Source organism: Tetrao urogallus, assembly GCF_951394365.1.
Source record: "Tetrao urogallus genome assembly, chromosome: Z".
NCBI lineage: Eukaryota > Metazoa > Chordata > Aves > Galliformes > Phasianidae > Tetrao > Tetrao urogallus.
Window position 1 is genome coordinate 55,403,063 of NC_136816.1, and position 144,179 is coordinate 55,547,241.

The following is a 144,179-nucleotide window of genomic DNA, read 5'->3' on the forward strand; positions in this document are numbered from 1 at the left end:
ATACTTCAGCCTCCTGGCTTCCAAAATTTCAGCTTATTTCCCCTCCCTGACTTCTCTGTTCATCATATAACTTCTCCATCATTTAACTGTAGCCTGTGTCCTTTATACTGGTGTAGAAGTTTCTGTAAAGGTTGGATTCTTGAGGGTAGATTCAGCATCTGGAAACTAGGAAGAGTTTCAGCTACAGCTAGACTCTAATAGTCACCCCCCAAAATAAATCAGCATAACCAAGAACCCAGAAGTAAGAATTCAGCTAACTAACCAAATAAGCTGCTTTTTTAGAGCCATGCTTTCAGCAGCAAAGTGAGTTCTGGCAAATATGAAGCTGATGTTGATCTTGAGAAGGAAATTAAACCAAGTAGAGAAGATTTTTGTTGCTCTCATAGGTGAAAGGGGAATAGTGGAGGGTGAGGGTGGTGCGCAATTTAAAAGCAATCTAGATCTGGTCCCAGAACAAAATATGCATTTTGCCCCACCTTTTCATTATTACAGTGGTTATGTAATGACAAGTTAGTTTGGTGAATATAAATGAAGGTTTGCATTGGATTTTATCTCAGCTGAAAGGGAAGAGAAAAAAAATAATGCTTATGAAACGTTTGGATTTTGAAAGAACTTACATTTCAGTGACAGCACAGAAAAAAATACTTTTTAAAAGACCCCTACTGATATAGAAAGAAAGAAAATAACACATATGGAGCCTTCGGGTTTTGAAAGAGCTGATACTTCAATGACGAGCACAGAAAAAAATGTTGTTTGAAAAACCCTTACTGATATCACTGTAACAATGTTTGACTGCTGAACTGCATGTAAAATGGCTGTATTTTAAAACAAGAAAAGTATGAGGGGTGGAGATCTAAAAGTGTGAAGGAAGAGATCCAAGTAGCTATTATTTAATGAACCCAAACTCAAACCATGCAAAGTTTTAGTATATATTTAACAGAATAATGGATAAATATATATTTAAAAAGATACATACTGGTTAGTTAAAGATTGACTGTATCGATTAGATCAATACATATCGATGAGAATTCAGTTAAGACTAAAGCATTTTGCTATGAAATACAGCTAATCAAACTAAATCAGTCTCTTGGTCTTGCATCTGAGCTAACTCACAGCTGGAATGTGCCTACAGGCTGCACTGAATTAAAAGTACTCCCAAAGACAGTGGCCTACCTGGTTCATAAAGCAAAAGTTAACAGCAAATATGCCAAAGAAAAATAATTATTTCAGCTGAAAGAAAATGCTGGCACAGCAATAACTGTGAATGAACTAGCCGTGTTTGCATGTGTTCTGGGCAGCAGTACATTTCTAACTGGGATGAAAATGGTACTCAAATAACATCTTCCCATGAGGTGATTTTGACAAAATGCTATCTAATTTTGGGATAGAAGAAGATCTAACTGTTTCCAGGGGCACCACTAAGTCACAGTCTTTAACTCATGCTACAACACAGTCCTTCACTCTGGCTTTTACTGCAAGGTGTATTACAGTACCACCAACATGTAATTATTCTTTGGACAAGATCTTCTGCTTTATGCAGGCACACCAAGTCAGTATTCATACATACTCACCCTACTATGCCTAAGATATGTGGTATAGTATTATTGCCCTAAAAATGACCACCCGTAGGTTATAAAGACAAGAAAAATGCTGTCTTCTGTTGTATGTGATATGGGCTTCTCCTACTGATTTGATAAATGATAACAGTGGGAGTGTGGCATAGCAAACAAATGCTTATAAATAAACAGTAAGTTTTTGCCTGCAATACAGGGAGATGTTTCTAAAGAAGAATTTCAGCCTTTGATCAGAATGTGCCTCTGTGCTTTGCATTACTCTGTGGAGCGCAGGCTGTGATGTTTTCATACAGAAGTAACGCAAATCACATGCAAGACTGGCAGGTGGAATAAGGCCTGTTTTGACATGACATTTTACCATATAAGCCTGACCAGATGTGGCTTTTGATTAAAGCTGAATTATTTATACTGCAGCTGTGGCAAAACTGTGTTTGCCATGGATACTGCCCTGTTGTGATATGCATGGTGATAGTAAATAGCAAGACATCACTTATTTAATGATAACATTATCGTCTAATTACTTTTGATCAAATTAAATTTACTGAGAGCAGTGCCTCTGTGTAGGCTACAGACTGTTCCTCCTGTTAACATCTCTGGTTCTCTGAAATATGTATTACACACACTATAGTGACAAGACCTTCGGGCAATGGAACTTTTTTTCAAGTTCTTGTATTTACTTTGCAGACAGCTGAAGGAGTCAATTGCAAAAATGCACAAGAGTGGACAAGGGCAGAATCATTTTCTTCCCAAGGGGATGATGTGAAAGCAGGAGAAATTAAAAAAGATCATAGGTTTTCTGCCCTTACCAAGTCTTCCAGAGTCTGCTTAAAATAAGCAGGATTTATCTACTATTTTGAACATAAGTACACAATATTATTTCCCATTTTGCATTCAAACTCTCACCACGTACAAAAAGGCCCTTACTTCTATTTTTCACACACTGAAAAATTCTGTGCTTACTCAGAGTAGCCCCCAGTCTGTTCTTACCCTATGCAGGTGGGTCCCACCCTCATGACACAGTGCATCTCAGCCTTATTCTCGTACATCAGGACTGCAGGAACTTTCCTCTCAGAACCAATAAATTCCATTTTATATAAAACAAGGCAGTGAAGGACCTAAAAGTTACCAGGAGTTACATTATCTTCAGTTTCACAGGCATTTAGAGGAGCGGAGAGCCTTATGCTCTACCTGAAAAAAATTCCAGTACCACCATGATCTGAGCTGGCAATCTTATGAAAAACACTACTTTTGTGATCTCAGATCAATATCAGTAAACTGCTTCACTAAGAGACAAAGTTCACCAGATGCACCCAGAAATTTCAGGTTTTAATCCTGCTACACTATAAATATGTTTTCACTGATTCATGTTAAGGGCCTGTTTTGCTCATCTTTCTGCCTTCAGCAGATGCCATGAATGGATGTCTATCAAACAGATATCAATGACCTTTTTCCATGGATTCATTCAGCCTTCATTCATGAAGTTGATCAGCTCCAATGCTGGATCTACCCACAGCATAGCAGTTGATTAGGGATATCAGAAGGCCTTCCTGAGCCAGGAAAATGCCAGAGTAGCAGAGATGTCCACCGGTAGCTGGAAGTTCTGCTGAATGGCTGACAGGTCCTCAGCAGGGCACCCACATGGCATCCACAGCATCCTTCCTACAGGAAGAAGCCAACTCATTTGTCACCTGTTCTTTGATGCACTGATTTCTTGGTATTGTTTTGAATTCAGCTCTGTTTGATAGTTCCTATTTCATGCCTTGGCAGAGAGCAACAGTGTTTTCCACACTATGCACATTTTATTTGCCTTTGTTGAATGTAGCTCCTTGTTGAGCTACATTGATTCCTTTTTAGCCACTTCAGAATCTGTGCACCTAAATCATATTTCCCATTAAACAATCTCAGCCACAGGATAAGGAATCCCTGCCTATTGCCTTGATTTTGGTATGGAAACTGTCCAGTACCTCTAACTGCCCGTGTTGCCTGTCGCTAAAAGTTTTCCAGTTATAGCAGAAATCGTCAAGAAGACAAGCAGGTGTGGTCACTTTCTTTGAGGCAGTGATGAACCTCAAATTTATGCAGCAGTACAGTAACTTCGTCCTCTCTTATTGTTTTTCGTGTTTTTGTGTTTTTTTTTTCTTTTTCTTTTTTGTTATTTGTAATAATTGCATTGGCAATTTTTGTTCTTTGACTGCTGAGATGTTTTCCTGGAGAAACTGTAAACTGAAACGCCTGTTCTTGAAATATTAAGCCACATCAGAAGTTATTCTTTTAAATGTGAAAGTAGGAATACTTTTTATCCTTTAAGTCCACTTCATTTATCTACACTGCACGTAAGTACACAATATCCTTTCCCATCTTGCATTCAATCACTGTCCTATGAATTCTGTGATTTTTCAATTTTGCTCTAGCTTTTCTATCAGCAAGCTTTGTCATTTTTATATAACTGTTCTTTGTGATATGATTTGCAAACGGAACAAATATAGAATGGCATAGTAGAAACACGCAAATGGGAAAGTAATATACATTTGTGACTGTAAATTTTTTTAACATCTATATATAAAAGGTAGCCTTCCTTTTCAAAATTTTCATCACAGTTGTGCTTCTTATTGAAACAAAAGAGCCCCACATAGAAAATAAATTTTATCTGTCTGTTCTAACATGAGCAACACTGATAGCAAGTCTCCAGCTGATGAAGCTATCTACTAAAATAGACAGTACCCAAAACAACATAACTACACAGATACAGAGGCTGAAAGTGGACTATTGTTTATATAATATCAAAGGTGTGCAATGCAGAAAGATCACACAGTGCTTTAAGAAGATCATAGCATGAAACACTGCAAAAGAGATGGCAAAAAAGCTATGTTTGAAGAGTCTGGAGTAAGATTTTTTTCTGCTTATGGAAGGCTGGCCATAAAATCACAGGAATATTATGTTAAAACATTATTTATAATCTAAGTAAAAAAAAAAAAAAAAGACAGTTTTTTAACTATACATGTATAAGATGTCACTGGTTTCCTTTATATTAGTCATGTTAATCAATACAATGAAATTAGATTGTGATGGTCATGTTCCCACTCTGAGCTTTAAACCTCCCCAGCAGGTACATACTGGTGAATAAAGGAAAAAGGATATGGAGTGGTCTCTAAAACAAATTTGAAACTCTCGCTTTGTCCATCCACACCAGACTCACTCAGGACACACAAGACTGGTCTTAACCGAGTTCAAAATTGCTTAGAAGATATTTGGTGGTACTAGTATAATAATACAGTAGTTCAAATACACGGAACCAAATATAACAATACATGGTAAAAGAGCATGCAAACCCAAATCTCTGCTATCACAGCAAGGAGAGCCCAGGCAAGCTTTTGACAGAATACCCCCTATATTCTGTCACCAACCAGCCCAGCCTAAGGGGGAGCAAAAAGCTCTCTTCCTCGCATACGACTTACAGGTCCCCTTTCCAATCACATACTTGGTCCGCTGATGGTCCTTGTCTGCTCCCACAGTGATCGAATGACAAAAGGAAGTCCTTCTGAGAAATCTTGGGCGCGCCAAAGGCGTCCCCCCTCTCAGCTGATCCCACAGCCAAACAGAGCAGGTCCCATCTGGGGTGCCAAATTGATGTGTGGAAAGTCAAACCCTATAGCCTGTAAGGATATAGAGAAAATATGTTTTATTGGCAATTGCACAAAAGCTCTGGTGCAAGGGGGATAATTCCTCCAAGCTTGCACACCGTCTGGAAAATTGTGCTACAGATATAGGGTGAACTAATACATAATCAATAATTTCCCAGAATTCGGATACATATTCTTTATACCCCAAAGCATGCAGACCCTTCCCTGCTCTGCGTACGTAGTGGATCTGGGTTGAAAAATTGTCTTTTTCGTGAAGGCTTCTGACCTTCCTCACCATAACTCCTGACAGAGAAGGGGGGGCATCCCCCGAACTAGTTTCGTCTTGCTCTTTTGGACATCTAATCACCTCCCTGCCAGATGTCTCAAAGCTTATTAGCATGGCCTTCATCCCCCTCACTATCCCAGACCATGTGCCTGCTGTTCCCCTTCCTCTAATGAGCTTAACATTCCTGCTTCTATAAACTATTCCTAACTATCCCCCTTATCTTCCCCCCTATTCTCAGTTACTGTGAAACCTTGTTTTTGTCTTTTCTTATGGGGCCCCTTTTCCACCTTTCAATTCCCCCCTTTTCTTCAATCTAGAAGGATTTCTACCTGCTAGATTATTCCTGCTTAATGTGTGAAATAAACTCCACTGTCTACCTTCTGCCTTAACTCATGTTTCTTCCAGACTTCGTACTCTTTTCTCGTATTCCGGCACAGGCACATAGAGCACCTTATCACCACAGAGGTAAGGCCTACCCATAGTACCAGTATGATGCATACCAAGAAAAGTTGCCTTAACCATCTTAGATTTGGTAACCAGTTAGTAAGTGAATCCCACAGGTCTGTTTCCCAGCTTGTGTCATCCATGCTTGTCTTATGCAGAACCTTTGTCTGCTCCCAAATTTTCCTTAAGTCTGTTTCAATTCTCAAATTCTCATTTATATAAGCACAGCAACTCTGATTTATTACTGTGCATACCCCTCCTTCCTTAGCTGTTAACAGATCTAAAGCCATCCTGTTTTGAAGTATCACTTTGGATAGGGAGGATACCTCCTCTTTGATTGTTTGTAATACACCCATTGTGGCATTTTCCACTATCTCCAGAGTTGAAAGGTGTTCCCATCCCTACAATTCCAAGTATGTTTTTATCTGAGGCCCATTGTGATGCTTTGTCAGTTCTAGGATCACAGTTCAACTTGGCAATCACATAAACACCACACAGCCTTTTGCTTACTCTCCTTCCTCCCTTTGGGATGGGTGAGAAAGCTGGAAAAAAGTAGAACTCATAGAATCATAGAATGTCTTGGGTTGAAAAGGACTTTAAAGATCATCTAGTTTCAACCTCCCTCCGTAGACAGGGTCACCAACCATTAGACCAGACCCAGAGCTACACTCAGCCTGGCTTTGAATGCCTCCAGGGATGGGGCATTCACAAGCTTCTTGGGCAAACTGTTCCAGTGCGTCACCACCCTCTGCATGAAAGGAAGATGTTTTCAGGCTGTGTAAATGTAATGGAAAGACTTTGTGGATGAATCTGTTATACTGCCAGCCACTCCATAAAAGTATCTACAAGCTCCGTGGTCAAGTCAAGATGCATTGCTTATGTGTAGTGGAGATTGTACCTGTATGAACATTACCTGATTAGAAAGTATAAAAGATACAAGCAATTGTAATTTGTATTGAAGAAGTCCATGCCATTTAACTGAGATATAAGAGAATTGTGGATGCTCTGTTTGACATTTTAATTAACTGTTATGCATACAGATTTTTAACTGTTTCCTTGCTAGCACCAGTCAGGCCAGCATTTACGAAAGACTCTAGAATTGCACAGATCATGCTACTTCCATTTCTTACCTTTTTATTAAGCTCTTAAAGTCAGCAAAGATTATATTCACAGACTGCTGGAATGAGGCCACTCCAAAATGCCCATGGTAAATTGGCTGATTTCTTTTAATTGTCTACTAGGAATTCCCAAAACTGTACTGAATTTTCTCATAACCATCACAGTTCTTATGCTTTCCACTGCACTCACTGGGTCTGCTCCAGAATTCTACATGTGTAAGAAGTCAGAGGATGCTAATCTGAAAGGGATGCAAAGGTAAGGAATACAAACAAGGCTCAGGCACACATCTTTATCACTAAAATCTACACTTCCAAGAAATAAAAATTGAATAAAAATAAATAAATAAATATAAATATGAATTTTAAAAATCACATTCCTCCATGCCACCTCCCTTCATCTCATTAAGAAAATGATGAATATTAATTAGGCACAATATCCTATGAAAAGTTCTTTCACAATAGCAAATTTTTTATTGCAACCCTAACCATTGCCTAAAAGAACACACTTCCTGAGTCATCACATCTAGTCATTAGATTTCATAAGTATTGTATTATATAACTTGATTAAGCACTAGTAGCAGAAAGAATTGTGAATATATTGTGCAATTCTGATACATAAACTGTAGCGTAGATGATGCATAATTGTTTATTAAGTAAGCTACAACAACAAATTCAACTGCATTACAGACTGATCAACTGTATTATACTAAATAAAGCATCTGTAATGTAGGGATAAAAACAGCACTAGGCGAAATAACATGCAGACTAGCCCTTGAAATAACCACAATAATTACTGTATGCTGGGGAAGAAGTATCACTTAGTGATAACAAACAACGTGTAGAGGAGAGTTTCTCCAGATTAAGAACTCATTCACTGGATTTCATTCAAGAAAAAAATGACAAAGTTGTTTGAGTATAATGTGAAATGATATTTTGAACTGAAGCAGCTGTTAAGACACAGATTTCAGAGTTCAAACTCTAAACTAGCCATTTTTCCTTAGACCTTCTCTGAAAATAAGCAGCTCTGGATTTCCAGTGATCTCTCTAGAAGATAAGCAACTCTCCTGTCTTTCTCTCTCTTCCTTGGTGTATAGAATTCTTTGAAGTCAGTGCTAGTTTGGCCTTCGTGTGGTTGTTCCTTGTATATGAACACAGCTTGCAGATGTGAAGGCTCTCTTACTTCCACTAGGTAAAGTTAATCAAGAGTAACTTCACTGCAATTTTGCTAAAATCTTATCAGCAGAGAACTGGTTTAAGAACAATAATAGGCTCTATCTATAAAATTTTAAAACCTGGACTTGACAAATGAAGCTCAAATTTGCTGTCATGGTTCACTTAGGTATTACTGTGAGTTCTGTATTTGTCTGTAGAAGTGACACTTAATGAACTGGGGCTTTCCCCAACTATGTGCAGAGGCAAGTAAGTATAATTCTGTCCATAGGATTCTGTGGCAGAATGTTTGCCTACTACAAAACTCTGATTTCTCTGTGAGTTTAATATGTTTTCCTCATTCACAGGATGTTCACTTGACTACAGATGTTAAATAAGAAAGACCTTTTACCTAAAGACAGACACACTGGCAACTCTAGAATCACTGATGTTTTATGCTATATGGCTGATTCTAGCTTTTGGTGTTTTCAGTCCAAAAGGCAGTGGGAAGTTCTGTAGTCTCTGTTGTACAGGGAGACATGCAGTCTTTCACCAGTCACAGGATATGGAGTTTATTATTCTATTTCTACTCGCTATTTAATAATAATCAACTTGATAACCCTGTGCTTTGCAGTCCAATTTGAAATGGGAAATTTGTATAGCCTTGATCTTGCATTTAAACTTTAATGGACATAATTCTTCATATTTGTTCACACAGATTTCAAATGAAAATTCTGCTTCAACAAAAGAATTAACATATTTGAACAGCAGCATGCTTCTACATGGACAGCTGACAAACCTGTTCATCAGAGCTTACAAGAGAAACGGACTGTATCTCGGTGAGTGCAGCCTTCCTGTTCTATGTTAAGAAAATTAAGTCATTTTTTCTCAATCTTAAGGATGACTGTTCTTACTCAAAATGACCCTCACTGATACATTGATACTACCTAATGCTGAGCTGCCAGTAACTCCCAACACAATAATGAGACACTGCCACAAACAGACAAATGGAAACTCTCCCTATAGTATGACCAGGTGCTTCTTTGGGACTGATATCTGATGGTTTCATTTGGCTTCCACCAAGATATGTCTGCTTCTACCTATGTTATGATCAGGAGATTTTCTCCCTTCAGAATGAGGAAGAGGAAAACAGAAAAGACATTTCAAGAAAAGAAATCACAATGAGCACATCCCTTAAAGAAAATGTTTAAAGGTGACTTTATCAGTTTGTAGTATTTCAGAAGGCCATAAAGAATTGTACCACCTTAAGTCTCATAACAGATCACACTCCATTTCAGAAGATCTATATCAAAATATTACCAGCTCCTTACTTAATTATAGTTCATTAGTCACTGAAAACTCAGCAGTTTTCTCATAGATTTTTCTCAACATCTGACTTCTTTTTCTCATTAAAAAGCTTTTACTTTAAATGCATTACCTTGTTCTCCTGTTAAAATCCCTAACCTGACAATCACTTCTGATGCACATGCTAGGAGCACATTCGTTTAGAATTCTGATCTGTGCAGAGACTGGTTGCAGAAAATTTTGTTGTAGTCTGAAAACATCACAAGCCCCTGTTGAAACAATCTTCTTTGATCAGATATTTAGTATCCAGGCAAGTACAACAGCAAAACTGAGAATTTACAAACTGATTTATGGTAACCACAAGGGCATAGGAAGTGCAAGGACTGATCTCAGAAAAAGTAGGCTGTCCAGGTTGTAGATGCTACCTAAGTACAAAAGACATCAATGTTATCACAATAAAGTATGGCAATATTTTGCCAATGCAAACCAAAGTTGATTCCCCTGGTAGCTCTTTGGGACTTCTGGCAGACTTCTGGGAATCATTCTTCTAACCGTCACAGATGTCAATGCACATCTGTGCAGAGTCTGTGCAAATAGACGCACTCTAAAAATTGCTTAGTAACCATGGGAAAGTGGTAGACTCAGCCCTATCCAAGTCCCAGGCTATGAGGATGGATGGTTGGCTCCTTTGTCATTTTTTGGGGGGTAAACAGGAAAAGAGTATGGCTCCATACTATTAGCATTGGTGACAATTGCTATCTATATCTGGATTATCCAGCACCACCTCTTTTGGAGTCCAGTTCTAGTGCTAACCTCATGGACATTTTCATAGAGACACTTGAAAAGAAGGAAATGTATAGGCAGTGTAAAAACAGGGGCATGTGTCCTTGAAATAATACAGAGATGTCATCCAGATAGGCAGAGATGGGATGAGGAAAGTCAAAGCATAGATGGAAATGAATTTGTTGAGAAATGTGAAAAAGGTAACAAGAAGGTTTTCTACAGCTACAACGATGAGAAGAGACAGGCAAAGGTCAGTATTCCACCTCTGATAATTTAGAAGGGAGAACTGTCTTCAAGAAGACGTGAGTAAGATTGAGGAGCTCAGTGAGTGCTTTGCCTCTGTCTTCATGGCCAGTTAGGCTTCCCACAACTTTCACATCTCTGAACTTCTAGGCTGAGGTCAGAAGAGCAAAATCCCTCCTACTGTAAGAAGAGAGCAAGTTAGAGATCACCTCATGAGACTGAATGTGTACAAGTCTGCAGGACCTGATGATATGAATACCCAGTGTTCTGAAAGAACTGGCTGATGTCCTGAAGGAACTGGCTTAAGAGAAGGCTCTGAAGAGACCATACTGTGGCCTCGTAGTACTTGAAGGGAGCATAAACAGGAGGGGGAATGACTGTTTACATGGGTTGATAATGAGAGGACAAGGGGGAATGGTTTTAAATTAAGACAGGAGAATTAGGTTAGATATTAGGAGGAAGTTTTTAACACAGGGGGTGGTGGCACATTGGAACAAGTTGCCCAAGTAGGTTGTGGATGCCCCATCCCTGGATGCATTCAAGGCCTGGCTGGATGTGGCTTTGGGCAGCCTGGTCTAGTAGCTAGCAACCCTGCCTACAGCAGGGGGGCTGAAACTAGATGATCTTCCAAGTCCTTTTCTTCCCAGGCCAGTCTATGATTATATAATATGGTTGTTGAGCAATTTTCTCCACCATTTTAGAAAAGTCATGGGTGTCAGGCAAAGTTTCTTATGACTAGAAAAAGAGAAACACCACTCCCATTTTTGAGAAAGGGAGAAAAGATCTGGAAAATTACAGGCTGGTAGAGCCTCACCACAGAGCTTCACCTCTGTGCCTTGGAAGGACATGGAACAGTTCCTTCTCGAAGAGATGCTAAGGTACGTACAAGATGTGGAGGTGATCCAAGTCAACCAGCATATCTTTGCCTACATTGTACTTACCAATTTGTTGGCCTTTTATGATGGAGTGACAGCACTGGTGGACAGAGGAAGGGTAGCTGATGTCACCTACCTGGACTTTGCAAGGACGTGCAAGGCCTTTGACACGGTCCCACACCACATCCTTATTCCTAAATTGGAAAGAGATGGAGTTGAATGCTGCACTATTCAGTGAAAAAATGATTGGTTGGATGGTTGCAGCCAGAGTGTTGTGTTCAGTGGCTCTGTGTCTAGATGGGGGGCAGTAATGAGTAGGGTCCCTCAGGGTTCAGACTTGGAACTGATGCTCTTCAGTATCTTTATCAATGTTGTAGACAGTGGGCTTAAATGCACCCTCAGAATGTTTCCTGATAACACTGAGGTGAGTGGTGCAGTTGATACATACAAGGAAGGGATGCCATCCAGAGGGACTTGGACAAGCTTGAAAAGTGGATGCATGAGAAGCTAATGAAGTACCAGGCTAGGAAGTGATGAACTTCAGTTATAATAGAATCTATAGCATTGTAACTTTAACTACTAGAACTTGTTACCTACAGAGAAAGATTGGAATTTACTATAAAATCATCATACTAAAAACGAAATCTATTGATTTGATGTGGCTTAAAATAACATTATCAATGATGGTGGCTGTTCATTGTCAGAGTTGATTTTTATTCATGGTTTATTACACATCCTCTTGGGTCAATTTCCTATCGGTTGAGATAATGTGTGTTAATATAAAAACCTGATGAATCAGTTAAGTGATTTCACAATGAGCATGTCATTAATTGGGATGTTATTTCTAGTTCAATTGGGTGCATTTAAAAGAAGAGATGACCATCAGAAGAAAAATAAGGGCTTCTTCCTCTACAGAAAAATTATAATAGAGATAACGGCAATGCTTATTAAACTTGTACTTACTTCTTGTGAAGGACAGTATCTGTTTTTTCTTGGTTCAGAGCTTGCTTTCTGAGGCATTTTTTTGCGGTAAGACTGTAACTGACTTATCTAGGAGGCAAGTGGTAGATGTCACCATGTGGCAATCAACGACACTTTGCGGACAGTTTTACATTTGAAAGCATTTATTTGGAGATGTTTGCTTCAAAAGGGAATGACCAGGAGTGTTTACTGGAACAAAACCTGGCCTGTGCACAAATAACTCCGGCTGGGTACAGGAGACTGAGAAATGTTACCATTGTATCCTGTGAAGACTGGATACAAGCTGAGATCTCCCTGCTTCCTCTTATCTAGTGACTGAAATTTGCCAGGCCTGGAAAATGGGAACAAAGGAGTTCCTATTGAGATCCCAAAGCCAGAAGCTGTTATTCCAAAAACAGTTGACTTGGCCACTGTGGACTTATAAATAAGATTGTACTGTCTTTGTTAGTACCTGTGAACTGAACAACGCAACCTCCGATGTACTGAGAATCAGTGTCTGAACTATGGGCAATGCTGGAAACCTCAGTGGTGACTATCTCTCTCTTGCTTTCTATAAAGACTCCTTGCTTCTATTAGCTATCTCTTTTCTTTCACCCATCTGGTCTACTAGATCCGCAGCCTGATCTAGTATTAAATGCGGAGGTTGGTGGCTCTGCATGTGGCAGGGGGTTGGAGATTCATGATCCTTTCCAACCCTGGCCATTCTGTGATTCTGTGATTCTGTCTTCCCCTTCCCATCTCCCTTAATGATTAGGATTTGTAATAAATTGGTTGGGCAAACTTTTGACCCATTGTATCTTAATCTCGTGGTCGGGTATACATATATCAAAGAATCTCCTCCATCTCCAATAATTGGAGTGAGACATTTCTATGATTTTGTCTGTGTAGAATAAGACAGATTATGTCAGATAAATACTAATTAATCTCAAATAATGGAGAAGGTACATGAAAACACTTGTGTGCCCTTGTGTTTTCTCAAAGCACAAATCAGCTATAAATCTGTCTAAGTTGTCATTTACACTGGTTTTATGAGTGCTTACATAAAGTGGAGGAGCACAAAACAGATGGGCTGTGTTGATGAATGCTCACTGAAAGCTTTAAAGAGATTTATTGTTTTCATTTACATTAAGATTTCTCCATTAATTTAACTTCACTAACTTCATTAGAATTACTCTTTATTGGCATAAATTGAGAAGATAATTGGGTGTCTGACATGGACAAGGATGACTTTGAAGAATGGAAGGGCTTGAGCACACATCTGTGTACATAAATACTCCAGTAAAGGGGACAAGTGGAGGAGGACAGATGATGAAAGCGAAGAATAAGAAACAGATTTGGGCCTGCAGTAAATCTCTCTATTTGTAGATTAATTACAGCATTAAGCACCCCAAAACTTACACTGTAATATTACTTGCTAACACATAGCTTACTTGCTAAGAATACATTATCAAGTCATTAAACTGTGTCTGTCTAAAACATGGGTGCCCAAACTTTTGGTTTACCTAGACCACAATGAATGAAGAATTGTCATTTTGGGCCACATATGTGATACATAACATGGTTAATGTAAGTAGGTAATAAGACTTTTTTAATTTTAAAAATATTTTAAAAAACAAATGCAAAAATATCATAAAACTTCGATTTTGTGAAACTAATGCAATAATCTGTTTTAGTGGAAATGGTTTCAGTTAGGGAGTTCACAAAGTGTTCATCAAAATTTTTTGATGAAATTTTACATTTCCTGTACTTCATGCTTGAAAACATTAGTTCTCAAATGTAAGTACTGCCAAAAAAGTAATAACATATATAAGGCTGATTGTGAAGTGGGGGATATTTTTCTCTTTGAAGGCAGGTCTTAGAATATGAGACACGATCAATTTTTTGAGTTAAATGTCTGATTGAAACTCTACATATTCCATTTGCAAATTCACAGGTTGTGTATTTATGCTGACTAAAAATGGAGTAAAAATATATATCAAGAAATTGATGCGGGTTTTTTTTGAAATTATGAAACTTATTCTCAAATTCCTTTATCAAAATAGAAAGCACAGCTGTATGTTCGTAGGACTGTGGTTAGCCAATGTACAAAAATGCATCAAATTATTTGCTACAACTTGAGCTTATCATCATTTAAGTTTCATTTCAAAGACTGTTATGGTTTGAAACATAGCAAAAATAAATTTATTTTCACCTTGAAGATGTATGTTTAACTTATTTAAAAGCGTGATCAAATCCACCAAAAATGCTAAATCTGTGAGCCATTTTTAAGCTTCACATTCTTGGCATAACCTTTTTCTTTTGTTTCCATGAGTGACTTGATTTCATTTGGCAAATCATAAAATTTTTTTAGCATTTACATCGACTTTGCCACCTTCCTTCAGAAAAGTAAACGATGTCCTCATAGTCATAAAAGTAAAAAGTATCCATACTTTTAAGTAAACCTTGGAACTGGTGATAATTGAATCCCTTAGATTTCATGAAATTCATAGCTTTGATAACAATTTGCACATTATCAATTTTTAAAGCTGCCATGAATAATTTTTCTTGAAGTACAGCGCAGTGACATTTCACCAAACATGAGTTGCTGGTGGCAATTGCATAGTTTTCTATTAATTTTATAGGTCCCTATTTTTTACCAGTCATCACTGGGATACCACCAGTACTTATACCAGGTAGCTTGGCAAAGGTTAAAGAAAACTGTGTTGATGTAATTTTTACAGCTTCATCCAAATCAGTAGTTATAGTTGTGTCTTTTAATGACATCGAAGAAGCCATTTCTTCATTAACATTATATTCATTATCAGTAGCTCTAATAAAAATGGCAAGTTGAGCCCTAGCTGTAGAATCAATATTTTCATCTATCACCAATGCATAAAATTTGAAATTAGCGTATTTACTGTCCAAATTTTTTTTGAAATATTTTCCTGTTTCTTCAGTTCTGGCTGAATAACTGGTTCTGGTTCTTACCTGGCTATGGACTAGTGAGAAAAGCTAATTTTAGAAATACCATTTTTAAGAAAATTAGGATGAATTATATTTGCTTTGCTTTCCTTGCATTGTTTAATAGACTTGCCATAAGTAAATGGTTTTGATTTTTATTTTCAGTCAGAATTGCAACCACATAACTGTTTTTTATAGTAAAGTTCATTTGAACTGTAATTAAAAACAATGTTGAGATGACAGACGTTTTTTCAGTTCTACTATTTCATATTTACAAAGCATTCCTTGATATGCATTGAAATCTGCAGCATGTTGTATTGATATGATATGATATCATTTCAAATTGTGATCTTTGAAAACTGACAAAATTTCCTGACCAAAAAAAAAAAAAAAAAAAAAAAAAAAAAGGCCATATCATGTGTCACAACAAAAAAAGTACTCAGGTGTACTTTTTGTTTGTTTGTTTGTTTGTTTGTTTGTTAAACGTTCTTTCTTCATCCTTTTTTTTTGGGGCGGGGAGAGGGGGAAGAGGGAGGACAGGTCTGTTCTCTTTTGTGATGCCATTAGGTGGTTGAAATTATTATTGTTATTGGGAATTACTGTATTTTACTCACTAAGTTGCACAAGTGCTTGCAACATGTAATACACATGGATTTCACTTTGACTGTGTGTGAGGAAGGTGAGATGGATGGAGTTACAGCTGCAATGTCCACTCCCTGGGTTCTGGTTTCAGCTGAGACAGTGTTAATAACACAAACGTTTTTGCTGTTAGTGAATGATGGGTGCACAACCAAGGCCATGCCTTACAGCAATGAAGGGCTGCCACTGTGGTGACATTGGTGACATGATCATGCATTGGGCTGCATTATTGGCTGTACTGAGCCATGGGCTGAAGATTGAACATGACTGACCAAAGAGGAGCTTTCAGATGATCTCCCTGTGTTACAGTTTCCAGTGCAGGTAGCAACTGCTGAAAATGTCCTTGCTCTTCACCCATAATCTCTGCAACTCATATTCAATCTTGTATGCTCCAACTCTCTCTCAGCATAACACTCTATGAACAGAAGTGTACAGCAGACAGAACTAAACCATTTCTGCTTTTTACCTCTGCAGATTGCTATGAATGCAAGTCATCACAGGGGCTTTAAAGGGGAGACAGTTTTTCTCATAATACAATGAAAAATGATCTATGCTCTACAAATCTTGTGATAGGTTTCCAGGGACCAGAGTTCCTGACACTAAAAATATGCACTGTGATTTACCTCTTGTAAGGCAAAGATTCTTTGGTGCTTCAGTTACCATGCTTTCTCATAAAGGCAGAATGATCACATTAGATTGGGAGTAATGAAAAGCCCATTTCTGATAATCCTGGCTCTGTGAGAAGTGTTATCACCACTTTGAATTCTCCACCTACAGAAAGGAGATAACAGTAATTTCTGCCCAGTCTTCTGTGAGGTATGAAGCTCTTATATGATAGTTATACAATATTCCAAACCTATATGTAATATATATAATCTACTGTAAAAATAAGGCATTCAAAACTAAATAGAGAAAAAGCACTATATTACTATCACTAGATGTAAATGTTGTTCTGATAGGCATGTTTCCCCACTGTGGAAATTGACTAAAAATAGCAGAACAATCTGTGTTTAATCAAAGAATTCAATGGTTCATTTTTGTCAGTGAACCTCTTCAAATACAGTGACTTTTGTTATTTTTCTTGTTAAACATATGAATCTAAGTTCTTTGTATACATACCATGGTCTTCCTCTCTATTGCCTGGTAGGTAAATGCAATTAATTCAGCTGTTCTAGTGCAGCAAAGATTACAATCCTTATAAAGCCCTCACCTTGTGAGAACAGAATTATTTTTCAAACACTCACAGATATAAGAAGAAATCAATAAACATGTCTTGAGTGAATCCTTCTAGCTTGGAAAGAGAAGATGAAGAAAATAGATATGTGTCCTCCATGGAGCAGATCTACATGAAGTGACATGAACACAAGCTACAGGCTGCTGTTTTTTTCCCTTTCTACGAGCCTTCTCCATCATGTTGACCAGACATATTTGTCATATGAGGTTTCAAATCACTAGAGAAACTTTGGTGCTGCAAGTGCAAGAGAAGTGACACAAAAATCAAGATACTGACAATTCTAACAGGAAGAAAAAGTCTAAGCTGCACCAATTGATATTGGTCATATACAATCTAATATTGTACACAATATACAATCTAAAACTGTATATTAGGAAGAACTGCTTTATGTAGATGGTGGCCAAGTAGTGAATGAGCTGCTTCAAGCAATGTTAGAGGCCCCATCCCTGGAGGGTTATATGATGTGTGTAGACTTAGGGACATGACTTTTTTACAGAACTCAGTAGGTAAGACTGATGTTTGGACTTGGTGATCTTTAATGTGTCTTCCAACCCAGATGATTCTATGATTCCAAGATAACCGAAACTTTGTTTATCTGAATCTGACAGCTGAAATTTCATCACTGAAACACTACATCTAATGTAGTGGGCCTGGAATAATGTCCAGGCTTATAGAATTATATAATAATGGAATCACAGAACATCCCAAGTTGAAAGGGATTTACAAAGATCAGCAAGTTGAACTCCTTACCGAAGTGTATATCCCCTTTCATCCAGACCACAGTGAAATGAAAAACAAGTATTCCTGTAGGCCTTAGCTTCTTCAGAAGCAATATGGTTGTCCAAATCAGAAGAAAGCTGAAGCACATTTCCTAAACATTCCCCCCCTGAAAATCAGACAAACCTGAAATACATTACTGACTACATCCATCCCTTAGTGTGTGTGAACATTAATCAACAATTTCTTTTTCTTTTAACTTGATAGCTGATGCATAGGTAAGGTATTTTGACCTATTTGAGCATGAAATATGCCATTAACTGAGTTGGCTCCCTTTTCTTACTACACTTTAGAAAACTTGCTCTTGTTCTGTAAAAAAAAATAGATGGACAATTGAAAATGTTGCAATGGGCTATTGAAAGTAATCATCACAACAAAACTTGAAGTTCAAAAATCTTTTTAGAAAGAAGAAAGAACAAATAGTTATCATAATGACAGTCTTCATAAAGATTTGTTTTTGTGATACTCTGATTTTGAGATCTGAATAATCTTTCAGCCTTTTAATTTTGAGAAGAAAACAGCACTGCAGCTGTTTTCTTTAAGAAAATCTGTGGCTGCAGAATTATAATACATATGGAAATGATACATTAGTGTGGTATTCTTCACATCACTGTAGTTAAACTTGGGTCAGCACTTCCTTTTTAGACTCCTACACGTTAGGGTTTGTCCATGCACATTTCCATTTAGCTGACTTGGAACACGATGCCTCAGTCTTACAGCTATATTTACATATCTTTCTCAAACCCATCTGAAAAAGCTCTGCTCAAAACCTCATAATCTTTTGGCTAACATCTAAGTGTTACTATATCTTAATTCTAAATACATGATGTTAAACTGGCACTGAAATCCTTTCTTGGTTTGTAGCATTAGAAAAATGTGGAATTGAAAATATAATTATGATGTAATGATCTCTTCAATAGTTGTCCCTACAAATGTGCTTGTTAATACTCAAAGTGTTAAGGGAAAGTTAGGGTCTCTGGTTTTCTTTTTAATCATCTCTATTCTATTTAGCAGTCTCAAAATCTAAACTACTCTGAAATGCAGAAGTTCTGTTATTGAAGCCTTTCACTCAACTTTTACTATTGGAATTTGGCTTAATTCATGAGATCAAGTGGACACATGAGAATGTATGGACAAAAATCCTTTCTCTTGAAAGCTTAATTTAGTAAAATTAGAATCCCATTTGCTTAACTAGCACACTTTGTATTCATACATTTCTACTTTGGAACTTGCTAATTTTCCTTTCCATCATAAACACTAGCTGATACCTTGTTAAGCATCAACTCAAGAATCAGTATGTAATAAAAAGGAGACAACATGCCCTTCAAAACCAAGTGTTTACTTGGGCCCCACTATCATTCTCAAGTTCTCTATTTGTCGCTCCTAGATGGAACAACTTTGAGAATGTACAACCTACAGTATGGAACCGACTTTAGTGTGTGTATAGGAGAGGGTGGACCAGGTGATCACCAGAGGTCCCTTCCAATACCTATGATTATGTGATTCTGTGACTCTATGAATCTGTAATGTGATTGGAGCTGGAGCTAATGGAGAACTAGCTTGAAGCTGGCCAGGGAATACTCTTCTGTCCTCTCTGAGAACTGTAATTAATTTGTCGCATTTCTTTGATCTTGGGTAACTTCAGTCTAGCTGAAAAAAAAAGATGTAGAACAGCCATCCATCCTGATCTCTTTCTGCTCTAGCGTCTAGACTGCTTTTCCTCCATTCATTCCTGAAAGCTGCAGAACAGCAGTGAGAAGGGTTTTCTAAAAACAGTGACAAGTACAATGACTCAGACCGTCAGTTTATAGTAATTTACTTCTTAGTTGACACAGTTATTTCTCAGATATCAGTTTGCATTAACTGATGTCTTCCATTGAGCATCTCCACCTTTTTGTTTCTTACCACATCTGTTCAACTCTCCAGATGCACAAAAGTTGTATATAGAGTAGTACAGAAACATCTACTTCTACATGTTGAAGTACACAGAGGAATTTGGCATTCTGTGTTTCTGATAAAACACTTTGTTTTAAAATCCACTATTATTTAATATGGAAAGATTCTTCACTGTCAGATGTTTAGCCTATCTTTTTGCCTACTGAAAATGAACTTTGAGTTCTCTCTCCTCCTCCACGTCCTAAGACTAATGACCATTGGTGGCATTCCCTCTTTGTTAGCAATCACTCCTCAGAAGAAATCTCCCTGTTCCTAAGGGCTGCATCTGGCAATTGATGTAGCTAATATATCAAGTGCAAAAGAATTGGTTCAATAAATGCAATACCTGCTGAGCAGCTCTAGATTTAGCATGGTTTGGCAAAGAAAACTACTTGCTGAACACTAATGTCCTTTGATTCTTGATTGTTCTGAGAGAAGGAACCATAAAGAATGGTTTTGTTTGTTTGTATGTCTGTTTTTACCAATCTCAGACATTTCCTGGCAATTTTATGCTTCCTTTGACAGGCAGCTGTCTGAAGTTCCCATTTGCATACTCTGCGCCCTGACTATGGAATTTCTTGAGTTGAGCGTTAATCATGTCTGCCTGTAGCTGAGAATTTTATTTCCAGAGTGTTACAGATAAATGCTTTGCTTTTGGTTCAAACAGAACTCTGCTCCTGTTCATGTAGGACAAAGAAAATCTTCTTCTGTGTGTATGTATATGCAATCCAAACAAGCTCTTGCTCTCCCTTATGCACTCTCATCTTCTCACATCTGTTTCAGCTTGCCCAGATCTTTTTCTCCATGCCTCATATTTGTATAGTTGCAAACGTAGGTAAAAAATTAGTATTTTACTTGCTGTACAGCAGAATTCTATGAGGCAGGATATTTCTTGTGCTTAGTATCAGGGTTTAATTTTACATCCACACTGTGCAGTTATAATGACTACAGCAAGTCACAGAATCACGGAATCACAGAATTGTAGGGGTTGGAAGGGACCTCCAGAGATCATCGAGTCCAACCCCCCTGCCAAAGCAGGTTCCCTACAGCAGGTCGCACAGGTAGGCATCCAGGCAGGTCTTGAACATCTCCAGAGAAGGAGACTCCACCACCTCCCTGGGCAGCCTGTTCCAGTGCTCCGTCACCTCACTGTAAAGAAGTTCTTGTGCACGTTTGTGCGGAACTTCCTGTGCTGCAGTTTCCGGCCGTTTCCCCTTGTCCTGTCTCCACTCACCACTGAAAAGAGTCTGGCCTCGCCATTCTGCCCCCCACACCTTAGATATTTATAGACCTGGATCAGGTCCCCTCTCAGTCTTCTCTTCTCAAGGCTGAACAGACCCAGTTCACTCAGCCTTTCCTCATAGGAGAGATGCTCCAGGCCCTTCACCATCTTTGTGGCCCTCCGCTGGACTCTTTCCAAGAGATCCCTGTCTTTTTTGTACTGGAGAGCCCAGAACTGGACAGAGTGCTCCAGATGAGGCCTCACCAGGGCAGAGTAGAGGGGGAGGATCACCTCCCTCGACCTGCTGGCCACGCTCTTTTTAATGCACCCCAGGATGCCATTGGCCTTTTTGGCTACAAGGGCACACTGCTGGCTCATGGCCAACCTGTCATCCACCAGGACACCCAGGTCCCTCTCTGCAGAGCTCCCCTCCAGCAGCTCATCCCCCAACCTGTACTGGTGCATGCAATTATTCCTCCCCAGATGCAAGACTCTACACTTGCTTTTGTTAAACCTCATCCGGTTTTTTTTCTGCCCAGCTCTCCAGCCTGTCCAGGTCTTGCTGAACGGCAGCACGGCCTTCAGGTGTGTCAGCCAACCCTCTCAACTTCGTATCATCAGCAAACTTGCTGAGGGTGGCCACTATCCCCTCATCAAGGTCACTGATGAAGATGTTGAACAAGACCGGACCCAGCACAGACCCCTGGGGGACACTGCTGGTTACAGGCCTCCAACCAGACTCTGCACCGCCAATGACGACCCTCTGCGCTCTGCCAGTCAGAGCAGAGTCTACTATTTGATAGACTCTGCCAATCCATGGCAGACTATCAAATACTGTATTTGCACTCCTTTACCTTGAAAGCCACATAGTCAAACAACCTGTCTATTTATTGGGGTCCGCCAGCTGGCTTTCTCCACTTAGTCCTTCATGCTACCTCTATTGCCTCCTACATTTGAGCTGATCTGCTTCCTCTAGATCTCAGCCAAAAAGGGATTATACTACCAGGTCTCAATGTGGCCTCCATAACAAAATCCAGAGTTAGTTGTTCAGTAGTGAATAGCTAGACTCCATCCACTATGGGTGGGAAAACTGAGAGTTTTGTTCAAAGATGATAGGCAGTGGGAAAAACAAATCTTTCTTTCAAGTTCTGCCCTAAATCAGGCCTTCGATAGCTAGTGGGAAGGCAACTATATTTGCTTGGCACTCTTTACCCTCAACCTATACCTGGAGCAAGACATCAAAGTGCTACGCTTTTCTGCAAAGAAAATGTCAATGTCTATTTTTCCTTCAAGAATGTGACTGAAAGTGAAATTAACTTCATTTAGGTATAACTAGTTGGTGTTCAGTATACCTTAATATAACTTAAATATATTATACCTTTAATATAGCTTGAGCCAGCAGTGTGCTCTTGCACTGCTTTGGAAAGCAAATGGAATCCTAGGCTCCATCAGAAGAGAAGTGGCCAGCAGGGAGAGGGAGGTGATTGTCCCTCTCTCCTCTCATGAGGCCTCATATAGAGTTCTGCATCCAGTTCTGGGGCCTCCAATCCAAGAAGGATGGGGAGCTGTTAGAGAGAGTCCAGAGGAGGGCTACAAAGATGATCAGGGGACTGGAGCACCTCCACTACATAGTCAGGCTGAGGCAGCTGGGCTTGTTCAGCCTGGAGAAGAGAAGGCTGAGGGATGACCTCATTTTGGCCTTCCAGTAGCTAAAGGGAGCCTACAGACAGGATAGGAATCAACTCTTTGAAAGGGTAGAAAATGGCAGAACAAAGGGAAATGCTTTTAAGTTGAAAGAAGGAAGATTTTGTTTGGGTATCAGGAGGAAGTTCTTTACCAAGAGAATGGTAAGGTGCTGGAACAGGCTGCCCAGAGAGTCTGTGGATGTCCCATCTCCAGAGGCATTCAAAGCCAAGTTGGATGGGGCCCTGGGCAGCCTGGTTTACTATCAGATATGGAGGTTGGTGGCCCTGCCTGTGGCAGGTGGGTTAGAGCTTGATGACCCTTGAAGTCCCTTCCAACCCAGGCCATTCTGTGATTCTATGATTCTATGATTCTGTGATACCTCTAGCCTTGGTTTATTTTTCATCAGTGTATACATAACTATTCTAATGCCATATTTTATACGTGCAGCAGCATCAGTAGTAAAGCTTTCTAACCAGAGCATTATACCAAATATTCATCTACGGCATTCTGGAAATGGCATATACAGACATAAAAAACCAACCAACCAAATAAATAAATAAACCAGAACAGAATTCTGTAGTTTTGTTTTTTTTTTTTCTTTCCCCAGTGGAACATTCGATTGTTGTGGAGGAGGAATAATTTATAAAGAATGTGTTTAAAAAACTTCTTCATGGCATCGTCTCTTCTATCAAGTCTACATGATGGCTGCAAAAGAGTAATCTCAAGGTAATGCAGACAAAAAATTATCAGTCTGGGTGATTGAACTATTCAGAAGGGAGAATTCATAAATGTACATGAGAAGGGGTCATCATAGGATTTGAAGCTAGAAGAACAATACAAATGTTGGTCAGTAATAAAAAATGATGAACAAATTCTTGTCCCTTGACTCTTCAAATATTTATCACTCTTTGAGACATTCAAAACTTTTCTGGAAATGGCCTCATCTAACTTTGAAGCTGTGCGTGCTTTGAGCAGGGAAAAGGCCAAAATGATGTCATGAGTTCCCTTCCAAAATACATGGTTCTATGACTCCATAGTTAATGCTAGAAACAGACAAAACCCTCATGCCTCATACTGCATACTTTCTGACTGTCAGTAGATGTTTTCCAGGGATAAAAATAAGAAAATCAGACTGTTTTATTTACATTGTAAATAAGACATACATATGTGTATTTGCATCAAATAAAAATATTGACTTTATTAAGTATATAATGGATTTCAGTTTTGTTTTGAATACATGAATGCAAAATTGGCTCTGCTTCATCATTTTGGCTACCAGTTTCATTTGGTGCAGTCAGCAGCAGACTGTATTCTTGGACTGATCTTCTCAAGGCTGAATCAGTATACACTCATCAGAGTGTAAGTAATACATAAGTATATGTTTGTTTCACAGTATATTCAATATAGCTGTCCATCTCACAGAAATATGAGCTGAAGCTAAAAATAATACTCATTTTTAAAATTCCCTTATACAGGAAAAGTCAGGATTAATAATAGCAACTCCCAAATGATATAGATGAATGAATGTAACTGATGAAATTAAGAAATGCCAGTAATCTCAGCAAATTTCTGTTGATGTTGCAGACCCAAAATGCTCTGGATGAAATCAGGGAGTGTCCTGTATTTTGAGGAGTGACAGTGGATTACATTCATTAAGTATTGTGGCATAAAGGCTACAGCATATACTGAATATGTGATGTACACTCTTGGCTGCGTAAAGAACTGGCTGGAGGGCCAGGCCCAGAGAGTGGTGGTGAATGGAATTAAATCCAGCTGGAGGCCAGTCACGATTGGTGTTCCCCAGGGGTCAGTACTGTGGCCTGTCCTCTTCAGTATCTTTACTGATGACCTGGATGAGGGCACTGAGTGCACCCTCAGTAAGTTTGCAGATGACACCATCTGTCTGTTGTTCTCCTGTAGCAAATGCTGCTGCAGTGATAGCTCTCCTAGACAATGCCTAAATCCACCCTGATTAAGAGCACATGCCAGGGGTTGTCCCAGAAAGCAGTGTGAACCATGTGACTTGGAGAGAACAAGAAGCATGCAGCAGTCCAAGGCCAAGCTGACTTACACCTTGGGAATGCAGAATGATCCCTGGCTCAATTTATTTAGTCATACAGGTACACCCAAGGAGACCAAATAGATGTTCCAAACCTTGTTCTGACAAAGATCAGCTTTGAAATACCTAAGCTTGAAGTCTGTATTTTAAAGAAAGCATTTGGATATCACCCACCCTGTTGATATCTAGATTTTGACATGAAAATCTAAAAATTAAGAAAATAACATATTTGTGTTTTCATGTAATGTAAATGTCTTAAGGACAGATTGTTTTCTTTGATAAATTGATCATAGTCAATTAGAAAATGTTTAACGTTATTTCCCAGAATGCTACTCCATCCTTCCTACCATCTCCCCTCATTTCTTAGGTTCTAACTGCGAGCTTAGCAGTTCACCAGAAAGATGGTCTGCACTGACCAAATCTCACTGAGGGTGCACTACCAGTGAAACTCCAGAACTTTGTTATTCTAAACATTTGGCATCTGCCCAGACAATCCTAGATGAGTTCTTGAGGAAGAATGGATACAGCTGGAGAAGGGCTTGCCATTGCTTGGGGTAGTCTTAAGAAATAGGTGCGCATGGATTTGGTGCTGCAAGAAGCAGGAAAGCTTCTGCATAAGGAGACATAAACAAAGAGAGAAACAAACATGTTGGCAGACATCTTCAAAAGGCTTAATAAAGGAAAAACAAATCATTCCAAAGCTCTATTCCATGTGGGAACATGTTTGCTTAACGGACACTAGGAAATTTTATTGACCGTATATAATAACTCTTATTTCCATAGCGATGAGTGACAGACAGACAGAAAGTTACTACCTCAAATTTAGAAAAGCGATCAGTATTACTCTTGCCTTAGCTCTCCACTTACGTTACATGAAGATACATATCTGGTTTAAGGAAGAAAAAAAAGATTATTCCTTTTCTGATGAAATTCCTAGTGATTTGGCAAGTATTTAATATATAAAATGAGGGAATTTTCTCTCAGAGAGTGGTCAGGCACTGGAATGGCTGCCCAGAGAGGTGGTGGAGTCGCCGTCCCTGGCAGTGTTCAAGAGGTGTCTGGACGATGTACAGCATGATATGGTTTAGTGCTAGTGGTGGCAATGGTGATTAGGAGGCGGTTGGACTAGATGATCTTATAGGTCATTTCCAATCTTGTGATTCTATGATTCTATGAATTAATTAATAAGAGACTTGATTGCAGCATAAAACGTTTTCTAAATGTGCTACATTCAGAAGTTCGCTTGAAGATGCAGAAGAAATAAAACAATTGGGTAAACCAAGCTGGGTTAAACCCTGCTGACTGACAGGCAGTACCTGCTGCTTTCAGTGTTCAGGAACTTAGTCAGAGGGACCAGAATGAAGGTTATTATCAGCCCTTATGCACTGCTTACTCTCTTTTTTTGGGAGTGGTGATAATTGTCAACATAATCTGCCATGAAATAAGCTCAGTTACTATTCTGTGAGCAGGTAATGCTACAAAAAGTTTCTTCTGCATTGAGCTTAAATGACAAATCAATGCAATTTAATGTCATACAGCAGTTATTACTTTTTATCTCTGCAGCAGTACTTAATTTCCATAAAATATGATCTGTTACATTCAAACTCCATTTTATTCATTCTGTTCTTCACTACCAGTTTGTAACAGTAAATTTCTTTTCAATGAAATTCTTCCTAAACTTTGAAAGTCTGAGATCTATTTTAAGTATAGATATTTATATGTAGCTTATATGGTTTCTCCCTAGTTAAGACTTCCAAATTCTCAGGTCTGTGATGAAACATAAGCCAAGAACACAAGAATAATCCATCTCTAACCAAACATTTTCTAGGCATCTTCTTCTAATTTGTGATTAGATTACCGCCTGCAGGTTTCAGTTTTCCACACATTATGGTGGAAACCTAATCTGCCAGATACTTGATATGTGAATTTTTTCATATGTTCAATATTTTCAATATTTTCATATTTTTTGATATGTGAAATTTTTCATATAATTTTTGAAATTCTGCATGTCATCTTTTCCATATCAAAACTTGATAACATAGATTGACCAATTAACCACCAATGTTCCCAGTACTCAACGAGGAGTTCCCAGAACTTCTAGGGTTTAAACCATGGGTGTTTACTGCATTTCCTTAAAGCCAATATTCTGCTTTAAACAACTAGTTATCCTCTTCATCCTGTTAGGTTGGGTATATTTTGGGAGGCAGGGAGAAAGATAAACAATATTCAGTATGGGTTATAAGTTCAGATTGTGCAGAAAAATATTCTGCCTTGGACTTCCTGTGAAATTGTACCCTAACAGATTAAATGGATTCATGTTATTTCTCTAGACAAACACGTGAGTGATTTGTACAAAGTTCTGATGGAGTACTGCAAATGTTGATTTGAAAGTAGCTAGAAGCTACTTCCTTTCCTTCCTTTGCTCTTCTAAGCTTTCTATTTACTCTTTCAACTTCTTCTACTTCTTCTTTACCCAGGTATAATCCCTCAAGTACTGCAGACATTAGACTCATGGAAATATGCTGTCAGGTAGTGCTTTATGTCAACTGTGAATATTTCTCTTGGACTCAACTTGTTTTTTGTAGCTGCAGTTTTGATGTAACCGTTTCAGTATTTCATTTTTATTGAGACAATTTTAAGCTCTTCTGCCCCTTTTTTTATTCTAAGTACAGCACCTTTTTATTTTAATGATAGTAAGAGAAAGACAGCTTCTGGTGAGCATTTAAATTCAAAATATCCCTGGGGGCAGTCTCTGCATCTCAGGTAGTGTGGGGCTACCTGAGGCTGCAATGTTTCTTTTCCCAGAAATGAGCCTATTAATTAATTCTTCTGTTGCCAGGCCATGTGATTCTTGGTTCTTCTCTTCAAATTTGAAGAATGAACAAAAGCCTCCCAGTTCCCTACTCTCCATCTGAACCTGAGTCCATTTCCCCCACTCTCACTTCCTTGTATTCTTTCTTCTTACCTTCCAAAAATGTATTTAGGAAATGTGGACTCTGTCTTCTGGAAGATTACATGGTTAGTCCCATGACTTGGGCATGACTTAGACAGAATGTAAAAGTGTTGTACTTCCAATTTGTCAGCAAATGGAAGGAATGACGGGAATAACAGAATTAAAGTGATTCCCAAATGACATAATTCCAGGTAACTTAGCCATTTACTAGAACACAATTATACATGCTGACTATAAAATAGAAGAGCATCTTCTTTTGCAAGCAGGCTCTATTGGTCTTCTGTTAACCTGACACACCAAAATTAAGCCATGAAAGACAGTATTAGTCCAGAGATGCTTGCTGAGAGGCTGAACAGTCTCATTATAGAGAGGAGTTAAGGTTGGTAATTAGAAACTGCTTTCAGATACTTCACTCCCTACCTGCTTACTAGCGCCAAGAATCCCTCGCAGTCCATTTGTGCTCTTGGCAGCATCAGGATCATGCAAGTGGGTGGTGTTGTCTCTAAGTAGTATATTAGAAGACATCTAGCTTGCAGCAAAGTGGAGCTTTGCTGAGGCTGAAATAAGAAGGTAAGGAATTCATGTAGAGCAGGGATTGCCTGACGTTTACCATCGAAGAAAGAACAGCTCCTTTCATGCTGTAATCCAACCTCAGTTCCAAGCCCTTTTACATTGTGTCAAGACTAAGCCATCTTTGACACATTTTTAAGAAAGACTAAGAACACAAACACTCTGCTTTTGACTCAATGTAATTAAGAAATAATTCCCTGCAGCAATAATAAGTGTTTTCCTTTCATCTGTGAACTAAAATGAAAATACATGTCTTTTGCCAAAATGTTCCAAGGATATATTCAGACTTTGGGATATTTGCCCATAAAACTGTTAAAAATCTCCTGGTCCTACTCATGCTGTTCTTGTTCTGTTCATGATTTTGAAGATATCTAAAGGCCACCAAAGTGATTCGTGCCCTCTTCTGTATTGGAAAGGATGATTCCACTGTGTTTACCAAAAAGTTAAATGTTAAATGCTGTTAAATGGTACAGGCTACTTTGCCTGGGGTGGAAGTCTGAACTGTACAAGCTTTTCAGCAGAAAGATGGAGAATTTTAAATGCCTGGTTCAGACTCAACACTTGCACTGGAGCACATTCAAGGGGTGATGGCAGAGCAGTGTTAGAAGGAAGTTGAAGAGATACAGCTTAACTGGTACAACTGGTACCCTGATCAGTTCCCAGCACGCTGGGAAGTGGTGACCTCCTCTTGCTGAAGGTTGTGATGGTAATCCCTCTCACAACCAGCTGCCAGCTGGTTATTATCCCCACTGTAGTGTTAGTATATAGGGAGTTTACAAGATGCTTGGGCTTAGAGGAAATGCAAATGTATAAGCACTTGTAGAACAAGTGAACAATTAGGTAGCTTCACATCTAACTGCTCCATAATTATTCCTGGGATTTGAGACCTGAAAAACTCCTAATTCCTCATCTATGCTAAAAAAAAAGTGAAATGCTAAAATATTACGGAGTATTGGGAGAATAGGGTATTTATTTTAAATTTATGTGAGTTCAGGCTAAATTACATAAAAAGATCATCTTTATGAGAATGAAAAAGTCATTAAGGAATCATCATCCTGTCACTTGTCAGATTAAACAGGATTCAACTTTTCACAGCATGTTGTGTTTGCTTGTTTTGATAGTGGTGACTCAGACTGTTTTTCAGTGAACACTGCATGAAATTTTTGATGCATTTTCCAATGAAACTACTTAATTGAAAAGAATGTTTAGTGCAGACATCTTGTCAAGAACTTTACAGGTTCATATAATCTGACTGCTTCATCCAAAGAAGTAATTAAAAAATTAAGATAGTACGCTTCAATTTTCTTCATAATTGATATAAATATCTAGCTTGCTCAGATGATTCTAATGACTATCTTACATTTCTGCAATAACAGAAATTTATTGAATGTTTTGAAAATACGTACACTTGCAGCAAACTTATGAAGACTGATTCTTCACTAATCAAAACTAGTATGAATCAGGGGTAACTGCTGAAATCAATGGACTTTGAATAATTGTAGACCAGTATAAGCAGCTCCTGCTTGTCAGATTTCATATTGCATTTCCACATCAGTGCCTGTATGAATGGTCCTATGAACTCAGTGAAGTTATTAAAATTGCCTAGAGCCACAGCAACCTTACAACACAAATAATGCAGGACTAGAGTTATGTCTATTGCACTTACATTTGTGCAAATCGGCAGTATCAGACTGTTCTGTTTTGTGTTTTTTTTTTCAGTATTACAAAGAAATTATTTTATTGTGTAAATATGAAGAACTTAAGTTTATTAAAGCATGTATTTGAACAAAAGACTGAATTAATTTCAGATCAATGTATATTAAATTGAGTTTAATTTTACTTATTCCCTTACTTCAATTTCTGTACCAAGAAGCAGAAGTGATACCATTTGACACTGTAAGAGACTGTTAGTGAATTATTTCTTCAGAGAAAATTGGAGATGAAAATATAACCATAAATATAGTTTTCTCTAGGGTTCATATCAGTTAAATTATTACAGGTCATCTTGACGACCTACAGTTTTATCAGGCACTTAACTAACTCTCATAAATGTCAACGTGTCAACATTCATTTATTGGTTACAGTGAGCTGTTAAGACAATGAAAACATTGTCATGTGTCAAAATTACGAGAGTCTTGAGCATACTAATAAAGTCGTCAAATTTCCACAATTGTAGAAAGACTTGTTGAAATACATCTGGGATAGATATAAATGCTTTATAGAAGAAGAGAGCTGATCCTTTCACAGCTGTACGGTGAAGACTTCCATGATCTGCAGAGTTCTACACATCAATTATCACAATTATCTTCCTTGCCTCTCTGCCAGCTTTTGAGTGAAAACTTTAGGAACTCATCAGAGGGCAAGAATATGGGATTGAGACCTTGTTTTTTGTTTTTTGTGACCCTATATATATCTTTTAATTCACAGTCTGCATTTCCTTTTTTATAAATTAAAAAAAAAAAAAGAAAAAGAAAATAAAATGACTGCTTTTTTTATGTTGTGGTTTAACCCAGCAGGCAGCTCATACTCTTTTAGTAGGCATTTCCTGGGGTTTCTTTTCACATAGTTAAAAATGAACACTTCTGAAAATAAAAATGTCTGGAAGCATGATCAGAGAAAGAGCTGCTTCAGTTGAATCTGTCTGAGGATCTCTGACAAGCAGAATTAATTATTTGTAGCAGCAATTACTTCACATGCTGCAATACAGCCTGTTCTCGAATATGCTGGAGTAATCTCAGGAACACTAAAAGTTATGGTTCTGGTAGGAGCCAGTTCCATCACACAAGAATGAAGTTACAACTTAGAGAGATTATTGTCTGCTTTTGAGGTGTTTATTGTACTTTCCCTATTGTACCTAAGGAACCACATTAAAAATTCTGATGTTTGTAACCAATGATTTCCATTTATCTTCTCATCTTCAGTGTAAATTTGAAGTGCTGACAAGCAGTTTTCAGAAAGTATCTCTATGATTAATATCAGGTTAGAGGAGCTTGGGTTGAGAATGAAAGACAATCTTCAACATGACTTTCACAAAGAATTAACAGCTTCTGATACCATAGTACAAATAACAGATCAGATAGATGACATAGGATGTTAAGTAGAGATCACAGAGGTGGTTTCATTTTTCTTGTAACATTGAAAACTTTTAATACTTCTGCTCACATGGAGGAATTCAACTGCAAGAGGATGCTAAGAAAATTGTCCTCCCATATATAAAAATCAGGAGGAAAACCAGTAGCAGTTAAAACGTCAGAGATAATTCAGTAAAACTGAGCATGACAACAGCATACGAGGTAAACAATTGTTACCTGGACACACTGAGAAGTTTAGACTGGTGTTAAAGAGGAGGCTGCCTACTGGGCTAGAAATGGCAAGTGGTGGAAAGAGTCCTGGGAAAAGCCAGTGGTCACTGCAACAGGCTGATTCTCTGTGATATAACACCCTCATTTCTTATCCCTACTGTAGGTATTATGAGAAGCAAAGGAGGGGAGCATGGCCAAAGAGGAGAGATTTGATGTTCGATACCACCTGTCCTGTGAGGTGCCTCCAGCTTGATGCTGAAGAAGAAAGTTTATTTGATTGTACAGCGTTGGAAAAAAAGATAAAAGCACAGAGGGAACAAAAGTAGAAAACCAGAGGAGGACTGAAAGGGATCCAAAACTTCAGTAACAGAAAACAAGCAGGAACCACTGCCTCAAGACATCTAAGAAACTCCTGTGATGATCATATGTCCTGTTTAAGATGTCTTCTGTAAAATTTCTTAGGACCTACACTTAAGCACTCTTTGTTTTTCTCTGCAAGAGAAAAAGGAGCTTTTACACCTGCAGAAGTTGTCTTTTAGAACACAGAAATGACTAGGAAAAGCCAACTGTTTGCATTCTTTGCTATTTGGCCAGAATCCCATCCCCTGGCACACTCTTCATCAGCCATGAATTTTAGTAAAAATTCCTGTCAGTGAGGGAGCTCTCATGGGAATTGCATACAGTATTAATGAAGACTTCTAATTTCTTGAGGACTGCTTTGAATATGAGTTTCATTTGAAAAGCATTAACTCTTTTGCTGATATTGATAGGCTTTAATCTCTGTCAAAGCTTTAAAAAGAATTTGCAATTTTAATATTTATGTTGGAATGGATGGGAGACCATAGTCTGCAATAATTTCTTTTGCAGCTAAATCTCAATAGGGTGAAACCACAAATGATCAGTACTGGCATGCTTCCAACTTTCAGTAATTTTCCTTTATTAACCCAATATTTGATTTTGAGTATAAATATAGGATACAAACTCAACTGTTCTGTGATTGTGTTTTAATAAATTCATTTTTCTGAGCATATAGCTGAAAGTCAACATGGAACGAGGCTTGATGCTGGATTTCACCCTTGTTTTCTTTAAAAAGTAAAAAATAAAATGGTCCCAATCTGGCACTATAGAGCTTCTACTGTACAAATTATCAATGTCATATAGCCTTTCTTTAATCTTCTTGTGGGCCTCAGATAAGTTTTTATTCCCTTTATGAAAGAAGATTGCTCTTCCTTCACAGAAAACAAAACTCATCAGCTTAAATCATAAATCTTACTCAAGTCTGTTGAATACCGAACACAAGAAATGTGAGAAATCAGAAATTATATCCGAGGATGGTGTTGTTGAACTCTGGGCATAACTCGTACAAAACAAAAGGCTGCTGTGTAGGACAAATAGCAAGAGAAGTGTCCAGGATGAGTCTCAATTGAGCTCCTGGATCAAATGATATGTGTGTTACCATGGTCACAAAATACTAATTTGTATTTTCCAATCTTGTAATTAGAAATCTGATCTTGCCTTGCTGTTACTTTGTTTTTATTCAGAGGCTTAAGGTAGAGGATTGAAGATGACTCCAGGCAAGACTAACATACTTAGGATATGGGTTTTTTTTCATATAAACTCATGCACTGTCCCTTTGCCCTTCACTACCGACTCACAGTCTCGAAAATGTTAGTGGTCCATTGTGCCATGCAGAGATCAGATAGCAGCATCTGAGTTTTGGGTTTCCATGGGCCATTCCATTTAGGCCCTGGCCTAAAATTCCATCTCTGCTATTGGCTCGATCTTTGTATTCAATTTCAGTGCATTATGATATTCTCAATCCATCGTGTTCCAGCTTTCAAAGCACAGCAGTGATGAGATTTTGCTAACATTGCTGCTGAAAATTTAATTTCACAAGTTTTACTAAGTTTATTGTGAATTAGACATGCTAAGACATGTGCAATTTATTCTTCCCTTCAGTGCAAGGGCTTTCAGTCACATCGCTGTAGTGACCAACTCAGGGAACTCAATATCTTCATTTCATTTAGGAGACTGAGCTTTGCTCAACCTGGGGACCCAAAAATATGTATGTTGTCATCAGACTAATGTGTAAAAAAATTAAAAGGCTTTAAATGACAAAATATTCATTCGAATAAGAAATAGGATCTTGGTATTTGTGAGATCTTAAAAAAAAAATTACTAAGGCTGTGATGGATATTGCATTGAAAATCTTTACAATTAAAGATAGGAAATTTGAGAGAACTCCTTGAGAGCGCCCTGCTGAGAAGGACTTAGAAATTCTGGTTGATGAAAAACATAAGAGGAACCAGCAGCATGCGCTTCCAGCCCAGAAGGCCAGTGGTATCCTGGGATCCATCAGAAGAGGGGTGGCCAGCAGCAAGAGAGAGGTGATTGATTGCCTCCCTCTGTTCTGCCCTCTTGAAGACTAAGTTGGAGTACTTCATCCAAGTCTGGGGACCCCAACACAAAAAGAATGTGGAGCTGAATGAAAAGAATGAAGGAGCAGCAGAGATGGAGTGCCATGGGCTGACTGCAGCCCCCATTCCCCATTCCCTGTTCTTCACAGGGGCAGCAGGTAAAAGAGAGTAGATGGAAGGAAGAAGTCTGTAATTTCCTTTTAGTTCTCACTGCTCTAGGCTGCTAGTAGTTGGAAATAAATTATACTAATGTTCCTATGCTTAGTCTGTTTTGCCCATGATCATAACTGGTAAGTCATCTCCCTGCCCCCAGCTCCACCTGAAAGGTGAGATGGGACCATAAGTGAAAGTAAAAAGGCAAGAAGGCTTCACAGTGACTGAGAATAAGGGGAGTGAAGGGGAATAGTTAGAGATAGTTTATAGAAACAAGAATGTAGAGCTTGTTAGAAAACAAGGGATGGCAGACACTGTGTCTAAGATAGTGAGGGGGATGAAGGCCATAAAGATAAGGGTTTGAGAACAGCCCGAGGACATTTGGCAGGGAGGTGATTAGATGTCCACAGGGCAACAAGAAACCAATTTGGGGGGATGCCCCCCCCAAAGGCCAGGAGTTTACAGCAAGAAAAGTCAGAAGCCTTCACAAGGAAGTCGACAAATATTCATCCCACTACCCACTACACACGCACAAGAGAGGAGGGTCTGCATGCTAATGAACCTTTGGGGGTGTAATGAATGTGTATTCGAATTCCAGGAAAACTATTGATTATGTATTAGTTCAGCCTATATCTGTAGCACAATTTTTCCAGACGGTGTGCAAGCTAGGCAGATCTATCCCCCTTGCACCCAGTGTCTGCACAGCACTGAATAAACCGTACCTGCTTTATAACTACTTTGTGGTTATAGAGTTTGATTCTGCACATCGCAGCCATGAGCCTTTTTTCATCATATTTTCTCCCTCTAAAATTTTGAGGAGGGGGAGTGAGAGAATGACCCATTAGGGTGAGACCACTATGCTTAAAATTCAGCCCGGCAAACTCAGAACTCCATACAAGAGACAGAGGAAGAACTGACCTTCTTCTCTTCACACCCACATTTCTTAGTACTCTATAGTTAGCGCATTCACCTGAAGTAGGGTGATCATAGTTCAAATCCTCTCTCTGCCTGGAAGGAATGTTTTCCAAAAGTTTATATCTTAGAACTATACTTATGATGGTACTTGATTCAGGAGGTTCATACTTATCTTCTCCAAATAAACCTCTTTCATTTTACCCATGTAAAACCCATGGAAAAACTACATTCTAAGGGAGAACTTTCTCATCCTCTCATTTGTTTTTTCCTACCCCAAAGAGCCTTATTTATGGAAAGGAGAAGACTTTTAGCCTGTCCTGAGTAAGAAGGGAAAATGAAAATCAGTATGATTTGTGCCTGGACTCACATCCAGGCAGAAGTCCATCACAGAGATGTCTATACAAAGGAAGAGTTTGAAGAACTGTGTTTTTCATTCTATTCCTCTAATGCGTCTCATATTTACGTTAAATCTCAGGCAAAGGAAGCTGCTTTGTCAGCCTCAGTTCTCACCCTGAGCTGTGCTAATGGTCCAAGGAACAGTGGCAATGATGGGCTATGCCATGCTCCAGGCAGGGTTAGTTGCTGTAGTTACTGTTTGTTTACTCCCTCACCAAAAACATGTTAATTCAATTTAAAAAAGATATTGAAGTTTATATTTGATAACTGGGAGGAGTACAGCTATAAACTTATACAGTCTCTGTATTTTTACTTGCTTTTGTTATCAATGATGAATCATTCCCTGTTTCATCTTTCTGGCAAGGGATACCTACAGACAACAGGTTTTTTTATAATTATCCCACTGTAGTTCATGCAATAAAAGACAATGGAAAAAAATGTCATTTAGTTCATTATGTGCTAGAAATACAATCATATAATTGGGAATATACTTAATGTGTCAGTACGTTTTCAGTTAGTCATTTGAAATTGTCACTTATAACAATGCAGTTGTAATTTCAGGAAAATTAGAAGACTTTAAATGAGCAAGTATACAGAAAGGGCTTGGGAGCTGGAAAAAAGTATATTTATATTAATGCATTATTTAGAAAAAAAAAGACAACTACAAACAAAACAAAACAAAACAAAACTTTCTATTTGTTCTTCATTCCTGTCATTATCTTTGAAATTTGCCTCTCAAAACTCAGACAACTTATTAGGGAGTACCTACATGGAAATAAAAGTATATTTTTACTGAAAATTTTCCAGAATTTTGGTCAGATTTAACAATCCTCTTAAACCATAGATTATGTAAGTATTTGGCTACCAAGCTGAATAATAAATATTTGTTCTTTTGCTCATTTGAGTTGTTCCTAAGACTTTCAGAGAATCTTTTTGTATCTTTAATCAGTGTTCAAGTGGAAGAAATTTAAACATTAAGTACTAGTTCTGTAGGAATTTAACCATCAGTTCAACTTACATTATGTGCAATCAGAATGAAAAACAAAGCTTTTCATCAGCATCATGAGCTTTAAGGCTTAGATCTCTTGTTCTCATTTTCTGTTTTGTACTGGTGATTGATGGTGTTATGAAAATGAATATACATCTTTTTAAAATGCAGAAAGGATTCAGGCATGTTGTGCATTCTTTCCATCTCTCTGGTTTTTGTTTTGTTTTGTTTTGCTTTTTGAATGGTTGGTATTCATTGTCTGGGACCGTACAACAGAAGCTGTGTTTTCCAGACTAGATGCTAACAAGTTTTGACCGGATCTTTGCCAAATAATATGACTCCTTATCTGTTTTTATTCAGTTTTTACTCATTTCCTTTAAGTCAGAACTTTGTTAAATGTTTTCTTTCTGCTTAAACCATAATAATGACTTTGGTCTGTTAGTTGTGCTATATTTCTTTTAGTTCTAATGTAGTCTTTGTTTTAACAAAAATGCAAAATATTTCTTTAACCTTTTGTTTATCTTTTCCTGACATTAGTATTTCCACTATGTTGAAGATCAAATGCTAGGCTGTGGGATGAAATTTGATGTTTTTGCACTAGAGAAGGACATATATTGTGTGATGATATGCTTTTCTGAAAAAAAAAAAAAAAAAGAAGGCTCAGGGACATACTGGGGCATAACTTTATCATACAAGAGAATCCTGAGATATTATAGACTTAATTATTTTTTTCTGAAGAGCTTATGTATTTTGAATACTGCCTATTTTCCTCTAGGTCTGAGAGTGCCTGTATTTTTAAATTACACCCATTTCTACAGTGAAATCCTGAACAGACTTTTCAAAAATCAGTATTTTCTTTTAAAGCCTGCTCTCATCCTTTCCTAGTGCAGAAAGATGATAACCCCTCAACTATCAAGAAAGATTTGACTCTGTGCACAGTTTCTGTGTTATGGAAGAAAATCAATCAATTATAGCCAGGCATTATCATTGTGAAATTATATAACTATCATGCAAATCAGTTACATTTGCATATGAAAAATATATGCTTGGAAAAACTGTTAAGGAGCTGTGAATATCCCACTGTCCTATTCTTACGTAGAATATACATGATACCATATTGGTAGCATTTTGATGTATTCTAAATTGTTATTTCCAATGTTCATGTAAATATGAACAAAATGCTTAATACAGTAGGGATAATTTCCCTTACCATTTCTAGTACCTTACAATGTAGGCATTCTTTGTGTCACAAATCTAATTTTGCAGACCTGTGGGAACTTAAAAAACTCAGACAAATATTTCTACAATCACTATATCTAAATTCATCATTTTAACAGCTCGGCAAACTTCAAAGAAAAATGAAATCAATTCTAGTAGAATAAAAGCTTAAATTATTGATTTGAATGCTCAGGACAAATGACAAAGAAAAGGTAGACACAAGAAAACTAAAATTGAAAGTGCACTTAACATTGATTTCTGTTGGAATAACAACTCTATAGAGCTCTGCATGACTGAAGAATTGAAAGTAAAATCTCCACTTCCAAGATACAACACTGCAGGGAGCATCACTATCCTGGTTCCCTTAGAGAAGTTGTGCTGGAGATTATCTCATGCAATTAAAGTAAGTTTAGGGGATTCATATCATTTAGAAATAACATTTGGTAATGTTAAAAAAAAGAGACATTCTCTATGAATCCTGTTTCACTTTTATCATTGTAAAATCATGGCTATGACATTATTTCTACAATAAAAACAATTTTTCAGATATTTCTTGATAGTTCTTTCCCTTTTCCTCTTGACTAATTAAATAGTTAACGTATACTAACTGTATTGCAGACATGATTTGCTCTGAGTGAGAAAGCACATGAATCACTGATGCAATTTTGATTGTAGCTGGGTAATTTTTGATATGCAAATTTTTGTTATGATGTTGATTTTTCATTCTAGGTTTACCTGTTGGCTTAAGAAGACAGCTGAACTAAAATTTTCTCCGATTTCTCTCTTTGCAAACATTTGCAAGTCCAACTTATTACATCCCTTTATGAATTACACAACAAGAAAACATAAGTCATGATAAGTGAATGACTCCCAACAGTGAGTACACATAATGTATTTGTGAATGAATCGTAGAATCTTTGAATCATAGAATGGTTTGGGTTGGAAAGGACTTCTAAGATCATCTAGTTCCAACCCTCTGCTATAGGCAGGGACACCTCCCACTAGACCGCGTTGCTCAAAGCCCCATCCAACCTGGCTTTGAACATCTCTGTGTTGATAGTCTATGCAGATTTTTGGTGGGAATTCATTAAGAGAAAAGTGCTACTCATCAAAAGAGGTTTTGTGTTCACAGTGTAAAATACAAAAACAAAGAAATGAAAAATTTAAATGCTAATAACCCATATTTCTTTGTTAGTAAGAAGGAGTTCACATAGGTCTGTAAATCACATAATATCCTCTTTCCTTAGAGATAATTGATCCTAAGGGCCTAGAGAACCTGATCTAAAAAGTGATGTTAACGTATTACAATTATATGTTTTTTACTGTCACACTTGTAAAACAAGTTACAAAAATTATTCATGATGTTCATCAAAATTTTTAATGAGTTTATTTTTTCATTATTTCTATTTTAATTTTACCATGTTATGGTCTAGATTTCATGCATCTCAGTATAAAAAGTATAGTAATTTTCTCTTTTTATTTATCTTATTTTGGTGATTATGGCTCTCCTCTGGTTTATCTCAGTTGTTTAGCCACAATAGCAATATTGAATTTAGACAGTATTGGAAATGGGACAATCTAGTTTTAAGAGGGAATAAGCATACGTTCAATCTATGTGACAAATGCACTCTCTATTCCTTAATTTAATCAGAATGGATTGCTGAATTATCATTTGAAAGAATGATAATAATGTTCTTAATAAAGAGGGAGCACACAATTTTCTTTTCTAATTAATTGCGTCTGAAAACAAATCCTGGTGAGAGAAACACCAATAAAAACACAAACAATCGGTGACAGAAGACTTACCAAGTCATTGAAGCAGAATGAAATAAAGTAGAGTTGGGTTTCTTATGCTGAATTGTCAGTAATAGACCTGAATCAGTAAAAGTTATTAACATGTGTTAATATGATTTAAATGGAAGTGCCCTTTTAAATGGAAAAATGAAACAGCAAAAAGAGATATCTCCGTTAAACAGCACTTTATCTTAATGCTATGCTCAGATAATGATCACTAATCAGATGTTGCACATTATCTAACACCGTTTATACCTACCAAAATATACAAAATCAGCGTAATAAAAGAAAGCAAGACTCTGAAGTTCAAAGGAGAAGTACATTTATCTTTCTTTTGTATTTGAATCTCTGCTCTTTTTCTCACAGTGAAGTCAATTTTATTGTTTCAGAGACTGCCTTAAGCTGTAGCTGTAGGACTAGCTAGAGTGTAATCATTTCATCTCCTCAAAACAAACGAACAAAAAACCATAAAATAAACAAACAACAACAACAAAAAACATGCTTTGGCATTCAGCATGCTCTTGTGAATTGGATGCAAACACCAAAACTTGGCAGAAGGGGCAGCGAACAAAATAGAATAGTTCAGATAGAATGGCATTTTATGCTGAATTCCTCAGTGACAAGATTTTCTGGGTCTGACTTGTGTGGAAACAAATCTGTTACTACTAAAGAATCCATACTGAACAATACCAAATTGAAAACAACTATTTTATTTGAAAACTGCTTGCTCTTTCTAGTTCTCATTAAGAAATACGTTATCCTCAGTGAACATAAGTTAATCTTATCTACCTGAGTCAGAGAGGGAAAACTGTATTTGATTCCAATCGATTAGTGCAGTATTTAAAAGCAGAATTGCAAACCACTAAATTGCTCTTTAAAGCGTATTATCAGCAGTTTTTATTGAAAATGTAATAATTCTACAAGTGTTGATAACACCAATGCTGTGTATTTGTAGTAGTCTGAAATGCAGCAGAAGACAGAAAGTTGTTTTATCAGTAGCTGGGGCACTATGAGTTAGTTAGCCTTGTTCACATTCTTCCTAACCCTGGTACTTGTGTGAAAAATTGAAGGTGAGACTTTTTTATAGAATCATGGAATATTCTCTCTCCTTGGAGTCAACCAGATCTCAGACCTTAAGGAATCCAATTTAACTGACCTTGCTCAGAGCACTGCCGGAATAGAAAAAAACATGCACACAGCTTAATCATTTGAGGAGGTGTTTGGCTAAGGTTTGTCAGAGAAATACTTCAATACAAGCCACTTTCTAAAAGCTGATTGTAATGTATTACAATTTTTTTTATTGCCACATTTGTAGGACAAGAAACAAAAATTACTCATCTTGTAGAGTATTAAATAACTTGTAATACGCTTCTCTATATATGAAAATATGGTGATTACTCAAATATGTAGCAAAGATCACTGATTTTTTTCATTATAAATCAGAATTTAGTAGCAACGGTATCCTTTTCAAATTAACAATCATTCTCAGAATTGTATTTCACAGGAAGATCTGGAGTACTGCGTCCAGTTCTGGGCTCTCCAGTACAAAAAAGACAGGGATCTCTTGGAAAGAGTCCAGCGGAGGGCCACAAAGATGGTGAAGGGCCTGGAGCATCTCTCCTATGAGGAAAGGCTGAGTGAACTGGGTCTGTTCAGCCTTGAGAAAAGAAGACTGAGAGGGGACCTGATCCAGGTCTATAAATACCTGAGGTGTGGGGGGCAGAATGGCGAGGCCGGACTCTTTTCAGTGGTGAGTGGAGACAGGACAAGGGGAAACGGCCGGAAACTGCAGCACAGGAAGTTCCGCACAAACGTGCACAAGAACTTCTTTACAGTGAGGTGACGGAGCACTGGAACAGGCTGCCCAGGGAGGTGGTGGAGTCTCCTTCTCTGGAGATGTTCAAGACCTGCCTGGATGCCTACCTGTGCGACCTGCTGTAGGGAACCTGCTTTGGCAGGGGGGTTGGACTCAATGATCTCTGGAGGTCCCTTCCAACCCCTACAATTCTGTAAGATGTAGCACAGCTTAGAAAAAAAATATGAATCTTGCAAACTTCACATTTTACAAATGAAGCAGTTCACTTTGCTAATTTGAGGCAAGATTTTTTTTCTTCAAAGATACCTTAACAAGATCCTCAAAAATCAAATGAACTGTCTTATACCAGATGAAAGATTTCTTTGTATCTGAAATAACTTTCATCTTAAAAAAAAAAAAAAGATTGATTTGAAATGTTAATTATGAAATTGTAAACAGAATCAATTGCTCCAAGAGAAGAAACTCAAATATGCTTTAATCAGAACAGCATTAATCTTTCTCTGAGAGCAGGCTAAAGCAAGCTGTGAAGTGCCCTTTGATTTGCAGATTGAATAGTTAGAAATGTATGCTCTAACAGACTGATATTAAACATCTGAATTAAATCACAAATAATCCAATCAAAAATAGAACCTGCAGGGGTTGTGACCTCATCATCTTGCAAAACTACAGGAACTGTACAAAAATTCTAAGCCTTGACAAAACACTGCCAACTCTCTCAAAGACTCACAGATGTGCTATCCAAAAGCAAATTGCTTATTTTTCCTATTTATTCATACCTGAGCAATGAAAAATGCTCAGAAAAACATATCCAAGGGAAAGAAATGAAACTGAGAGAAATCACTATTTCCATAAAGGGAGAAAAACACACTGGTTATTTTTCAATATTGGCCTTTCTATATCTAAGGGGGAGCTGCAGGAAAGAAGGGGACTGAATCTTTAGCAGGTTCTGTGGTGATAGAACAAAAGGAAATGGTTTCAAACTAAAAGAGGGTAGAACTAGGTTGAATATAAGGAAAGTCTTTTACACTGAGGGTGGTGAGCCACAGGTTGTCCAGAGGTGTGGCAGAAGCCCCATCCCTGGAGACAATCAAGGCCACACTGAATGGGGCTCTGAGCAGCCTGACTGAGCTGCGTATGTCTGTGTTCATTGCAGGGGAGATGAATTAGATGGACATTAAATGTCCCTTCCAACTCAAATATTCTATGATGCTGTATTTCTATGATCTTTTCCACTTGGTTATTCTTCAGCAATCCATGTAAACTTTTTTTTAAGCTTTGTCAAATATCTGTTTTGCACAATATACAAATCTCTGTTTTCAATAGGTATGGTGATAGCTCAGTACAACCACTAAACAAATACAGAGAAGGAGCCATAATGAATAGAGAGAATAAGATCTGTGCATAGAGGAAAACTAAAAATATCATGGAACAAGGACCTCATTTTCCAGTCTTGCTGAATTACTTTGTTGACTACAGTGGAAAGTATGAAGCCATCACTTCTGAATGGAAAAAAAACCACCTTGGCCATGTACAATTTATTGAACTCCAAGAAGCATACTTCTTGAATGCTATGTGGGACACACCCTGAAGTATTTGCCACTGGTTCTGAGTGCATTTCTAGCAAAAATGTTTCTATTTACATTCACAAGAATGATCAACCAGTTCTATCTTTACTACTCATACCTTTCTCTCCACAGTATTTCTGCAATGTCAAGAGAGTTTCAGCTGTACAGTGTGATTTGGATCTCTTGCTTGAGCACTGTCAAATGCATAGATATGAGATAGCTATGCATTGAAAATTTACTTCAAAAGTATTTTTTTTTTGTGACAGAGCTGCCATAACTAGATAATAGAAACAAACGAGTGACAGGAAGAACCAAGCTGAAGCAAAGTAAGATCAAAGGTGTTTTCAGGTTACCTGAGATTCAGTACAGAGTAAGGCTAGTGGAATTACTTGCTCAGCTGAGAGGGGCAGCACAAAGATGGAAAGCACATCAAGAGGAAAACAAAAAAACCTCAATCAATCAAAGTTAGGGGCGTCATTTAGCTTTACTGCATCTGGAAGGAGTAAAAACAGCAACCCACAGTGAAAGGAGAAAGCAGAGTAACATATAAAAAGTATTATAACCTTTTCAAACACATTTTTTTTTCTTCTTGTTTTTCATATTGGCTCAGTGTAACTACATAGAATCATGGAATCATAGAATCACAGAACATTCTGAGTTGAAAGAGACCTACAAATATCATTGAGTCTTATTTCTTTCTCCTCCAACCAAAATTCAAACCTTACATCAGAGAGCGATGTCCAGATACTTCTCAAACTCCAGCATCTTGGTGCTATGACCATCTGGGGAACCCAAGTCAACCCTCCGCTAATGTTCTCTTGGGTCCTGCCACTGTTAGCAGATAGTAGAGATCAGTGCTGTTCCTCCACTCCCCTTGTGAGCAGCTATAGCTAAATATATATATATATATATATAAAATATATAAAATATATATATATATATATATTTTTTTTTTTTCCCAGGGATACTAATGTAGCTCAGAGTTTGTTGATTCACATACTTCTCTCAGGATCACCAAAGCAGATGAGAAAAATGGCAGGATAGATTTTTGAAAATGTAAGTGCTCTTCTACACTTAACATCAGAAACTCAGTAACAGATTCAGTTGTTCTCTTGATGTGAATTCTAGTGCTTTAACAACAACAGCAACAACAAACAAAAACAAACAAGAATCCTCCACATATTAAATGACAACTATGTTTCAGTACAAATTTGTTTTTGATTGCTTACTCCATTTTATCAAAAAAACTTTTTAAATGGACAAGTAACTGTACCTAACAGGATGTTCAGTGAATAGACAAATATTTATAGTGTGGTGGGTGAGGGGGATTGGGAGGTGGGGAACAAAAAAAAAAAACACCCCAAAAACAAGAAAACCTGGACTACTATGCAATTTTCATTATAAGGTAAATCCACACAGATTTTTGTAGACAAAACTTACTGGCCTTGTGTCAATCTGCTGGAAAATTGCTGGCATCTGTCTTTTTTTGTGTTCTTATAGCAGTTTTCAAAGGACCAAAGCCTATTACCCTGCACACTGCACTGTGCCTACAAGACTTCCAGTTATCTGGTAGCACAAATAGTAATATTTTGTGTCTGATCTGCAGTAAAGGTAAACTATCTTTGGTGTATGCTTATATGTAAGATCTTATACTGGAGGACATGCAAATATATATTCAGAGACAGTTACAAATTAGCTGTCTTCCTCTGAAGGTAAACTGGTTTGGAGGACTTCTTGCAAGTCGAACACAAAACCCATCTCTCGGCTGTAAAATATAATACCTATACTGATCAAGAAGAAGAGAGCTCACAATGAAAGGTTTGTGCAGGAACATCAGTAGTTCAGATGGACGCAATTAACATTTTGTAAGCTGGATGGAGAGACTGCTTGAAAGGATGCTCATCAATAAGTTATTTCAGTGAGCAGCAGTGCCGTATCTGTTTCCTGCTACTGCCCGTCTAAGTCCACAGGAGGAATCTCTGCATCACATTCCAAGTGTGTTGTTTCTAATCATGCAGATACCTTTCAAAATTAATTTACAGACTCAATACCAAATTTATTTAATCTGAAGCAGTTGGTGCCAGATGATATTACACTTTAGAGACAATTGAGGCAGTAACAACTTCCTTAGTGACAACTGAGGCAGTTGAGGCACTTCTTTTCCTTGAAAAAAAAAAACATTTGAATAGGCAGAGAGCAAATTTATTTTTTAGAAATCCATAGCAGGCTAGTGAGATTTATTATTTTATCACAGGAAGTTTTATGCTTCCTTAAGGTTTGTCACCAAAGGTGCATGTGTATGCATATTGCACTATGAACAATGAAACACAAAAGTTTATAATCCTTTGAAGCCTGATTTCTGCTGCTCGTTTATAGACAGCATCTTATTGTAACTTTGAAGTTCTGTAAATCAGAAATCAGGAAAGATTTACTCTTTAATGTCCTGAGCCTTAAGTCTGCAGGTGTCATCTGTATGTTTCTGAGGTAATCGTTGGAACGAGGCTAGTAAGTCTGCTCTGTGAGCTCTGCAGGAACAGGACACATAGGGATTAGCCATGTATAATTGCCTCAGCATTGCAATAAATTTTCCTCTGCCTCAGGGAAGGTATGCTGTGCTTTGACATTTATCTATACTAAGACCAATACCATCCCACACCAGCAAAACGCATTTGAATTCAGAATGAGCTATACAAGTGATGGAATTACAGAATCCTTAGAGTTGGAAGGGACATTTAAAGGTCATTTAGTCCAAATCCCCTGCAATTAACAGGGGAATCAACAGCTAGATCAGGTTGCCCAGTGCCTGATCCAGCCTTGCCTTGAAAGACTCCAGGCATGGAGCTTGCACCACATCTTTGGGCAACCTATTCCAATCCCTCAGCACCCTCACTGTAAAAGACTTTTCCCTTATATCTGACCTAAATCTACTCTTGTTTAATTTGAAACAATTTCCCCTTGTTCTATCACAACAAACTGTGCTAAAGTGTGTGTCCCCTTCTTTCCTGTAGTTCCACTTTAGATACTGAAAGGCCACTCTCAGATCTCCCTGAAGCCTTCTCTTCCCCAGGCTGAACAGCCCCAGCTCTCTCAGCCTGTCTTCATAGGAGAGGCGTTCCATCCATTGGATCATTTTTGTGCCCCTCCTCCGCATCTGTGTAGCTGTACCTAAAAATCTTTGGATTTCTCCAAAGACTAGTAAGATCATGACTGCATGAAAGACAGACTAGTGTGCTGAAGGACCAGAGGCAAAGCTCTGATATAACCATGTCAAGTAAAATAAGCATAGATGAGCAACTCTATTGGGGTTGCAGGGAAGAAGAGAACCCATCAACAGCACTGCAACAAGTGGAAGCCTGTAGAAAGTGATAAGATCTCCCCTGAGCCTCCTCTTCTCCATACTAAACAATCCCAATTCTTTCACCCATTCCTCATAAGACTTGTGCTCCAGTCCACTCACCAGCTTCTTTGCCTTTCTCTGGTTATAATCCATGGCCTCAATGGCTTTCTTGTAGTGAGGGGCCCAAAATTAGACTTGCTACTCAACATGTATTCAACTCTGAAAGGACAAAAAAAAAAAAAAAAAAAAAAAAAAAAAAAAAAGATCCTAAATAATCACAATTGATCAAATATGTTGTGTTTTGATGGAGAAGTCCTTCAAAGCATGCAATGAAGATAATCCCAGTTCTCCATATTCACAAGTAGTACTGAAGCACATTCAATCTCAAAGCTGGGTGGTGGGAACATAGCTTCATGCCATCAGTACTGTGTGACAGGAAGACACTGGCAACCCTTCATTGGCATTGCACATATATCCAGTCTGATTTACTTCTCCTTCATATTCCCTAGGACTATGCAAATTATCAGCACAGGCACATGGGAGGAGTCTGCAAACCTGGGGCAGCTCACAATCCTAGAAATGCCCCAATACAGAAGGTCTTTAGGAAAGTGTGCTCAATCTGCTTTTTGAGCTGTAGAGCTGGATGCTACTTGGTTATGATTCTTGAACTCTGGTTAGCTCGGTGCCATCAGCTCTTCCTGAGGGAGCCTGTTCAGTGCCCAACCACACTCTGATGAAGAGCCACTTCCTAACACACACCTGATGGTCCCCTGACATTGTTCCATGATGTTCCCTCAGGTCCTGTTGCTGTCCAGAGAGAATAGCTCAATGATGGCCCTCTGCTCCTTTCTGTGAGGGGAGCTGCAGGCCAAAGGCCTCCCCTCATCCTCCTCTGCTCTGGGCTGAACAAACCAAGAGACCTCACCTGCTCCTCGTACGCTTTCTCCTCTCAACACTTCACCATCTTTGTAGTCCTCCATGGACACTCTTTTTGGTTCCATGATGGCCAAAGCTCATGATCTGACACTGTCTTTAAATCAGTTCATTATACAGAAACTATTTCAACTGAGATATTAAAAAGCAAAAAATATATTAAAAAAATAAGAAAGCAGTTCTAGAATGTATGTATTTATTACAATAATATAGTAATCATATATATTACATAATATAATCAGTATAATATAAAAATTCAAAACAATAATTTAACATATTGAATGCATTTTTCTTCTCACATCTACTAAGTAAATAAGGAGTTATACAAAAATAATCATTTGGCATTTTATAAACAAAGATAAAATTTTAGCAAATCTTTGGCCTTTTAGTTAAAGCATCTAGGCACTTCTTTTTGATCCTCTGCATGTTCAGCAATTTCCCAAATGGCTTTGGTTTCACCAAAATTACAACGTAGAATTGAACAAAACTACTTTTAGCTCTCCCTGGAGTGTTCCTCCCACCATTAATCTTGATACAATACACATCTGTATCAAATGGGCCAAAAACTGTCTGGGAAAAGGGCCTGAAGATGCTTCAGATCCTCTGAAATGACTTCTTTAGTCAAGTTTAATTTAAGACAAGTACTGAAGTAGTGTTGGAAATATGTTGACATTTTCTGTACTGAAATGAGATTCTGGAGGAGAAGCAGCCCTTTTTACGGGACTCTCTGTGTGAAAAAAAATAGCTTGAATTTAGAATGCTAACAGGCAGCAGGCACTTACGTGTGTGCTTATGTGCAAACATTTGAGCCCTCGTGAGAACCTTATATTTGCTACCTGTACCATGCGTAGGCTGGTTGTGAATTTTAATAACACCTGAACTAAAACATTTTGCATAGACTGAATTCCATGATTCCTGCAGAGACATGAGACAGAACCAATGAAGAGACTGCTCATACACCATGCTGTAGCCCACAGGCTATTTGCATGAGCAAAAATGGATATTCAGGACTCTGGAGTTCTAGCACATTTGTAAGCTTTCTGCCTCCAAGCATCAAGCTCAAGGGTCTGGTACCTGGTGTCAGAGGACCGACTGATCAGGTTCTATCAAACCAATAGAAGCTTCACTGGGAATTTAGGGTCTGTAGCATTACATTTCAAAATTGATTTGGGGACAGGCCTGCTCTCTGATCAGTGTCTACCAAACTAGCAGGGTTTTCTCCAGACATTATGCATGTCTTTAACTTGTGTGCTTCAGAGCACTAGGAAAGTGGATTCACCATCTGGCTTAGGTCATTTATGCTGTGTGGGACTTCTGTGGAGATCTAGTGTTCCTGTAACCATGACGTTTCTGCATTGCCACTTAAGCTGCATTTGGAAAACGAAGGCAATCTGTCATTTTGGTGCAGTGAGGAGACTAAAAGGTGACCATTGCTCTGGCTGAGCAATGACACGGGAAGAGAAGCAAGTTGACTTGCCTCACATTTGACCCTTTGGGCAAGAAGGGAAGCAGATAGGTGAGAAAGATGAACTGAGATAAACAATGCAAGGAGAAACAAGGAATATGGGAAGAAGGCAAGAAGGACAAGATTAGTGACAGGATGGGACCATGTACAGACAGAATAAAGATACTCACAGAAGTATGCAAATTTTGTGATGGGAGAAGCAAGGAAAAGCAGGCAAGAATATGGTAATTGCAAAATGATTTTTGAAGAAGAAATAGGATATAAGTGCAAAAGATTCAGCAAAGCAAGTGGAACAAAATGATGAAGCAGAAGAAAATGAGATCAGGATGTGGGGAGCATACTTGGACATCAAGGAGTCCTTTCAGTGAAATGTGTGAAGAAAGCTGCTCACTTCTTTGATGGCAGAGAATAACTTACCACTGACTTCAGTTATTGTAGAAGCTTAGCTGGCAGATATTTACAGCTATGACATCCAGCTCTGCTGTCAAACAGATGGCTTTCAATGTAATCATAAAATTTTCATGAAATTTTTCACTTTTTTTGCAGTTTTCTCTTTAAAAAAGAAACAGGATATGATACACAAAACATAGTTAAAGAGAAAACAATGTCGTGAAATGAGAGGCTGAGAAGCTGGAAAACACCAGAACAGAGAGTTGTGCTGAAACTTTTGTTTGCCCCCTGTATGTAAATATACTATTTCACCATCCTGATGCACTTGATAACATAAATCTCACAGACTGATCCCACCAGCATTCAGTATGGAACAGTTTGGCAGGCAGCAAGTTTTTTCTCTAGCTAAAGGCAATTTGAGCCTCTCATTAATTGTTGAGGAGTTTGGAAGGTCTAGAAATGGAAGAACTGCAGTTAAAGCAGAGGTATATAGAAAATGAAAATCTATCTTTGTAAATTAAGGTAAGTAAATAATTACCTTGTATCCTGTCCAGAATGCTAGTAGTTCTGCTTTCTACTCTAGAGAATAAATGAATATTGAGGAGTTTATCACGTCTATATGAATTTATATTCCAGATTAAATGCATTATCAAGCTTGAATAACTATGAAGTCTTATTAGAAATTCTTCCAAGTTTTAATATTCAAAATAAGGGGAAGTACATTTTGTTTGTTTGCTTGTTTTTCATTTCAATGCAGATTTGTAGATTGTCCATACATATTCATATAAAACCCAGTTTCAGAGAGGTTTAGTGGAAAGTCTTCACACGAGTTTGCTACAAAGTGGTTTCAGAGATATCAACCATTTCACGATGTTTGTAAACAGATGACTCAGGCAGGATTTTCTTCCAAGAAATAAGACAAATCTGAAGTAAAGTATTTGTGGTATGAACTCTAGGGAACGAACAGGACTTTGCATCTTCAGGCTTCTCTGGAACACCACGTGGACTAGAACTGCTCTCAGTTACTTGAAAACACGGTATGTGTGCTGTTGCTAAATTGTACATTTTCTCCCTTTAGAAATGGGGAACAAATAACCTGGAGTAAAGGTTCAGAAAGGGAAAAGCTGTCAGCTGCAAATCAAGTTTTACAAGCTGCCAGGTTTAGAAGAACATGAATGCTGACAAAAATAAAAAACAGCAGGCAAATCCACAGTGTGTAGGAATGACAAGAATCTAAGTTTTCAGAAAATATGTTTCTGAGAATAAGAATTGCTAATGTGATGAATAAACTGCCACTCCTCATCCATCCTCTAGGCTTTCTGACTTCATTAGCAGAATCTATCCTGTTACATGCAGGAGTATGAAGTAGTTGTGGTAAAGCAGATATTTCTGCTTGTTCAATTCTTCTCTTTTCTATTCTCCTTTTAAAATAGGCTCAAAAATTGTTCTAGAGATTAGTCTAATACTTGCCATAACTCTGATAGCAACAATATGCTTTCAAAGAAACCATATTACTTCAAACGTGAAAGTTAGTTGTATGACTTTTAAACTATGGGAATAACGAAGACCTAGAAATTAACCTTTGTGGTGTCCATGTTGTTTCTTAATACTTTGGTCAAGTTTTCACCATAGCTAAAGTGTTAACATGGGAAGAAGGACTTGGGGGTGCTGGTGGACAAAGCTGGACGTGAGCCAGTAGCATGCACTTGCAGCCCAGAAGTCCAACTGCATCCTGGGCTACATCAACAGAGAAGTGGCCAACAGGGTGAGGGAGAGGACTGTATCCTTCTGCTCTGCACTTGTGCGGCCCCACAAGTGCACAGTATACTGTCTAAGTCTGGGGTCCTTAATACAACAGGTGTGATGCTGTTGGAGCAGGTCCAGAGAAGGGCCGTGAAGATGATCAGAGGGCTGGAGACCTCTGCTATGAAGATTGGCTAAGGAAGTTGGGCTTGTTCCGTCTGGAGAAGAAAATGATCAGGGGAAGACCTCATTGTGGCCTTCTGGTACTTGAAGGGAGCTTATAAGCAAGAGGGGGATAGACTTTTTACTTGGTCTGATAGTGATATGACTAACGCAACTGGCTTTAAACAAATAAAGGAAATTTAGGTTGGATGTTAGGAAGAAATTTTTTACATGGAGGCCAGTGAAGCACTGGCACAGGCTGCCCAGAGCAGTTGTGGATGCCCCATCCCTGGAAGCATTCAGGGCCAGATTGGATTGCGCCCTGGGCAGCCTGATCTGATGGATGCCAGCCCTGCTTATGGCAAGAGGGTTGGAAATGATATAATCTTTGAGGTTTGTTCCATCCCAAGCCATTATATGATTCTATAATTCTGTGATTATCTCTTGTTATCATAAAGGGAAAAAAAGCTAGAGAATGCTGTGGTTTAACCCAGCAGGTGACTCAGCACCATGCAGTTGTTCACTACTCCCTCCCTTCCCAATTGGATGGAGGAAAGAATCAAATAACAAAGTAGAACTTGTAGATTGAGGTAAAAATATTTACTAAGACAGATAAAAGGAAAAAGAAAATAATTATGGTTAAATATATCTATACGTATATTTATAAATGTATATAGCAAGTGATGCACAAGTAGTTGTTCACCACCCAATAACCATCGCCCAGCTAGCTCCCCAAGCAGCAGAAGAGAGAGGAATGAATTTCCACCCCCTTCAAAACTCTTTTCACGTGATGTCATATGGTATTGAATATCCCTTTGGCCATTTTAAATCAGCTCTTCTAATTCTGTTCCCACCCAGCTCCCTGTGTCCCTCATTGCAAATGGCCTTGACTCTGTACAACACTGCTTAGTAGGCAACTGTAAACATCAGTATATTGTCAACATTGTTTTCCTCTTAAAAACAAAAAATAGCATCACACCATACACTCTAAAGAAAACAATTCCATCCCAGCTTAAACTAAGACGAATGCTTTTGAAAATGTAAAGGAAAAAACATTTTTTAATGATGCTTGATACAGAAAAAAAGTGTAAACAGATACTAGTATCTAGGATGGCAATTTTAACCATATTTGTTTTTACCAAATGTATATGAAGGTTTGATGTCTAATAAACTACTTATCATATTACATAAACCAATTTAGATGTTTATGATGGTTTCTTACTTCAACTATGGGATAGTTATATACACATGTACAAAATGAATTTCTGTCAACATGGGAGACAGTCGTACCGTAAATAAAACCAGTGTTTAAATGTTTATGCAGATTCATTACAGCTAGCAGAGGATAACAGAGTTGGGTTTTACTTAACCGGGTTATAGAAAATTTATGAAACACATTCACAACATCAAGTGCATTAGACATCTTGATGAGTATGTCAAAACTAGATAAGATTAGGGTTGAAAATATATAGATTCCTTCCAGCAGCAATCCATATCAGAAAATATAATATATCTGTGTCCCTATTTTATACTCACCATTAAATCGTAAGAGCCTACAGTGTTCTCTTATTAGTTAAATCTAGCTAACCATTCTGAGGCTGAACAGTGAATTCTGCCATGATATAAAATTACATGATTTACACCAGGATCCACAGAATGCTTTTAAGATTTCTTTTTATGGAATTATCACTTAAAAAGTGGAATCTATGGCCCTACCTAAAACTGAGATGCATCAAAACCAGAAACTCCTTTCTTCCAGGGAAAAGGTGGATTGTGTTGAAGAAGAGCTGATCAAATGGTTTTGATTTTACAGTGCTATAATCGTTTTGTTTAATATCTGCAGTTTTACATCATGGGATTGCTGTAATTTTCAACTATAAAAACCTGCTGTAATGTTTTGACACTGTAAGCCTGTGCTATTATTAGAGACAGCCTTCTTCATTCAGAAAGAATTGTGATGAACTTTAACAGTCTGATTTGACTTCTACTGGAACCATGACAGTTAAACGCCTGTACTGGTCAGGTTTCCATCGGGAGTAACTCATCTTTGGAAACTCAAACCCCTAAAACAGCTGAAGATCAGCATAAATATATGTCAAAAGCTACTCATGAAACAAGGAAGAAAGATCAATATAGAAAAATTTTGTGGAGGAGGGGGTTTTCTTTGCAGATTTTACTCACCTAAGAAGGGCAACGAAGCAAAAAAAAAAAAAAAAAACGCTGCTCCAGGAACTGCTGGTTTTTTGTTAGTCCTGGCTAATAAGTGATATTAGCACAGTGTAATATGCCAATAAAATTTGAATATATATATGTTGTAATAATTAATTCACTTGACTGAAAATACGTGCTTAGAGGATATAAAAAAAGACTTTAAGATAGGAGGATTCAGAGTGTTTGGTGATATCAACAGATATGAAATAAAAGACAAAACAAAACAAAACAACTTTATGACTTTCTGTAGATTAATGACCCACCATGGACAGGAAGATGATGCTACATATCCAGTTCACTTCAACTCATCAAGTGTTATGACAGTTAACTGAGTCCAGCACACTTTTTAATAATAATTTGAAAGACATAAATCTTAAAGAAAAACAAGTTATCCATTTTGTCTAATATATATGTTTGTCACCTTCCAATCTTCATTTTCCAGATATTCAATTATCCATCTTCAATTATCCAGATATTTGCTGGAAAAGCAATGTGGCCAGGCACGCGCGGTCCAGACGGTTCCTGCAATGTGTTGAAGACAATTTCCTGATGCAGGTGGTTGAGGAATCGACGAGGAGAGGGGTACTGCTGGACCTTATTCTCACTAATAGAGAAGGGCTTGTCAGGGAAGTAAAGGTCGGGGGCAGCTTGGGTTGTAGTGACCACGAGATGGTGGAGTTCAAGATCCTGAGTGGAAGAAGTAAAGCAAAAAGTAGGATTGCTACCCTGGACTTCAGGAGAGCCAACTTTGATCTCTTCCGGGACCTACTTGGAGCTATCCCATGGGCTAGGGTGTTGGAAGGGAAGGGGGCCTGTGAGAGCTGGTCGGCATTTAAGCAGCTCTTCTTCCAAGCTCAGGATCGGTGCGTCCCTGTGAGGAAGAAATCGGGGAAGGGTGGCAGGAGACCTGTGTGGATGAGCAAGGAGCTCGTGCACAAACTCAAAGGAAAGAAGAAGGCCCATGAAATGTGGAAAAAGGGTTTGACTACTTGGGAAGAATACAGGAATGTTGTCAGGGTCTGCAGGGATGCGACGAGGAAGGCTAAAGCCTGCCTGGAATTAAATCTGGCAAAGGGGATAAAAGATAATAAAGAAGGTTTTTTCAAGTACGTCAACAGTAAAAGGAAGACTAGGGAGAATGTGGCTCCCCTGCTGAGTGACGGGGGTGTTCTGGTAACGGGGGATGCTGAGAAGGCAGAGATACTGAATGCCTTCTTTGCTTCTGTCTTCAGTGGAAAAGCTCCCCCTTGGGAATCTGAGACCCTGGAGGATAGTGAGAGGGTCTGGGGAATGGAAGACCTCCCTTCAGTCAGGGAAGAGGTGGTCCGAGAGCGCCTAGGCAACACCAATGTTCACAAATGCATGGGACCCGATGGGATGCATCCACGGGTGCTGAGGGAGCTGGCAGAGGTGATTGCTGAACTGCTTTCAGTCATCTTTGAGAGGTCTTGGAGGACAGGGGAGGTGCCTGAAGACTGGAGGATAGCCAATGTCACTCCGGTCTTCAAAAAGGGCAAGAAGGAAGACCCAGGCAATTATAGGCCAGTCAGCCTCACCTCTGTCCCTGGAGAGGTGATGGAACAGCTTGTGCTGGATGTCATCTCCAGACAACTGGAAGAAAAGGAAGTTATCAAGAGTAGTCAGCACGGGTTCACAAGGGGGAGATCGTGTTTGACCAATCTGGTAGCCTTCTATGATGCTGTCTTTGGCTGGGTGGATGGGAGGAGAGCAGTGGATGTAGTCTACCTTGATTTCAGCAAGGCTTTTGATACTGTCCCCCACGACATCCTTATAACAAAGCTGAGGAATTGTGGGATAGATGAGTGGACAGTGAAGTGGGTTAAGAACTGGCTGACTGGCAGAGCGCAGAGGGTCGTCGTTCGTGGTGCAGAGTCCGGTTGGAGGCCTGTAACCAGCGGTGTTCCTCAGGGGTCGGTGCTGGGTCCGGTCTTGTTCAACATCTTCATCAATGACCTTGATGAGGGGATAGTGGCCACCCTCAGCAAGTTTGCTGATGATACGAAGTTGGGAGGATTGGCTGACACGCCTGAAGGCCGTGCTGCCATTCAGCGAGACCTGGACAGGCTGGAGAGCTGGGCAGAAAAAAAACCGGATGAGGTTTAACAGAAGCGAGTGTAGAGTCTTGCATCTGGGGAGGAATAATTGCATGCAGCGGTACAGGCTGGGGGATGAGCTGCTGGAGGGGAGCTCTGCAGAGAGGGACCTGGGTGTCCTGGTGAACGACAGGTTGGCCATGAGCCAGCAGTGTGCCCTTGTGGCCAAGAGGGCCAATGGCATCCTGGGGTGCATTAAAAAGAGCGTGGCCAGCAGGTCGAGGGAGGTGATCCTCCCCCTCTACTCTGCCCTGGTGAGGCCTCATCTGGAGTACTGCGTCCAGTTCTGGGCTCCCCAGTACAAAAAAGACAGGGATCTCTTGGAAAGAGTCCAGCGGAGGGCCACAAAGATGGTGAAGGGCCTGGAGCATCTCTCCTATGAGGAAAGGCTGAGTGAACTGGGTCTGTTCAGCCTTGAGAAAAGAAGACTGAGAGGGGACCTGATCCAGGTCTATAAATACCTGAGGTGTGGGGGGCAGCATGGCGAGGCCAGACTGTTTTCAGTGGTGAGTGGAGACAGGACAAGGGGAAACGGCCGGAAACTGCAGCATAGGAAGTTCCGCACAAACGTGCGCAAGAACTTCTTTACAGTGAGGTGACGGAGCACTGGAACAGGCTGCCCAGGGAGGTGGTGGAGTCTCCTTCTCTGGAGATGTTCAAGACCTGCCTGGATGCCTACCTGTGCGACCTGCTGTAGGGAACCTGCTTTGGCAGGGGGGTTGGACTCAATGATCTCTGGAGGTCCCTTCCAACCCCTACAATTCTGTGATTCTGTGATTCATAGCCATCTGACAGTCTACCTTTGTATCCTTACTGGGTAAGGATAGCTTTTTATTTATATCATGAAAAATATTGTTATGATCAGAGGCAAAGTAATTCATTTTGTTACCATGCAATAGAAATGACTTTATATTTTGTGTAATAGGCACTATAGTATTTACAACTATGTGAACTACCTGGTAAGCTAGTAATGTAACTTAGAATTTTGTTTTCATACAGCACAAAACAAACCCTGAAGTTACTAAAAAAATTGGTTCTGTGTTCTTCCAGGATGTTGCCACTTCATCTTAACAGTTTTATTGTAGTAGATCTTTGATAGCACTGATAAACACAATTTTGTCAGGCCCCATCATGTATGTTTGAGTCTGTCTAATCTACATTTCACCAATGACAGTGGCTTTTCACCTGCAGGCAGATTAGAACTCAGTGTGCAGATTTACTCATTATTGCCTGGAAAGAATCATCTAATACCGAGACTCTGTTATAGTGTGCTCCAGCAAACCATAAGACTTCTCTCAATACTAAGTATTCATTTGGCTATACAAATGCAAACAATGCACTTAAGGTGAGTACCTGTACGCAGGTAAAATCTTATTCACTATTCAGTTTTATTAAAGTGCTATTACTTTACAACAGGGCATTTATTTATCTTTAAAAAAAAATGCACCACAAAATCTGTTTATGTAATAATGCACTTCTTGATTGAGTATCAATGAGAAACATAACGTTTAATGTAGATACTGCAGTAGTAATGTAGTCTGTACAGTTACTTTACACTGTAACATGCAATGAATCAATATGAATAATGCTCTCTCTCATTTTGCCTATTTGTGATTGCTGTAGCCACAAGTTACTTGCAGTCGAGCAATCATAATACAAAATACTGCATATTGTAGTCAGCATTGTAATGCTTTGTGCAAAGTTATTGGGTTAAAAGAAAATCAGGTCACATGTTGATTTTTCGGCTTTGCTGTGCCTCTTCCACTGTGATTCAAAAAAAACACAAAATTATACAGAAGGACAACTTCTCTCACTATTCCAGGAGGTGTGCCATAAATGGAGTGTGTGGATTAACAGCTTGCTGTTATACTGTCCTTTAAACAGCATTCTGAAGCAGCCAACCAAATGCTCTAAATATTACTAATAATCTGACTTCATTTTATTCACAATTTGAATGAAGTATCTGTCAAAGAAGACATAACTATTTATAGACTAGACCAGCTCAATTACTATTTTAATGATGTGTAGTTTCAACTTCAGAAAAAGGCACATCTGTGAAGTACTCTGAATGTGAAATATTTTGCTCTTGGAATGCTCAGTTTCATCAAGACCTGTTAGTCTATGTGTCAAAATCAGTTTTAAATAACCCTTGCAATATAATAACTCAAGGTTGTAAAAACGCCAGGAAGATAATAGGTGAGACAATAGGCCTTTACAATTGATTATTTTTACCTTGAAATTTCTATTTAGTATATGACCTCATGTCTTTCAAGTTTGTTTTTGTTCAAAGACAGTACAATAAGACTCAATAACATTAGGAACAGAAATGTCTCCTTGTAGGTAAATATTCAATAGCTATATATGAATATTAAAGATTTTGCAATCTTTTTGATTTTTTTTTCTCTTGCTTTAGAATACAGTGCACTTCAGCTGTTACTGTATTCAACTTGCAGCACTTGGAGAATTGCAGTTAATGGAAAAGCTTTATTGCAGAAGTTACACCTAAGCCTTCAATTTTATATTTTTTTGAGATGTTAAATCAGAATCAGTATTTCACATAAATTTTAGGTAACAGTACTTAGGTGAGTACTTTCAAACTCATTTTAAATAACCACTTCACACAAAATGCAGTGACACGTAACTGAATTCACTGGAACTGAATGTCTAGAAAAAAATCTCCTTCATTTTTTGACTATGCAGCCTTTTAACACAGACTTATTTTTGATTCAGAAGAAATTAGCATGAAATACATCTCCAGAGTGATATTTAAATTGTATGTACAACTGGCATACAGTGTGTAGATGATAGCATAGAAACAGACGAAGGCCAATGTTATGTCATTTTCAATAAGGGAAAGAATTTTCTGCTGAAAACTGTCAGGCTTTTAAGTCTAACACTTGTGCCAGAAAACATTTTAGCACCTTTCACAAAAAGATGAACTGCTTAGTTATCTAAGCACATGCTGAGGGAGTGCAATGACCAGGAGGAATTTGAGGGCAGTGCATTCAACTGGACAAGTTATTTGACTGGATAAATCTATATTGCAAGCAACTCAGCGGGTACCGTTTGAACAATTTAGAGGTTATTGTTCCTGAGGAACAGCTTATTCAGGGATGAGGATGCTACACCTCTGAAACCCTCTGCATATGCTTCTCAGGAGCTGCCAATAACAGGAATAACTGAGCTCGGGTTTTCAGAGCAGACTCTAAATGGACACCACATAGCATTATCTAATGCTGCTCGTGTAGTCCCGATTCAGGCATATGAAAAATATGAGATTCCAGAACATTGCCATGCCTGAACATGGAAGCAGAATAGCAAAAGAAACTTTCTCAAATACAAGTAACTGTGTGACTAACTAAGAAGATGTGAACTGAACTAGAAAAAACTTCTTGATTCCTTACACTTCATTGGACTTTCCACACCTCATATCCCTGTAGTGACTTTATTTCCTTCTGGTAAACCTCTGGTGAAAAAGAATACCCTGAGCAAGAGAAGATCATTTGTTTTCCTCTACCACCAAGAACCTTCATTCTTTCTGTATGCAATTTGTTGTTGAAGAGTATTTATTCCTTCTATACAGTGAACATGGAACAATAGGTATTTTTTCCTAAGAGGACAAAACAGGACAACAGGGAGAAGTGTCAATATGTACAGCTAGCAATATGCAATGATGAGGTTCCTGCCCTGCTATATTAGGTACAAATCCACAAAGAGTTTCACTAAAGCATTCACTGAAGTTCTTGCAGAAGCAAGCCTATTGGTTAGTGTGAGACACTGTATGTATGAAAGACAGTGGTAGGCATTTTCATCTCAGGCTGCCTTCTGTAGGTGGCAAAAATGAAGAGAGTCTAAAAAGAGAGATCTTCAGAATGACAGAAGAATGGTTTTCACATGAACCTTTCACTATTTCTTTCAGCCTTTCCATTCATAGCCTTGCCTGGTCTCACTTACAATGTTCCCAAAGGCATTTTAGCTTCAACGTAGGATGAAGAACTCTAAATATGTAACTTCCACCTAGCGAGAATCGGTAGTTATTATGGAAATCCTAGAGACTGACCAGTGGAAGTGCGGATCTCACATTTAATTTTCTGTTTGCAACAGCTGCTATTTCACCAGTTAGAGTTGTTTGGAATAAGTGTATTTAAAGAGAAAATTATTCGATAATAATTTTGTAGTACTTTTTAGTAAAACACTGAAGGTGATGATGGCATATGAAGTAGCAGCTTTCCTATCATATTTAAATCTCTATCTTTTTGTTGTAGTTGTTGTTAAGCGTCCTTACTACTTTGTTTTTCTCTAGCAATTAGTATGAATAAAATCTGCTTCTGAGCAAAAATGGTGCTGAGAAGAAATTGAACAGTTATTACATATCCATGGTGGTTACATTTTGGAGATGAAGACCTCGTCTTTCTTTCAAGAAAAGCAACTTTCTTTCAAAAAGATCATCAAGTTTCCCTCTTTAGCAGGTGAAGCATTATGATAACATATGTTAATTTCAAAAGAAAGTGTTTTTCTGCACTTGGAAATGAAAGGCAATTCTTCTGTCATGTTCCCTAATGTGTTGATAGCATTTAGCTTTTCACTCTTTCAATTTACTCATTCAACTGCCTTCCTGTTTTCTTCACTGCTCGTCATGTTGATTTCGTTAAATCACAGACTAACCACTGAATTTAAATCACTCTCTCCACCATTTTCACATCAGATTGAAAGAGTAACCAGGTATTTAATTAAACTGAACAGTAAAAGACAAAATGTAAACTACACTAGTCATACTGAATCAAGTTACAGTATACAAATCTCTCAAAACATACCGGATTTTGAAAAACCTTTTGGTGCTATGTGTAATTTTTCACATTTCCTCTCTATGGCATGTAGTATCTCTCTGCTCCACTGCCACACTTGATGCTGCTGCCCATAGCAGCCTCATATGTTCCTCTTTTATAGAAAGCTTTTATTTCTGATAGCCCAAGAAAGCATTCAGAGAAAATGTTTTTTCTTAAAATCTCCATTGTTATTTTTAGTGGTTTGAAATCAGATCTCACTCCCCGTTGTGAACAAAAATGTTGTTTTATTCTAGAAAAATTATAAACAAATAAATAAATAAATAAATACTACATTCTCCACTTCACTGTCTTCCAAAACCTTTGTCAAGCTGTCCAAATTGGAGGGGGTTGACTGTTATGGGAAGAAGATGCTTCGACAACCAATCTTGTTAATAGTGAAAAGCATACCACAAAAATAAACATCTAATGAAAATGCTGTCAAACTGTGTTACTCGCTGTACTGTGTGTATTCATAGTACACCTGACAGTGGGTGATTATGTCACTGACTTCTTCTTAAGCATCATTGCCTTTCTTTCTCATCTAACACAAAGCAGGACACAAAACTCCATTTGGGATAAATGCAATCCGTTGTTGCAATGCTGGCAAAAGCAGACTATTTTGCACGTGAGACAATTTAAAAATAGAGCCATAAGTGATACAGTGCTGTGTATTTCCAGTTGCTTCTCAGCATTTTCAGATGTGGGTGTGAAAGGCATCAAAAGCATGTTTTCTAATGTAAGATGTCTTAAGCTGGCCTGCTTTGCAAGTTAGGAAAATTCAAGTGTAAATTTCATTAGCAAGGACAATCTATACAGAAGAAAAATATAGTCAGAATTATAAAGGAAGATTAAAAAAAAAAAAAATCAGTTTTTTATTCAGGAATAAAAACTCAAGTAGATTTCTTTGGGGGATGGAAGTTTGAGAGATGAATTTTAATGAAAACAGCAGTAAAGCAGAACAGCCTATTTAATTTATGGATAATGTGAATATTCATTCCCCAAATCTCAGCTAGCTGAGTACACGGGGAGGAAAAGACTATACAGGTGATACAAATATAGTTAGTATATCGTGCAGCTAAGTTGCTAAGCCTGGATCAGCTCACAGCTGGCATAAGAAATTCATAACATTACAGGGAGATCACAATTTGCAAGGCAGCAAGGAGGGAGAAAAGCTATGAGAAACTAGAGGTTTAATGCCTGGAAAAGTAAGAATGAGATACAGATACTAAAAACACGAGATGCTGTTTTGGTGAGGAATTTTATTATGGTATTCATTCAGTATCGTTGTCTTCTCACTTTTTCAGTGTAACAGTAAGGTTATGATTATATTGAAGTATATACTGCATTTCCTTTATACAGTATATAAAGGCGTCTCTAATCTGTGCCTATTCTAAGAGAATTACTTAAACAGAGTCAAATGCTCAGTTTGCTTCCAGTCCATTCTAATTAATAGCTTTTTCCTGCCACTAAAGTTTTTTTGGGTAATTACAATGGCTAAGGGCACACAAGCTCTCTAAGCAGGATAAGGTCTCTTACCTCTTGTCTTTAATTTACTGACCTATTCTATCCCTCAAGCTCATTAAAATCTGGTTGACTGCTTCCATTAAGAAATAAAATGGAATTTGTTGGCTTTTGCTCAAGTACTTTAAATCCTTTCTTTCTCATTTGCTTTTTTTTTTTTTCTTTCAAATTTTGTTCCACATATAGGCAACTGTCTAGCTGCTGAAAGCACTTGCTACTATATTGACACTGATGCAGCTACAGAATCCAAACAAATATCTATTCTGACTGTCCAAACAGGTGGGGGGTTACTGAACAAAAAGCTGTCCTTTTTTAATGAGTAATGACAGTGTATTTTTCTGTCCATTGTAACTTGGACCTAATCTGTGCTGTACGAGAATTTACAGATGTAAAGATGGCTTTGGTTGGAGGCTAAGAGCTTTTTCCAGTTTCTATTAAAAATTCAGTTGAAAAATAAAATAACATTAACAGTTTACTGCCAAGATTCACAGCTATATGCTATGTACAGTGCTCTCTGAAGTGTCTTTGAGGCTTCTGGAATCTCTCCTGATTTTCAGCAAAATCTCCACTTGGAACAATCTTCATAATCCAAAATTTTCAGTTTGTTGGTAGAGCAATGAAGTAGCACTGATAGACACTCTAAAACAACAAGAACAAAAATTGAGACTTTCAAGTAGAAAAGATCTAACAGATAGGACCTGAAATTTCAGTTGAATGACTTTCTGACCATTGACATGTTGTAAAAGACCCTCCTTCAGAATGAAGGACGCCTGTTATTTATATTTTATGGTACTTTTTCAGTTTCATGTTGTGTTGTCTAAATCCAGAAAACTACCAAGAGCTTGGGTGATCAGCACTCGTGCAGGTGTGTTCTCTGGTGGAGTGGGGGATCATGGTATACAGGGAAAGCACAGAGGCAGTATAGGATATGGTTTACTGGGGGAATAATGGTAGTAGGTGAACAGTTGGACTGGATGATCTTAGAAGTCTTTTTCAACCTTGGTGACTCAATGATTCCATGATTCTATTCTAAGTGACTGAAGACGGTACACAGAGGAGCGCAGTGGTATATCAGGAATAGCTAAAGTGACCTGGGCAGTTCTGGGAGCAATACCCACAGCTATGGAAGGCAGCCCCAGGAGTGCAGGGACCAGGGCATGGCATGGCAGTTTGCACAGGAAGGCATCTGGGTGGGAGACTCAGAGTACACATAACCCAGCGACCAGAACTTCTCCATACCATTTTCAGTGGTCAAAGACATTAATCCTAATTGACCCTAAGGGTGAAATGGTGGGTAGTCATCTGAAGAGGAGGCTCTGAGGAAATCTTACAGGTCTCTACAACCATGTGAAAGGAAGTTGTGGTGAGGTGGGAGTTGGCCTCTTCTCCTGTATAACTAGTAATAGGACTAGAGGGAATGGCCTCTAGTTGAACCAGGTTAGGTATTAGTAAAAATTTTGTCTTTCATCTGAAAGTGTTCAGGCACTGGAATGGGCTGCCCAATGAAGTGGTTGAGTCAACATCTTTGGAGGTGTTCAAGAAGCATTTAGATGTGGTACCAAAGGACATGTTTTGGTGGAGAAATATTGGTGGTAGATGAACGGTTGGACTGGATGATCTTAGAGGTCTTTTCCAACCTTGGTGATTCTGTTCTATGATTCTATTCTAAATGTCTGGAGACAGCCATCTTGGCTTCAGTGAGAGTTCACAATAGGAATTATTTTTATATATTGTTATATAATATTGAAATTATTGTTATATTGTTATATATTATATATATTATATATATATGGTAATATTGTTATATATTATTATATTATAGGTAGTATTGGTGGATAAGGGAAGAACAACTGATACCATCTACTCAGACTTGTGCAAAGCATTTGATACTGTTCTACATAACATCCTCATAACACCCTTGTCTTTAAAATGTAGAGACATGGATTTGATGGACAGGCCACTCAGAGAACAACAGTTAATGTTCAGGTGGAGCCTAGTGATGAGTGATGTACTTGAGGTGCTGCCACTGGGACTAGCTCTATTTAATATCTTTGTGAAAGGTTGGAACTAGATGATCCTTAATATCCTTCCAACAGAACTCTTTCAATGATTCTATGACTTTTCCTTGGTTGGATTTTTTTATCCAACACAAGTCTGCATTCTGAGCTAAGAGGCAAGACTTTCTGCCTCTGTTCTAGAAAGGACTCATTTAAAAGATGACAAAAAGGGATCCCACATTTTGTAGCAGAGCCTTTGGGTTGTCTTACTTGCCAACACATTAAAACTATTGAAACATTTTTTATAACATTGAAGAAGGAAACAGCTACTGAGCTGTGATCTGCAAAAACTTCCATGAAGAAAAAAGAGCAGCCTTGGATGAAAGGGATGATAAAACCCTCTGAACTCCCTCTAGATTGTCTAATGCCATGAGTACGCATGTTGGTTAGGTGAGCCCCTCTTTTTCTATATTTCTCTTATAGTCTGGTGACTCATTCCACAGAGATAAACAAAATTAAGCTGGAAATTTCAAAGCATCTTCAAAGGAGTTCTGTACGTAATTCTGTTGATGGCCCTTTGAAGATGCAAACGTTCACCTCTAAAATAATCTGCATCTTTTTAGAATATCCTATTATTGCACAGACACTGACAGCTCTACATTAAAAAGCATTTCAACTCAATGGTTCAGATTATTCTTCCTTCTCTAGCACTAGGATTCACAGAATACTGTGAATAGTGTCTCTCTGAGCACACTATTTTATAACTAGTTCAGCAAAACAAAGTGTCTTAGTTAACGTAAAATTCAAGGTTGCTAGGGGCAGAAAACATACACAGCAAGTATGCTGATAGAAGCAGAGTTAGAAGGTATTAGTAATAATTGAAATTATATATACTTTTTAAATTAAAAGAGTATAAAGTTTTAAATTAAAGAGTAGAAAAGGACAGTTTGTTTTGACACAAAAATGTACGTGTGTATGAACAGAAGCTCAAATGAATTAGTAAGCTGAACTCAGTGGAGAAGGTCTGACACTGTTGATGGTTTAAACTGTAGACCAATGAGTGGAAAACTGCTCATGATAGACAACACAGAATCAGTTCCAAGGCCCTTTCATTCCTCCTCACTACAGCAAACAATAATAGTTTCATCTCTTTCTTTAGATCAAAATCTCAGCAAGTATTTTGATCTCTCCTGAGCCACCATCTCCTGGCTACTTCCTCACTGACTCAAAGAATGAACACACTTTCTTGCCGCTTCAAACAAGTGACTGCATATAGGAACAAGCAAACAAAATATTCAGAAGTATCAGAAGTGTCTGTTCCCACAGAAGTTTCTTACTGTCTTTTTACGTCTTTCTCAGTGAAAGTCATTCAGGCCATTTCATAAGTTTACCATGCAGTGCAAACAGGAAACAAAAGGTCAGATAAGAAATTTATCCTCCATTAAGACATTATTTGCATCCTAAGGAAGGACTCCAAGAGAGCCTAATTGTGCCTGAAAACTTATTAGGCTAACTCCATATCCAGCTGAAGTCACACATTTAAATTTCCTCTAAATTTCCAAGCCATAAAGCTAGCTGAAGTTATGGGGTTCATCATCAATTTAGAATTCATTTTGACTTTGAATTTAACTATACTAACTGCCTTCACCTGGGGGAAAAAAGAAAAAAAGAAGAAAAAAAAAAGGATACATATTTACACCATTTACACAATACCTCAGATGCACGTAAATGATGACCAAACTTTCCTTGTCTTAATAATTCATGATAGAAGGAAAAGTAAATGTGAAATTCCAGCAAAACTCTGGTATTTTGGATGTGGAGTGTAAATAGTTTTCTTTCTCAAGTCAGTTCTGTACATCAAGCATACAATTTTATTCTGCAGCTTTACTGCAGAACACTGCATCATGTACGGTGTTAGAGGCAATGTCTACCAGAGTACTTATTTGCTGTACTAAATAAATTCTTATAAGGGTAAAATCCAAAATTAAATTTCACTCCTGCATCTCAATATTGAAAAGGCCTATCACATGTTGCCAGGCGTAGTCAATACTATTTTTATACTTATTTTTTCCTTTTAATAATAAGACTCAAAAAAGCAGAAGGCAAAGCTCTAACTTAGTAGGATTTAAAAATGGAAGTACAGTCTTCAGACAAAAATTTTGTTCTTGTCATCTTATACACATAAGACTGAAAACACACAAAGAACAGTATTCTAAAAAAAAATAAAAAATAAAAATCTTATTTACTCGCTGCTAAATTGGAAATTAAAACTTAAAACCCCATTAGAAGTCATAAAAATGTTAATCTCTGCAATCTCAAAACAAAATTACTTTCAATACAGTTCAACACACTAATAAGTAATGCACCTCTGATAAACAGATGCTAATTAAGAATAGGGTGTTTTAATCACCATTTGGTTGCCTGATTATATTGCAGTCTACTGTAATAGAATTTTAGAAGTATGTAAAATTAACTATGTGTAGTGTTTCCCTATTATCAGGTACTCAGATTTTGTTGGATGATGGAGCTTATGTTTTCACAGTATGATAGACTTTTATCAGAGATGAGCTGAAAGAGCTCGCTTAAGGCAGCACAAGAATAAATTCTGTACTTTCATAGTCCTTTCTATGGTACCTCTTCACTTGGTGAAAAGGCATGACCCAACGTAAAGCTCCAGTACATAAGCAAACACGATTCCATCTACCACATCTAGAAATAATAGAAAAACCCTAGAGAAATCTTGCAAATTCATTTATGTGTGTAGGGTACAATTCTGCCATAATTGGACAGAATTAAGTAATATTTTACTAGTTAAAAGCAAGAGTTTTTTGCTTTGGGAGAAGGTATTCAAAATTGTCAAAATTACTACGGTAACTTGCATTTCCTGAATGAAATAGATCCTTATATAGAACGTCTTGCGTTGAAGATGACCTCAAAGATCACCTAGTTCCAACCCATATAAGCTGGCTTTGGATGTTTTAATTTTTTTTTTTTTTTTTTTTGTACTGATAATATTATTATTTTGTCTGCAGGTTTTTTGTTATCATTCGCTGGCATTTTTCCAAGGAAGGCAACTGTTGTCTAAATTCAAGTCAGACCAAGATTTTTAAAGTTTATAAATACTGGTACCAGATCAGATTAGAGCTAGGTAGACTGCATGTATGGGAAAATAAAACGGTGAAATATAAGTAGTTCTGTTCTATGCTGTATTGATGTACAACAATGTCTCTGACATGCCCTAGATTTAAGCACATATCAACTTGTTAACCAAATTTATCAACAAAGCAGAAGAGTGATCAGTGATCACAGAATAGCTGATGTTGGAATGTTGGAATGTAGAGGTTTTCTGGTCTGACTCCTCTGCTCAAACAGGAACACTCAGAGCAGGTTGCCCTAGACCGTGCCCAGAAGACTTCTGAATGTCTCCAAAAAGGCAGATTCCATAATCTCACTAGGCAATCCGATCACTCATTTGCATATATATTAAAAAAGTGTTTCCTGATATTCAGAAGGAACCTCTTGTGTTCTGAGAGCTCACTCACTTTCATAAATTGTTTTTGAAATTTGGATCAAGAAACTCATCACTCCTTCCTTAAGAAACGGTAAGGAAGGAAGGAAGGAAGGAAGGAAGGAAGGAAGGAAGGAAGGAAGGAAGGAAGGAAGGAAGGAAGGAAGGAAGGAAGGAAGGAAGGAAGGAAGGAAGGAAGGAAGGAAGGAAGGAAGGAAGGAAGGAAGGAAGGAAGGAAGGAAGGAAGGAAGGAAGGAAGGAAGGAAGGAAGGAAGGAAGGAAGGAAGGAAGGAAGGAAGGAAGGAAGATATTTTCTTTTCTACCTTCTGTAGCAGAGATTTCTATGGATTCTTAGTAGCAAATTACAGAACATTTGACAATTTGGAAGGAGATCCTGGAAGGAAAGGCTCCTCATAAGGGAATGGAAAGGCTTCAGAGCTTGTTTAGGTAATGGTGTAATGTTCAAGTTGTCAGTATCTAAACATGAACGGTCAGGGTGAATCCTACCTGGCATTTGTCATTTAGTTTGAAGAAATGCTTAACATAAAAATGAAACAAAACAAGATAAAATAACTAAAGTGCAAAAGGAGGTGAAATAAAAACATCTGTTGCCATTATAGGCTCAAAATACTGTGTACTAAAGGATTTGTATGGGTCTGGCAGCATGCGATCCTTGACAGGCTTTCAGGATTGCTGAAATCTCACATGATTTTACTTTCTTTGTCTTCTGGAGCGGGTTTTGCTTCCCACTTGCTTAACTCATTAGATTTCCAACAAATCCTCTATTCCTTCCCATTTTCTGTCTTCACTCTAGACATGTGATTTTTTTCTTTATTCCCAACATTATTAAGCTGTTTTATATTTCTGATGAAAGTCCACATGATTTATAACAAAAGTGCAGACCTTAACTTATTTTTCATATTGGCCTAAGGAGAGCAAACAAATTTGAGGGCTGGATCTTATTGATCCTTTGCCACTGAAATAATTCACAAAATGCTCTCATTTTCTGTTTGTCTACCATCTTTGTCTCATTTGCTTATCAAACTTGTATTCATTTATGTTGAACATCTTATTTTTATTAATTCTTATTTCTTTTTTTTCCCCTTGCCCGTATTTTCTGCTAGCTATATTGCTCTCAGACTTATTTTTCTTTCTTAGTCTTGTAAGCCCAAATGTGTTCTTAACCACACCAACCTATTTAATTTTGATGGCTTAAGCTACACATGCTTTTCTGACAGTCCATACCTACATCAAAGTCTTGTTTAAGAGCTGAAGGAATGTGTGAACTAAAATCAGTCCAAACCCCTGTGTTCCTGACTGGGGGATCTCTACAGGTTAGTAATCATTTTTAATTCATGTCATAATTGCAAGTGAGTCTGGGAAATAAAAAATAAAAAATACTTTCACAATCTTTGGACTTAACTGTCAGGAAGTATGACTGCAGCAGACTCATTAATACATGACTGCGAGTGTTTAGCTGTGATAGGTGTCTCAGGATTTTCCAAAACCCTGCAGGAATACTTACCATTTGACAGACAGTCCTACACATAATTTTTATGTGGTATAAGACCTAGTGGCTTCAATTTGTAAAGTTTGTGCTACACTAAATCTCATGTTCTCTTGACGTGTAAACACAGTACATTTTGTGAATCTCTCTGTGGCTACCAGCAAATTGCCAGTCCGTCTATAAGAGGTGGCCAAACATTTGTGCAGCATCTACCCATCAGTTTTTGCAGCCATTTCCTGTCTTAGTGGAATATTTCTACAGAATGCAAAAATCGTATTTTCTGAAACAATCTGCTGTATCCCACCTATCAAAGTATTTCTTTTTCCTTGGGTAAGATTTTTATGAACTTCAAATGCTCCATAGTTTTGTTGTCTTAACAACTTTGATATTTGTTTCTCTGTGCATCTGGTACAACTGCTTTCCTCTCCTAATCAGGTTTCCACCTTTTCCTTTCATCTCCTCACTAGCTTTGATTTTGTCTGTGTCTATGTTAGAACTCAGTTTTTCAAGGGCTGGCAAACAATTTTGCTGTAGTGAATTAGGAAGGGCAAAGTATTTTGGCAAGGCTCTGTCTACCGTCAACTTGTTATTTGTTGCCTATCTCTTAACACACAGAAAAGAAAATGCAAACAAGGAACTCTTGCTCCTCATTTTACTTGAAAAATTATCTCTTGTTATCTATTGCAAATTATAAGTAAGGAAAGTTGCAGATGGACTTAACTAATTCAAGTGTTCCACAGCTTATTAAACTGTGATTCATGGGGTTTCCCAAGAGTTTCTGCCTATCATCTCCATTCCAAACTACTTTTGGTCATTTTGGTGGTGGGTTTTTTTTTGTTTGTTTGTTTGTTATTTGGGTTTTTTTTTTTGTAGGTTTTTTTGTTTGGTTGGTTGGTTGGGTTTTTTTTGTTTTTTTTTTTTAATGTAGGGAAAAGATAGAAGTTACGTGGTGGAAACTATTCAGCAAAATTTGGACTACCTGAAAGGAAGCAACATAAGCAATGTGATCATTTTATTCAGAGTGAATATTGCAGGTGCCCCATCTCCACTGGAATGAAACTTGGGAATTAAAAGATGCAAATAGCTTAGCAGGTGTTTGAGTTAGTCTGTAGTTTGAACTCCATCACTGATGAAGATTCATTTTGTTCTTAATTACATATTTGTATGTTTTCAGAGGCTCAGTGTATTTGAAAATGCATCTGCTGATGCTGATGTCACTTTGACTGGGCTGATTTATTACTGTGTAGCTGTGTTAGAATTGATCATACATTATGTGGATGAACCTCATTTCACAGACTTAAGAAGACTCTCAGTCTTTTTGTTGAAGTCCATGAAATGCAACAGCAATACAGAGTTGTTGAAGAAAGAACCTTTCTGTCAGTTTCAAGGGGATTTGAATTAGGCTCAAAAGCTGGTATATGCTATCCAGAAGAAGAAGTGGTAGTTTGCATGCCAGCTGCAGAGGGTCAGTTCTGCAAGTGAAGATGGAGAAGCTTTAACTAATGAGGTTTCTTTAGGGTTACTGCACAACTGTGAGAGTATTGCAAATCAAAAAGGTTTAATTTTGAGTGAACTTTGAGTTCTTGAGGTCCTTGAGTTAAATTCGCAGTAATGGAAAATGTCTGTTAGGATAATTCCTTGTTTTATCTTTACTAGCTAATAAAAGACTAATGACTACTTTCTGACATCACATCTCCCTCTTGGATAGCTAGTTGCAAAAGGCTTGAAATACAAAACAAAGTTCTCTCTATGCAGTGAGCACACAAAAAGCACAAACACCACTTAACCTAGGTCAAGGGGGATATAGACCCTCTCTGGAAGGAAACTTTAGACCTGATCATAAGGGATATGGAGAAGACTGATGTGCTCAATGACTTCTTTGCATCAGTCTTCACTGGAAACTGATCTAGCCACTCCACCCAAGTTGCAGATAGTAATGGCAAGAATTTGGAGAATGTAGATCTATCTGCTGTAAGTAAGATGAAGTTTGAGACTGTAAAGAACCTGAAGGTGCACAAGTCTGTGGGACCTGATGTGACAGGTTCTGAGGAAACTGGCAGATGAATTGCCAAGCCGCTATCCAACATGTTTGAAAGGCCATGACAGTCTCATGAAGTTCCCCCTGATTGGAAAAGGGGAAACATAAAATCCATTTTCAAGAAGGGAAAAAGGAAGATCCAGGGAACTACTGGCCAATCGTTCTCACCTCTGAGACTGGCAAGACCATGGAGATTCTCCTGAAGGCCTTACTAAAGCATATAGAAAGATGATGTGATTGGTGGTAACTAACATGGCTTCACCAAGGGCAAGTCATGCCTGACGAGCTTGGTGGCCTTTTATGATGGAACTACAGTGTCAGCAGCTAAAGGAAGAGCAATTGATGTCATCTACCTGCACTTGTGCAAAGCATTTGACATGACATCCTGGTTGCTGAATTGGAGAAAAATGGATTTGATGGATGGACCATTCACTCCATCCATCACTGGATAAGGAGTTGGCTGGATAGTTATACCCAGAGACTTGTGGTCAATGGCTCGGCGTCCAAGTGGAGACTGCTGATGAGTGGCATTCCTCAGGGATTGGCGCTGGGACTGGTCATCATTTAACATCTTTGCTGGCAACATGGACGGTGGGATCGAGTGTACCCTGAGCAAGTTTGCAGATGACACCAAGCTAAGTGGTGCAGTTGATGTGTCAGAGGAAAGGGATGCCATCAAGAGGGACTTGAACAGGCTTGAAAGGTGGGCCCATGCCAACTTTATGAAGTTCAACAAGGGAAAGTGCAAGGTCCTGCACTTGGATCGGGGCAATCCCAAGCATAGGTATAGGCTGGATAAAAAGGCTAGAGAGCAACCCTAAAGAGAAAGGATCTGGAGGTGCTGATGAAAGACTCAACATGAGCTGACAATGTGCTCTTGCAGCCCAAAAGGCCAGCTACATCCTGGGTTGCATCAAGAGAAGCTGCATCTTGACCAGCAGGTCGAGGGAGGTGATTCTGCCCCTCTAATCTGCTCTTGTGAGCCCCACCTGAAGTCTCGTGTCCAGTCTGGAGCCCCCAACACAAGAAGGACATTGAGTTATTGGAGCAGGTCCAGAGGAGGGCCATGAAGATGATTAGAAGGCTGGAGCACCTCCCCTACAAGAAGGACAGGCTGAGAAAGCTGGGGCTGTTCAGCCTGGAGAAGAGAAGGCTCTGGGGATACCTTCCAGTACCTGAAGGGGGCCTACAGGAAAGCTGTGAGGGACTTTTGATAAGGATATGCAGCAACAGGATGAGGGGAAATGGCTTTAAACTGGATGAGGGTAGATTTAGACTAGATAATAGGAAGAAGTTCTTTACTATGAGAGTGGTGAGACACTGGAACATGTCGCCTAGTAAGGCTGTGAGTGCCCCCTACTGGAAGCATTCAAGGCCAGGCTAGATCAGGATTTGAGCAACCTGGTCTAGTGGAAAGTGTCCCTGCCTATAGCAGGGACCTGCCTATAGGGGGCGGAACTAACTCTTAAAGGTCTCTTCCAACTCAAACCATTCTATGATTCTATCAGGTTCTATGATTCTACAGACTTAAGCAGAGGCTAAATAATTCAAGCCTTCTGATGAAAATCAGCAGCAGCTCAAGAGGAAATACTGCTGAGAAAGCAGGAAGGTATGAAAAAGTATAGCCAAGGTGTTCAGCCTTGTGCCGGTGATAGGGAGCGTGTGTTTCTATAACTATTTGTTTGCACTACACATTCTAATTATCTATTACTCTTATTCTGTATTGGATACCTGCTTTCCTCAGGAATGCTAAGAATTAGAAATAGTACTTTCTGTATAATTTTTCTAAGTCGAGAAAATATTTCTCATAGAATTACACCTTCTGAGTTACATGAATATTTTCTACAAAGCCTTTCCCTCTCATAACTGTAACACCTCTGCAACATAAAACATAGTAATTGAATGTGTATTTTAGTCAAAGAACATAGACTAATTATTTTCTTCATACAAGTCAACTAGATTCAGTGAAGACAATGGTGACAACTGTGAGACTGTGATTATTCAATTCCCAGCTCAGAAGTGAATCTTCACAAAGACCTTTAGAAAAATAAAGGAAACACTAATTGCAGAAAAGAAGATAAGCTGTAGAGAAGAGAAGGGCTGAGAAGCAGCTTGTGGGAGATTAAATATCTAGTTCTTCAGGTCATTGGGCAGTTTTTCATCGTGTAGTATTAAAAGATATTTTCCCAATCACTTTGGAATTGCTTTGACTTCATACACAGGCTCTTACAACTTTCTCTGCAGAAGCTGATGCTGCTCATGCTCTCTCTGGAGGCAGCACGTACTTTTGGCTTAGACTGCACAGAAACTCTCTTTCCTGCACAGAAGTATTTCAAGTCTGGCTTCCCACTAATGGTATTTCTAGTCTGCCACACATGGGTAATGGTTTTAATTTGAAATAAAGGCTATTTGATTTCTTTCCAGATTATCCTCTTACTTGTGTTGATCCTTAGAAAAGGAAGTCACAATAGCTATTGATCTGTGGCAGGCTTCATAGTAGCTGAAATGAGACAGCTGGTAACTCACAGCTGCTACAGCCCACAGTGATGACAGTCTCCTTTTTTTTTCCTAGTGCGTGAATGTGAAACATTTTTTAACTGGTAGATTAATCTTACATTAAACTTTCAGCCTCAGTCCCTCAGAGAGGATGTGAGCTTAACAATTTAGTGAGAAGCTCAGAATGCATCCTAGTAAAATATACAGCAATGGAAAGATCTACTTAGCCCTATAGCCTGCCAGTCAGAAATGAAAAAAATTCATATAGTCAGTAGGACTCTGACATAAATGACTTAGAAACAAAATGCACGTTTTTTGGAATTATCTTCTGCTTCTTTCTGAGTGATCCTGTATTTGGACCTACATTCTAAATTGTACCTGCTTCAGAAGCTGTGTCTAAGACGCAGCGGTTTTTGATTCATCTCCAGGGAAAGAAGGTCTTTTTATGTTTCGTGTCGTGCCTCCACACAAGTCGCACACTGCACAGGGAACTGTTCCGCAGTAGTACTGCATAGTTGTCATTCACCACAGCAGCAAGGCTGACTGCTCAGAGCCTTCACAGCAATTTGAGCCCACCTTTTTTACCCTGTTGCCATACAGCTTACCCAATCAGTCATGCATAGCCTTCCTCAGCAAGAAACTCTGGACTGGTCAAAATAAATTCATTCATGCATATAAGCATCTTCATTAAGCTGTAAGTCTCAGAACACTGGCATCCAAATAATCAAATTACTAGAGTGGCAGTAACACACACTTCACCTGCTACAAACGGCAATTTCCCTAACAATTCCCATGACGAGGATTTAGAAGGAGCTACAAACTGTTCCCAACTGACAATTTGCAAAAGAGAAAAACATACATTGTTATGAATGCAGATAATGTGTGACAGCTGTTTCTGTGGGAAGCTCACACTCATACTGTTGACCCCTTTTGAGGTATACCAAACTATTTCTCCATTTTATACTTTTTAATCTTCTTGCTTAGCACTAACCTGTCTCATCTCGTTCTTCAGTAGAGCAACTTTCAAAAAACAATTTCTTCTTGTCCCATATCTCCCCATATATCATTCAAACTCTAATTTCCAGGTACATCCCTTAGGAAATTGGCTTTCTTTTTTTTTTTTTTTTTTTTTTTAATCCTTTTTCAACATTTATCTCTTCTCTGCTCTTTATAAAGTCCTTAATTGCACTGCAAAATGCTACCAATTTGCTCCTTTTCAGCTCTTTTCTGGATGCTTTCCAATCTGGCTTTTAGTATTTCCACACTGATACCATACTTACTGGCATCACTAGTGACAAATTCATTCCCAAAAACCTGCCATTTCTTTGTCCTCAAAATCTCCACAGAGCAATCTTTATAATCTCCATCTTTCTGGCCAAAGATCTCATTCAGGCCCTCATGCATGCTGACTTGATTAATAAAGAATTTTCCAAAATGCGGTCACTGTCTTCTTCAACCCCTACACAATGATGTTTTCAAATTCATCTCCATTGTCTGCATTGTCTAATGTTTGAACATTAACTCCCCTCATCAGCTCTGCCTTCTGGTTTCCAGTCCACAACCTTTTCATCCCTGAGAATAAGGGCACTCTGCGTTCTCTTTGCGCAGCACCCTTATTCATCCCCTGCTCTACTGTGTCCTCCAATAGCTTCTCTGTTCTTTGTTTCATTTGCCTCTACAGGTAATGAATGCCTTGATTTTATTGCCTAACTCCTCTGTCTCACACATGCATGCTGCTTTTTAAAGGCTTTCTGTGGCCTCTAGTAAATTAAGAAGAACATGCCTTCTCTTTGCCCACTTTCAGCCTGTTTCTCTATCTGCTCTGTCTCTTAATAACAAAAGGTAATTATAGATTTTTGTGTGTAAGTCACTGAATGCAATGCTGTGTGGCTCAATGTTAATAATCATACTACGATCTGGAAAAATGCCACAATGTTGTATCCAAATCAGTCATAAATCTTCTTCAAAGTAGTTGAAGAATTTCTTTTATTTTAAGTAGCAATATTATATCTGTGTTCATTATAATACTTGGAAACTACTAAGTAAGTATATCATGATGTGACAAATTTGAAAATTTCTGTGCACCAAGCTGGAAGCTGTCCATTGCTATCAGTGCAGAATATGCTTTGTCCATATTTTCTTGCTTTTATCTCTTCAATTCTGATACATGTCACAGAGTCAACAGTAGAAGGACATTAAATTTTGATGTTATTCTTTTTGTGTGGTACAATCTTGGAAGAAGCAAAATGGGTGCTTCTCAGGTGCAGGTACAGAAGTCTGTATTCTGTGCATGGGCTTTCAACCAAGCAGGAGTCCTCTGAAAAGAATGAGAGCAGTTTGCCATAGGTCTGAAGAGAGGAAAAACTGAAACGCTATTATGTGTCATATGCTGATCCATTTCATGGTCATTTTAACAGCTTAATAGAAGAACTTCAGTTACAAGCATCTGATCACATAAGGAAACCATACCTATCTCAGTATGGCAGTTCACTCTTTCCTCTAACAAACTGTGTGCCCATATGTTTTGTTTATTAGGGAAAATTGAGTCTGTAAACTGCTGTGCAATCTCTATAAGTATTTGCCCTCAGTATCAAAGCTCAGATTGCCCCAATCTGAGATTCTGGCATGCTGCAGATTTGCAGTGTTATGAACGGTGAAAGGTAGGACCAATAATACAGTGAGGGTCAAGCTTCAGAAAAAAAGACTTGGTAGGATCTGCTTTTCAGAAGTGTCTGTGAGTGCTAAAATAGGAGAACTTGCTTAGATCCAGATGCTTTATATATGTCAGATCTAGCACAGCTATTTGGAGTTAGCCCAGGCAGAGGAATCCTTGCTAGACCTGTGGCACTGAGATTTTCTTTAGAAAAAAAGAAAAAATAGAAGTGATTAAGCAATAGTTACTTTTATGCTTAGAAGATATATCTAAATACAATATTTGTGACATACCTACAAATAAGTGTAAAACATTTAGTCTGAACTAATGAACAAAAATGTCAATGCAGCATGGAAGAATTAAAATCAAACTACTATAGGAGAAAGGAGATGGAGAAAAGCTGTTGAAAATGTGTTAACAGATAAAGGTCCAACCTCTGAAAACAGCATTTTTTTAAAAAAAAGTAACAGTAACTAGATTTACTTGAAATAAACATTCACATGAACCCTGAGCACTGATTCATAGTGTCACTCATCACATAGACCTGGGGGCCTCATATTTATGTGCCATAAAACAGAAATGATTATATGGAATGGCTCTTTACAATTGTTCAGGCACAAAGACCTTTTCTCCTTAGGCAAGTGAGGAATTACAAAGCATGAGGACTTTTTGAAGTCAGTCCAAATGCAATTATGCTAATGACGCAGACATAATTTCAGTCTGCAGTTCTCTATGAGATAAGAGACAAATACCTTTCTGTGATTCCTTTTTCCTCCTTTCCTGTTCTGTCTTGTTTGCTTACCAACTGATGAAGAGACTCTACATCCTGTGATGTGAGAAGAGACCAAGAACCCTACAGATACATCACACAGATTTTTTCTTCCACTTATGAGTTATTTCCATAGTCTAATAACTAAATACATTAATAGACAAGGTAATTTAAATATGAACAACAAGCTTATTTATAGGTTCAGCAGTGAAACTAAGCTTGACACTATTAGAACAACTTATCTTTGCTTGCAATCACATGTAACAGGCAGATTTTCTGTGGAACTAGACAAAATATTTGTTGGGTATTTCACAAGACTATGAGACAGTCTTTCTCATTCCCCAAGTAGCTCTGAAATGCCAGTTTTCTGCATGACATGGAAGATTTGTGACGACAACTCCAAACTCAAACACTGTATTAGGAGCTTTGTCTTCTTCCAGTGTTACACACTGTGGGATGGATGCCTCACAGAGAACAGTTACAGTGAATCAGACAGAATTACCAAACCAGAAAATGGATCACATCACAGCCTATCTCACACTCCCATGCAGATAGTCACCACCTAAAACACTCCTTTTGTCTGAGCAGCTCTTAAATATCCCAGATGAGCCATTCTGAGCCTTCTTTGTAATTAGAAAGACTGTTGGAATTTCATTTAGAGATCACATTTTTCTGCCTTTTAAGCAGAATTATTTCTTGTCAGCATTTCTGTAACTTTATTTTCCGAAATGATCCCAGTACAAAACATCTCCTAAGCTTCCTTACATTGCTAGCAATATTAAAAAGAGTTGTTCTCTCAAGAATGGTCAGAAGTGCATGTGTTTAAGGTACTCAGTCTAATTCCTTGCATGGTCCCACAGTCTGACTGGTGCCCACAGGCCTGTCACATCTCACATAGGTAGATGGAATTTTCCTTGGCACCTTGTGCCAAAGCAACTGCAAGCTTCTTCCTGCTGCCATGTGTCACGTGACAATTTACAGGAGAAAGAGGAGGTATCTTTGATATCTGTATACCCAGCATGAGATTAAGAAACAACAGTTCAAATATTGGTCCGACCAGTTTGTTACAAATCTTAATCAGGGAGATGGGGAACGGGAGGATGGACACTGTTATGAATTAGGATAATGGGAAAGGGAAGGAGGATGATAGAAAGGATGGGAAAGAAAAAGCAAGGAGTCTTTGTAGGCAGCAAGAGGGAGATAGTCACCAGCATGAATCCAGCATGGTTTGTAGTTCAGTCTTGGGTAGTGGTGGCTCATTGGGTCTTATTCAATTAATGATGATTGTGACCACAGTGATGATGGCAACTTCTCAATGGTAGTACCAGCTTATTTATAAGTCCAAAGTGGTTGAGTCAGCTCTGCTTGGAGTGGCAGCTTCTCACTCTGGGATCTCAGCAGAAACTACTTTGTCCCTATCTTCCAGGCCTTGCCAGCAGATAAGAGGGAGCACGGAGGCACCAACTTGTATCTTGCCTTCACAGGATGCAATGGTATTATCCCCCAGTCTCCCATATTAAGCTGGAGTTATTTGGTCACAGGCTAGATCTTCCGCCAGTAAACAGTCCTGAGCAATCTCTTCTGAAGGCAAACATCTCCAAAGAAATGCTTTCAAATTTAAAATTGTCCACACATTGATGTTGATTGCCACATGGCAACACCCATCTCTCATCTCCTAGAGTCTTATCACAAGACCTCAGAAAGCAAGCTTTGAACCAGAAAGCAGAGAAGGATGCATATGCCGTGCACATTCTGTTTTCCAATGTTGCAGACCCTATATGTCTTCCCTAGTACTGGAGTCACACAGCCATGTGAGGCTGAAATGCACCCTTAGAGCAAGACATGGAGGAAGACAGCAGAGTTCAGCAGTATTCAGTATGCATGTGGTCTGGGCTCTGTAGAACAAAACTACTGGAACAAAACTACTGAAACTAAAATATCTCCTCTTCCTCAGGAAAAGCGTATGTTTAAAGCCTGACTATCTTCCTGGCACCATCCAGAGTAATTCACACATGCCTGTGTGGGCTGCACTGGGACCATGCCTCACTGGTGCATATTCTGCTATGAAAATAGCATTTTATATATTTTATAAAAATATTTTTAAAAATATTTTTAAAATACTAAAAAATATATAATAATAATATTATTATTTTATTATTTATATATTTTATTTATATATTTATATATTTTATGTACTTTATAGATTTGTCAGTCAGAGAGAAGTTCCCCAGTTACTCCCATAACTGCTATGGTGCAAATATTTAGTCCTGTTTTCACTCGTTAAGATATCTATGTTGATATCTAATAAGCAGAAAGGTAAATATCCATGTCATTTTGGCATGTATTTTCAGCCAATTGCAATGGCTAAGAGTACATCTATATAACGTATAAAGCTGTCAGGAGGAGAGGAAGAGTTAGGAGGGGAATGTGTGGTTTTTCATTCAAGTAGTGAGCAGAGAGGATAGAGAAGGTTGCAGTTTTCCAAGGTACTGCAGATGACATGTGCTTGTGCCTAGAGATGCATTAAGAAAAAAACAAAATGCTTTTTTTCAAGGCAGCTCTCATAAGTATAAGTGAAAGGCCGTAATTTAATCTGCACATACTGTCATCCATATATTTAACTATTTTGTACTCTTAAAACTCCACTTTCTTTTGCAAATACGGGATTTGTATGCAGAACTTAAGCACCCTTTTTTCTTAAGATTTCATAGTCATACTGTCGTGTTCTTGGTATGTAGTCAGCCCATGATTCCCATATCTGATTGTGAAAGGATTCAATTTTTCAAAGTAATTACAACCCATACATTTTACATCAAAAGGAACTATGGTTGGTGGACAGTTTCTTGAGCTTGGGTCCGTTATAAATATGCCAGCATAAATACCATTACCTTGAGAAAAAAAAACCACATTCCATTGGTGGTTCAAAGGCACCAGATTCAAGTAACCAGACAGTTGTAAGAGCATGTGAAAAACTGCGGTTCAGATGTTCTCAACAGAGAATAGAGTTGTCTTTTATCATCTCCAGTTCTTGTTCTACACAGACAGTCAAACAACTTCTCTCAGCTTCCTGAGTCAGCCTCTTGAAACACCATGGAACTCTGTTTGATGCTATTCAAATACATTGTCAGGCAGAACTTTAATTTATGAATCTGAGATAAGGACTGCTATCAAAGTAATGCTTCCTATTTTATTACATTGCCTCACAACATCAGAGGCTGATGTTGGTTGTACAGCAGTAGGGGTTGAACCTTCTCACCAGTGTTCCATTGCATGTTGTTGCCGTGTGACAGATGGCAGCAGGAGGGCAGTCTGACAAATGGCATTTGATGTTCTATTCTATGATTCTATAATTCTAATTAGGAAGCATTCCTTTTGGAGCAACCTTGGTAAATGCAGCCCTAGACAATTCTTCACTCAATGTGTCCCAAGAAGCCAAAATATCGGACATATGAACAACTGAATACATAATCAAATTTAAGCCATTATACCATTTTTATTTCTTGTTTTATTACAAGAAACAGGTGTTTTCTTTAACTTCTTGAATTAAAATCGGCAGCTAATGGAAAGTTATTCTAGTCTTTATTTTTAAACTTTTCTTAATTTTTATTTTTAGTTTTTTAAATAGTTAGATATAGTAAAGTCTGTTAATATGCTATTTGTTCTACCACAGTATATGCAATGAAAATTCTGTTTTTAGAATCTGTGCTGCATGGGTTTTATTACTCATTCAACTATGATTACTTTATAAAAAAGAAACCTGCTACATGCAACATGATAATTCTTATTAATATTTTTTAGGGTTGGCTTTGAAGTCTTCTACTCCAAACAGATTATTTAATACTATCTTCTAGGCAGCAAACTGGTAGCATAATAATACTATTCTGCTTGGATTGGATGATAAGGAATATTTTATTTTTTACTCCTGCTGCCAGATGGATGAATCTGGATTTACAACAGTATTAAGTATCAAATATAGCAGTTACAAAACTGTATGACACTTGCTCATGTTCAAATAGAAAATATGGTACCCATATTTACCTTTATTTACCACATTTACCATTATTTAGATTAGGAGTCTGCTGCTTGCCTTGTATGTCTTAATACCCTTTGAAAATTTATCCACATACTCCAGAAGAGCCTATTTCTGTCCTTGTATATGTACTAGCATGTCAGCCAGTCCTGAGTGTGACGGAACGGGTGTTGAATGTATGAATGTATATTTTTGATTCTATCTATATTATGACTATTGCTAGACATCCCAATTTATCTTATTTCATCGCAGCTTCTCAATTTGTATTTAAATATAAGTCACAAGTACAGGAATATCACATGGTTTTCATTCTGTCAGAAGTAATTCTGTGATAAGAAGAAAACAAAGTATGTAATACCCAAGACAAGATAACTCTCTCATACCTTTACAGTACCTATCTTTGATGTGGACATTCAAAGGCCCCTAATGTCAAGAATCCAGGAGTGAGGCAATTGACTATATAGAGACATCTGCTAGAAGATGAAATGAATATGTTATAATGCATTGACTGCTTAAACAAAATCCCCATTATCTATAATGATTTTTTTTTTTTCATGTGAAGGCAACTACTGTCTGTTGTTTTCTTTCAGTAAAGGTCTTGAAGAAAAAAGCAGATTTAAACCAGATTTATCTGATATGTGCTAGATAATATATGGGAGTCTTTGCTGTGATTGGACTTATTCAACAGATTTCTGAAGTCTTCTCTTCCTTAAAAGATGAGCTTTGATTGAAAAAGCATTGTGATGAAAAACAATCACAGTAGTATTACTTTTCTCAGGGGTAATGAGAACAAAACTATGATTTATAGATACTTTCTTCCCCCTTACCGTTTTGTTGAACAAATTGGAAAAAAGTCAGCTTTCCCACTTGTTGCTTGCGTTAAAAAGTGATTAAGTATAATAGCAGTTTTTGAAGTGCTGAAAGGTGGAAGACTACACAAAGAACTTGTGTGCTGAGGTTTTAGATACTCAGTCTATCTAACATACAAGCCACAACAAAAACTTCATACATACTCTATATAAGAAATCAAACACAGAGAAAGCAAATGAAAACTATTCTCAAAGGAAGAACATTTATAGTAAGCTGAGGACAGTACTTTTTCTCTGAAGTCTTGGCTTGACAGGAGTTTAAATGTTCCACTGTATTAGTTGCTTGTTATTCTGCAAAGAAAAACTTCCATACTGTAAATAACTCATGTTCCACTGTTAAATTTACTCTTAGTTTTCATTCACCCAGACAAGAAAAAAAAAAAAAGCCTTATTTACAGTGAAGCAGCAGAAACACCACCCTTTTTTCCTTTACCCAGTGACAAGATGTGCTCTTTAAAAGCCTTAACCTGTTCTTGATCAATCAGTATTGACAGTATCCAGCAGTTAATAAAGTAAAGGCAGATTATTTTCCACCCAATGATTAGAATGAGACACGAGTGAAAAAGCAAACACAAAATTCAAAGGACATACCTTCATGTTTGCTCTAGAAAAATAATGTTCAGAGATGTTTGTGTACTTCTACACTGCTTACAATTTTTGAAGGTTTCATCCAGTTTGAAGATTACAGACAATTTTTATTTATTTATTTATTTTGCCTAAAAGCACTGAAATAGGTTTTTTTTTGTTTTTTTTTTTGTTTTTTTTTTTCCCCAGCATATGAGATTCTATTAATAGTATTTTACCTGTTGTCTTGCCATTCAGTTATGAATCAAGGAGATAGCGGTCTTATTGTCTCTCTATGATTAATTTATTTTTTGAGGCTCAATCAGATTCCTGTTCAAAAATATTCTAGAGATCCAAATACACCTTATCAATTATATAAATGTTATCAACACATCCAGCAATGTCTTTAAAGAACTTCAGTAGTTTAGTCTTTTTTAACTATTTTTCCCCACTGCAGTGGATTTAGCCCTGTGTCTGCTAGTGTTATTGGTTATTACAGTGTCTAGCATGTGACCAGACGTGGTCACCTATAGTTTTCTGCAGCTTTTCATGTCTTTCCTGAAGCCATTTAAAAAACACTCTTGTCACATTTGCTATTTCCCACCCTAGTATGAAAACTTTTCGGCCATCAGTTAACATCTTAGTGTAATCACATCAGAATTCCTTCTAAATGACTGTATGTGTAGTGTTCTTTGGTCCTGCGAGCGACAACTTTAAACTTTTTTGATTAGGTAACTGCAAATACTGTGTTTCAGGGGTTCCCTCTCACCACAGTGCTTTAGGTAAGGATTTCAGCCAGTGCTTTTCCACAGCAATGCTAATGTAAATCACTGATTTTCTGGTATTTCATACTTCTTCATACTTACTCAGAATTGTTGTTTTTCATTCATTTGGAAAGAGGCTTCAATTTGTTTTTAATCTACTGATTTTTCAAATTCTTCTGCTAGTATCTATCAATAGATAGACAGCAAGAAATTTCCTTCTTCTGTGTCTTTGTTTCAGCTTTGTTTTCTTTGGAATGTTTGGTATGATGCTTCTTTTTTGTTCTAGGAGAAAAACAGTGTTGGTAACATACTGATGTTTATAGTTGCCTTCTAAGTAGTGTTGTAAAGAGCCTCCCACCCAAGGAGGTGGGAGGAAACAGATTTAGAACTGCTGACTTAAATTGTCCAGGGAGGTATTCCATGCCATATCATATGACATCAAGCGAAAGGAGTTTTGAAAGGGTAGGAGTTCATCTTGCTCAGGGGCTAGCTGAGTATCAGTCAGATGGCGGTGAGCAATTGCTTGTGCATCACTTTTTTCATAAGAAACAAGAACTCCGATGGAGTCTACTGTTCACAGAGAAAGAGATGTAATGGAAATCATTCCCATTTGATATAGTTGGAGATAGAAAAAAAATGCCATTCTTTGTGTAATATCTTCTGCTAACCTTATAATTCCTAACCAATTTAAGCCCCTCTTCCCTACTTGGCTTCCTCAACCATTCATCAGCCGTCATGCATGTTGTATTGGGTGCACTTTATGTTGTCTATCTTCCCATAGTTCAATAGCTTATTCTATCACAGCTTAAAACAGTTAGCATTATCTCCTCTTACATCCATTTCATTAGTAGGCTGCTACCTCTGCTCTGGCAGCCATGAAATCAGACTGTCCACACTGAATATCTTGATGTTCTTCCCTGGCATGAAAGTCACAACTGCGCATATGTCTAGCAAGAGTGGTTGCTTTACAGGCTGCATTGTCCTACTGAAATCCTTGGCCATGAAATGGTGTACTGAGGGCACAAAAATGCAAAGCTGTCACTTGGCAAAGAAGTCTTACAGACTTGAATGGGCTAATGAAAGAACCCCTAAGTACTGTCCATAAAAGATTCCTGCCAATAATCTTTATTCTGTTAGACTAGAGAGGACCAAAAGTACATGCTTCTTTAAAATTCTCTTGGGAAGTAGATAAATGCAACAGTAAAATAAGAAGAGGCAGACTTGACAAGTCTAACATTTTTCAGAAGCTTTTACAAAAAATATATTTATGTTTTGCCATATTAAATAAGTGTACTTCACAGATTTTCCATGATCTCCCTGCTGTCCGTCTTTGCTGAACAGGAAAGAGCAAAACTTAACCACAGTCTATGACTTTTTCTCAGTGGTTTATGTATTAATTACATTTTTAAGAATTACGTTCACAAAATAAATATTGAAAGCATATCCATTTCACCTCAAAACTTTCTTGTCTATAGTCTTTGAGCTCAAACATACCAAAAAGAATGATTGCTAGCATTTGATGGTGGCTTTTTTTTCTTTGCTTGTTTTTTCAGTGTCTCATGATTTTCATGAAGAAAACTGTTAAGTTTTAGTGTCTTATCTTCTTCTTTAAGACAGTATAAAAAAGTAAGATATTGTGAATTTTATGTCTGTAAGTCTTAAATAGTGTCTTGGTTGGAATCTATCAAAGTATATAGGGTTAAAAAAAAATCCTTTCTTACAATCCAGCTATGAATATTGGAGATTTTTGATTTAAAACAGACACTGTTTGCAGATAAAGAAGGAAAAAAAATATGTTTCTTTTCATTATGTCTGAGTATTCATTTTATTGTCAACAGTTTATACACCATTATATACCATCTACACACTAAGTTTAGCAATAAAATAAGGTACTATCTGGAACAGAGACTCCATGCCCAGATACAGTCAGGGAGCTAATAATAAAAGACTGTGAAAATTCAGAGCCTCAAATTTTAATAAGATGGAAAAATTCAAGTAGTGTGGGAAAATGAAATCTATCTATAGAGGGATTTCTTTCCTAAAGAATCTAATCACTATGTCTAGGCATACATGCACACAGCAGCAATACTCTGAAAATAAATTACACTTGAATATCTCTGGAACAATCTCATTCTAATGACACATTTACTGTTTAGTATTCTAGCCAGAAGGCAGCTGACTGTCAGCCTTCACTACTCATTTCCCAAGGCTAATTTTGTTTATTTGTTATAGATACGGTCAGAGAAGAACTGCACATCTTGTACTGTGTCAGTGGGGTTAGTCACAGACTGCAGTGTGTCACAGAAGAGACTGGGTTTAAGGCAGCAGTGAGTAGCTTACCATGAGTACAAAGTGGAGCAGGTTCTTTCACGGTCCCTGGGGTGAGGAGGAGTAAAAGCCATTCCTTGCAGAAAATCATGACACAGATCTAGTGAGGATGTACTGTTTTCATTTTATGCAATCTTAAAAAACAAACTGTCTGAGAAAATACATGTGTTGTTTTTTTTTCTTCATACCTGTATTTTTAGGAAACCATTATAAATTCTCATATCTTTTTATATACGTACATATAAAATAACTGTAAATATACATATAAAATTGACATGTCTAGATGTTATTGAGTAAAATTCTTCTAGAGAGAATAAAATTTGAAGATCTAGGCATCAATAACACAATATTTGTTACTTCTTAAGGTAAAAATCTAATACCTCCACACATTTACAAGAACTACATATACATTGGGAGCAGGCATACATTTACTATTTGTTGCTGTTTCCTGTGCTGTATTGTAGCAAGAGGGCTGATCTGAGTCAGAATGGTTTGTGCAGAGCTGGTATACCTAGAGACTTCAGAGGAGAATGTCCACTGTATTTACAGAATACTGCTATTACATATTAGTATTTATCACTGTCATTTAGTGGTGATGGATTTACGCAGTCTGAACTCCACTGTTACATAATATTTACATAGAGCAAAACTGAGCAGCCACATCACTGGTAGATTTGGGAAGGTTTAGGGAAGTACAGTTTCTTACTTGGCTACTTGTTTGAAAGCGAATGAGCTTAGAGCTTTATGAGAGTGAATAGGGTTGTATGTTGGCATCTAACATAGCACAACTAACATATTTTTGATAAATATATGATGTGCACTTCCTGGGACAGCAAAAGCTAAAAAAGCAGCTTGGAGAAAATCAGGCTTTTGAGGGAAATTATACCATCATTTCCTACATCACATGCTGAGAATAATTCTTCAGTTAGACAGTGAAGACCTGAGTCCACACCTTACACCAACAAATGACACAAAATACAGAGGTAAGGGAAATATTTCTTATTTTGTCACTGAGGAATGTTATACGAGCAGTTGCCTAAGCTCAGAGGTGGAACAGTTTCTGTTTGACAGAGATCATTATGGCATCTTGTGTACAGTCTTTCTTATGTTTGTGTTTGTGGGCCTCAAGCAAGGAAGAAAATTAATCATTTCTACTCCTCTCCAGCTAATGAGTACACTCTGAGAACATTCAACTTCAGAGAGAAAATACCATTCATAGGGAGTCACATTTGACAAAACAACAGTTCTGTGCTTTTATTTTGTATCGCCTGAATTTTTAAGTTTGAGGAACAATACCTACAGCCGCCATTTTGAGTTCCTACATGTCATACACTACACCTTGAATAGCTTTATCTTTTGCTCCTCACAGTAAGTGAAAAAAGACATACTTCCCTTCAGAAAGAGAAGTATGTAGTTCTACAATCCAGAAAAGGGTATGTGGTCTCCTGTGGTTCACGATCACATATAAAACACCACATACATATGTGGAAAATACAGTCCTTGGTTAATTCTTCCTGAGAAACCATAGTGTTCAGACTTCTCTCTTATCAAAGGAGCATACAGCCAGAACTTGGAATAAGTGTGAATTTGTATTTTCGGCTCAGAAGTAAATAAAAACATATAAAACAATGATATCCACATTATTATTGCCAAAATAATGTGCAGTTCACAGTCTACAGGGTAGAAATATTTTCACTGTAAAAAGCCTCAAGTATCATCTCCTGTATAGCTTTTGTAGGAAAGTGCAAATATGTAATATGAACGAATGAGATAAAGTCTAAATCCATCTGTGCTGATTGTTAAGCACAGTTTGTCATCTGACCACTTCTACTATAATTTATTACAAAACCATTTCCTTTGGCACTTAAGAGTAGCTGTACCTTCTGGTCCTCCAGTTGTGTCCTGGCACATTATTCTTGCCTGCCAAGTTCTGTAATGCACCACTACAGCTTTGAACCATAGAAAAGCCAGCAGCATGTCTAGTTCTGCAGAGGAAAGCAGCATGTGTCTTAATACTCTGTCCATGGAATGCCTTTGGATTGTTCTGTGAATTGTGAAATGGTTGAAGAAAGGATCTTAAATACTAACTGTTCAGATTCCTTAATGGTTCGGCCTGATTGGCACATAGTCCAGGACACGCTGGACATGATTAATGCTTGTTTGGCGGGGCCTGCTGGCTTATGAAAGCAGCAGGAGTGTAAAGTCATTTTAGTTTAGGCTGAGATTAAACACTGAGAGATACTTTTTTTTCCATGCTAGTGTCATGTTTCAGTGTCACACTTACTTGCTTTCAAAGGTTGTGGGTTTTGGCATGCAGTAATTGTAAAGCAGATCTTGCTTTGTTTACTAGCAAAGCCAGAGGGATCACTCTGTTTCCTTGAATAGGTCGCAGCCAGTGGGGATTGTGTAGATTACCAGGGAATACTTCAAATGAACTTCTCCCGCAGGACAAGATACGTGTTTATCCACTTTCCATTTTCATTTTTAATCATTTCCTGGTTTCTGCAGTTAATGCACCAGAGTAACATTTTTATCAACTACATAAATTGCTCACCTCCAAAATATCACTGTTTAAAGTATGTTACAGGCAATGGAAAAAAAACATTATGCTTATAGAGAGCTGTGATGTATTTGCAAACAGCCTGCATGTCTTGTGTAAAGAACAGTTCTCCTTCAATAACTTGCTAGAGTACTATGAGGGTATCAAGAAGCACATGGATGAAAGACACCCATGGTCATAGTGTATCTGGATTTACAAAATGCTTTCACAAACTTCTGCATCAAAAGTTACTACAGAAGCCATATTTCCTTGAAGCCAGAGGAGATGGACTGAAAGATGGTTAAAATATAAGAAGCAAAGAATTGAAAGCAAAGCTTAGTAGTCACTTTTTTAGGGTAGAGTTGAGTCAGCAGTGCTGTTGCCCAGGAATGAGGGCTGGCACTGGTGTTATTCCTGTAGATGAGAGTGAATACTGACGTCATTTTCCTCAGAAAGGATTAGATGGAGGATGTTCTGAGTCATCAAGCTGTGGCATGCCTAATGTTAATGCTCCCCAAGCTCCTTATAATTGTACATAGACCCACACACCCACATTCACTGCAGGAGAAAGTACATCACCCCTGCTTGTTAGTGCAGCTGTCTATATGTCAGAGGACATGTGGGATGCAGACACATTCATCTCCTTTTGTGCTTCTGTGAAGCCCAGCACAGGACTGGGCACTGCTGAACTACACAATTTCCATTTTCATGGACTCAAAATCTCTATCTTGGGCTGCTGGGGCTCTGCAGGGCTTTAGAATAGCTGCAGTGCCTCTCTCTTTTCACATGCAATGGGACCACATCCAAGTCCAGTAGCTCTGGCAGTTTAGTAATTGTTAGAGTTTTTACCTAAGGTGATCTGCCCCCTGTCAAATCAAATTAGATGTATTTAAACGTAGTCCTACATTTTCAAACTTGTGAAAATGTATATTTCTCCCTGAGACAAGGCTGTTAGACAATCAGAATTCCATGCAAAGAGTATTTCCTTCCACTCAGCTTTAAGGACAACTAAAAAAAAAGAAAGTTTAGACTATAAAATATTTTAATAAGACTGTTACATCCTAAACCATTGTCATGAAGATAGGCTATATTTTTACTTAGAATACTAAGCTGTTTCTTTGCTCAGAATACTACCCATGAACTTAAACCCATGGAAAAAGAAAAAAAAACACACAGAATAATTAATATTTTACTAATTAGTACTCTTATAAAATTTGAACGTTTAAGATGCCCATATCAGAAATACTCACTTCCTACCTTTGAGTCAAGTCCTGTGCTTTCCCAACCCTCTTTTGAATTTCTTCATTAGTTGTGACATAGAAGGAGAATGCTATTTTAGCCAACTATGTAGAAATTTTAAAACAATGCCACATTTATATAATGAACACTGCAGATAATTATACAAGTCAATAATAAGCCACAATAATGCAGTTCCACTTTTTGTCAAAAAAATATTTTCCTAATTTTCTTAAAAACTGAAAGCAGTTAAGTAGAAACCATGGCCTGGCCTTAAGGTTAGCATTTGGCACTGAGAAGCTAGAAGGCACGTCCAGACTCTGAAGACAATAGGTCTGAAAACCAAAGGTGTCCCCACGGACAACATAGCCTCAAAGTTCTGTGGCCAGCAGCCCGGTAAAACAACCTCTCTCTGTAACCTTTGCTTCCAAATAACGTCCTGTGCCAGGCATAGAGGCTGGCATTGTTGCTTTTCAAGAGATTATTAGTAGTGCATTTACAAAAGAAAGACTGCACAGCTCTAGGAACATCCTGAAGTTTCTCGTGTTCCAAGTTCTTAGTTTTCAGGAGCAGGTGGTGTCAGAATGTTCTGTTTGTCCAAAGCAGATGATTACAAACAACAGTATTTGAAGATTAAAATAGAAGGAAACAATCCATATTGATTATTATTCTCAGAACTAAGTCATCAGTCATAAATAAAGTTTAAGTAATTGAAAATCCATTTCAGTAAGAACCCTCTGTGGTTTGACCAATCATAGAACAACTTTCATACAAAAATTTGTGTGGCAAAGCTTCTCTAACAAAGTTAACATGAAGAGCTTGGTGTCTGTTGAAATAGAACGTTTCTCTGCATATCTCAAGAGTCTCGGTTTTTCCTACCAAAACTGTTAGTGAAATGCTCCTCTATTTTTTTCATCTGTAAACAATTCCCTACAGTTGTTTGCATTTTCAATTTGCTGTTTGTATGCCTGTCTTCATTGTATTGATGTAAAGAGAAACACCACAACTGTTTCAACATTTTCATTGTTTTCAGTAAAAAACAAAAAAACAACATTATGAACTACTTTACGGATTTTTAAAACAGTGTAAAATTTTGATTAAAAGGTGAGATCAGTGTGTAAGCCACAGAAAAATTTCTACATTTCTGGGCGATATTGCAGCTTACTGTCAGATTTCAGTATTGACTCAAACTATAATTCATCACAGTTATACTCACTTCAGCTTAAAATTATTAGCTGACATTAATAGTAGTATTCTTACATTCATTTGGAAAAAGTTAGAGCCTGCCATTCCAATCACTGTTGTTGTCAATCTTAATCAATTTTCACAGCACAAAAGTGCATTCTCTTAGCCACTGTCTAATCAGTGTTTTGCAGGGCTCTGCTCATACACTCATCCACAGGTATGGCTAATGCTCAGTTCCCCCTTATTTCAAGTCAAGGATTGCCAGGCTACCATTAGGAAAGCTTTAAGTCCTTCCCGATTCTTTTTTTTTTTTTTTTTCCCAATCTTAAGCATATGTTCAGCCTGCATGCATTGTATATATAAGAATAGGAAGCTCAGCTTTGGCCAACTGGGTTTCAGTTAAGCACATATCACAGGCACTGGGAGCACCTCTGCAAGATGCATTACAGCTATCCTTTCAGAGTATTGCTAATTTATTTATTTATTTATTTATTTTGAGTAATTGTCCATTTATTTCCCCTTTTTCTCACTCTGTTTTGCAGCTTGCACTTATTCTATTATAAAAGACTGAAAGTTTGTGCTTTTGGGCATGATTTTATCCTTTTTCCTTGAGGGTTTCTTGCAGTTCACCTGCCTCATTTTGCTTTTGAAAGACTTTTTTCAGAAAAAAAAATTTCATTAACAGTTCACTATTGGGAAGCCTTTATTTTCATTCAACCAGCAGCTAGGCATTTTTATCATGCAGATATTCGTACTGGTTTACTTGTCCAAAGAAATTTATTCTGACAAAGGCTGTAATTATTATAAAGATCATAAAGATGCATTAACCAATGACATTGAAGTTCTTTCAAACTTGGGGACGGCAGACGATTCTAATTTATGACTCTTTTTTGGGACCTTTCACGAGCTGGACCCTACTCTGGAAGTGATGGAAACAAACCTAGTGCATATTTGAACTGTATTCTACAACCAGCCTCTACCAAATCTCTGAGAAAGTCTTCTGTTCCAAAGCTAAGGAACAGAAAAGGAAAAAAAGAAAAAAGGAAAATTTTCCCTAGCATTAAAGCAGAAGCTCTCTAGAAGTTTGTTATTGCAGTTCAAGTCACAAATACCTTCATCTGACTAGGAATGGTGATCCTCTTTTGTAGCCACCTGAAAACCTGTTTCTGGATCATTATCAGTGATTTCATTCAAATAAAACATTTCCTTTCCCAATTCCTAGGCTATGGGAGTGAGATATCTTTGCAAATTGATGAAAACAGGCATATGTTTTGGGTGTAGACAAAATGAAAACCTTTCAAAATCTCTCTAGGCCCTTCCTGCACTGTGGTGAATTCCATAGGCACATCCATCATGAGTCAAGAACCCAAGCATGGCTCAGCACCTAGATAATGAAGACAGCTCTGGGGATTATTTCCATGTTCCTGTAAAGACTGAAGAAGCCTTGTGGGCACCTTGGAAGGGTCTCAGATGCCAAGTTTGTCAGAGAGGCCACAGGGTTTGCATGCAAGCTCAGCAAGGTTTCCACAGATTTTCAGAGCTGGTCTTGGGCACTGTTCTCACAGAAATGTCCAAACTCTTCTTCAAGTTGTAGGATACACAATTCTCAGGGAGGAGGAGGTAATAGACTAGGATGAGAATTTGGCATGTGGACAATCCCCTGAGGGAAAGAAAGCAGTTATTTACTGGTGAACGGCGTGTACCAGTATTTCTTCAATGTGTGCTGTTTAGTACATATGGTTGATGTGCATAACTGCAGTTCTTCATCACCTCTAAGGTGAAGACACTTGACAGTTTAAGGCTTAGTACAGGCTATGGTACATATATGAGAAGAGACAAGGGGAAAAACAAAAAAGCTTTGCTGAGCAGAACTGCCTACACTATTTTAAATCACTTTGTAAAAAAAAAGAAATTCAGCAGAAATTCCAACATCCGCAAATCAATGTGTGTAACAGGAGAGGTTTGCATATGCTACAAATGTGAATCAAAGGGATACGCCTGCTCACTTCTTCTTTTCATGTTCACAATGCAGCATCCAAAGCCCTTCTTCCTTGCTGAAAGCACCAGGCAGCAAATCAAGCAGCAGTCCATGACAAAGCAGGTTACAGATGCCATTGAGCACACAGCCTGCTGATGGCCCCTGTGTGCTTCAAAATGGTCAGAATCTGGAAGAAGTGGGGTGCATACACAGCTACACATTGTTCTGTGAGAGCAGAGACTTGGAAAGCATTGGTTAGGAATCCAGTTTCTATCGCTTTCTGAGCCACACTGACTCTCTCTGACAGTCCTTCCTCTGACAAACTGTGCTGAACTACCTTGCAGCTGCAAGCTCCAGCATCCACCCTCACAGTGACTCCTTACGTAGTGGGAACACACTCCCATCTTGGAAGTAATGTTATGCCTCCCTTAAGGATACCAATGCCTATTTTCATTGCTGTCAGCATCACTGAGTAGCTGACATTCTTGCTCTCAGATTTGCTAATGAACAGTGGCTGCTGATGAACACTCATAGCTGGATACTGATCAAGGCATGGTATCAGGGCAGTTGACCTCTTTGAACGCACTCTTGTTCTTCTGGTTCAATGCGTAAACATGCTGGTAGAAGCACAGACAATACCTCTTTTGCTCACCTTGTGGTATTTTATAGCACCCCTGGGTACAGAGCAATGGCATCTGGAAGCTGCTCTGTTATTCTCCACCTCACTGCCCACGGTGACGTCTCCAGCCAGCCATACCCACTGCCTGGCACTGCTGCCCATCACTGTTTTACTGCTCACAGCTGGGCTGAACAGCACTTCATAGGATGAAAAAGGAAACTGTGAAGTATGTAGCAGGTTGTAGAATAGTTTTGATTCTCTCATCAGGCTGCAGCAGGTCTTTCAAATCACCCATCTGCTGACACAATATTGCTTTGTGCCACTTGGTCCTTGCAGTAGTAAAAAATGGCTGTCAGGCTCTTGCAAGGACATGAAAAATGTTTTATGAACCTTTTGTAATAAGAGGAGATATACCAGTTGAGATGGACAGTATTTCTACTGGTAGAGCTTTGGGGGATGGAAGGTCTCTCCTGGCCATATCTGTCTTGAAGGGAGGAGGGCAGGCTCTGGCCCCTAAAGGTGGTGGGAACTCCTCTCCTCTGTGCTCCCTCTCACAGCATAAGAAAGGCTGTCCAGGTCCCATGTTTTATGGGCCAACGTCTGTCCTACTATTCCTCCACCAGACAGTCCTAAAGAGCAACTGCCATCCCAGGAAGAGGTGGGATTTTAGGGATTTCCTTCTGTCAGGAAGGAAATAAATAAAATAGGGCTGTGTTCCTTGGGTAAAATAGATACAAAAGGCACATAGCTGCAGTGGAAGTGAGGCTTAATTGTTTTTGCGTTATTGCTGAGGTATGCATTAGAGGTTGTAATAGCTTTTCATTTAGGGAAAATCTCATCGCTGGCATAAAGCATGTTGACTCCTGCAAGCTCCTTCTGTTCCTCTGTGTTTTTAAGTTCTAGACTAGTATATCCTAAAATAAATTGTTCCCATTACAATATATATACCACTTCTCAAATTCAATACTGAAAAACTATCCTCAGTGGAATTCCTGTTCTGGAGCTTGCTGTTAGCACACTGCATTTTTCCTGATCTCCCTGGTTTGGAGATCTTATGCCATACACAGCAACTGCAAATATTAAAAAGTAGTAGGTAGAGTGTTTCACTCCCTTGGCAGATTTTCCAGCACCAGGTCAATATCTGCAGATGCATAAGTAGCCACTGCAATTTTTTTTTTTTTTTTTTTTTTTTTTTTTGTAAGTTATCTCCTGATACAAAAAAACCACTGCAGACTGTAGGAAGGAGCCATGCTGCTGGTGTCAAAGCTTTAAGCCCCATTTAGAAGCCTCTGCTGAGAGGATGGGAAGTGAATGTGTAGCTCTGGGACTGGCAGTGAAGGGAGGTAGAAGCCACAGCCTGCAGGCAAGGCACAGAAAGGAGACTTTGTGGTTTTGTCTGAAAACACACTTCCAGGGTGCAAACAAAGCCTTTTGGCTCTCAAACTTCACATGCTCGCCTGTTTTACAAGCACAGAGCTACTAGGCAAGTCTTCTACATAACCATTTCTCCCTGCCTCAGCAAACCCATGTGATTGAGGCATAATAGAATCACAGAATGGCTTAAGTTGGAAAGGGAGGGGACCTTAAAGATCATCTAGTTTCCAACTCTGCCATGGGCAGGGTTGCCATCCACCAGCTCAGGCTACCCAGGCCCCATCTTACTTGGTCTTGAATGCCTCCAGGGATGGGGTACACAGTTTCTCTGGGCAGCCTGTGCCAGTGCCTCATTGCCCTCTGATTAAAAGCTTTCTTCTTAACATCTAAATCTTCCCTATTTCAGCTTAAAGCTGCTCCCCCATGTCCTATTACTATCAGACTGCATAAAAAGTCAGTCCCCTTCCTGCTTGTAAGCTCCCTTCAAGTTCTGGAAGTCTTCAGTGAAGTCTCCACAAAGCCTTCTCTTCTCCAGGCTGAACAAGTCCAGCTCTCTCATCCGTTCTTTAAAGGAGAGGTGCTCCAGCTTTCTCATGACCTTCATGGCCTCCTCTGGACCCAATAGCACCATGACTTTCTTGTGCAGAGGGTCCCAGGCTTGGACACAGTACTCCAGATGAGGCCTTGCAGGAATGGATAATCACCTCCTCCCTACTGGCCGTCTTTAATGCAGCCCAGCATACAACTGCCCTAACGGGCTGCAGGTGTGCACTGCTAGCTCAAGTCCAGCTTTTCATTCACTAGAATCCCCAAATCCTTCACTGCAGGGCAGCACAAGGAATTCACCTCCCAGTCTGTATTTGTATCAGATTTTGCATAGAGCTAAGAGCTACACCCTTGCACTTGGCCTTGTTAAACCTCATTAGATGCTCATGTGCCCACTTTTCAAGCATGTCCAGGTTCCTCTGGATGGTGTCTCTCCCTTCTACTGTGTCAACTGCAAGTTTATTGTGTGAACTTGCTGAAGGTATATTCAGTCTCAGATTGACAAAGATGTTGAAGAGCATTGGTCCCAAGACTGCTGGGGGATGTGACCAGCCTTCACCTGGGTATAGAGCTGTTGACAACAACTTTCTGGCTACAACCATCCAACCAATTATTTATCCACTGAATAGTACAAATCCATATCTCTAATTTAGAAATAAGGATGTGGTGCAGGACAGTGTTGAAGACCTTGCACAAGTTTGGGTGAATGACATCAATTTCTCCTTCCTTGATCCACTGATACCATCATTCCACCAGATTGGTCAAGCACCATCTGCCATTGGTAAGCCATGGTGGCTGTCTTGGATCACCTCCTTGTCTTTTGTGTGTCTTAACATCTTCCCCAGGAGGATCTGCTCCGTGATTTTCCCAGGCACTGCCGTGAGGTTCACCAGCCTGCAGTTTTCCAAATCTCCTTTTCTTGAATATGGAAATGATGTTTCTATTTTCCAGTGACCATGGACTTCTCCTAACAGCCCCAGTTTTTTGAATGATGATGAGCAGGTAGGCAACCATGTTAGCTAGTTCCTTCAGAATCTTGGGATACATGTCATCAGGCTCCATGGACTTTCTTTCAGCCTCATGAAATAGTCAAAATAAACTTTCCCCACTCTTTTACTGTGAGGGATTTTGCTCCCCTGACCCCAGCTTAGAAGTTCAGGGGCACTAGAGATATGAGAATTCTGACTGGCTGTGAAGACTGAAGCAAAGAACTCATTAAGTAACTCAGCCTTGTCCATGTCTGAGGAGGTCATCCATAAAAGAAAAGGAAGTTGTGAGCATGTCCCTCAGTGCTCTGCTGTTCTATTATTATCTAGATTTTTTTAACTCAGGAAAGATTCCCTACTGACTTGTCTCAAATACCCTTTAAAATATATGCTTAAAGTACTGGAACAAGATCTCTTATGTGTTTTTGCTTGATTTTTTTTTCTTTTTTTTTTTTTCTTTTTGTTAGGAGACTGGTGATTTTTTTGTTGTTTGATTAATAATTTTGGTAAAATACTGATGTGAATGACAAATGAGAATTAATTTCAGGATCTTTCTGTGTATATCAGAATACTTACATCCTCACTTCATGGGCTCACTGCTCCAAAAATAAACAGTGCTTAAATTCATAGTGTATTACTGCGCCTATTATGACAAAAGCGTTTCACAAAAACATTGCCTAGGCAGAACTCATTTTAAGATACTCAAAAGTTCTATTCTCATACTAAAAATATGTATATTTCAAAGTGCTGTTTTCATCTGAATCCAAAACGAAGATCTCCCATCTCCATTATCAGAAACCATAGTCTTCTTTCTGTGTATTACCATTTGTAATTTTAGAAAGGATTAACTTTATAGAACCTGTTTCACCAACATCCATATATTCACTTTCAACCTGCATTGGTATAAAACATCCTGAATAATAGAACCTTGTGATATTCGGGCTGTAACTGAAGGAATGAACTCTACCAGAACTACAGCTGTGCTGCTGAAACTAAAGCAGTAAAAACAGACTTCACTTTTTTTTTTCCTTTGAATATGATTTCAGGAAATTTTATTATCTGATCATTTCATTTACCTGAACCATATTTTTTTTCCAATTTTGGCCACTTTAATGTCGTATCTTCATACCACTATGTCTGAGTCTTATGCTAATGAATAACTCCAAGAAGATTTCTATGAACAAATGCTTCTAAAATGCAACTGGCTGTGGTTGATACTGTTTATGATATTGCTCTTTTTTTTTTCAAGATTTATATCCTCAAAGTATAGCTATTCTATAACTTTAACAAGGTATTCTCTCTTGCTGTTTTTCACATTCATTAGTCTCTCTAAGGGTCACTTAGCAGACTGAGGATACCCTCCAGTGTAGGGGACATTGACTTTCAATTTCATCACTGACATTTTCTTTCTCAATATTATGTATTGTACAAAACTCTTATTCTCCCAAAGTAATTAATTCGCACTTGCTCAATTCTTGCTTTTCTAATTGATTTTCAGTAGGAACTTGTTTCCTTCTAGCCATCCTTAGTTTGTTAAACAAAGTTTGTTTTACTTTTGAATGTGTCTATCCCAGTGTTGATTATTTCACAATGGAGCTGGTTGAGTTCACAATGGAATTTCACAACCTGTAGTCAAACAGCGTTACAATGACTGTCCTAGCATTGTTCAAGATTCACAGTTCACACTATGTTGCTGATAAGAAACATGGTCCCCCATCCTATTAAATATATAGTAGAGAGATTATGGTATCTAAGCTTTGGTATCTATTTCTTTTTGTTTGTTTATTTTCTCCCAGTGTATCAAAAAGAAAAAAACAAACAAACGTAAGAATGGTTGGACTTGATGATCTTTAAGGTCTTTTCCAACCTGAGCAATTTTATGACTGTATGATTAGTTGTGAAAAAAAAAATAAAAAATGAAAAGTCTTCAAAACTAAGACTTTAACATTCCCACAGACATATATATGAGGTTTCACAGGTGATTAAATGGAAGCTTATTTTTTAATTATTTTTCTCGCACCGTGGTAGAGAAATATCTCCTCCCTTTCATAGACTTTATAATAACAACCTGCTAATGCAATTTCACAGTATAACTAGCCAGATTTCCATGAGAAGGGCATGAATGACCTGCCCACAAGCAGGAGATCAGAGGGTGCTTGGCCGTTACCTGCATAGCACTTGTGGGATACAAACCACCTCCAAATGTTGTGCAAGGACTCCTTGGGACAATCAATATCATCTGTTCTGTGAGTATCTACAAGCAGGCAGTTGTTTTTTGTTTGGTGTCTGTTTGTGTGCAGTGATTCTTCTTGTATAAGTAAGAATGGCCCTTGTTGTTTCTAAACAAAGAGATAAATGGTGTTGCAAGAGGCCATTCTTGGTACCAGCTTAGTGGTGGGAATAGCAGGAGAATCCCTGTGCCAGTGTCCAGTCTATATGATGGTCGAGCAAACAAAACTCTGACAAGGTGGGAGATTTTTGCTAATGGTACCAAAAAAAAAAAAAAAAAAAAGAGAGACGGGAAATACTGAAGGAAGCTTATAAACAGGAGAAGGAATGATGTTTTCATGGGTAGGTAGGGATAAGATAAGGGGGAATGGTTTTAAACTAAGGCAGAGGAGATTTAGGTTAGCCATTAGGAGGAATTTTTTCACACAGAGCTTGGTGACACACTGGAACAGGTTGCCCAAGGAGGTTGTGGATGCCCCATCCCTAGAGGCATTAAAGACCAGATTGAATGGGGCCCTAAGCAGTCTGATCTGCTGTGTGGCAACCCCCCCCCCCCAGCAAGGTGGTTGAAACTGGATATCTTTAAGGTCCTTCTCAACACAGGCCATTCTATAATTCTATGATGCTGTGACCCCTGAGTTTTAGGCCTTCAGGGTCAAGACAACAAATGGATGTGAAAGATAATTTACATGTGTGTGAAGTGCACTGAGCCACTGCAAAGATCTGCAGAGCATGTTAAATTGTCCTTGAACTTGAGCTGAAGTATCTCTTCTCTAGACTGACCATCTCCTTCTCAGTACATGGAAGATGGCCAGAGACTTGTCTACTTCAGTGGTATTCAAAGCCTGTTGCAGGCTTTTCTGGATGCCAGCAGTGATTTAAGACATAATTTTCCAGTGTGACATTTTAGTATGACAGTAAATAATGCCTAGGAATTTTGAAAGTTCTGTCAGCAACAGGTGCTGTAAAGAAAAAGGACATTAACTTTTCTAGAATGTATAAAACCCACATATTGCATAGTCTTGCTTTTCACTTGTTTTAGTTCTTTGTGCTTATACACTGCAATGATGTCTGTGCTTTTGATAATATTCAATGATATTACCTCATCAGGTAAACCCAGAAACTTTTAATATTAAAAATTACGGTAAAATCCCAAATAGGGGATCCCAAATAGGCATGTAAAAGGGAAGAATTTCAAGAAGACAAAGAGAATTAGTAATAGCCATACTAGTAGAAGAGGAGATTGGAAGTGTTATTTCCATAATACAGGTGAAAAATTAAAGGAGGCATCTTGAATAAGTGCAAGAAAATTCCATTAATGTATTACCAAAATTCAGAAAATCTTCCAATTATGCAATGATCTAATGATAGAAAATGAACTAATTTTTAAAGGCCTCATTACAGATGAAAACAGAAGATGTAAATGATGTGCTGAAAGTGAAATGTACAGATTTCTGTGAATATTATTCTTCTGCTAAAATAAGAAATCACTGCAATAAGATAAAAAATAATGCACATAGTAAAATTAACAGAGGAGGAGGGAATAGTTACTGCACTTGTAATTTTCAGATGTCTGATAAGCAACATATTAAATAGACAAGGATGATGTACATTTTGTGGCAATATTGTAACAGAGAAAAGAGCACATTACCAAATGTTTGCAATTAAAGAAAAATTCTCTGGCTCTCTAAAAGCAAATAACCTTACTTCTAGATGCAAATAATATCCGTGCAAAACAGATCTGGCCTATATGTTGAAGAGATGGAACTGACAGTAGTCAATTAGAGAACTGCTTCTGGCAACAAGACACTTTCACCTTCTTGTTCTTCAAAGTGATATTACAGTTCCGATATTTACTGAAATAAAAACAAGTTGTTAAAATCTGCTTTCTTCCCCAGAGCATCTTTGTTATGTCATATGTACAAGAATGAAATTATAACTTGACAAAAGGACTCAACAGTATCAGCTATTTGTCCACTTAAAGACAGCTGCAAGTCTCTAAAAACAAACTGTACCGGATTGAGAATTAGAAGTGTCCTTGTCTATCTTTTTGAATAGGAGGAGAGCAGATGAAAATAACCATCTCAAATTTGAAGTTTCATCAAAATGAGATGAGTATGCAAAACAAGACTACACAATTCTTCAGAATCCATGTCGTAAGCTTGACTGTAACAAAGATGCTCTGGAGTGGATTCACACCTCCATGAAGGCCAAGTTAGCTGCAGTATCTGTAAAGAGGGATTATATGCAGGAGGTAATGCAGCGCAAAGAGAAAGAATAGTGAAAATACATCTCGTCACAAGCAGAGGAAAGTAGGCATGGACTTATTCATCCACACAGTGTGAGAGTGCTCTGCTCTCTGGAGCACCCCTGGAGTGATGCTCCCAATAAGCCATTCTTAACCGGCTATTTATTCACCAAAATGAGTTACTAATAAATATCTGTGCCTGGATTTAGCTATATTTCTTGTTAATCTCTTCACCATTATTTTCATGGCATTTTAGATCATTCCCATTTTCCTAGACATTTTGTGTCCTAGTCCACTTAAAGTACTATTTCCAAGTTATTCCAGTCAGTGACTGTGCTTTGCCTTAGGTGGGAGTTTGTGCACACAGTGAAGTTATGGGCTTCATCATCCTGCTATTCTGAAATGTTACTAGAAGAATACAGGTACAATGCAAATACCAGCACAAGTGTTAAAAGAGAAATGAAAGTAGATGCCTTCATTTTAAACTCATTTACTTGCACCCAAACTAAGTGTCATTGCTGATATCAAGGTTTGCAACAAAACCACCCTTAAGGAACTGGATTCTGAATTTCTCCTTTTGACATTTAATGGGAAAAACAAAACAAAACAAAACAAAACAAAAAATCACCTACCATGGAAAATAAAATGGATTTATTTATTCTCTTCCTGCATTTTGAGGAAAGCAGAAAAATCATAATATTTAACCTTAGGATGTACAAACTGAAGAGACAGTCCCTGGGAACTTCACCTACTGCCATGACTACTCAGATATGCTGGACAATTGCTTAGCAACTGCATCCATCACTTCCTTCCATATTCATGGATGTATTTCATCAGATCCCATGGACTTTAGCACCTTCAGGTTCCTCTAGATAGTCTTGAACCCGACTCTTTCCCAACATTAATGTTTCCTAGTTCCTGCTTTTGCCTCCCATGATTTTGGGAGTGTAACTAGAGCACTTGCCAGTGAAGATTCAGGCGTAAATGCTATGGAGTACCTCAGCTTTCCCTATGTTCCAGGTAACCAGGTCTTCAATTTACTCCAGCAGAGGGTCCACACAGTCTTCCTTACCACTGGTGGACTTTTAGAAGCCCTTCTTGTTAGCCTTGATGCCTCTGCGCAGATTCAATTTGATCAGGACTTACATTCTATGATTCTGTGATTCCAACCGGATGTCTGTTTGCTGAGATGTGACTGTGTCCATCCTAGGTTACCTGCCCTCACTTCCATAGGACAACTAGTTATCAGAGTAATGTAGACTGTCTTCAAGGGAAGAAATCTTGATTACTTCTTAGAATCTGAATTTCTGTTTTCTAGCAGCATGTCTCATTCTTCTTTCTTGCTCTTATTCATAGACACTATTCAGAAGTCACACAAATTCATGGATCAACAAGAAGAAACTAATCTTGAAAAAGTTCTAGGTGTTTACCAGAGGTCTAATTTTTCCTTGTCTAGCCAGAAACTTGTCTCTTATCACTATATTATGTGGTATTAAAGCTCATTGTTTGAGATGCTCTATGATAAGTAGTCAGCAGAATTATTAAATCTCTGTCCTTTAAATAAATTTTTAATGTTTTAGTATAAATCAAACTGTTTTTCTGTAAATTAAGCCTGCATTTCACCATTTGTAAATTCATAATTAATATGCATTACATTCTCTGGAAACTAATTGAATCAAAATATATCAGCATTTGGAACAAGGTTGATATATTTTTTCTGAGATACTGCTTTTGAAAACACAATGACAAAAAATCCCTTTTTTCCTCATGTAATTTATTCAGATGTTCCGTGAATTGCTGCTCATAATCATTCATACTGAGCAACAGAGCCTGTTACCCACTCTTATTCTTCAGACAGATAAACTCACTTTTGGCTTTAAAGTTGAATTACCTGCAAAAAGAATGACAGTAAAACTATTAAAAATATACATCTTCATTCAGATTAACTTGTATGCGAAATATAGAAGCAGATCATCAAAAGTGTAAAAAAATCTATTCTGATTCTTGCCGGTAATTTTCCTCATTGTTTTAATCCCCTGTATATTATTTCTACTTTAAAAATCAGATCTCACTTTGCCTGAACTCCTTTAAATTCTATCTTCATCTTATCTTGCTCTAAATTATATACAACTCTACCTACATTGTAACTCTAACCACACATTGTGAGGTACAAGCTAAGCAAAGTTCTTTTGTTGGTGTTATCACTACTAGCTTTATCTCTCTACTTGTAATACATGCTAACTCCTTTAGAGATATAATTGTTATCCCCATTTCAGCAGAGCTACAGTTTATGCTGCACTATTCCTACTAAGAGGTTCCTTTCCATGACCTAAAATATTTTTGAAAATATTTTAATGGGGAAACTTGCCAGATGAAATAGCTTGATAGGAATTTCCAATGAAAAATGAATCAAAGAATACTGGGAGAATTAAGCTAATTGCAACTGCTTTCCCCTTTGAAACTTAGGACAAATCTGAAACAGTTCTCTTACAATGTAGCTTGTAAGTATGCTCACATGGATAGTTGTAGAGAATTAGATGTTTTACCTTCCAAAGGAGCCAGTGCTGTTGTTGTGTAAGCCTCAGTTTGCATTCTGACAATGTGTGGTGTATTCAAGTAACATGATATGTATACCTGTTGTACGTTTTCCTTTAACCTCAGCATGAAAAACCTTGCATTACCTATGATCTCATGGTTAAAAAGAATACACTGAGACGGAAGCAGGATAGTGAGTACAAGTAGCTCACTTTATGGTGACCTAAAGAATTTGACCTGGAAGCAGCTTTTTCCTACAGAGAAAGAACATCTGTTGTCAAATGTTGCCAAATTCTTCCCAGCTCCTTCTGAAAGCAGCCAGCTGTAATCCTGTATTCCCCACAGTATTCATTTTTGAAGTCCTCATGTCTTAGCTTTAAGAGTTTTTATCCATAAGCAGCATTGCTGGATCAGGATCAAATGATTTGCCTTTCTGCTGACTGTCTTGAGATCTGTTTTTTATGAAAGTGTCAGCTGAAGACAAAAGATGGCCACGTTCCTTGAAATCTGCTTTTTCCAGAGGCTGGAAGATTCAGTAGGAGTCTTTTCTGTGTATAAAGCAGGATATGATTGGGCAATTGTAGTAATTTTTTTTTCTTTTTCGTTCCCTCAATTGGTTAGGCCAGGCCTTCCGGATGTTCCTACTGTTGAAGGACAAGAGTTTTTGCTATCACCTCAAGTGGAAGGCATGCACAATGATAGAATGTGATAATTCATAGAATGAAAAAAACACGTAATGGTTTGGGTTGGAAGAGACATCAAAGACCATCCAGTTTCAAACCCCTGCTGTGGGCAGAGTTGCCACCCACCATCTCAGGCTGCCCAGGGCCCCATCCAACCTGGCCTTGACACCTCCTGGGACAGGGCATCCACAGCTTCTCTAGGCAGCCTGTGCCAGTGCTCACGGTCATCTGAGTAAATATTTTCTTCCTTACAGTTAACCTAATTCTCCTTTCTTTGTTTTAAAAACATCCCTCCTTGTCCTGTCACTATCTGCCTGTTTAAAAAGTCAGTTCACAGAACTCAATGCAAACCTAATGGTAGACAGATATATTGATTTTTGTAATAACAACAAACCAATGATAGTGATGCTTAAATACTATACATATTTCAATATTTTTTAACTGAGATTTAGTACATTTTTATAGCAAGACAAATGTAAACAGTTCTCAACTACCTGGTTAAGAACTTAGGAGAGAAGAAGAGAATTAAATTGAAAAAGAGAATTAAATTGAAATGCCTTCACCTATACAAAAATAGCAACAACAAATAAAAACAAATCAAAGGACCAAAAAAAAAACTTACCAAAGCCTAAAAAATTATATTTTTTCGAAAGCTTTGTCAAAAATTAAATGGCAATCTACATTTTGTTAACATATAGTTTTATTCATTACCAAATACGTAATTCTTTAGATTTATAAGTGTTAAATATCTTTCATGAATATCCAGTCAGAACATCAATGTCACATGGCCTGAAATATTGCCTGGTCTTGATGTAAAGAGACAAGTAGATTGAGAATCCATCATATTCCCCAATAAACTATTTCAACTTTGAGTTATGTATGCCAGCTTTATTTCCAGTGTGAATTTCTTTGCCTTCTGCCTAATAGCTGGAAGCCATTAGGTTTGACTGTACTGTTTTCTATTTAACTAAAGAACTGTCGAAGACTGGGATACTGTTCTATTCCCCTAAAGAAAGAAAGACTGACTATCAGAAGAACGTATGTTAAAACTTTGGTGTACATTAGCTCACAGTAATTTTTTCCATTACATCTTTCCATGCCATGAAATCAGCCTGCACATACTGAACGTCTCTAAAGTAACAAGGGACGAGAAAACTCTCCTTAAAAGGTTGAAGTAGAGGTCCTGCTAAACTCTACTTGGACCAAGATGCAACAGCAAATAGATTTCTCTGTTTCTCCTCTGATTAAGGCTTTGGGGACTTAGAAAATGTAAGCTGCAAAACAAGAATAGCTCTTCTTCCTCTCCCAGTCCTGAAATAACTGAAAGAAAAGTCATTAGAGGATGGAAGGTCACTTCCCATTCAGCATTTTTTTGCACTACAGGGCAGCTCAGACTTCAGCTGCAAGTTGCCAAACTCAGTTTTTCTTTTCCCTTCTAAAGGCAGTTGACAGTATACCATAATCTATACCTTGAAAGTCTAGCAAAATCATTGAAAATGAAAAATGGTTCTGAAAGGCCAAAGAACAAGAGAACGAAAGGGAAGATGAAAGCGAAGGGGAAGGAGAAGGGGAAGGAGAAACAAAATATGTAAAAGACAGTCCTCTGTGTATGTTTTGTACCCACTTTAGCCCAGAAGCTGTGGGATGAATTGTTCCACAGACAGAATATATGTCCTCCAGAAAAGGAGATACAAGTTTATTATTTTTCTTTTGACTAGAAATGCAAAAATGCCTCAAATTGTTATTCGGTGCTCTCATGTTTTGGACTCTTATGTCTGGTAGTTAACAAATTAAGTATTTCTTTCAGCTGTGGGTGTCTTGCTTATCCTTTTCGCAGAATAACTTCTTTTCCTCTTGCTTTACATTTTATTCATTAACATTCATTGTGTTACTAAACTGTCAAAGGCTTACTTTTAATTTTCTCGTAAAAAAGAAAAGCAAAATACTGTGTTTGTCTTCTAACTGCAATGTACAGTGCCAGCGCTTGCTATAAGACGCTGTCTCATATGTTTGTGTTTTAAAATATGCCAGTACTTAAACAGCCTTCAAACTCACATTCTGCTTTTAATTAGTGCCATATTTTTACATTTTTTTGTCCTATTAATAATAGACATTTCTTTAACCTCATTTGCCATTCTTGTAAGTCAATGTTTTTCTGCTTCATTTGCAGTTACTTAAAGTTCTTATTAATTAAAATGTTACAGTGTACACGCAGGTGTCCTCCGCTGACTTCTATTACATTTAATGAGAAGTCTGAATGTAAAATGTTGAACTGTTATTTTGGACTACACAGAAAGCAGTGACATGGTGTCATTTGGAGCCTTGATAATAGCAAACAAGCCAGGTTCCTGTTCCACATGCACTCCTAATACAGTGCTTAAGTTGTCTTGCATTTTGTAATTATTCACTGAATGTGAGAAGTGGCACAATACAGAGAAAAGAGATAAGAAATGGAAAAAGCATATTTGTTTTATTTGGCACTCCGGCTACTGCTCAATGCCTTGCTTATCTCACAACCGCTTGCCAAAGAAACACAGAATAACAGAACTGCATTTTCTTTTTGAAGAAGAAAAAAAAGAAAATGCTAAAAAAAACTTCATTATGTTCTGTTTTCACAAAATAATAACTTCATCTGACTTATCTGTATGTGGTCCCTGTGATGGGAAAGAGGCATTAAAAAGGAATGCCTTTTATCTTTGCTCTGTGGACTTTACACTGCCTAAGCATGAACATAGGCATTGGTCTCTGAGATGCAAGAAGACAACTTTCTTTCAGTACCTCTGAAACCAGGCAGGAAATTTCTTAGACATCAAATCTCTCTTACCAATGCACAAATGATTAGAATGACCACACCACAAAGCACCCTCTGTATCTCTCTGCCTTTTTATTATAATTTTATCTTCCATATATGTTGCCTCGCGCTCTCACTACCTGAGAGCTCCCTGCAAACGGTGTACCCTCGACCTATCAAGCAGCTCGTACTCATATGATGCGGTCTTGAAGAATGCTCTCTTTATTGAACAACACATCCCTTTATATATCGTTGCTTAGCACTATAGGACCACCTATACAAGGTAGGTCCTCCTGTCAGGTTACAGCACGTACTACCTTATTGTTTGATTTCACAATCGCTACAATTTCGCAATCAATCTCTACTACACATATATCATTTTATTTTTGTATAAAAGCTGGTGTCTCATTATCTGCTACAGTATCTTCTTCTATCTGTGAGGAACTCCTCTGTATGTGTTCAAATTTAGCAAGATTATTGAGTCCTGTAATGCCAAACACTGGTTTCCTATAAATAAATTTTTTTCTGTACTACATAATTCCTGCTTTATCTGCTTTCTTATCTTACTTACTTGCTTGCTTATCTTACTTTTTGCAGGGACAGAAAGTACAGTCCACACCTGGACTTAGTCTTTTTGCAGTCATGTACAGCATGGTTTGGTGTATGTGGACTCGATATTCATTATTTTTCTATTAAAGAAAGGTGTTGCCTGCACATTGGAGGGAATAGCAGAGATATCTTCCTCACGCAAAGCAGCATATCTGCCTAGTTTATTAAAATTAATACAATTACAGTGCAAGGACTGTGTTGATGAGGGCATCATCAATGAGTTACTGCTGCAGTGGCATACTCACTGAATCTGTGGGAGGGTCACATCTCCATTCTCCCCTCTTACTTCTTTTATTCACCATTCTTCCCTTCTATGTGGGGCCTCTACAGAAGGATGTTATGTGTATATCCTCAAGTAGACAACAGTTGTTTGTGCAGATGATCATCCCCAGGTGTGATGCAGTCAGAAATTCCTGGCCAGACATCTGGAATGACAACTGGAACCAAGTCCCACCACAGCTCCGTGCTGAGGGCTTGCACAGTTGCTGTTTAGTATGAATCCTAGGAAATGTTTATGTATAATAAACATTCTGGATCTACTGCTCAGCAAAGCACTTCACCATGTGCTACTAAAAGGTTTTAAAAACTTTAATATAGCAAAGTAGCAGTCAGTGATAAACAGATAGTCTCAGGGTATTCATTGGAAGTGTCGATCTGCCTGTGGGTAGTGAGGCCATACAGAGGGATCTGGACAGGCTGGACTACTGGGCTGAAGCCAATGGGATGAGGTTCAACAAGGCCAAATGCTGGGTTCTGCACTTCGGCCACAACAGCCCCAGGCTACGCTACAGGCTTGGGGCGGAGTGGCTGGAAGATTGTGTAGAGGAAATGGACCTGGGGCTATTGATTGATGCTCGGCTGAACGTGAGCCGACAGTGTGCTCAGGTGGCCAAGAAGGCCAATGGCTTCCTGGCCTGCATCAGGAACGGTGTTGCCAGCAGGAGCAGGGCAGTGATTGTCCCCCTGTACTCAGCTCTGGTGAGGCCGCACCTCGAGTGCTGTGTCCAGTTTTGGGCCCTGCACTGCAAGAAAGACACTGAGGCCCTGGAGCGGGTTCAAAGGAGGGCGACAAAGCTGTGAGGGGTCTGGAGCACAGGGCTTATGAGGAGAGGCTGAAGGAGCTGGGGTTGTTCAGTCTGGAGGAGAGGAGGCTCAGGGGAAACCTTATTGCTCCCTGTAACTACCTGAAGGGAAGTTGCAGTGAGCTGGGGGTTGGCCTCTTCTCTCGTGTAACCGGTGATGGGACCAGAGGGAATGGCTTCAAGCTGCGCTAGGGGAGATTCAGGCTGGACATTAGGAGATACTGCTTCTCTGAAAGAGTGGTCAGGCACTGGAATGGGCTGCCCAGGGAGGTGGTGGAGTCACCAACCCTGGAGGTGTTCAAGGAACGTTTGGATTTTGTATTGAGGGACATGGTTTTGTGAGTAATATTGGTGATGAGTGGATGGTTGGACTGGATGATCTTGAAGGTCTTTTCCAACCTCAGTGGTTCTGTGATTCTGTGATATCTGAAAAAGTTTCTGTGCTTGCAGAATTTTTGTGCAAGTGAAGCAAAGGGGAAGTGCTTATCTCTGTTCAGATATAAGGAACATAGACATCAAAATATTTTCTTCACTATTATATCTAATTAGACACTTCAAATATCGAAAAGTGAAAATATCACACAATTATCCCTTATACTATTTTGAAATTAAGCACAAAGCCATGTTTAAAACCCATCAATAAAACAATTATTTGCTCCCAAGTGGGATCTGCTGTGCTAAATGACAGTAAGACATAATGGTCCATCTCAGAATGGATGGCCAAGATTAAGTATGACCAGAGCTATGAATGTGCCCTGGTATCCCAAGGAAATGAAACTAAATTACAAGGCAAGTTTACCTCATGTATAAATAAAACCTTTGACAGAAATAACAAAAAAATGTCAGCAAGGACTGTCCCAATCCAGATAATTTTCACTAAATCTGTACCTAGAGGATCTATCATGTTATTCCTTTAATTTGTATAGAGGTTGGAGGAAAAGAAAGATGGACAGATACGGTTTAAAAATACCAGAATCTTGACATCAATACTTTAAAAAGTTTTAGCTAATTATTTTTAATTCATACTAGATTCACCAAGATTAAAAATTCAAAGCATGCTAGAGGTCATTAAAACAACAATTGGCAGACTATCACATTAATTTGTTTATACTGTTAGCAAAAACTCCTCCAAACCTGAAAGCATCATTAGACATTTTATTAAATGCTTTTCATGACTCTTCAGGAATTATTTGTCAATCAATACCTTAATAATTAATGCTGATATTGTCTTCTGGTAACCTTATCATTACTGCTCTTGTCATAGTAGGAGATAATACCCTTGCAGAAAGTCATTAATTTCATCAGAAATGGCCAGACCACTGAATGTGTTATAGCTAACTCTTCAGAGGCTTTGGGAAAACCCTGGGAAAATGCTCATTGGAAGCTTGAGGCTCAGCTGGATTTTAGAATAGTTTTCGTAGTTCTGAAAACAAAATAAATAAAAAAGGAATAATTGTTCAGACTAGTATTGAAAACAAACAAACAAACAGCAGGACAGAGAAATCCTTCACTATAACTGCGACACAGTGGGATTTAGAGACATGACCATTGCAAATCTTTGCTAAACAGCCACGTCAAGGCTTCACTTATCTATCAGGACAAGGAGCATCATCAGGGTAAGTGAACTGCATAGTCCATGCCAGAAGAAGGCATGGCAGCACTAAGTTTTCCTGTTGGTCTAGGTTTGCTCTTAGGTAATTTCGTGAACATGAGCTCTCTGTGTGGGAAATAAGCATGATGGGTGCTCCTTTGGGGCATACATTTCTTACAGCTGATGTGTGGCTATGCTTCTCAGGGACATGGCACACCTTGATACAATCACTTCCCAATAGGACTTGAAATTTCTTACCCCATCATTGCTGAACTGTATAGTGGCTTATCTACAGGTAGGACCCTCTGACTTGATAGAAGCAAACTGCGTGCTCTCAGCAAGCCCACCATTCCACCACCACTAGCACAACTCACCTCAGCCTGCAGACGGATTTATTCATCCTTTTCCTGTCTTAGCAATACAACCCTGCCGGAAGAATCAGGCTACAGTTCTGTCTAAGAGAATGCTGCTTTATCTACAGCAGGCATGTCTGCAGGCCCAGCATGGCTATCAGCGCAGCCCAAACCTTTCTGCTCTGAAGCAGTAACAGCTCTTCCTGCGGAACATGCCCATTGCTCAGCAGCAGCCAAAATGACAGTGTGCTACTAATAATGCTGTGTGAACTGAAAGCAGGGCATGAGGAAGGCATTGCTGGGCACCACTGACTCCAGTGTTGGCACTTGACTGTATGCATTTTGATGTATTGGCTAAACACACGGGACACTGAACAGCAAAGAACTCGCAGCCATGCTGTCCACTTTGATAAAGGAACGTGAAAACACAATCACAAATTCCTCAGAGTTGGAAGGGACCTTCAAAGGTCATCTAGTCCAGCTTCTCTGCAATGAACAGGGACATGCACATCTAGATCAGGTTGCTCAATGCCCCTTCCAGCCTGACCTTGAATGACTCCAGGGGCAGGGCATCCACCACTCTCTGTGCCTCACCACACCCACTGTAAGAGATTTTTTCCTTATACCTATTATAGAATCATAGAATCACCAAGAACGGAAAAGATCTACAAGATCATCCAGTCCAACCATTCACCTATCACCAACAGTTCTTACTAAACCATTTCTCTCAACACAACATCTAAACGTTCCTTGAACAATCTAGTCTAAATTTACCCTCTTTGAGCTTGAAATTATTTTCCCTTGTCCTGTCACCACTGATCCTGTTAAAGAGTCTGTCTCCTTTCCTATAGCTCCCCTTTAGACACTGGAAAGCTCTCAGATCTCCCTGGAGCCTTCCCTTTTCCAGGCTCATATCAATGTTTGCTGAACGTTTATGGAGATTAAACAGTGAATGTGAGCATAATGAGGCAGCGGGTAGTGCATTTCAACAGTGCTGGCAGTGGGTCACTTCACTGGTATAGACTGTTGTAAGTACAGCATGTAGGCTCTTGTTCATTGCTGGTAAAGATGCATAGTCATCAGCGTAAGTGGTGACTATGTTGAAAAATATTTTTTTTATAGCTGAGAATTAATTCTATCAATAAGGGTTATTGTGCTCTTTGTATCTGTTGTCTTTTACATGGAAATAAATAGGAGGCATTACTTTTGGAGTGACTTACATATATGAGGCTCAAGACAATTTCTATTCACTAAGTGCAGCTCAGGCAAGCCAGAAGGTTGCACACTCATGATCTATAGCATTGTTTTACCCCTCTTGCCTCTTTTCTTCAGTAATCCCTAGGTATTCAGGAAAGATATCATCTTTCGTGAAGGGACTTCTAATATTCATAACTGTTAGATTTTTATTTGAAGAAGGAGAGAAAACTTTCATCAGGTTACTATTGTTTGCACTGAAGCTGATTCCATTTTAGGCTTGGGCAATAAAACAAAGTAAATCCCTTAGTAATTAGTAACTCCATTATAAGATAGCCCTGTTTCATTATACTTAAGTTAATAAGAAATGCTGCTCCTAGCATTGTCTATTTGAATAGCATGACTACTTTGCAATCAGAAGTATTCTAACTGATCTTTATTTGATGCCTCAGTATATTATTTCTTATTTTGGTAAGAAAAGTGTTACTGAATTTACTTTCTAATTCATATGATCTGCAGACAAATCTAGACTATGATTCAGCAGCCCTCCTCTCCCTCCAAACTCTGGCCCAAGAACAGCATCAATTATGACATTATCATCCAGAGAGCAGAGAGCAGGTCAGGCCTTCCTTAAATACCTGCAGAGAAGATTCATAATAAGAATCAGAGAAGCACTACGTATGCTAAAATTACGATTAATGAAACATATTATTTTCCCTCTGACATCAAAGAATTTACTTTGACAAAATAAGACGTGAAATTCATTTGACATGATTTGCTCTAGAAAAAGATATGACAGCAGTTGCTCATTTCCTTATTAAGTGTTATGTAAATACAAATACTTCATTGCTACAATACTATTTTCAGGAATTGTAGCTAAGCTTGTGGTTCAATGAATCCCAGGTCCTCTTTTTTTTCCCTTTCAAAGCTTGACCTGTATTTGTTTCTCTGCTAATGCAGTATGTTCCCTGCACTCTGTAAGCTATCAAAGATAAGCATTAGCAGGCCTTAGGCTTCATTGATCAGTTAATTAAACATCTCAGTATTTCATCAGGCCCATTAAATGTGTAAAGATTTTCTTCATTACCAGAAGGTAAGTTCTTAGCTCTTTTACTGGTTATCAGTGCCCATTGTGTTGCAGTTAACCTTCTTACTGAGGCCAGAGGTAAAAGGCAATCGAATGTCTTAGCCCATTCAGTGTTATCTGTCAGAAACTTATCCAATTTGCTCAACAGTAGAACAATTCTTTGCTGGCTTTTCCTTTTATTGATAGCATCCTTATGAACATTTTCTTTTCTCTACATGACATTCTTTCCAATCTTTATCTTATTCTGCTACTCATCCCTCCTGATTTCACCTCTATGGTCTCACCGTCATATATTCAATCATCTGACATAACCTGGCTTATTTTCTATTGAAGAAGACTCTTGATTTTGAGACCAATGAAGAGCACAGATTCCCTTTCCCATCCTGCAGCTAGACACTCATAACTCATGTCCAGCTCATGTTCACTGAAGGGACTGCCAGTTCTTCCTTCCTCTCACACCATTTTTGCAGCAGACCTAGAAATTCTCTGAGGGTTTGATTCTGGGAGATGTAATAATGTAAATTAACGTCCTATTGCTGCCAAATTCATGAATAACCATCTTCTGAATTTTCATTTGAAAATGAAATTTTTCTTTACCTTTCTTCTGGCCATATTATTGCCATGGATCTTGTGCCAACTCTGGCACCCATTCAACCCTGAAATACTGAATAAGCCTATAAGAACTTTGGTTTTCTGACATTTTACTGAGTTAAATTAACTCATGGAAGTATTTTACATTTGCCAGAACAGGCAGATTGTGTCAGTATTGGAGAGACTGCAAACTGGGAAGGAATGAGGAAAACTGCTAAACACAAGTAGGGATGAAAGAAACGTGAGAAGATAGCCATTCTGCAATTAAACATTATGAATTAAGCCATCTTTATGCTGTTCCTAGTCTACTTCCCTAAGAACAGAAAAGACTGGGTTCAGCAGAAGGAAACTAAGTTAACTATTTAAATGAGTCAAGAATTGAAGGACAGGATAGGTAGTGCAGGTGATCTGTAGCTCTTTCCTATTTTTACTTTATCTGACTAACTGAAGGCAGTCTTACAACTTTTCATTTACTCAGACGCAATTACTTTTCTATAAACCTCAATTTTAATATCTAAAATTATTGCTTGTTCTTCTACAATGGGATTCATCAATAAGACCTGTGTTACATCCTCTGTTTTCTTCAGTAATAGCAAGTATTGCTGATAACTGTAGAGAAAAAGTAATCAAGGGGAAATGAGATAATTTTTTATTGTTCCACCTGAAGAAAATTAATTACAGTAATCATTCCAATGCAGTGGAAGTGACAGTGTATAACACCATCTTCCTTTTATTATGAAGAAATTGCAGAATAAAAATGCTTAATTATTTACAAAGATTCTTTCAAATGTGCTTGTGATAAAAGAGAAGGCTGATTGGACTGTACTAAAAATATTTGACAAAATTCATCTATTTCAATATCTGCCACAGTTCCAGCAGAGTTTATGACTGTCAAGCATTGTGAACTAGTTCAGTACATCTCAAAATGCAAACTAACATAAAAATGTTCAATTTACTATATATCACTGAAGTATAAACTGTCCCAGGAAAATAAAGATGATTCTTTGTTGCTTGCAAAAAGACGAGTAACATAAAGATGAATATCATTTGTTTTTTGGAACAGCCCTTATTCATTTAGAAGAATTTCTCATAAAGGCAATGAACAGACTGTTCTCTGATGTATTACATACCTCATTGGAAATATGACTCAGTTTTTTGCCACATTATGTGTCTAAATTATTTTAATCTGTCTGTATATCTCATTTTTGTAAGCACAGTTATGAGTACTAGCATATTTGGCTTTATCTTATACGTAAATGAAAAGAGGGAGATTCTGTATGCGTATGAAAAGATTGGGATAAGAACATCCCTTTCACTACAGAGTGTTAGAATTTAGGCCTCTTAACGTGTCATTAAAAAAAAAAAAACAAAAACAAAAATGGGAAATAGGTTATCTCAGGCTAGATATAAATGGAATATTACAAACAACCTTTGCTTTTATAGGATTCAGTCAAATATTACATCACTGTAGTAGCCAATACATTAGTCGAGCAATTAAAATAAAATGCCTATTCAAGCAATCTTATGTTCAGTGGAAATCAGTTCACTGATGTTGAACGGAATAATTAGCTCATATTTTGTTAGAAACTCAAAATAAAAAGCATGAAGTTCTTTTCAAACATATGACTGTTTGAGTCTGACTGTATGAGTGAGTATGACTGTATGAGTGTTGAACACTGTCATATAAATCCAACTTTGGGGGGGCAAACTTCCAAAAAAAGACTTTTGCTAATCTTGTCGATCATACTGCAGTTTTCAAAAGTTGGTAACAGTTGTATTAATATCTAGAACTGTATCTAGTTTAAGTAGTGCCTTACAACAGCTGAAATGTTTCCATTTTATTTTCTATTGATGCTCAAAATCGTTATGCTGGCAATTCTCAGTCTGGGAGCACTGGACATAATAACGGGATGTAGGAAGTAAAATGAAAAGGACATTGCTCCGTTGTGCCGTCTGGGAAACAGAACAGCCTGGTAACCACATGAAGGCTGGTGTTTTCCTTGGGAGCTGCAAATGGGACCAAAAGCCTGCTCCTGCAGCCACCCCATCAGAGCCTGGGATGTCCACTCTGTGATGAGACTAGGACCTAATTTCTTGTGAACAGCACTTGAAATGATTTGCTACAACCACACTGTCCTAAATCACACAGCAGTTCCTCTCACTTGCACACAGCAGATTCAGAAGTTATATCTGTATTATGCCAGCAAAAAAAAAAAAAAAAAAAAAAAAAAAAAAAAATCTCAAAATGACAAATAAGCCCTTCCCATTTGACCTGGCTTGAAATCCAAAGGAGCTCATCTTTAATTATGTGTGTATATTCTATGGAGGTTAAGATACCCTGTTCAGCATGAGCTAATTAACTTTCTCAGATTTCATGGGATTATTCTTTAAAATGAAGAAAATAATTAAAGCTTAGACAAGTAGGCAATCTACTGGTGAAAACATCAAGGGACTTTGTAACAAATTAAAAGCAGCAAGATTCATGCTTGAAACAGCGTTGATAGCCTATTTAGAGTGCAAAATAAAAGGGAAGTTGGAACACGCAAATACTGTGAAATACATTCTTAGATTTTGTGTTACTTGTGTCCTCTGCTCTTCTGGTTTGGATGGTGTTGCTGTAACTCCAAAAAGGCAACTTGCTTGAATGGAAGCCTTTCATTCAAATGAAGTTCTTATAAATGGGTGGCATTTTTTGATGAGGGACACACATCAACTGGTTCTGGTCTGGCATAGAAAATAACTGGATAAAAACTTTTAGTAGTGATTACTTGATTGTATTTTGTATAGAAATTTAGACTGTGGCTTGAGTTTATCCTTTTGATGGCAAGAAAAGTATAAAGACAAGAAAAATACCAAACAGTGATGTTTGTATTTTTTTCCACTTAGTGACGTCTAGTAATAGGGAAAATGGAGAGAGGGATAAAGTTCTATAGTCCCAACAATTTTAGCCTTTTGACAGAAACATCAAAGAATGATTAAAATGCAGTGAGGACTGCTATGTAGAAAGAAAAGAAGTACAGTGTGTACTGCACTGCCAACATGTGTGTGCCTAATACGTCACTGAAATGATAGGACAAATAAGGAACATATTTTCCCTTATAATACTTGTACATTATTTCTTATGACAATGTTGATATTATATTTTACAAACTCTGTCTGGCTTAAAAAGAGAATTCTCAGTTGAATTAATCATTCACAAGTGAACCAGAAATTGTGATGTATTGTTTAAGGAAACAAGCTACTTTCTCTACTTACATGTTAATGCTTCAGTGTATGTTTCCCTCTCCCCTCTGCTGATCACTGCACCAAATCTTTCTCACTAGCATTTTTTTTCATATAGTAAATAGATAGATACAGGGATAAATATACAGATAGATAAATAAATTTTGTTGTCTTTTTGTGTATGCCATCAAAATAGATTCAGTTCTACTTAAAAGGAAGGCCAGTTGTGCTGACAGGACTGTGTCACACCATGTGACACAATGTGCATGCACCAACGCTTCTTTATGAAGAAACTACCATCCCAGAAAGCTCACATCCACACTGCATTAGAGAACTCAGAGTCCTAATTAAATCTGGCAGCTGTGTATGACTTATTTCTCAAGCAGGGGGAAAAGTTGGAATGTCAGAAAAGTGAGGAAGCTGACTGCTACAGTACAGAATTGAGCACACACTGGTTGCAATTCAGGTACACTATGGGTTTGTTGAACACAGACCTGATAAAAGATCCATTTTTATGCCAAACTACATCACTGCAGTTAGTCTAACTGTGACTGAGTGACGAAGTATCACTAACTATGATTGGGGGATAGAAACAGTCTCAAGTACTTACCAGATTCAATTCACCTTCCTGTTAAAGGTTCTGCACACTGTACAGAGAAGGACAATTCCAGTTATCTGTGATCAGAAACTGGCTTAATATATCTTGAGCTATTTGTTTGCACAGATGTTTGCCACTTATAGACCTCAAACTGTGCCACAGATAACCTGAATCTTGGTAACTGGTTGGTTGCATGTAATGTGACTCTAGATATTATCTATAAATAATGAATTAGTATTTATAATTTATAGTATTATAAGTTAAAATACCATCTAATGTGGCTCCTATTCAAAAGAGGTACACCTCAGAATTCATAAAGCAGAATTTCAATGAGGAGGTGGTGTACTTCCACTTGATGACCTATTGAAGTGCTCCATAATATCATGTGTCATACTGGAATTGAGCTGCCTATCCCTGGCCTTCAAGGTTTCTTCCTCCATTTTCTTTAATTGTGAGAAGCCTGACCTTTACGTCACCTTCTAACCAGCAGCAAACTCCTGAGACTGCCTCAAGATTATCCTGACTGAAAATCCTCAGGATATCTCAGCACATACTAACAAGCAAGGCCACCTCTTCAGGACAAGAACTTGCATCTTGCTGAATTTTTGGGTTAAAAAAATGTAGTTATCACCACAGAACAAAATTTAGTAGATAAAATTAATATTAGGCTATTCAAGAAGGTTAGGTAGGGCTTTTAAGATAGCTGTAGCCGGTGAGGAAGGAGTAGCAGCAGCACAAGAACTGACAGATCTTACAATCGACACTAGCCATTAAAGTGCAATGGACACCAAATAGAGAGGAACGTGAAGTGCTTGACTCTGCATGGCACAAGAACCAGTTCCTGGGCCTGACATTTGGAAAAAAAGTAACCTCATGTCTGGCTGCTGCAGAGATTGCATAAATACTCCAGCATGGGAAGCTGGCAGCAAAACCTCTCTTATGGATTCATCCTTCTGATGCAGGTGAGCAGTGCGAGTGGCAGCATAAGTGGCAGAGGAGCAGCAGCAAGCAAAACATTCTAATTCAGCTATTATTTTTCATAAAATCACTTTCTCCTCCTGTGAAATTTCATACACATTTGCTACACTGTGAATATGGTGCTGCAACAATATTTTCTGTACATCCAGTATGGTTCTCTGTGGAAAAAGGTTGACTGCCTCTCCTGCAGTCTCCTGTCCTTGTCCAATCTTCAGATAAGATACAGAAATACTGGCACACATTATAACATATTCTCTTGAGAAGATATAAAAAGAAATTCATCTCAACTCATCTTGCTTATCTTTTTCACTTCAACGAAACTATATTAATTTGTGATGATAGTCAGCCCATCACACATTAGCTCATATCTAGCATCTTTATTCTACAAAACAAGATTTTCTTTAAGGTGGACAGTACAAGCAAAATGTAAAGAGCTTGCTTAGCATGCACAATAAGGTTTTCTGGAATAAAACATCATTACCAAACCCATCCCAGAGGTCCAGATTGGGTTTTCAAGCTGACATTGCACAGAAGCTTCTGATAGTCACACATAATACAAGACAGCAATGTAACACCACCACCACAGCTAGGCCCTCTTCTATAGTCAGTGTAGAATACTTTGCAAAGAACATGCAATGATGTTTTACCACGCTATGTTTGAATACTCCTATGCTATCATTTTGTCAGACTTTTTTGGTAAATGTAAAAACAGCTTGTATTCTGCAAGTCACTTTGCTGTGAAAATTATTCTCTTCCCTACCATTTTCAACAGAGAAGAAAAGAACAAAGCATGTTTCTGCAGATGTAATTGATCCCTGTAAAACATGAAGATCTGTAAGAGGAATATCATCCAGTAAGGATCATTACTGTCTGTAAGTGAATGCAGACTAGAGAGCTCAGAAGAAGACTGAGACAGTGCTCACAGTTAACAAAGCTAAAAAACATTGTCCAGAATAAGGTAGTAAGAGAAACAAAAATTAGAGCTGTTAGTCTTCTTCAAAACCAAAGTGGTATTTCTGAAATCCAAAAGGATCCAACAAAAGCAGACAATGTTATTAATGTAAATACATCACCTATTGACAAGATGACAGAAAGGAAGGTGCCAGAATCTATGCTGTAAGTTTAGATGTTCATTTTCATTACAGTTGAAGTAAAATTGATCCAAGTACTAAAATTAATTGAAAATAATAATAATTATGAAATATGGAGTGCAATATCAGATCTGCTCTAACACAGCAGTAGTTCTAAGCCATCTTTCAAATCTGAGGATCTGAGCACACAGCGGGAAGCAGCCTTTTTGAGACAGTATCACAGCTAAAAAAGACACTGTCTTAAAGTCACATAAGCATTTTTGGACTTAACCCTTTTCCATAATGTTGCATTCTTGCTAGATTAGCATTTCCCGTAGACAGCCCATAGAATCATAGAATCATAGAATCACAAGGTTGGAAACGACCTATAAGATCATGTAGTCCAACCGTCTCCTCATCACCATTGCCTCCACAAGCACTAAACCATATCTTGCAGCTCCTCATCCAGACGCCTCTTGAACACTGCCAGGGACGGCGACTCCACCACCTCCCTGGGCAGCCATTCCAGTGCCTGACCACTCTCTGAAAGAAATAGTTCTTCCTCCTGTCCAACCTAAACCTCCTCTGGTACAACTTGCGGCCATTTCCCCGGGTCCTGTTTGTTGCCTGGGAGAAGAGGCCGAACCTCTCTTCACCACAACCTCCCTTCAGGAAGTTGCAGAGTGCAATGAGGTCTCCCCTGAGCCTCCTCTTCTCCAGACTGAACAATCCCAGCTCCCTCAGCCGCTCCTCATAAGACTTGTGCTCCAGACCCCTCACCAGTTTTGTTTCCAGTTTCTCTGGACACGTTCCAGGACCTCAATGTCTTCCCTGTAGTGAGGGGCCCAAAACTGAACACAGTACTCGAGGTGCGGCCTCACCAGAGCTGAGCACAGGGGGACGATCACCTCCCTGCTCCTGCTGGCCACACTATTTCTAATGCAGGCCAGGATGCCGTTGGCCCTCTTGGCCACCTGGGCACACTGTCTGCTCATGTTCAGCCGAGCATCAACCAACACCCCCACGTCCCTTTCCTCTTCACACTCATCCAGCCACTCATCCCCAAGCCTATAACGCTGCATGGGGTTGTTGTGCCCAAAGTGCAGGACCTGGCACTTGGCTTTGTTGAACCTCATCCCATTCACTTCAGCCCAGCGGTCCAGCTTGTCTAAATCCCTCTGAAGAGGCCTCCCTACCCTCAGGCAGATCCATACCACCTCCCAGCTTGGTGTCATCTGCAAACTTACGCAGGATACATTCAATCTCCTCTTCTAGGTCATCAATAAAGATATTAAACAAGATGGGCCCCAGTACCTGACCCCTGGGGGACACCACTTGTAACGGGTCACCAGCTGGACTTACCTCCATTAATCACTATCTGTTGGCACAGCCCTCTAGCCAGTTTCTTACCCAAAAGGTGTATACCTGTCCACACAGGCAGCCAGTTTCCCCAGAAGAAACCTGTGACAGACTGTGAGGGACCTTTGCTGAAGTTTAGGTAGACTACCCTACCCTAGACTACCAACAGCCCTTCCCTCATCTACCAGTCTGGTCACCCAGTCATAGAAGGAGATGGGGTTGGTCAAGCACGACCTGCCTTTCATGAACCCGTGCTGGCTGGCTCCTTCCTATCCAGCTGTGACATAAGAAAATCAAGTTCAAATCCATGTCCCAGTTCAGGCAAAAGAGAGGCTAACCTTAACCCTAACTCTAACCCCAAAGGTCATAATCACTGAGCAGTACAAATAATTAGAATTGTTATAAATCCTTGTCCCTAGAGAAAACATCAGGATGCGGTCCTGGGCACCCTGACCCAGGTGGCCCTGCTGGAACAGGAGTTGGACTAAACAACCTCCATAGTGCATAAGTCCTATCTCATCTCAACTATCCCGTGCTTCTGTGAAATCCAGGATATGCAGATCAGCAGGCTGGTGACCTAAATAAGAAAAAAAAACTGGTCACTGTAGACATTCTGCTGGTGAAAATGTGTCAGTCCACAAAGCCTAGGAAACAGAAAAAAAACCCGTCAACCTTCTAACATTGTCTGCTACCTCTAAGAGAAGCATAGCTCAGAGTCAAAGACTATTAAATCATTTCCCTCTGGAGAGTCTGTCAGAAGCAATGCCTGTTAGTGCCATTTCTGATTATGTCTTTCATGCGGAAGCTACAAATGAACCTTAAATGATTAAAGTCTTCATTTTAGTTTTAGTAATTATGCAGAAGATTGGATGATTGTTGAAACACAGGAATACACTGGGTTTGTAATATCACAAAAATTGACTTTAAATGAAAAAGTAAAAACTTTGAAACATAATTTTTTTAGCAGCATAGTCGAAAACACCAGCGGAAACCTACAGGTGACACTTCAGCATATTGACAGTACCAGGCAGAACCAGCCAGTTTAGATGTGAATGGTAACAAACAGTAACAAAACTAGCCAGACGTTTTCAGATATCAAAGGTGATCCCCATGACAACTTGGGCCAGATATCATTCTGCGCAAAAGCGTTTGCCACCTTCTCACAGATTCGCAATTTCAAAACCAAACACTTTAAACATACAATTTTCATTGCATCTTGGCTGTGCTGTTGTCCTGGATGAGCACAAGCCAGTAGAGCTAAATGATCTGCTTTAATTATCTGCACAGATCCATTCTGCGTTCATTTTTCAGTCACCTGTGAAGGTTGTTCTTTACATGAATATCAAAGGAAGAATGTCACTGCACAAGAATGTTGTAATATCAAAAGATTTTATGACATATTTTGAAAAGTTTAATAAAGCCAGAATCTGTAAATAGTTGCTTTGATTGTTTGTTTCTTTGGCTGGTTAGTTGGTTGGTAGGTTGTTGACTTGTTGGTTGGTTTGTTTGTTTGGTTTTTTTTGTACTTCTACAACATAGGTTCACAGGTAATTCTGTATTCCTGGACAACTTAGAACTCCAAGTCTGAACCACTACGAAAGAAAAAAAAGAAAGCATATGTATTTTACATACATTATATTATACATACATTATATTTACACTTTCAATTCTCTGAGAGGCTTGGGGTTTGTGTTTCTCTAATTTATTTTTCAGATTTGAATGACAAAATGCTATACCACTAGGGTATTTGTTTTCTTTGGCCATCTTTCACTGAAGGATGCAGCAGAAATTCTGTTCTGTTAGCAGGTGATTGTACCCAAATCTGGAGAAAACTTACTGGAAAAATGAGGAAAGTTTTAAAAGCTAGACAGATAGAAGAGGATTAAAACAAAACAAAGCAAAACTACAACAACAACAACAACAAAAAAAAAAACACAGTGGTGTTAAGTAAATAAGCAAATAAATAAATTAAAATGCAATAAATATTTTTCTTGCTTGAGTAGATACTGTGATGGAACATATTTATAGAAAAGCAAGATCAAGACATCTGAAAAGCAAACATGTCACGCTTTGTTAGTGAGCTATATTTAAACAGTCTGTGAAAAACAAGTTATCAGGCTACAGTGAATAACAACATAGAAAATACAAATTACAGGCTCCTTTTTCTTATAAAACTCCTTTCTGAAAAAAAGAAGACTTATGATGATTCTGTCTCACTTTATATTGCAAAATATAATGAAGCTGAAGGCAAATGTGGGAATAAAGAAAGATTCAAGGCCATAGCTCAGCATAAGAAGCCCAGCGCAAAGGCAGATAATTTACACATTTGCAGAAGGGAATGCTGTGTCCTGACTGTACAAAGGCTCATAAGGTTAATGGGGGAGTCGCCTCATTGACATCCCTGTATTTAGCTTAAGCTATTCAGACTCTTGGAAAATGATTTTGTGGACTATGTGTAATGAACTACCTGAAGGCAAGGAAAGCACTGTTAGAATCGCCCAAGACATAAAACTCCAGCATAAGTTGTAAGACGAAAGGTGGCTCAAATGCACTCTTTTACGTTAGGTAACTTCCCAGCTGTTGTCTGCTAACAATCATACAGTATTATAATCATAAAATGTAGTCTCATGAAAATTCTATTTGACAAAATGGTTCTTTCCCTTCTTTGAAAGACATTCAACTTTAATTACGTTCACATTTCAGTTCCCTCCAAATGATTTTTTCATCATGCTTTTAAAGTTTAAAAAACAGTTCTGTCAAAGCCAACAAAAGTTTTCAACTTTAGCAAATCCACATTCTTCCTATTCCTACTGCTTTCTTAAACTTCTTGGTATCCTTGGGTTTTTTATGGCACTAAAGGTTCAGATTTGAATGCATGCCTTTGAAGGAGAGTCTAAAACTAATGCAAATCCTACCCCAGGCCTAGCGGCCTCTGAGAGTGCAGCCCATTCTCCTTATACAAGGTATCCTCTGCTTTCCACCCGCTCTTATTTTTTTAAAAAGCAGGGTTATGGTGACATATGGTGATATCACAGCAACAGATAGATAATGTCTTACTAGATGTAAGTCTTTAGGGAGATAAAGCTGGATTGCTATCACACTTCAGTGTTCAAAGTAGAGGAAGACACAGATGCCAGTCATCTTTGGTTGGTGATCTTACCACTTAGGGAGAAGACATTTTCTGCTTTGGAAACCTATCAGAACTGTTTAGTATATATTAAAACACTGTCTCTGCTTTACTATATAGAAAAAGGCATTTTCTTTTTTTGCCCTTCAGGTGTGTCCATCTGTCCTGAAAAAAGCTAGAGTAGGACAGTAGTGACTGAGGCTAAAATGATCATGGCAGGGAGAGTACTGGAAAAAGCTGCGTGCCTGAGCTTTCACAGCCAGGAGCCCTGAGGGATGCTTGTAAGCAGGAAAAGGCTAGGATAGCTTCCTGGAGATACCACTGTTACAGCTATGCCCACGTGAGGGCATAGACACATGAAACAATGTCAAAAAACTGTCCTTTAGCTTGAGACTTCTTTGTGTGACAGATTCTATTAATAACCCGTAGGGTTTGGATAAATCAGAAAGAAATTAGAGCAAGGGTGCTTTTTCAGAGTTTTGCAGCAAGCTGCTTGTACAGTCTCCCCCTCCCTAAGGCTGAGCAGCTCTGTGATAAACTCAATGCAGAGTGATCAGTGTTTGTTCTATTTTTCACTAGCAATGGTATTACTATGCATTTTGCTTCTGTAATTGTTTTCAGGCAGTGGTTTGAACTTTACATAGTGCCACCCCATTTTCCACAGGAAGAATTCAGCGCTTAAGTGAGAGAAAGCTAAATATTCTGCTCGCACAAATTGGCATACTTCCTGCAAAAAGCTACTGAAAAGGTTTCAGTGTGCTTAAAAAATATTTACATAAAGCTGGAAATATCTTTTCTGCCAGTCTAATTAATCATCCCATGAAGAAACAAGAAGTACTTGTAGAAATAATTTGCCATGGATTTGGCTGCCTATTTGGATGCAGCCTAACTAAATCTTCATCTACAGGGCATTTGCTTTTTCTTCTTGAAGTACTACATAACTATCAATGGCATGGTCCCACAAACTCATCCTCCGAACCTAGGCTGGAAATCAGATTAAACATTCCCACCAATGCTAGGCATTCCCAGGAGAGTTTTGCAACACATTCTTAATTTTCTGTATACATCAAAACAAATGTAGCAGCTTTGGTCATGATTTGGAGAATCAAATCTGAATTGTGTGGCTTCTGCAGTTCTGTAGTTAATATTCATAAATTATGAATGTTCTGAGTTCTTTTCTAAGGATCTACAAAATACTTATTTTTAGGGGAGAGAGAAGCTTGAACCCATTGCATCTTCTGACAATCCTGCATGCAGGCAGTGGTGGTTTGGACTTGGTAGACTTTCCCCAGTCCTGCATATCCCCCCTTTCTTGTGCTGACATTAGCAAATCTACAGCACTGTGTTTAGCCAGTCAAAGAAAATGTTATTTTGATTAGCTCTCTTAACCCGTTTAAGGAAAACAAAGTATTGCAAAGTAGCTGCTGTAGCCTTGAAAGCTAAGATTGGATAAATCAGCACATTTATTTGCTGTATAAAATGTTAGAAACTGGAATTCAAGTCCCTTTTAAAATACTTTTTCTCAGAAAATATTTAAACCACAACCCTGATAAAGGACTGTGAAGGTCAGCAGGAAAAGTCAAGTCAATAACAATGGTCAGAGTCAACTAAGACTCATTTGCCACCTGTCTAAGATTAGAAATCAAAGCCCATGTGTACAAACCCAACTACCAAAGTTATTGCTAAGCCCCCATTTCTCCTTAAAAAAGTAGGTATTTGCAAGCAATCAACAATATAAAAGAATTTGATATGGTAACTGAATCTCAATTATGTGCTCAGTTTTGAGTTTTCACTGCAAGAAAAACATCAAAGCTCTAGAGAGTGTCCAGAGAAAGGCAACAATGCTGTCAAGTGTCTGGAGCATGAGTCTTAGGAAGAGTGGCTGAAGGAACTGAGTGCAGAGAAGATTAGACTCGGGAGAACTTACTGCTCTCTACAACTGCCTGACCGGAGGAGGTTGTAGCAGGGTAGAGGTCAGCCTCTTCTCCTGAGTAAGTAAAGATGAGTGGGAGTGGCCTCAAGCTGTACCAGGGGAGATTCAAGTTGGATATCAGGAAAAATTTATTCTCGAAAAGAGAGGTCAGGCATTGGACCAGGTTACCCAGGGAAGTGATAGAATCACTGTCCCTGTAGGTGTTCAAGGAAAGGGCTGTAGTACTGAGTGACGTGGTTTAGTGGTGAAATATTAGTGGTAGGTGGACAGTTTGACTGGATGATCTTAGAGGTCTTTTCCAACTTTGATGATACTATGATTCTATGAGTCTCTGGTCTGAGAACTTAATACTAGATAAAGAGCTGAGGTATCTCTAGGAAGTAATTCATCTCTTTTCTAACAAATGTTACCCTAAGTTTTTATAAAACTTTCAATAAAGGCTATTTATCTTCTATCCCAACCATTTGGTCTTGCCCTTTCACAGTGCCTTCATCTCATGTCAGGGTTGCTTGGACTATAGGACAGCCCTGCACGATAGCCCAAGAACCCAAATATTTAAGATCTGAAAGTCTCTTAGGAGACATGTATTCTATTTCTCTGATATCATATGGATTTTCTGGCCAACTGCCATTGGTATTTCACACAGCTTTATTTCTCAGGGTTATATATAATTTTCTTTCAAAAAATAAAGACCGTTTTCTCAATATGCACTGTGTATTTTGTTTTATATACCTAAACCGACAGTACAAACAAAATGTTATTTTCTCTTGTTTTCTTTGGGTCTGAACTTCAGTGGAAGCATTTATCCATTCCCCATGGCAAATTAAAAAATAATGGTCAGATTTTTCTTATAAGTTTTTGTCATTTAAGTGTAAAAACATGAGCATAAGTATTTGCAGACACACCTAGAAGCATGGATTGTACAGAACCAAAAATCTAATTTAATAGATCAAAGAGCACTTTCTTTCATTATACCTGAGAGCAGAACTACCTATTAGAATGATGCCAAATTTCATCATAGCATAAATGCTTAATTGTATTCCACAACTGGCTGCAGATACTCAGTTTGACACAATAGTCAATTTACGAGGTAATTTATTCATTATAATAGAAAATACCAGACTTCTTTAGGAAATAGCTTTCAATAGCTTTGAATTCAAATTTTCGCTTTCTTTCTTTACAGGAGACAATCTTACTCTTACCCAAGTGGGAAAAAATATGGCAGTAATTAGCTAATCTGCAAACTGGAATGTTCTGTTAAAGCACCTCCATACCAAATACTGCAAATCATCTAAGAAAAGCAGTCTTGCTGAAAGTGAACATTTCAAGAGGAGAAAATATTGATTTTTTTTTGTGCATTATAATTAAGACTGTGCAGGAAATAGACTTCATTGTTAGGATGTAAAAGACTACATCATTACATTTAATGATTATACCTGCTTCAGATTTTAGAGATATTCAAGTTCTTAAGCTGACCTTTCTAAAACTAAGAAGCAGACTGTGAAAATAAAGACATAGTTATAGGATCTGAAATTAAGATTAGAAAAAAGACTATTTCTGACACAGATGTCATTTTGCCAGGGAGTTTTGAAATCTTAGGGTAAAACCATCAGTTTTACACACACAAAAAATCCTTACAAAAATATTTTCCTGGCTTTAAGTACCTTTATGTGCAATGTTACATAAAATTGTTGATGGAAAGTTTAGTTTTCCTGAAACCAAACCAAACCAAACCAAACCAAATTTGGTGACAATGAATTTGCTTCACTTCTGCCAGAACCGGTGCATAAACTGACCCTAGAAATCTGTTCCCATGGCTACTAGCAGCATTTGTCTTAATGGAACCTTGGCAACAGGGGCAGCAGCAGATCCATTAGGCCACAGGAAACAGAGTGGAGTGGGATAAGGATGCACAAGAGCAGTCAGAAACTTTGAAAAGAAAAATGAGATATCAAGGCATAGAGTCTCAGGACATCACCTTTATACACTCAGGATTTTAAGAATATTTAAATCAGCAAGGAATTTGTATAGTTAATTCAATTACGTTGCACTTCTTCCTCTCAATTGAGCAGTTCTTATCCTGGGCATTGTCTTTTGCAGTGCTGTAATCTATAAATGATAAAAGAGAATTACCCTCCTGCAGGAAAAGTCAAATTCAGAATAAGGGAGAACAAAATTTTACTACAGTAGTTGTGAAGCTTTTTATTTTATTTTATTTTTTTTTTTTTTTTGAAACACAGAAATAAATAAACTTACGGAACTATTTCATGCTAATAATGTTGTGTCTGTTGTAAAATGTAAGTTCCATGCTCTTAAAAAAAGATTGAAATGAAATAATATCATAAAGACCCCAAAAATAACACAGAAATAATAACAGCCAATATTAACTGATTTCAATTCATGTTAAGTTACAAATCAAAAATTCCCTGAAAAGAATTTGAAATACACAAAATACATTTTAAAACCTACAGAATATGCAAGAACCTGAGATAAAAATTACGTTTTCTACTCTACTGCCTGCATTAAGCAGAGTTTTCTTTCTTTAAAATCATCAAATAGTCCTAGTATATAGACTACTATATAATTGATGCGTGCAGTAGGACAGTGCTGATTGACTATCCACGGAAGTGTTCAAGGCCTGTTTGGGTGGGGCTCTGAGCAAACTGGTCTAGCAGAAGGAGGCTCTACCTTTAGCAGGGGAGGTGGAACTAGGGAATCTTTAAAGGTCCCTTTCTACCCAAACCATTCTATGATTCTGTGATCCACCAAGAAGCTTTAATTTCTTTCAAATTATAAAAAATAAGATTACTGGAAAATTAAATGTGATTCCAACAAGATACCATTTTATAAATTCAAATTTTAGCATGCAAGCCTATGCTGATTACAATTTAATATCTTAAGGAAGAGAAATTTCCCAAGGGATTTCTGATCAATTGCTCTGGAGATCTGTGAGAAACGGTTTGCACTTTGTCTGCCTAATTATTATTGTAATGGCAAGGTTGCTGTCTCTTGGGATCCAGACACAGAAACCTCATTAAACTGCTCAAGATGCTTATTAATGCCATGCTTCACTGTTTGTCAAGAACATGATTGAAAAACATAATAAATCAACAAAAAAATTGTGTCAGGCTGATGCTCAGAAGAGTATCAGCATTTAACTAATGTGATCTATTGAATTATTGTCCAAACGAACTAAAAAAGTCCTGCATTTTAAAGCATCAGCAAATAGGTTCCACCACACAATAAGAAAAATTCTGGTATTCTTGCAAAATAAAATCAGAACCTAAAATCCTCGGAGTCACAAAAACTTACAAACATGCTTAAAATATGTCCTTTAAGAAATGTGATCATACTAGTGAGAGAATTTTCATGCTCTAGTTCAAGTAAAGGGCAATAAATACACAGTACATTGAACCAAGATTCAACAACGTCCTGATGGTTGAGTTACTGCCTCAGGAAAATTGAGTGCATTCCCCTTAAAATTAAGATAGCACTCAGTTAATTAGTCTCGATGGGCAACATACTTCAGCTAAGGAAGGATAGATTACACTCAGATCGTCTCTGGTAGTTCTTATCTAAAGGCACTTCTCACAGGAGTCTGGCCTTGCCCCACATGAGGACAATGAATGGCAATTTGTCAGGCAGAAAATGGAGATGGAACGGAAATTCAGATTCTGCCATGTCTCACTGTAACAGTCAAGGGAAGCTCAAAATGAAGTGTGAGGAAATAAAGGCCTCAATGGAGGAATGCACACGTAGTCTTCTCATTGCTGTAAGCTCCTTTACCAATCCAAATCAAAACTCTTCTCTCCAGCGAAGCCGTATGTGCTGCTCCCGGGCTTTCTTCAGATCATTGTAGGAGGCTGATGACTACAGCATTTCAAGGGAGAGTTCTCGTGTCTGTGCATTTTTTCTTATTGCCTAAATTTGACTTGAAATGAGAATACTGAATCTCTGTGAAATTACTTCTAAGCTACGGGTAATCAAGCTGTTTCCAAAATCCTGTAAACAAGTGCATTTTTGTGAGATCTGATGGCAGGTGTATGGAGCTCATTTCAAAGCAGATTTCTAGGGCATTTCTGAGCTGCTGCAGACTAACGGTGGAAGTCTAACAGTTTTAACAGCTTTTATTCTTTCTGTAGCAAGTTTGACATACATAATTAGGAGAGGTAATTGAACTCATCTGACTTCCAGAAAACTAGCGTTGCAACAGCGTTAAGAATGACCCATTTTATCATGGAGATTTTTAAATTAAATTCATGTTTTATTGAGTATGGATTTTTCTAAATTGTTCTGTATCTTTAAAGACATGCAGAGGAATACCACATACCATTATCAATGACCACCTCTTGCTCTCTAAATCATAAAATGTCAGTGAAGCCATCAAGCCCTCCACTGGTTGTGGTACTGTGTTCACTTGTACAAAGTGTTAATTGGACTATATGACTAAAATAAGATAAATTAGGAAAAGAAAAAAAAAAAGTCCATTCAATAGCTTATTTTTTTAAATGAAAAAGTCTGTAACATCAACTACTCAAACTCCAGTTTTTAACCTCTCAAGTTGTGGTAGATATTAAGTTTTTGTCACAAACACATTCTGTGCCAAGGCTTTTATGGAGATGAAAGATCTCCAGGAGAAGTAGCACTCAGAGTTTTTGAATTTAATTTAATTTATAAATTAACAGTAATTTAAACATCATCATCTGCTTTTAAAATTACTGCATGCATTGTCATCAGTCTTACACTGTTACTTTCACCATATTTCAGGTAATACCAAAATATAACATTATGTACACAGTACCTATAATATACTGTAAACTGGTTTTCATGTCACACAGAATCACAGAATTGTAGGGGTTGGAAGGGACCTCCAGAGATCATCGAGTCCAACCCCCCTGCCAAAGCAGGTTCCCTACAGCAGGTCGCACAGGTAGGCATCCAGGCAGGTCTTGAACATCTCCAGAGAAGGAGACTCCACCACCTCCCTGGGCAGCCTGTTCCAGTGCTCCGTCACCTCACTGTAAAGAAGTTCTTGCGCACATTTGTGCGGAACTTCCTATGCTGCAGTTTCCGGCCATTTCCCCTTGTCCTGTCTCCACTCACCACTGAAAAGAGTCTGGCCTCGCCATTCTGCCCCCCACACCTTAGATATTTATAGACCTGGATCAGGTCCCCTCTCAGTCTTCTTTTCTCAAGGCTGAACAGACCCAGTTCACTCAGCCTGTCCTCATAGGAGAGATGCTCCAGGCCCTTCACCATCTTTGTGGCCCTCCGCTGGACTCTTTCCAAGAGATCCCTGTCTTTTTTGTACTGGGGAGCCCAGAACTGGACGCAGTACTCCAGATGAGGCCTCACCAGGGCAGAGTAGAGGGGGAGGATCACCTCCCTCGACCTGCTGGCCACGCTCTTTTTAATGCACTCCAGGATGCCATTGGCCTTTTTGGCTACAAGGGCACACTGCTGGCTCATGGCCAACCTGTCATCCACCAGGACACGCAGGTCCCTTTCCGCAGAGCTCCTCTCCAGCAGCTCATCCCCCAACCTGTACTGGTGCATGGAATTATTCCTCCCCAGATGCAAGACTCTACACTCGCTTCTGTTAAACCTCATCCGGTTTTTTTTCTGCCCAGCTCTCCAGCCTGTCCAGGTCTTGCTGAATGGCAACACAGCCTTCAGGCGTGTCAGCCAATCCTCCCAACTTTGTATCATCAGCAAACTTGCTGAGGGTGGTCATTATCCCCTCATCAAGGTCATTGATGAAGATGTTGAGCAAGACCGGACCCAGCACCGACCCCTGAGGAACACCGCTGGTTACAGGCCTCCAACCGGACTCTGCACCACCAACAACGACCCTCTGCGCTCTGCCAGTCAGCCAGTTCTCAACCCACCTCACTGTCCACTCATCTATCCCACACTTGCTCAGCTTTGTTATAAGGATGTCGTGGGGGACAGTATCAAATGCCTTGCTGAAATCAAGGTAGACTACATCCACTGCTCTCCCCCTGTCCACCCAGCCAGAGACAACATCATAGAAGGCTACCAGGTTGGTCAAGCACGACCTCCCCCTTGTGAACCCGTGCTGACTATTCCTGATAACCTCCTCTTCTTCCAGTTGTCTGGAGATGACATCCAGCACCAGCTGTTCCATCACCTTTGCCTGGGTCTTCCTTCTTGCCTTTTTTGAAGACCGGGGTGATGTTGGCTATCTTCCAGTCTTCAGGCACCTCCCCCGTCCTCCAAGACTTCTCAAAGATGACCGAAAGCAGTTCAGCAATCACTTCTGCCAGCTCCCTCAGCACCCGTGGATGCATCCCATCGGGTCCCATGCATTTGTGAACATTGGTGTTGCCTACGCGCTCCTGGACCACCTCTTCCCTGACAGAAGGGAGGTCTTCCATTCCCCAGATCCTCTCACTCACCTCCAGGGTCTCAGATTCCCGAGGGGGAGCTTTTTCACTGAAAACAGAAGCAAAGAAGGCATTCAGTATCTCTGCCTTCTCAGCATCCCTTGTTACCAGCACACCCCCGTCACTTAGCAGGGGAGCCACATTCTCCCTAGTCTTCCTTTTACTGTTAATGTACTTGAAAAAAACCTTTTTCATTATCCTTTATCCCCTTTGCCAGATTTAATTCCAGGCAGGCTTTAGCCTTCCTCGTCACATCCCTGCAGACCCTGACAACATTCCTGTATTCTTCCCAAGTAGTCAAACCCTTTTTCCACATTTCATGGGCCTTCTTCTTTCCTTTGAGTTTGTGCACAAGCTCCTTGCTCATCCACACAGGTCTCCTGCCGCCCTTTCCCGATTTCTTCCTCACAGGGACGCACCGATCCTGAGCTTGGAAGAAGAGCTGCTTAAATGCCCACCAGCTCTCACAGGCCCCCTTCCCTTCCAACACCCTAGCCCATGAGACAGCTCCAAGTAGGTCCTGGAAGAGATCGAAGTCGGCTCTCCTAAAGTCCAGGATAGCAATCCCACTTTTTGCTTTACTTCTTCCACTCAGGATCTTGAACTCCACCATCTCGTGGTCACTACAACCCAAGCTGCCCCCGACCTTTACTTCCCTGACAAGCCCTTCTCTATTAGTGAGAATAAGGTCCAGTAGTACCCCTCTCCTCGTCGATTCCTCAACCACCTGCATCAGGAAGTTGTCTTCAACACATTGCAGGAACCATCTGGACCGTGCATGCCTGTCCTCTTCTACAAATGTATTTTTGATCAAATTTAAGCATCTGCATAATTCCTATTTCTGGTTCCTCTTTTCCTCACTAAGAAGAAAAAAAGTGTAAGTATTTCTAACCATATTACCGTAATTAAAAAAAAAAAAAATTAAAAGAAATTTCAGAGGAAAGAATTTGAATAAAATCACTTTTACAAGTGTTTAAGTTGCAAGTGCAGAGAGACGGATATGTCTGAGTACATTCACCTAACAATATTTGCAAGACAAGAAAGAATGCAAAGATTCACCCTTCATCTCCAGCTGGTATCCAGGAGATGCCAGGTTTGCCTGAAGGCATTCACAAAGCCATCCCTGTATCCTGAACAGCTATCTGTCTGGGGATATCCACAAAGACACACAAGAAAGAAACTTGGCTCAGGCAGTGCTGGAAGCTCCACTTTGGTGCTACAGTCTTCAGCCTCCAAACCATGAGCCAAAGCACAGTTCTGCAGAAGTGTCTTAGGGCAGATGGTCTCTCCAGCAGTACTGTTGTGATCCTGCTGGTGTCACAAGACCTCAGTTTGGTCCTATTGCCAAGGAGACTCATATGTGAATCAGTCTTGAGCTGGCACAGGCGTAAGGCAGGACAGTGGGGAGTTGCTCCCTGTGATACGCTCCTCAGAACAGCCTGGTTTTCTGTATTTCTATTTCTGAGGAGTACCAGTGCTCATATGCAGTGCTCACTGCAAGAGAAATTTCACTTTTTCACACTGAAACTAAACAGATTATCAGGTTATCATGTAGTGCAAGTTGGGATAGTTAGGACAATTTTGAAATCTTGACCTTACAAAGAGTGCTGCAGTGACTGAAACCAGCAGCCACTTCCCAGGGGTGGGAACCTGCAGTAATTTGAACAACCCAGATCCCATGGGAATTCTTCACAGTACTCGCTCATACTGACATCTGATGCTGTCTAATGCATGTTTTTCCAATCTCCACATCCTCCCTTTCTTTTTCAAGAGCAGCAGCAAACAGTGCTGTTGGGATACATAGATAACATTATAAAGGTAATAAAACTTTTTTACCAGCATTCTAATAGAGAGCTTTTAGTACCAAAAGTCTTCAACATAGATGGAAAAAGGGATACAAAAGAAGGATGGTGGATGTGAGAAAGAAGAATGTTTATTCACTGGAATTAGCCTCCATAGTAGGCTTTCCAAACTTCTTGAAACCTTTTCTCTCTCATCTTAAATTCATTATTCCTTTTCTTATTTTCTTTACAAGTGTTTTATAATGAAATTGTTGGTTGATTTCCAGGTTGGAAAACAGTCAGTGCTTACTCCTTTTTGCCTCTGAATAAAAGTTCTGGGGAGATCTAGCCAGTGCTAGTTATAGTATGTCTTTTCCTGAAACAAATGCCATAACATACTTGACTTTGACAAGAATTATCTAAATAGACAGACATGGTTGATATGCTCACTGCTCTATATATTCAGTAGCTATTGCCTGAGTTAGTGATTAGATGAAAAGCTGTCTACATTGATTAGACTGACTAAAATTTTCTGTGTACATCATTAATCTAATCCTGGTGGCAGATTTCTATTAATTATCTAATATCTCAGACTAACGAAATAGACCTAATGACTTTACATGGTTGTCATTCCGTAAATTGAACAGCGCACAAACAAAATAAATAAATAAATATTGTTAAAGTTGATAAAATTGAATCATCAATAAAATAAAATATGTTATTCCTTCATAATATGGCCATGAAAGATTTATAATTTTACCGACAACTTCTTCATTGTCTTAGTAATTTATCTGATGATGAAAACACATATTTTTAAGATTAGATTCATGTTATAACTCTGATACAAAATATCCCTTAATATCAGACTACAGGATGAACTGCCTAGAAATGACTCCACTATGCCATAACTCTTATTTAAAAGCATTCTAAAATTTATCTTAAGTCTGCGTATAAATGGGAAGACTGTAATTTGAGAAACATCAATTTACAGCACAGACAAGAAAAAAAAACAGAAAGTGAAAAAATGGTGAAAAAATAGTAAAGGTGAAAAAGAATAAAAGGAAAAACACAGGAAAGAAAGGGGAAAAGATTTAAAAGAATTATGACAAAAAAGAGAAGGAAAAAAAATGATAAAAAGAAAAGAAGGATAGGAGGAAGGGGAGAAAAGTAAACGTGAAAGGGAAAAGGAAAAGGAAAAGGAAAAGGAAAAGGAAAAGGAAAAGGAAAAGGAAAAGGAAAAGGAAAAGGAAAAGGAAAAGGAAAAGGAAAAGGAAAAGGAAAAGGAAAAGGAAAAGGAAAAGAAAAAGGAAGAAAGAAAAAAAGAGAGGAAAAAAGAGAAGATAAGAAAGGGAAAGAGAAAAGCTGGTGTCATCCCAGCTGCTGTGATTCACAACTGGAATCACAAATGAAACATTTTTTCTTGAAAGTAAACTTTCCAAACTTCTAGAAACTTTTTCACTACATTTTTCCCTCTGTTCTTTTGCATTCTGTTAGTTATGACCTAGCACAATCCGGGAGACCCATGAGAGAAAATTAGCAGAGACTTACTGGTTTATATAATCTTTTAATAAAATCCCTGGGAGCTGAGGTCAGAATCACTTGTTTGAATCTTTCAGCATACTTCTAGTTTATTTCTTAAGGGCTACGTTTAAGTTTTCTCTATCATCTCTGTAAATCCCCTACACAAAGATTACTGAGAGCAAGAACATCTTCAGTCACTTTTTTTGCACCACAGAGCCTTACAGTGTCTGCCCAAATGATTTTAACTTACAAATGACTTTTTCTAATGCATTTGCTTATGCCTTTCATTTCACACATTTATTTTCTGTAACACTGGACTAGATCCTCAGGTGGTGTCGTGACATTATCTTTCTCCCAGTATCAGCACCAATTTATATCAGTTGAGGACTTGGACCTTTCTATTTCTCCTTTTTTATTTTTATTCAATCCTCATAACTCACAGGGATAACTCTTTCATTTTAAATACTATCCTGTTCTTACTGCCCATTCCTTTTTTCATAAAGAACAAATTGCATTCATATTTTTAGAGTGGAAATATAGGCAACATTTAATTTAAAGTTTCAAACATAATAAAATGAATATATATGCAGGACATGTAGCTGCTGGATGCTGCAGCAGTACAGATTTTTTAAAATGGGATCCTGAAATCAGCCTGCATGGGTGTCACTTTATTTTAGCAGCAGCTTTAAATTTTGCTTTTTCCCTATCAGTGGCAACCTTGACTTGCTATCTTTTTGCCACTGCATGAGTTGTTCTGGAAATCAAAAAAAGGCTCCTATAGAATACAAAGAGTCGTGCATTTGAAGTACAGTTGTTGAAAGTCATACTGTGCTCCGTCTTTGTAAGACTCATTAACTTCCTCCTCTGGAATACAAACAGCACTGACACTGCACATAGTTATCAGGGTTTCACACTGGTAGGTAGCTTAGTTCCCTTCTTCAAAAGGACAGAGGTAGAAAACATAAATCTTGAGGGTTGAGTCAGGGACAAGAAGATCACTCACCAATTACCTTCATGGGAAGAACAGACATAAGGGAGGTTAATGTAATTTATTGCCTGTAACAGACTACTGCAGGGAATAACAACAGCAAATGAAAATCTGGTGTCATCCCAACTGCTATTGCTCATTGTTTTTCCCGTTCTTAACCATGCTCTCCCAGAACACACTCAGCATTACTCATAGCTCAGCTCTCACCAGCCATGGGCTCCTTTTCAAGCCAACTCTGATCTGACGGGTCAACTGCTGGGCTGTGATTGCAGAGGCCACCTGCAATACTGCTCCTAGTACAGGAGTTTAAGTGTTCTGGGGGGTAAACTCTTTAACAAGAAAGGGAAAAGATACAATATGAAAATTAAGCTACTTTTAAATAAGGAAAAACATTCTGAACTTTCTAGAATCATAGAATTAAAGAATCGCTTGAGTAGGAAGGGATGTTAAAGACCACTCCATTCTATGCACCTTCCATGGGCAGGGCTGCCACCCACCAGCTCAGGCTGCCCATGGCCCCAACCAGCCTGGTTTTGAATGCCTCCAGGAATGGGGCACCACAGCTTCTCTGGGCAGCCTGTTCCAGTGCCTCACCACCCTCTGAATAAAAATGTCTTCTAGCATCTAAACTAAATCTCTACTTTTTTTAGATTAGAACTGTTCCTTCTTGTCTTATCACTATCAGATTGCATAAAACATTGCACTCTATTTTTTTGTTTCTTTGTTTTTTTTTTTATAAGCTCCCTTTAAATACCAGAAAGCTACACTGTGATTCCTCCGGAGTCTTCTCTTCTCCAAGCTTAAGTTGAACTATCTCATTCTTTCTTCACAGCAGAGGTGCTGATCATCTTCATGGCCTCCTCTGGACCCACTCCTACATCTCCACATCTTTCTTGTGCTGGGGTCCTCAGACCTGGATGCAGTACTGCAGGTGGGACCTCATAAGGGCAGAGCAGAAAGGGACAATCCCCTCCCTCTCATGACTGGGCACCGCTCTGTTGCTGCAGCCCAGGATACATTTGGCCTTCTAGGTTGCAAGTGCATGTTTCTGGATTTTGTCATGTTTTCGTCCACCAGAACTTCAAGTCCTTCCCTGCAAGGCTGCTCTCAAGGACTTCTCCTGGTCTGTACTACATGCCTGTTATTGCCCTGGCCCAAATGCAGTACCTCACACTTTGCTTTGCTGAACCTTATTAGGTTCTTGTGGGCTTTTTATTCAAGGTTTTCTAGGTCCCTCTGGATGGCATCCCTTCCCCCTATTGTATCAACTGCATCACTCAGTGTCATCAGCAAGCTTTCTGAGGCTGCACTCAATCTGACTATCCAGGTCATTGACAGAGATATTAAAGAGCACTGGTCCCAATAGAGACCCCTAGTGGATACCACTTGTCACTGGCCTCCACTTGGACAACAATCCTCTGGCTGCAACCATCCAATCAACTCCTTGTCAGTAAACTCATATCCCCCCTATTCAGAGATATGAATGTGATGTGGGATCATGTCAAAGGCCTTACAATCAACCCATTTTCCCTTGCCATCTGATGCAGTCATTCCATCGTGAAAGGCCACTGGATTGGACAGGCATGATCTGCCCTTGGTGAAGTCCTGCTAGCTGTAATGGATCACCACCTCATCTCACATGTGGTTTAACACTGCTTCTAGGAGGGTCTCACTCACTGTTTTCCGAGGCACAGACATAAGGTTCACCAGTATGTGCTACCTTAGATCTTCACTTCTACCATTCTATGCTTCTTAAGGAGTAATGTATCCCTTTTTCGAATCATGTCACATGCAACACACATGGTACTGTGCAAGTAAACACGTACAAATTCTAAAGAAAAATGTGGATTACACAACTTCAAGGAAACTGCTTCTGTGCTAGGTACAGATAAAAATACAGAGTTTACGCATTTACTAGTTTTAAGACATACACTTTCAATTCAGAAGAATAATACCTACGTTTGTCCTCTTTCTGTTCATTAATGATCAAGCTATCCATGGTAAAAATAATTCTAGATAATGAAGGTTCATGCACTGAACTTCAAAGCACTAAATACACCTCCTTATGGTTTCCAAGTGATGCATGAACACCTTTCAAAACATGCTCCTTTCTCTTCTGTGCAGGAACAAATTGCTTCAGACCCAGAGCATATGGAGTGTCCTTTTCTACCCTTTGCAGATCAGTGATGATGCATATTCCCCTGTAATGATAATGATGGCTTGACTGAATAGTCCATGATATGTACTTCATCTTACAACAGAAACATATACAGCTCAGAAACAATAGGCTGAGATTGTAAAACAAGATATTTGAAAATAACTGTTTTGATGTCTGTATTTCACATAGCTGTCAACCCAGCAGAGAACAATAAAGCTTAATTTATTTGAAAACACAGATTATGCTTAGGAGAGGGAGTGATGAGGCACTGAAAAAGGTTGCCCAGAGAAGCTGTGGTTGCCCCATCCCTGAAGGCATTGCAGACCAGGTCAGATGTGGCTCTGAGTAGCCTGATCTAGTGGGTGACAACTTGCCTACGGCAGTGGGATAAGAAATGGATCAGCTTGAAAATTAAGTGGCAATGCAATGTGGTACAGTCTTGTAATGAGGTGCACAGAAGGGAGAATACAAGCATTTCAGTAAGGAATATTTTGCTTTAGTTTTCATCCTAAAAATTCTATATCACCCATGAATTTCATTTTCTTTACTGTAAATGCATGCACTCTCCCTAGTCTCTCAAACTGAAAAATAACTATGGCTACTGCATAGATGAGAAATAGAGCTCTCTGTGAAAACAGACAGGTGAGAGAATACTAAAAAAATTAAAACTGGAAGATGAAAACACAGTTTATCATCTGAAGTAGCCTCTTTCCAATAGCATGGCACAATTTTAGAATAGATCATTACAAGACAGGAAGAGGGGGAGGTATGAAATCCTGACTGCATTTTGCACTGAAGTCACTAACTTTTTAAACCAGATTTACTTTGGCTTTATGCAATCTCTTTTTTGTCTTATCATGGCACTGGAATATGGCCACCATGCAGCTTGTAATCTCCACACAAATCACTGCCTTTAGCACTTATTCAGGAGGTCCACAATTCTGCAGAGAAATCATTTTGTTCTTCCAGGCAGCAGGATGGTATCACCTTTATTTTCACATATCCTCACAGTAGTTTCCATCTGGTTTCACATTATAATACAAGACTGGCTCCCTGCTTTTCAGACCTATAGGGCTCTGCTCCATCTCAACATCAGTCTCAAAGATAATTGGTCCCATTCCTGTTCATTTTATGTATTCTGTTTTAATCTGCTCCTTTGATTTGATTTTTGCATCACAATTGTACATATTTGGACATTTGTATAATAAGGATATTTCATGTACTTCAGTGCTGCCTGGACAGTCTTCTCCCCACTTGCTTTGTGTCTGCAGGAGACCAGCAGGAGTGAGTGGAAAGCAGAACAAAGTCACCTCTCAATTCGTGGGTCATCTGGTAGATGAAGTAGCTGCAGGGATAGTTTGGAAGAGATTGAAATCAGAACAAGCTAATGAGAGAAGCATGCAGACATGTAAATCAATATGCAATGGGTCAGTGAAGTCACAGCTTGATCACTGGCAGGCAGCCTATGAGTGCAAAATGAAATGGCGGTCGCAAGGGGTGCGATCTTCCAAGTTAGCAGCACTAATGAAGTGCAAATCTTGCTAATATTACAGCATCAATGCTGAGACATGCAGAAAAGATAATTATATTCAACCAGCTCTCCAGAACTCAGTGTGTTTTGGTCAGCCTGTTTACCAGTAGAAATTTGGGTTCTAGCCAAACATGACTGGGCATTCATCTTTCTGATTTAAAAAAGAAGATGAGCACATGCTTCTGTCCTGACAAACTGAACAAGAATGAGATGTGCCTACGTGCTAAAAACTTAACCCTTTCAATTCACAAGTATAAGAGGTTTGAATGTAGTAGGAAATAACGGTGTTTTCCTGAATTAGGATTTGAAATCTTATGTAAGCACAAATTTTTTCACTTTGTGTCTTCAGATATCATTGAGGCCAAGGAATTCTGTGATTAAAAAAATAATGAAGTCCCAGTGTGAACAGTAATATGTAAAATGATATCTGATAAAATAAAAAATACATACTTCAGATAACTGCCTCATGTTGAAAACTAGCTTTCCTAAAAAAAACAGGATGTTACAGAACTATTTAATGTTTTACATTTAATTCGAATGCATCTGGTACTGTATACAGTCAGAAACTTCTACTGGAAAACTGCTTTGTGTACTTGAAAATAGTTATTTTTTATTTTTGTCAGTGTTGTGACATATGCCAAATTAAATACCTGTGGCTTGAAGTTTAAAAGACACTCAGAAGACTAATAATGTCATCATAAATTGGAACAGAGAGAAGATGATTAAGCCTGAAATATTTTCAAATGCAATGTGTATTACTTAGAAATTGTCTCAAAACAGTTATGGCTGAAAAGTTTGCAAGCCAGGCAACAGGCAACAAAGCAAAGGTATTTTAGAGACCCAGCTGAGAAATTATATTTCATGACTTTCATTTCACAAGAAATTAACCTTAGTGCTAACCAGTGTACCACTGTGATTGCAGGTCTAATTTGGATGCAATTACATCTACATTTTTGCATTAGCATCAAGTCAGCTATCAGCATGACATCTAAAAATCTGTGTGAAATGGCGAAAAAAAGTGTAAGGAATACATATTGAGAGACAGATACCAGTTTATGTGTAGATAAAGACACACACATATAGTCTCTATCCCTCTCTGTATATATACACTGTATATATATAACATATATATATGTATATATAACCACACTGAGTGGTCTTAAAGTCCTGCCAGTTCATTGGATAATTCCTACTTCACTGTGTCTCTTTGGCTAGCTGTAGTACACTGCAGTACTTAGAATCTTAGAGTTTTAGCAGTGTTAGTTTTCTCATAATTGTAATATCATAGAATCACCAAGGTTGGAAAAGACCTCCAGCATCATCCAGTCAAACTGTCCACCTACCACCAATATTTCCCCATTGACGATGTCCCTTAGTACCACATTTAAATGTTTCTTGAACACCGCCAGGGATGGTGACTCAACCACCTCTCTGGGCAGCCTGTTCCAGTACCTGAATACTCTTGCAGTGATTGATTTTTTCCTAATATCAACCTGAGCACCCCCCACCCCCCTGGTGCAACTTGAGGCCTCGCTGTGTAGTCCTATCACTAGTTACACTGGAGAAGAGACTGACTCCACCTCACCACCACCTTCTTTTAGGTGGTTTCAGAGAGTGATAAGGTATCCCCTGAGCTTCCTCTTCTCCAGACGAAATAATTCCTGTCTTGGGACCAGTGCTCTTTAACATCTTTATCAATGACATCGGCTGAACGGAATGGAGTGTACCCTCAGCAAGTTTGTTGATGGCACCAAGCTGAGTGGTGCAGTTGACACGGTGGAAGGAGGGGATGCCATTCAGAGGAAACTCAACAGGCTTGAAAGGTGGGCCTGGGTGAACCTAATGAGGTTCAACACAGCAAAGTGCGGAGTTTTGCATCTGGGCTGGAGGAATTCCAGGCATTTATACAGACTGGATGGACTAGTCCTTGAGAGCAGCCCTGCAGAGAAGAACCTGGGGGTCTTGATAGATGATAGACACCTAAAAAGCAGTGTGCTCTTGCAGCTTGGAAAGGAAATGGTATCCTGGGCTCCATCAGAAGAGGGGTGGCCAGCAGGAATAGGGAGGTGATTGTCCGTCTCTACTCTGCTCTTGTGAGGCCCCATCTGCAGTACTGTGTCCAGGTCTGGAGCACCCAGTACAAAAAAGACAGGGAGCTGTTGGAGAGGGTCCAGAGGAGAGCCACAAAGATGATCAGGGGACTGGAGCACCTCCACTACGAAGACAGGCTGAGGGAGCTGGGCTGGTTCAGCATGGAGAAGAGAAGGCTTCAGGGTGACCTAATTGCAGCCTCTCAGTACCTAAAGGGAGCCTACAAACAGTAGGCACTTTGAAAGGGTAGATAACTGCAGGGCAAGGGGAAATGGTTTTAAGTTGAGGGTGGGAAGATTTAATTGAATGTCAGGGGGAAATTCTTTAACGAGAGAAGTGGTGAGGTGCTGGAACAGGCTGCCCAGAGAGAGGGCAGAGGTTGTGGATGCCTCATCCCAGGAGGTGTTCAAGGCCAGGTTGGATGTGGCCCTGGGCAGTCTGATCTGGTATTAAATGGGGAAGTTGGTGGCCTTGCATGTGGCAGGGCATTGGAGATTCATGATCCTTGAGGTCCCTTCCAACCCAAGACATTCTGTGATTCTCTGATTCTGTGAAGTCTAGTATTGCCTGGGGTTGCTGTAGCCAATGGACCTGGCACTTAGTCTCGTTGGACTTCATCCTATTGACCTCAGTTCAGCTATCCAGCCTGTCTAGATCCCTTTGTAGGACCTTTCTAACCCAGGCAGATTGACACTTCCTCACAGCTTGGTGTAATCTGCAAATTTACAGAGAGTGCACTTAATCCCCTTGTCCAGGTCATCAATAAAGATACTAAACAAGACAAGCCTCAATACCAACCCCAGGGGAACACCACATATGACCATTCAGCAGCTGGATTTAACTTCATTCCACTCTCTGGGCCTGGCCCTCCAGCCAGTTCTTTACTCAGTAAAGCGTGTACCTTTCCTAGTCATGGGCTGTCAGCTTATCCTGGAGAATACTGTGGGAGGCAATGTCAAAGGCTTTGCTGAAGTAGACTAGATCAACAGCTTTCCTCATCTACTAGGCAGATCACTTGATAACTGTAGGAGATGAGGCTAGTCAAACAGGACCTGGCTTTCATGAATCCATGCTGACTAGGCCTGATCCTCAGTTGTTCCTTATGTCCCTTGTGATCTCACTCAAGATAATCCGCTCCATAACCTTTCTGGCACCAAGATCAGGCAGACAGGCCTGTAGTTCCCCAGCTCTTCCTTACAAACCTTCCTTTAAATGGGAATCACATTGGCAAGCCTCCAATCATCTGGGGCCTCTCCATCTGACCAGGAACCTCATATCCAGCCAGTGTGTTTCCGTAAGCAAACAAACAAAAAAACATTATTAATACCTCCTTTCAAAGGTGGAACTGCTTCTTTCTGCAAGGCTTTACATCACATTTCAATTAAGATGAAATAATGCTACCATAATACGACTTCATTTCAGATGTTATATTTGTATTTTTTTTTTAATTTCAATTTCAGAATTGAAGTTTGAAGGGAACGGTTTTTCACAAAGGCTTCAAATTTGCTGACATGACAGAAGAGAACTCAGGGGCATGGAAACAGAGTTAGGCATGTGTAGGGGTACCAGGAACAAAGCCTATAGTCTTTGCAGCTCACATTCGCACTTGAAGTCATTTGAAAGCACAGTAACTGTGCAAGCATTTTTTTAATCCTAAATTAATTTACTCATCTTCTTCCCGTGGTTATTAGCTTATATGCTATGCAAGCTCCCATGTTAGGCATGACCAGAGTGTTTATGATCAAGCCATTGTATATATTGCATATTACATAAAATGCATTTTACAGACATGCAGATACGGCCTAAATGAGACTAACTGTGGTTTGTGTATTACTCACCTGGTGTTAAGCAGTCCCTCATTGCGTGCCCTTCCTAAGAGAAACAGCCAACTAAAGGTCCATAAATATGTATGTGCTGGTCTCCCTCCCTTGACTAACGAGCATTTTGAATCAATGAGTCAATTAGGAACATCATTCTTTCCTTGCTTTAAAATTTAATGAAACCAAAATAATTGAAACAAAATTCTGATGCAGACTTTTATTTTCATTACAAGATCAGATCAAGCTGAGCTAAAACACATTTAAACCTCTAGCTCTTTCTTCTGAATGTGTTTCCACTTTAAGTTGATACAAGATTTCGCACAAGAGCAGCAGGAAAGCTGCAGCTGATCCTTCCACCACAGCCTCTGGCACTCCATATATCTTGTGTCCCTTCCATTCTGATCTGGTGACTTTGGGGATACGTGGCTTCCTTTAGACACAGGAAAACAGGTTTCCTGCCCATAAGAACCCAGATGGACAGGAAGAGCAGGTGGGCATATGTCAGTCCAGCTTGAAAGGGGGATGCAGCCTGTACAAGGAGGAATCTGGCAAAGTACTTGTAGTCCATCCTGCAAATACCACCTCTTTCCACTAGTCTTCCAACTGGTCTCTGAGTCCAGACAGTTCAGTGGGTCAGTATTCCTGCACAAAGCACCTCAGGGCTGTTCCTGCTATTTGTGTCCCTAAAGCTAAGCTGTCCTCCGAAACCCAACCTTATTGCATTTTGCTGGCAGCTTTCCCTGGAAGCTCCTGAGGTCTTATTCAGACTTCTGCCAACAATCTTAAAGGCTCTGATTCTCCTTGATTACCCAGTTAATCTCCCTACAGATTTGGAAATCTTTGTGGCCTCCGTCACTATAGCAACTGGAGGACCTGGAGCACCTGATTAGGTAGAGAAACACAACCTTATTACCATTTCATGGAGATGTAGATGGAGGAACATTATTTTGTTTGTGT